At 35.8% G+C, this 144,179-nt stretch overlaps 1 protein-coding gene across 2 annotated transcripts; it reads right to left on the bottom strand.

The window, feature by feature from the left end:
• Positions 1-30,146: 30,146 nt before the first annotated feature.
• Positions 30,147-138,767, bottom strand: LOC123529144 (tyrosine-protein phosphatase non-receptor type 12-like). Of its 2 annotated transcripts, none has more exons than XM_045309363.2 (16): positions 138,535-138,767; positions 127,238-127,346; positions 121,778-121,854; positions 119,556-119,690; positions 99,767-99,838; positions 91,055-91,269; positions 88,556-88,622; positions 86,968-87,045; positions 81,424-81,525; positions 73,924-73,948; positions 62,137-63,425; positions 50,938-51,004; positions 48,711-48,772; positions 44,891-44,909; positions 40,939-40,980; positions 30,147-38,057 (listed from the first exon to the last, which is right to left on the bottom strand). In XM_045309363.2, exons 1-16 carry the CDS (start codon positions 138,661-138,663, stop codon positions 37,987-37,989), a joined length of 2,559 nt encoding a protein of 852 aa, XP_045165298.2. In that variant the 5' UTR covers positions 138,664-138,767; the 3' UTR covers positions 30,147-37,986. The 2 variants fall into 2 exon arrangements, with proteins under 2 accessions (XP_045165298.2, XP_045165297.2); XM_045309362.2 differs by lacking the exon at positions 48,711-48,772 and adding an exon at positions 45,428-45,489 and having other exon boundaries at positions 138,535-138,765.
• Between the last annotated feature and the right edge of the window lie 5,412 nt (positions 138,768-144,179).

Below are 144,179 nucleotides of genomic sequence, written 5' to 3'. Positions count from 1 at the left end.
AAAAGGAAAGAATTATTAAGGAATATAAATTCCTAGCTGCAAGGATTTTGAATATTCCCGCCTGCCAAACTTAGAGGTCATAGCTGGACAAATCATTATTACAAAATACTGCAAGAATAGCTGAAAGATAGAAAAGTTACATAGTTACTAGATGAGAAAACATTAAAAGGTTTCATGTGACACATAATATGTGAAGAACTAGCAACTAATTATTTATAAAGAGGCCTTGGAAATTTGACCCAAGGTAGACAACTCTTGTCGGCCATTTTGAAGCCAGTTTACAAAAAGGTAAGAAAATCAATGATTTCTTCAAATATAACCCCTTAATAAATGTCCTATAAAGTCCTATATGTTCAAGATGTCCTATAACATTGTATTAATATCTTAATTTGTGAGATATTCTCTTAGAATACATAAAATAGTGGAAAAATGTCACAGTCTCGAGAAGTTCAGAAATCCTGGCAGGTAAGTGCCTTAAATACCTCCAAATATAAGCTTCATTATCAATTTATTCTGTTAGTAAAGTATCCTACATTGTCATCCAAAGTTTATATATTATGCTTCATTTAAGATATACTGTCTAGATTGTTTATTTATAAAAATAGCCATATGTAAGCTTGAGGTTAAATTTGGTATTGAAATTCTGAGTCTATTACAATATTATGGGTTTTCCATATCAAAGTAAGGCGAGCATAGGATACTGTTGTGATGACTCATCTTGATTAACTTGAGAAGGTAGTGTAAGGATATTACAGACTATAGACATCGGTGTGAAGTGAGCAGTTAGCAGTTGCAGCAGTTCAGCAGTTAACTGCTAGAACTGCTAGCAGTTGGAACAGTTAACTGCTAGAACTGCTGGCAGTTACAGCAGTTAACTGCTAGAACTGCTGGCAGTTACAGCAGTTAACTGCTAGAACTGCTGGCAGTTACAGCAGTTAACTGCTAGAACTGCTGGCAGTTGCAGCAGTTTACAGCTACTTGTATTATAGTCCATCAAAGGGATATTAATCAGAAAGAATTCCTCGGAATTGCCTTCCCTTATAATTGTAACCGTTCCATCTGCTCAGACTTAAAATAGTGCCAACTTAAGCTGATCTTGTATGATGCTCTTAACTAGCAACCCTCCAGTTCACTCAAGTTTCACGTAGGATGCAACTTTCCAGCCATGCTATAGCTCCAAAGAGCAGATATTTCAGCGGGGTGGTTACTACCCTAGGTTCGTACACTGGGTATATCAAGTTTACTCTAAAGTTAGACCAAGTAAAATCCAAGCTGAAATGCAGTTTTCAAATATATTTACAAAACCCTGAACAATAGCGAACAGCTAAGTTAATACATCATAAAATAAAATGTGACAAGTAAAATCATGAATACTAGGTACAGTTCATAGATGAGGCTTTGCTAAGAACTTGCGGGTTGTGACGGAAGAGGACCGTCCGTAACCCATAATGTACCATATACTATATAAGGGTTATGACAGAATTGGGCTGCCTGTACCCTTTTAGCCTTTAGCCTGCTGGCGGCTGGTGATTCTGCCTTTGCGACCAGTGCAGACTAAGATCCATGCAGGCTGACCATGGTCTGCACTGTTTGCTATTCAGTCAGTAAATTTTCATTAACACCCCTTCTAAAAGTAAATGGTATTGCCCAAACTGAATGATGGAACAGTCCTTTTTAGAAATTCAGCAGGGTTAAGGTTAGATGTAGAAATTTATGTGATCAGCTGGGTTATGACAGAAAATGGCTGCCCGTAACCCACGGATTTGTGACAAAAAATATGCTAGACGTTGGGTCAGAGTTGCTGACCTGGTTGCTTTGATTTCATTAGTATTTATGTAAACTTTCAGTAACAGTTAAAGTGGTATGAAATTAGCATATTAACATATTCATAAGTAATAAATATTTTACTCATAACATAATCAGAATTCTTTTACATTTTAAAGAGAAATAAAATTGCTCTTAGAATAATTATTAATATGTAATTCTAACAAACTGTATTATATGCTATGAAACAAATGTAATTAAATTTTCAGAATAAAAGGGAATTAATTCATGTATAATTCATTATATAATCATCTTTCACTAAAACGAAAGTAGGGAATTCCAAATTTCAAAGTGGAAACTGAAAAGATTTTGATATACTAAATACACTAAATTTATATATAACACGTATATGCATTTTACATGCATTAATATTCAAGTAGTTATTTATCATTATAATTGAACAAAGGAGAGGTAAAAAGAATAAACATAATGTATGACAAGAAACGAAATGAGTGGGGGTGCGTCAAAGTCTGGGCAGAACGTAAAATGGCGAGTTTCGGTGTCGGGGTCCAGTCCCGCAACAGTAGAAGAAACTGGGGTGCCACCGGGTGGTCGTTGTAGAGAGGGTGGACGCCCGACACGCCCGGGTGGTGGCCATCCTGGTTAAGGTCTGGCTTCCGAGCAAGGGTGGACTTTGGTGTTTGGCCGGGAACGCCCTCCCCTTTTTTGACTTGCTTATTTGCTTATTTGTAATGTTTCTCCAGTGGGATAATCGTCGTGTAGTTTTGACTGAAGACACCATGTTTTCACTTCCAAGGACAGGTTTTCTCTCTAAATAGCATTCGCCTAGTAGGTTCTTATAATACCGCCCCCCCCCCCCCCCCCCCCCCCCCCCCCCCCCCCCCCAACCCCCACCACACACACACACTCACACCACACACACAAAATAATAATATAAAATAAAATGAGTCTAGGTAAATAGAATGATGACAGATGCGCTTTTCATCACCAAAGTATAATTTACTCCCGTTTAATCTATTTCTTTCACCCTAATTGTCATAAAGATTCACACTTATTCTGTCCACTTCCTTGAAAAAAAGTAAAATTAAGGTGTTGTCGCGACCCTATAAGAGCTTGAACCTACAACCCCAGGATCGAAAGGCAAACACCTTGAGATTGACCCCGTTTAAAGATTTTTTAATCAATCACTAGCCAAAATTAACTCCATGTGATCTCAAGTCGGGACTATCTTTTAATGCCGGGCAAAAGACAAAACCACATTGGAACTACAACCAGTGAAATCGGAACCTTGACACATTAGTTCCGCGCACGCGATACTAGGGGGAAAAAGACAACATTGTTCCGACAAGATATTATACGTACTATAACAATGTAATATCATAACAGTTACATTAATGTAACTACAATTTAAACATACTGAGGTCTTTTTCTTTATAAAGGTATTAGACACAACAATTCTATTAATTCAGTACCAAAGACATGATGTTGGCGTTGTATGTTGAATTGACAGAAATGGTTGATGTCGCAACAATTTAAAACTGTAATATTTTTTCAACATGAACCAACATGTTTCTGAAAAAAACAATGCTTTTTAATGCTGTATAATTACAAAACACTAAATATGTGCACATTTTGTAATTAAGTATCTGGCATACTGACAATCCGTTGCTGAAGCAATACATGATAGTTTGATTCTAATATGAAAATTACATTTAACAGATACGAATAAAGAGTGCTGCTTTATATACATTTAATCTTCTATTTCACATGAAAGGCTTGTTACACTTAAAAGCTAATTTACGCACATTGAATGGATTACTAGGTAGGCAGGATAGAACTCGCTCTACGCACTCCTACGTTTTTTCAGCGTTGTTAGCACAAATACACGTTGCACGGTGACGTGTCCACCTACAATATTTGGTGCCTTAAGTGAGACGTGAACTAGTGCTTCCCCATTCTTCCATCTACGTTTTTACATTAAAAAAACATATTACAATCGCTCGAAATAATAATCAGCGGAACCATGTTTTAATTATCCAAACAATACTAATCAGTTACACGCTGTGTGGATAATTCACTCGGACAAGACTCGTGGAATTCTTTCGCAGGTGTAGGCCCTATACTCTGCGTATTGTTTATATAATTTTATGTTAAAATATGTTTATGCTAGATCTTATTTCAAAAATAAACGTAGCTACATATGGTTCGCCCTCAAAATTGGGAATACAGTAGTAACATGGATTCTGTTAATTTAATGTTTGTTGTTACAACAGTAATAGAATAAAGAATGTTGTTACCGTAACTGCTATTAAAACCTAAAAGCAGCAAAACTGCAAGTACTACTCCAGTGCAAACTTCCGGTGATCCGTAGGTTTATGCTACTTCAAACTGTATACATTGTATAGATGTTACATTCTTACTATTTTTCAGCTTTGTAATTGACATTTCATACATTCACTAAGTTTAACTGCTGTAGCTGCTGGCAGTTGTAGCAGTTAACTGCTGTAACTGCTGCAACTGCTAACTGCCAACTTCCTGCTGGTACTATTAGACTGGGAAAAATAGATTGTGTTTGCTCAGTTGGGGATAACATAATTAGTGAGACAAACGGCACATAATTCTCACTTGGGAATCTGAAAAACGAAAGATTAATATCTAACAAAAAAGTCAGGTTCCGATAACGCAATCCAATAACACCACAACCCCGTAACAGTGTATGTATTGATTTGTACACATAAACATATCTTAAAATATAAATAAAGTAAAAATTATAGAAACGAGGGCAAAATGAACAATTAAAGGAACACAGTCGGACATCGTCTTGTAAATGTCAGTTGCAAACACACCAAAGGTTAATTTAAACCGGTTTATACTACGTTTGTAACCTTATCATTGGCCACCACCATGGTTTCAAAGTTAACACTAAAAAGCCAAGTTGATTCATTGACTTTAATATAGCATGGACTTGCATATAAATAAGTAAAATCTAATATCAATATACCGTGTTTAGGAGACTATCCTAAGGACAATGAAACTGCTTACAATGTATAAGTTTTAAGGTGTACAAACAAGTGCAAGACTTTCTTCTGGTTAGGAACATTGCAAACAAAATTGAGGTATTATAAAGAACAATTACAAGAAAAGAAGGAACTAAAATGGAAGAAGAAGTAAAGAATGTGAAAAATACCCTACGTTGCCAAATTAAAACTTTATGAATAAACTATCGGCTTTTACTCTTGAACTTTTGGTAACGATTTTGCATATTTTGACAGTCAACGTTAATATGTTTATAAAGAAGCGAAAATATAACGTGTTTATAAAGAAGCGAAAATATAACGATATTTTACTTTTTGAGAAAAAAAACATTGAGGGACATAATATCAGATAAATATAAAGGTAACAAACACAACATCTATACTTCGATATGCAATCCCCAAAATCATGTATGAACATTAATCAGGTTGAAAAGACCTTTTAAAATTATGTTCTAGTAAATTACGGTGAATTTAATGCCAAAGGAATAAATTCCTATTAATATATATACATATACTTAGAACAGTAAGATAGAGAAACGTACGCATGGCGGTATGACTTTTATCATGAGTCGCAAATAGCCTAAATTAGAACATAGAAAAGCCTAAATATTCTACGGAAATCTAAAACTAGATGCCCAAAGAAAACTCCATTACTTGAAAAACAAAGCCCTGAGAGGACTTGTAGGGAAGCGTAGCTGAACCAGTATGCATTTTAATGGAGAAGCCCGGCAAGAAAAGATTCCATCATTTTGCAATATTTCACCAAATGCTTCCAGTTTTTTTTTAACTCGTTGAACCAAAAGGTAACCCCAGACCAAAGTCAGTAAAGGTTTCTTTGACTTGACTCTAGATCTAATAGGGGATCAATGACTGTATGTATGAAGTCTGATCATCAGTAAAAGCAGACGAAAGCTTTAAGGTCACCAAAGTCAGTAGGGGTTGTTTATGTCTTTGGCAAGGTTCTTAGAAAAGCAGACGGACTAGACAGAAAGCAGGTTCGACAGACAATCATGGCAGGATCTTCGAAAGTGAGATGTCAATGTATAAAACCAAGAGAACAAACAGAGAAAATGTTAAAATAGTTATTTTCTAAACTGTGTAACAAATTTTTAAAACATCTTACAAAAAAGTGAGATATACTTGAATATAACTTGGCCAGACTAGTAGCATATCAACAAAGTACCACAAGAGGGTTAGCGCTATACATGTTTATTCCTTCCCATTGCTATACATATTTATTCCTCCACATCGCTATACATGTTTATTCCTCCCCATTGCTACACTGTTCATTCCTCCCTACCGCTATACATGTTTATTCCTCCCAACCGCTATACATGTTTATTCCTCCCCACCGCTACACATGCTTATTCCTCCCCACCGCTATACATGTTTATTCCTCCCCATTGCTACACTGTTCATTCCTCCCTACCGCTATACATGCTTATTCCTCCCCACCGCTATACATGTTTATTCCTCCCCACCGCTATACATGTTTATTCCTCCCCACCGCTACACATGCTTATTCCTCCCCACCGCTATACATGCTTATTCCTCCCCACCGCTATACATGCTTATTCCTCCCCACCGCTATACATATTTATTCTTCCCCACCGCTATACATGTTTCTTCCTCCCCACTGCTATATATGTTTCTTCCTCCCCGCCGATATACATATTTGTTCCTCCCCACCGCTATACATGTTTATTCCTCCCCACCGCTATTTCCTCCCCACCGCTATACATATTTATTCCTCCCCACCGCTACACATCTTTCTTCCTCCCCACCGCTACACATGTTTATTCCTCCCCACCGCTACACATGTTTATTCCTCCCCAACGCTATACATGCTTATTCGTCCCCATCACTACACATGTTTATTCCTCCCCACCGCTATACATATTTATTCCTCCCTACCGCTATACATCTTTCTTCCTCCCCACCGCTATACATATTTGTTCCTCCCCACAGCTATACATGTTTATTCCTCCCCACCGCTATACATGTTTCTTCCTCTCCACTGCTATACATCTTTTTTCCTCCCCACCGCTATACATATTTGTTCCTCCCCATGGCTATACATGTTAATTCCTCCCCACCGCTATTTCCTCCCCACCGCTATACATATTTATTCCTCCCCACCGCTACACATCTTTCTTCCTCCTTATCGCTATACATATTTATTCCTCCCCACCGCTATACATCATTCTTCCTCCCCACCGCTATACATATTTGTTCCTCCCCATGGCTATACATGTTTGTTCCTCCCCACTGCTATACATGTTTATTCTCCCCACCGCTATACATGTTTATTCCTCCCCACCACCGCTACACATGTTTATTCCTCCCCACGGCTATACATATTTCTTCCTCCCCACCGCTATACATATTTATTTCTCCCCACCACCGCTACACATGTTTATTCCTCCCCACCACTATACATATTTCTTCCTCCCCACCGCTATACATATTTATTTCTCCCCACCGCTATACGTCTTTCTTCCTCTCCACGGCTATACATATTTATTCCTCCCCACCGCTATACGTCTTTCTTCCCCCCTACCACTACACATATTTGTTCCTCCCCACGGCTATACATGTTTGTTCCTCCCCACCACTATACATGTTTATTCTCCCCACCGCCTTACATGTTTATTCCTCCCCAACACCGCTACACATGTTTATTCCTCCCCACCGCTACCCATGTTTATTCCTCCCTACCGCTACACATGTTTATTCCACCCCACCACTACACATGTTTATTCGTCCCCATCGCTATACATGTTTATTCCTCCCCATCGCTATACATGTTTATTCCTCCCCATCGCTTATGTCTATTCCTCCCCATCGAGTGTTTGTCCGTGCAAGTTTGGCATCTAGGATACTTTTCTTTGCTAATTATTCGGACTAGTCGCTAAATTGTGAACAAGAGAAGTAAAGAAACCACTAACATTTGTTTCATTATTAATTAAGTCCAAGCAATCTATAAAAATCCGCTCATTGAATATCTATTTGTTGATAGTGTTGTATTTTCAGAAATGTTTGCCTCTTTTTTGCGACAATGTTTATAACATTCGAGTAAACATTAAATTTTCTGTGATAGTTAAGTCAAATAATTTAACAATGTAATTGAATTAAAAGTAAATATGCCAATTCATTATTGGAGTAGCCAATGGCTTTGAATATGTATCTGCCTTGCTTGACCGCCATAAAAAGCACAAAAGAAGGTATCTGTATAGGCGAAACACAAAAACTTGGTTTTTGTCCATTATGTTATATTCCAGTAACAGTGATTGAAAATTTATGATAAAATCATTTTACCAGCTAGCTATTGTATATAAATACAAAGGTAAGACCTCTTTCACTTGTATGATCTCTTACATTTTTTATACTTGCATATACCCTTTATCAATAAAACTAAACAATCAATTTTCTCTTTTAATAACTTGTAAATAGCCAGTGATCAACTTTATCATTTATATTGACACCACAATAAATCGTATGTTCAGTATCATTCAATGATTATCAGTGATCATCATTCTTTTATGTTTTAATACATTTGCTATTGTTTTCCCGTGCGCAGCATTAGAAAATATACATGTATTTTTAAATTCAAATTTATTTAAAAGCTAAAGATCATACCAGTGTAGGCGGTATGATTTCAGGTAAGATAAGAAATTTCTTTATCATTATAGTGACATATGATGTTCATATAAGCACAAATCATAATATATATACATTTATCTATAATAACGAGACGTTTGATGCGGTAAACATGAGAAAATTATAATTATTGAGTTGTAAGTGACCCTCCACGGAACTATATGAGGGGTCAGTATGATAAATGGTGTGTGTTTTGGGTGTGGGGGGGGGGGGGTCGGGTGGAGGGTGAGGCGTTTGCTTAGTCCCCATATTATTCCGATCATACTGACCAGACAACTTCCGGGGAAGGGCATTAACAATTGTTTTATCGACTATTTATTTATATCCTAGAACGACATGAAAATCAAATGACTCCCCCCACCCCCGCGTCACCACGTGATCATGTTGTAACCAATAAAAATGTTAGAATCTTATGTGAATTATTTATTTATTTATATTCATCAATGTACATATTCAGCAAAATATAACATGGCTAAAATACATAAATACATTATGCACAGAAATGGTCACAGGATATATTGTTAGTGCCTAAATGTTAGAGAAAAATCATTGTCTTTATAGTGTGAGCAGAATTTTTATTGTTGTATCTAGTGGTCTAATTATTGACCGATCATGACCCATATGCGAAATTGACCTCTAAGATTTGGTATATGGAATGAAACGCATTGTATACACAAAGTTGCGCTTAAATTCAGACTTACGTAGCTGTTCATCCGAAATGACTGAGTTTCAAACTTAGCTCAAATGTTATCAAGACCATTATTGTGCTAAATGTCTAATCAAGAATGTGGGCTGTATATTATGATACTTTCAAGTTAAATGATGACGAAGGACAGAAATGTACAATGAATGAAACACAACAAACATCATTTTATCCTAGGGACCTCCGTGGCCGAGTGATTAAGGTCGCTGACTTCAAATCACTTGCCCTTCGTCGATGTGGGTTCGAGCTTCATTCAAGGTTTTGAATTCTTTTATGTGATTAACCCATCCAGCTGGCTTACGGAAGGTCGGTGGTTCTACCCAGGTACCCGCTCGTGATAAAATAATGCACGAAGTGGCACCTGAGGTCTTCCTCCACCATCAAAGCTGGAAAGTTGTCATATGGCCTATAACTGTATCGGTGCAACGTTAACCCCAACATAATAAATAAGTAAATCATTTTATCCCGCCTAGTGGTCTGAAACTCACAAGGAACAAGAAAATTATAATCCAAGTGCAGTATGTTGGGTATTGTCGTTTTTGTTGTTGTTTTCTTCACCTCCTCCTTAGGAAAACAGCTTCTGAATACGCAGCAATGAATATTGACTAAACAGTTCACTACTAAAAACACATTTACCACTTTATACAGTCATATACTGAACAACTGTTATTTTGGAAGGACAAACGGTCAATGTTGTTCAATCAGCCACCTCTCAAGAAAGACCATTGTTCTAATATTGCTAAAAATCTACTTTAAAATTCAAGTCACCTTGGTTCAAAGGCGAGTTTTTTTGCCTTACTGTTATAGGTGACATTTGTAAAAAGTTTGACTATAATTATGCATATCAAACATTAAACACATAAATACTTAACTAAAAAAGTGTCAAAGTATAAAACTAAAGTGTAAGACTGTTTATGGATGTTTGTGTTCCAGTCGTACGTACTGTGTAATAAGTTTGGTGTTGATTACCGAAAGAGTAATGTAGTACGCTTAAACAAAATAATATCACTACGGTTAATCACAGGTGCCCGTCCCCTCCCCTCTTCACACCCCTCCAAAAAAGTTTAAAAAAACACTGTTTTAATCCTAAAACGAAAAAAAAAAATGGAAAAAAAATGGAAAAATGCACATATTAACCGCAAAGCGCACAGGTGCTCGTCCAGTCTTGGTGTCCATATGTGTGCGCCTCCTCCAAAAAAAAAAAAAAAATTTTTTTTTTTTTTTTTTTTGAGGGGCCACACACATATGGGCAAATACATACATTTAACATACAGTGACACATTGGAAATCGGCCATTGATATTGACTTCCATAATTTTTATAACTCTGATTCGATATTACATGTATAATGAGTAATAAATGAAAATTTTAAACTACATGTACAGCAGTTACTGGAGAACAGTAGCAATGAAAATTACTGTTCAGTATTATTAAAGGAAACCTGTTGCTGGAAAACAGTAGCAATGAAAACTACTGTTATAAGTATGATTAAAGGAAACATGTTGCTGGAGAACAGTAGCAATGAAATTACTGTTATAAATATGATTAAAGGAAACATGTTGCTGGAGAACAGTAGCAATGAAAATTACTGTTATAAGTATGATTAAAGGAAACCTTTTGCTGGAGAACAGTAGCAATGAAAACTACTGTTATAAGTATGATTAAAGGAAACATGTTGCTGGAGAACAGTAGCAATGAAAATTACTGTTATAAGTATGATTAAAGGAAACCTTTTGCTGGAGAACAATAGCAATGAAAATTACTGTTATAAATATGATTAAAGGATACCTTTTGCTGGAGAACAGTAGCAATGAAAATTACTGTTATAAATATGATTAAAGGAAACCTTTTGCTGGAGAACAGTAGCAATGAAAATTACTGTTATAAGTATGATTAAAGGAAACATTTTGCTGGAGAACAATAGCAATGAAATTACTGTTATAAATATGATTAAAGGAAATCTTTTGCTGGAGAACAGTAGCAATGAAAATTACTGTTATAAATATGATTAAAGGAAACCTTTTGCTGGAGAACAGTAGCAATGAAAATTACTGTTATAAATATGATTGAAGGAAACCTTTTGCTGGAGAACAGTAGCAATGAAAATTACTGTTATAAGTATGATTAAAGGAAACCTTTTGCTGGAGAACAGTAGCAATGAAAACTACTGTTATAAATATGATTAAAGGAAACATGTTGCTGGAGAACAGTAGCAATGAAAATTACTGTTATAAGTATGATTAAAGGAAACCTTTTGCTGGAGAACAATAGCAATGAAATTACTGTTATAAATATGATTAAAGGAAACCTTTAGCTGGAGAACAATAGCAATGAAAATTACTGTTATAAATATGATTAAAGGAAACATGTTGCTGGAGAACAGTAGCAATGAAATTACTGTTATAAATATGATTAAAGGAAACCTTTTGCTGGAGAACAATAGCAATGAAAACTACTGTTATAAGTATGATTAAAGGAAACCTTTTGCTGGAGAACAGTAGCAATGAAAATTACTGTTATAAATATGATTAAAGGAAACCTTTTGCTGGAGAACAGTAGCAATGAAATTACTGTTATAAAAATGATTAAAGGAAACCTTTTGCTGGAGAACAATAGCAATGAAAATTACTGTTATAAGTATGATTAAAGGAAACCTTTTGCTGGAGAACAGTAGCAATGAAATTACTGTTATAAATATGATTAAAGGAAACCTTTTGCTGGAGAACAATAGCAATGAAAACTACTGTTATAAGTATGATTAAAGGAAACATGTTGCTGGAGAACAGTAGCAATGAAAATTACTGTTATAAGTATGATTAAAGGAAACCTTTTGCTGGAGAACAATAGCAATGAAAACTACTGTTATAAGTATGATTAAAGGAAACATGTTGCTGGAGAACAGTAGCAATGAAAACTACTGTTATAAATATGATTAAAGGAAACATGTTGCTGGAGAACAGTAGCAATGAAATTACTGTTATAAATATGATTAAAGGAAACCTTTTGCTGGAGAACAATAGCAATGAAATTACTGTTATAAGTATGATTAAAGGAAACATGTTGCTGGAGAACAGTAGCAATGAAAATTACTGTTATAAGTATGATTAAAGGAAACATGTTGCTGGAGAACAGTAGCAATGAAAACTACTGTTATAAGTATGATTAAAGGAAACCTTTTGCTGGAGAACAGTAGCAATGAAAACTACTGTTATAAGTATGATTAAAGGAAACATGTTGCTGGAGAACAGTAGCAATGAAAATTACTGTTATAAATATGATTAAAGGAAACCTGTTGCTGGAGAACAATAGCAATGAAAACTACTGTTATAAGTATGATTAAAGGAAACCTTTTGCTGGAGAACAGTAGCAATGAAAATTACTGTTATAAATATGATTAAAGGAAACCTTTTGCTGGAGAACAGTAGCAATGAAATTACTGTTATAAGTATGATTAAAGGAAACCTTTTGCTGGAGAACAAAAGCAATGAAATTACTGTTATAAGTATGATTAAAGGAAACCTTTTGCTGGAGAACAGTAGCAATGAAAATTACTGTTATAAATATGATTAAAGGAAACCTTTTGCTGGAGAACAGTAGCAATGAAAATTACTGTTATAAGTATGATTAAAGGAAACATGTTGCTGGAGAACAGTAGCAATGAAATTACTGTTATAAGTATGATTAAAGGAAACATGTTGCTGGAGAACAGTAGCAATGAAAATTACTGTTATAAGTATGATTAAAGGAAACCTTTTGCTGGAGAACAGTAGCAATGAAAACTACTGTTATAAATATGATTAAAGGAAACCTTTTGCTGGAGAACAGTAGCAATGAAATTACTGTTATAAATATGATTAAAGGAAACATGTTGCTGGAGAACAGTAGCAATGAAAATTACTGTTATAAGTATGATTAAAGGAAACCTTTTGCTGGAGAACAGTAGCAATGAAAACTACTGTTATAAGTATGATTAAAGGAAACCTTTTGCTGGAGAACAGTAGCAATGAAAACTACTGTTATAAGTATGATTAAAGGAAACCTTTTGCTGGAGAACAGTAGCAATGAAAACTACTGTTATAAGTATGATTAAAGGAAACATGTTGCTGGAGAACAATAGCAATGAAATTACAGTTATAAGTATGATTAAAGGAAACCTTTTGCTGGAGAACAGTAGCAATGAAAATTACTGTTATAAATATGATTAAAGGAAATCTTTTGCTGGAGAACAGTAGCAATGAAATTACTGTTATAAATATGATTAAAGGAAACCTTTTGCTGGAGAACAATAGCAATGAAAACTACTGTTATAAGTATGATTAAAGGAAACCTTTTGCTGGAGAACAGTAGCAATGAAAATTACTGTTATAAGTATGATTAAAGGAAACCTTTTGCTGGAGAACAATAGCAATGAAAACTACTGTTATAAGTATGATTAAAGGAAACCTTTTGCTGGAGAACAGTAGCAATGAAAATTACTGTTATAAATATGATTAAAGGAAACCTTTTGCTGGAGAACAGTAGCAATGAAATTACTGTTATAAATATGATTAAAGGAAACCTTTTGCTGGAGAACAGTAGCAATGAAATTACTGTTATAAATATGATTAAAGGAAACCTTTTGCTGGAGAACAGTAGCAATGAAAATTACTGTTATAAGTATGATTAAAGGAAACCTTTTCCTGGAGAACAGTAGCAATGAAATTACTGTTATAAATATGATTAAAGGAAACCTTTTGCTGGAGAACAGTAGCAATGAAATTACTGTTATAAATATGATTAAAGGAAACCTTTTGCTGGAGAACAGTAGCAATGAAAACTACTGTTATAAATATGATTAAAGGAAACCTTTTGCTGGAGAACAATAGCAATGAAAACTACTGTTATAAGTATGATTAAAGGAAACCTTTTGCTGGAGAACAATAGCAATGAAAACTACTGTTATAAGTATGATTAAAGGAAACCTTTTGCTGGAGAACAGTAGCAATGAAATTACTGTTATAAATATGATTAAAGGAAACCTTTTGCTGGAGAACAGTAGCAATGAAAAATTACTGTTATAAGTATGATTAAAGGAAACCTTTTGCTGGAGAACAGTAGCAATGAAAACTACTGTTATAAGTATGATTAAAGGAAACCTTTTGCTGGAGAACAGTAGCAATGAAAACTACTGTTATAAGTATGATTAAAGGAAACCTTTTGCTGGAGAACAGTAGCAATGAAATTACTGTTATAAATATGATTAAAGGAAACCTTTTGCTGGAGAACAGTAGCAATGAAATTACTGTTATAAATATGATTAAAGGAAACATGTTGCTGGAGAACAATAGCAATGAAAATTACTGTTATAAGTATGATTAAAGGAAACCTTTTGCTGGAGAACAGTAGCAATGAAAACTACTGTTATAAATATGATTAAAGGAAACCTTTTGCTGGAGAACAATAGCAATGAAATTACTGTTATAAGTATGATTAAAGGAAACATGTTGCTGGAGAACAGTAGCAATGAAAATTACTGTTATAAATATGATTAAAGGAAACCTTTTGCTGGAGAACAATAGCAATGAAAACTACTGTTATAAATATGATTAAAGGAAACCTTTTGCTGGAGAACAGTAGCAATGAAATTACTGTTATAAGTATGATTAAAGGAAACATTTTGCTGGAGAACAATAGCAATGAAAACTACTGTTATAAATATGATTAAAGGAAACCTTTTGCTGGAGAACAGTAGCAATGAAAACTACTGTTATAAGTATGATTAAAGGAAACCTTTTGCTGGAGAACAGTAGCAATGAAAACTACTGTTATAAATATGATTAAAGGAAACCTTTTGCTGGAGAACAATAGCAATGAAAACTACTGTTATAAGTATGATTAAAGGAAACCTTTTGCTGGAGAACAGTAGCAATGAAAACTACTGTTATAAATATGATTAAAGGAAACATGTTGCTGGAGAACAATAGCAATGAAAACTACTGTTATAAATATAATTAAAGGAAACCTTTTGCTGGAGAACAATAGCAATGAAAATTACTGTTATAAGTATGATTAAAGGAAACATGTTGCTGGAGAACAGTAGCAATGAAAATTACTGTTATAAATATGATTAAAGGAAACCTTTTGCTGGAGAACAATAGCAATGAAAACTACTGTTATAAATATGATTAAAGGAAACCTTTTGCTGGAGAACAGTAGCAATGAAATTACTGTTATAAGTATGATTAAAGGAAACATTTTGCTGGAGAACAATAGCAATGAAAACTACTGTTATAAATATGATTAAAGGAAACCTTTTGCTGGAGAACAGTAGCAATGAAATTACTGTTATAAGTATGATTAAAGGAAACATGTTGCTGGAGAACAATAGCAGTGAAAATTACTGTTATAAATATGATTAAAGGAAACCTTTTGCTGGAGAACAGTAGCAATGAAATTACTGTCATAAATATGATTAAAGGAAACATGTTGCTGGAGAACAGTAGCAATGAAAATTACTGTTATAAGTATGATTAAAGGAAACCTTTTGCTGGAGAACAGTAGCAATGAAATTACTGTTATAAGTATGATTAAAGGAAACCTTTTGCTGGAGAACAGTAGCAATGAAAATTACTGATATAAATATGATTGAAGGAAACCTTTTGATGGAGAACAGTAGCAATGAAAATTACTGTTATATATATGATTAAAGGAAACATGTTGCTGGAGAACAATAGCAATGAAATTACTGTTATAAGTATGATTAAAGGAAACCTTTTGCTGGAGAACAGTAGCAATGAAAATTACTGTTATAAATATGATTAAAGGAAACCTTTTGCTGGAGAACAGTAGCAATGAAATTACTGTTTTAAATATGATTAAAGGAAACCTTTTGCTGGAGAACAGTAGCAATGAAAACTACTGTTATAAATATGATTAAAGGAAACCTTTTGCTGGAGAACAGTAGCAATGAAAACTACTGTTATAAATATGATTAAAGGAAACCTTTTGCTGGAGAACAATAGCAATGAAATTACTGTTATAAATATGATTAAAGGAAACCTTTTGCTGGAGAACAATAGCAATGAAATTACTGTTATAAATATGATTAAAGGAAACATGTTGCTGGAGAACAGTAGCAATGAAATTACTGTTATAAATATGATTAAAGGAAACCTTTTGCTGGAGAACAGTAGCAATGAAAACTACTGTTATAAATATGATTAAAGGAAACCTTTTGCTGGAGAACAGTAGCAATGAAAACTACTGTTATAAATATGATTAAAGGAAACCTTTTGCTGGAGAACAATAGCAATGAAATTACTGTTATAAATATGATTAAAGGAAACCTTTTGCTGGAGAACAGTAGCAATGAAATTACTGTTATAAATATGATTAAAGGAAACCTTTTGCTGGAGAACAGTAGCAATGAAAATTACTGTTATAAATATGATTAAAGGAAACCTTTTGCTGGAGAACAGTAGCAATGAAAATTACTGTTATAAATATGATTAAAGGAAACCTTTTGCTGGAGAACAGTAGCAATGAAATTACTGTTATAATATGATTAAAGGAAACTTTTGCTGGAGAACAGTAGCAATGAAAATTACTGTTATAAATATGATTAAAGTAAACATGTTGCTGGAGAACAGTAGCAATGAAAATTACTGTTATAAATATGATTAAAGGAAACCTTTTGCTGGAGAACAGTAGCAGTGAAAATTACTGTTATAAATATGATTAAAGGAAACATGTTGCTGGAGAACAGTAGCAACGAAAACTACTGTTATAAATATGATTAAAGGAAACCTTTTGCTGGAGAACAGTAGCAACGGAAATTACTGTTATAAATATGATTAAAGGAAACCTTTTGCTGGAGAACAGTAGCAATGAAATTACTGTTATAAATATGATTAAAGGAAACCTTTTGCTGGAGAACAGTAGCAATGAAAATTACTGTTATAAATATGATTAAAGGAAACATGTTGCTGGAGAACAGTAGCAACGAAAACTACTGTTATAAATATGATTAAAGGAAACCTTTTGCTGGAGAACAGTAGCAACGGAAATTACTGTTATAAATATGATTAAAGGAAACCTTTTGCTGGAGAACAATAGCAATGAAAACTACTGTTATAAATATGATTAAAGGAAACCTTTTGCTGGAGAACAATAGCAACGGAAATTACTGTTATAAATATGATTAAAGGAAACCTTTTGCTGGAGAACAATAGCAACGGAAATTACTGTTATAAATATGATTAAAGGAAACCTTTTGCTGGAGAACAGTAGCAATGAAAATTACTGTTATAAATATGATTAAAGGAAACCTTTTGCTGGAGAACAGTAGCAACGGAAATTACTGTTATAAATATGATTAAGAACAATAGCAACGGAAATTACTGTTATAAATATGATTAAAGGAAACCTTTTGCTGGAGAACAGTAGCAATGAAAATTACTGTTATAAATATGATTAAAGGAAACCTTTTGCTGGAGAACAGTAGCAACGGAAATTACTGTTATAAATATGATTAAAGGAAACCTTTTGCTGGAGAACAGTAGCAATGAAAATTACTGTTATAAATATGATTAAAGGAAACCTTTTGCTGGAGAACAGTAGCAACGGAAATTACTGTTATAAATATGATTAAAGGAAACCTTTTGCTGGAGAACAATAGCAATGAAATTACTGTTATAAATATGATTAAAGGAAACATGTTGCTGGAGAACAGTAGCAACGAAAACTACTGTTATAAGTATGATTAAAGGAAACCTTTTGCTGGAGAACCGTAGCAACGGAAATTACTGTTATAAATATGATTAAAGGAAACCTTTTGCTGGAGAACAATAGCAATGAAAATTACTGTTATAAGTATGATTAAAGGAAACATGTTGCTGGAGAACAGTAGCAATGAAAATTACTGTTATAAATATGATTAAAGGAAACCTTTTGCTGGAGAACAATAGCAATGAAATTACTGTTATAAGTATGATTAAAGGAAACATGTTGCTGGAGAACAGTAGCAATGAAAATTACTGTTATAAGTATGATTAAAGGAAACCTTTTGCTGGAGAACAATAGCAATGAAATTACTGTTATAAGTATGATTAAAGGAAACCTGTTGCTGGAGAACAATAGCAATGAAATTACTGTTATAAGTATGATTAAAGGAAACCTTTTGCTGGAGAACAGTAGCAATGAAAATTACTGTTATAAATATGATTAAAGGAAACCTTTTGCTGGAGAACAATAGCAATGAAAACTACTGTTATAAGTATGATTAAAGGAAACCTTTTGCTGGAGAACAATAGCAATGAAAACTACTGTTATAAGTATGATTAAAGGAAACCTTTTGCTGGAGAACAATAGCAATGAAATTACTGTTATAAATATGATTAAAGGAAACATGTTGCTGGAGAACAATAGCAATGAAATTACTGTTATAAGTATGATTAAAGGAAACATTTTGCTGGAGAACAGTAGCAATGAAATTACTGTTATAAATATGATTAAAGGAAACATGTTGCTGGAGAACAGTAGCAATGAAATTACTGTTATAAATATGATTAAAGGAAACATGTTGCTGGAGAACAGTAGCAATGAAATTACTGTTATAAGTATGATTAAAGGAAACATTTTGCTGGAGAACAGTAGCAATGAAAATTACTGATATAAGTATGATTAAAGGAAACCTTTTGCTGGAGAACAATAGCAATGAAAATTACTGTTATAAATATGATTAAAGGAAACATCAGATGTGTTTTCATAACAGTTTGTGTTTTCACAAAACTGATTAATAATTAGAAACTATAGAGTTTTATATATGGAATATATTGTGAACTTTTAATGGAGAGAGATATCATTTATTTAACACCTTAATGAAAAGGCAAGTCTGATACCAAAAACGAAAATGAAATTAGACCTGCAAAAGGCGTCAAATTTAAGTTTGCTCTATATACAAAATTTACAGATTTATATGATTATGTACAAAATCAATATACTACACATTACAAAAACATGTATATATGAATATACATGACAAAAGTTTCAGCAAATCATCCAAATGTAAATAGAAAAAGTAAACAGACAATCAAAATACATACAGAAAATGAAAAAAAAACAATAACAACAGCAAACAAACACAGAAAAAAAACAGACAAAGACAACAAGCTAAACTACCAATAAGAGAAAGTGAAACGTATGGGGGCTATCAATTTTTCAAATATATCAAATGATCTATTTGCATTTGAACACTTAAAGAGTTTACTTCCATCAGTCTTCTGTAACTATATATGTACACGTTTAAGTTGTGGTAATTGGGGCATATATAACTTGACGAATTTTAAATGACATGGATACTTAGATTGGTACTTAGTGAAATTATGAACCTAAATAGTGTCATTATGCCGCCGAAGAGAGGCATATTAGTTTTCAACTGTCCGTTCGTTCGTTCGTTAGTCACAACGTTAACTTTTTTGCATGAAGGCACTTTACTCGCGAACCACTGCACCCAGGACCTTCAGACTTCATATGTTGATAGTACTTATTGAGTATACGACCCCTACTGACTTTGGGGTCACCAGGTCAAAGGTCAAGGTCACATGCAGGGGCCAACGTTAACTTTTTGCATGAAGGCACTTTACTCGGGAACCGCTGCACCCAGGACCTTCATACTTCACGTGCTTATAGTACTTATTGAGTATACGACCCCTACTGACTTTGGGATCACTAAGTCAAAGGTTGAGGTCACAGGGGCCAACGTTAACTTTTTGCAAGAAGGCACTTTACTCGCGAACCACTGCACCCAGGACCTTCAAACTTCACATGCTGATAGTACTTATTGAGTACACGACTCCTACTGACTTTGGAGTCACCAGGTCAAAGGTCAAGGTCACAGGGGCCAATGTTAACTTTTTGCATGAAGACACTTTACTCGCGAACCACTGCATCCAGGACCTTCAAACTTCACATGCTAATAGTACTTATTGAGTACACGACCCCTATTGACTTTGTGGTTATCAGGTCAAAGGTCAAGGTCATCAGGTCAAAGGTCAAGGCGCTGCGGGGGCATTTTTCACCATTAGTGACAGCTCTTGTTAGTATAAAATAACTACTGATAAATTGGTGGCATACATTGATTAACTAATTAGCATTTTTTGAAATGCTTTATAATAATGTTGCAAAATAAACTAGCTTTTTTAAGTTTTATGGAGTTATGCGACGTTAGTAGGTCTATGAATTTTATCATGTTAGGTCTGATATAAATATTTCTATCTATTAACTGTTTTCTTTCTGTTTTAAATAATGGATATACAAGGAAGAAATGGTATTCATCACCTAAATCATTGCAAACTGTACATTTTCTATCATTTGATGGTATATTACTCCAACGACCTGTTTCAATTGGTACATTGTGGTTTCGAGTCATAAATGCCATTATTCGTTGACTTAAATATGTGGAAAGCTTGTTAATGTGTAACTTAAATATATAATAGAGTGCAAAAATTAAACAAAATAACTTAATTTAAGAAAATGTAATTTTCAAATAAAAGTAAAGACTTAGAGGCCCTAGATTAGGTGATTCACTATCAGACGACATGTACATGATGATCTGACATATCCTCTATGTTAAAATTTACGTTACATTCGTATTAACATGTAATTAAGAAATGAATGTTCTATAATATCCAGTGCATATAGAAAACTAAGACTCATTCCATTTTCTTTGAATTTTCATATATAATTCACGAGGCCCCAAAGGGAGTTACACGCAAAAGGAATTTTTTTAACTGGACATGCGGCATATCATTTTTGCGATCAATGTAACGTTCAATAAAGTGGATACATTGTATACTCAATAAAACATTAACTGTACTAAAACTTATTGTGTAAAGTAATGTTTTTACTATAGCAGCATCACAGAGGTCTGAGAACACTAAAACCGAAACTTTCGCAAACGCATTGATACAAGTGTGAGAAACAGAATAAGTAACTCCGAGTGCGAACATAGATGCATACCCAGGTGGTGTGGAATGTGTCTCCCAACCACCACTTTATTTCCCTAATTTTCACTTGAAAAAAAGTGGATGGGTGACAGCCGAGCGTCTGGCCGACGTTTTGTTTTGATGTTTATGTTTTAGCCTCAGCCGGAAGTACGGAGCTAGGAATTTTAAAACACCCGCCATGTAGAAGCATTAACCGTTCCTCATATTTCATTTTTGCCAAAAAGTATGCGTAAATATTTGATCATATAAAATTGCACGACTTTTCAAAATTCCAGTGCATTTGAAGAATAGTGAGAGCTATTCTGTTCACTCTGGTGTTGGCGTCGCCTTTGTTGACATCCTCACCTTGGATAAGTTTTGCATGTAAGTTCATATCTTAACACCCAATGTATGTGTTGGATTAAAACTTTACATATGGCTTTTGTGTCATCTAACCTATTGAAATAAAAAAGTTAGATAAATCTTGTCTGAATTTAGTACAAATTATGGTCCTTTTCCAACCTAGAAAATTTGGTGAAAGTTTAGCGTGTACCTAAATAACAAACTGTATTTCAGTAACTATAGGTATTTGATTAAAACTTTAGTGCTTCCGGTCATCAAACCACAGGCAATAACCAAGATGAAAAATGATGTTTATGTTTTGCGTTAAAAGGGATTTTACGGCAGAGAGATTTACTGTTAAAAGACACTAACGACTGATGCCAGTCTAGCTGTGTTTCAGTAACACCTGAAATCACACGAAGTGTCCACTTCTATAGATAAGCCATTTAAAGAACCTCTATATAGCTTTAATTTATTAAAAATATGGCCTTTATTTGAAAATGTGCTTGAAGTTTAATGTCATTATCAGAATTAAAATTTAATTTGTATTATATTGTAATAGTCTGAAACACGATTTTGTAAGTCTTGCCCAGTCATGGTCCTTGTTAAACTTAGAAGTTGCTGAACAGTCGAGCGGACTGTCTTTATATGTACAGCTTTTGTTATTCAAATCGTGATCGGCTTTTCTCTATGGCTAGAACAGGCGTTTTTTCAAAAATTATTTTGTTGAAGCTGTGGTACGCTACAAGACCAACTGACATTCAGAAATTATGAGATGGTGGAGTCACCAGATGTATGCTGCATTATATGAAACCTCGTATGACATAACACGTGCATATTTGTAATCGCGTCAACATCACACACAAAAGAGTTTTGCAACGTAAAAAAATGTTAAAACTGATCAAACTTAACATATTGGTCCATTTATTAATCATTTGACAGTATCGAGACTTTTACGGATATTTGATATTCTTTACTGATGATCAAATTTCTATACATGTATATCGAAATGTAATTAATACGTGTTTCTAAGGTGGCAGTTAAATGAATTACAACACAGGCGCCATGTGCTCATGTAACAAATGTCATGCTAAGACTGTATTAAAGAACTGATGTTGCATTTTTACTTTTTGAGAATATTTTCATAGCATGAGGCTAGACATAAAAACCTGAAGGACGAATATTCATTAAGAAAAGCTACGTTCGAAGAAAGAACCCCCCCCCCCCCCACACCACACACACACACATACCCCGGCCATCAAACAAAAAACCCATATCAGTGATTGTATGGATGTGTACATGATGAACATTACACTTAATATACATAAACAAAGTAAAATATATCGACAACGAGAAAGAAAAGGACACACGAAGGAACAAAGTAGAATAGTCAGTTGCAAAAACACCACTTGGGAATTAAACAAGTAAAAGGTGTAGTTAACCTTCCTCCTAATCCTTCCAACTTTTCAAAGTTACATAACAGTGCGAATAATAGACGTGATGGCAAAGTATGTAAATTTAGATACAAAGTAAGCCTAACAACTATTAAGACATGTACTCAGTTCTTTTAACCAGAGTAAAATAGACTTCTAGTGCAAAGTAAGCATAGAAGTGAAAAAATGACCATTTACTATTTTTAAATGTTGAACTGAAACTACATGGAGAATCCTCAGGTTGAAATTTACCCCTGATCAACACTTGTGGCCAGGGAAATCGTTTCATGTAGTTATTGTTATATAAAAATGGTTATTCTCAGAAATCCTTACAAGTATAGCCATCGTTGATAACGAATAACAAAATGTATATACTTTTTCTATTACCAAATTGTCCAAATCAAAACTGTCTTCTTTCAATAAAACAAACAGATTTTACAGGTCCTCTCAAAATGTATCATTTTTCGTGAAAATATGCATACTTCTTCATATATTAAATAGAGGGGTGGTCCTTGCCTGAGGAGCCATATCTTCATAACCTGATGTCCGATTTTAATAAATGATACCTTGTTGCAAAGGGCAAGCCAGTACCTAAAACACTTCTTATCTAAAGGGCTACCTCTTAAAATAAAGCATGTGTATTTTCATAGAATTATTCGAGTTTGTTTTAGAAAAATCGGCCGAAAACCTAACGCAACGCAGTTTCGAGTGGGTCGCTACGCAACGCAATCAAGTGGATACCGTTTATGTTCTTTTTTACTTGCAAAGTCTTATCCGTCATAAAAAGTCATTACAACCTCACACAGAATAACTTTAGAACGTTCTATATCATTATACTGATCCCGCCATTTCTAATATATTGCACTTTTGCATTTTTATGTTCACTTAACATTAGACATATATGTTTGCGGACAATGTAAATAAACAAACAACTTAAAGCAAAAATGAATATCAAAAAATATCATCACCTAAATATTAGTAAGTCAAATCAAGAACCAGTCAACAGATTTAACTCCACCACGTATGGTACCAAAACAATCACAAGCGGGTTAACTATTTAAATCAGTATAGCTATATTTCGTTCGTTTTTACTCCCTTAAAACAATGCATTGCTATTTGCATTTAAGCTGTTCGTACAATATAAATCAAATCTGATCCATGGTAAAGAGTATTGATCAATCTGTATATGTTTTCATTCGTATGCCTGATGTAGCGTTCATCTATTTTCAAGAGAAACAAGAACGTTGAAAATGACGAGAAAAAAAGATCAAGATTTTATCTGTCAATCATGAAACAAAAACGACGAAATAAGCTTACAATGTATGTTCGTCATTCAAAAAAGAAAACAAACGGACTAGCACGTATTGAGCGTACAATACAGACTGTATAAAGGTTAGGGTTAGTTTTAACATAGGTTTAATTGTGGACATTCAATTCGTGCGTACACTGAATGCGGGAGATTTAATGCCGACCGTTATTTAGTCGCTAAAGACCTGCTCAATTCTATTAATCAAACGTACCATTTTATTACTGTCTTCAGTAAAGCATTTACCGTACATACAATCCAATAATCAATGCATTTGTCCTAAAATGATATGCCATTGTTTAATTAGTATTTCCCTCAGGTAGACAACAATGCAAATACATGTATGTAGTTGTGGTAGTTCGGGTATTATGCTGAACACAGCCATGTCAGAGATTCATCTATTTATTTGTAGGACAGTACCAGTATAGTACACGAAGAAAACCCTAAAACATAAAACAGTAAAACCAAGAACATAAAAACAATACGAATTACAATTTGCGCATTGGTAACAGTATACCAAAATCGTTCCACAGAATCATCTTGTCTTAGTTTTTATGTTTTACTAGTATGTAAAAACTCACTTTTTATCTGCTGTAAAAATATTGACTGAGTATGTTTTAACTGAATGGCTTGTGTTTTCGTCGATGCTGGAAAAACTCGTCTTACACCCGAGATGACTCATGAATGAAAATATGCCCTTTAGTAAAGTAGAACCTTAAAGAAACAACATTCGTTTTAATTTTTACTCCTATAGGTTATCTGAAGATTATGGCATATAAAAAGGAACTAATCACTGGTTGTAGGTATTGATTGCAATATTCGTCACTCAAGTAGAAACTGTTGTTTTGCGTTAACTCTACGGAGCATCGTTACAATCTAAACAGTTACGCGCAAGCCGGATATTTCCATCGGCACTTACTATCAGTGAAATAGTCTTATAATCTAACATCAAGGAGAAGAATCATACCAAGGAAAATGAAAAGTTGTTCTGTCATTTATAGCACAGGTTTTTCTTTACTATCTCAAATTAACAAACTTGTGGGCACATGAAAATGTTCCAAATAATGCTATATACTCAATACTAGTTGAACTGAAAACTTGATTTTAGGAGAGAAAAAAACAACTATAAGTACATTCATGTGAAAATAAGTGTGCATTAATGGTAAATATGATGTTAACGTAGATCATGAATGACATTTTACATGAGAGATAAGGCCCGGCAAGTAAGACACAAAGCGTTGCGTAGCGACTCACTCGAAACTGCGTTGCGTTAGGTTTTCGGCCGATTTTTCTGAAACAAACTCGAATAATTCTATGAAAATACACTTGCTATGTTTTATGAGGTAGCCCTTTAGATAAAAAGTGTTTGAGAATTACTTGTTCCCGATAAGCACTATATATGATGCAATATTGTCAAAAACTGTCAAAAAATTCCTTCCCCCTCCGGACTGTACAGATGTGTTTGAACAAACGGCACAAATCTCATCAAAATGGACACATGTGCTAAGAAACGGAGACATTTGCGCTCCAGGTGCACCCATCGTTTTTATTCAATTCATTATCTAACGGGTAGAAATTCCTCTAGATCATACTTGCAAGACCGGAAATTTATACAATCGGCCATATTTCACCATCTGTTCTGATACCGCGAAATATTTCCTCACCATTTCTGAAATCTGTCCTCTAATTTCAACGGGTACTTTATATATAAGCAATTACAGGCGTCGGAGACTAACCAGTGAAATGCCATCACGGTCCCTCGTTGGGCGCCATATGTCACCCCTTCGCCTCAACTCTTTTCTTATAGTTGACTTGGCTACATGGTATGTCAATTTCTTTGAGGGTGGGTCGGACAAAAACAATTTAGACAGTTCAATAATGGGTTTAATAATAATACTAACAAAATGTTATATTTACTATCAGGATGTAACCTGAATATAGATAAAATATCCATAGATATTTGGATTATATCGCAGAGTATAAAACTGTAAACGTTTCAAAAGATTGACCTTTGCAGTGACCAGATCGTCATTGGTTAAAATAAGTCACATGCCAAAATTTTAGGAAAAGGAAGTGTCTAGGGGTACGGATCCTGTACTCTAGTCAAGCCTGTTAGGGGTTTTCTAGGGGTACGGACCTCCGTTTTTATAGAGATTAAGGGTTATTAACATTTCAAAAATTAGTAAAGGTGGCGATAATTAATTTCCCTTGGACCATATATAAGTATTGGAGTGTTTTAGCAAAAGTATGGAACACCAGACTGGACAAATGAAATAAAACAACAAAAACTGTGAAGAGATTTACCTGTACCGTTATTTTACCCTACGGCAATGATGTATACCAAATTTTATTTTATTGGATGGAAACTCTTCCACACCGGGGACGTCACCGCGACTGGAATAGTGCAGTAATTTGGATTAATAAATATAGTTTAACAGAAGCTTCCATATGTATGTATGACGTTAATCTTTGAGCTTGCAGTCCAAATCATACGACGGTCATTCTAAAAATAATGACACTCTTGAAGGAATTTTATAGTAGACTGTGTACAGATTTCAAATTTAGTTTATCCCTTCTAAGTATTCGCCACTTAAGGAAAGTGAACGCTGCAGAGTAGTCTCCTCTTGGTATGGTCTTGAGTAACTGAAAAATACCAACCCATGTGCTTGTTCCATAATTATGCCCAGCCGGCATCTTTCTCAGCCTTGGTATGCCGTAGCGTTATCATTGATCAACTATAGACAGCGAAGGCCACATTTTTTGTATGTTTTGAACGTTCAACAGCTTTCACTATCTTGTCTCTATAAAAATGTTCTATTGGCTGACTTTCCTTACGGTGTAGAAATCTATAACGGCACCCTCGAGTCAAAGAAGATGGAATACAAAGACCCGACGTCATAAGTTGGAGCTAAAAAGCGTAACGCCAGAAAAACACCGGTTTTCTTACATTTGACGTTTGGAAATAACTCGAGCATATACTTTTCTAAAATCATATTACGTTTCTATTATTCTGTTTTCCATGAATGTTTTATATAAACGACAAGAAAACAAATCTTCCTTATTTCATTTCTGATTTTTCATATTTTAACACTAAAATATTTTCCGAGCTTTTAAGTTTATAAATTGTTCCCAAGTATCATAATGCACATCATGTATGTATGTCAACGAGTACAAATATTTTTAAGCAACATAAGTTTTTTTTATATGTGCAGTGATTTTGTAGATCAAATGACAGGATCATTATAATTCTGAACATGTCTTTCAACAATTCAAGTTTCTCAAGTATTTTCAAAATTTTATAACGGTCATCTTCGGTAATATCTAACAGTACGTGCGTTCTTAGAGAAGTTTCACTTATAAAGACTACGGACGACGAAGGCATGAGCGCAAAATGTTCTTTGTAGCGATCTCATAAAATTTGCCCTTGGTAACACTTGTTCCGGACTTTCAACTAGCTCCCCAAGCATTTGTTTCGTCATTTTCTAACACGTAGGATCCGGTCTTCTTGGAATTCTGACAGTTCACGAACTTAATATATTTATTAACATGTACCTGGAATATATTGTATAAGTTGTATTTATGTGATTTCTTATTAAAGTAATGGGATTTCGACAACGTCAGCGTAAACAAACGTACGCTATGGGACATTTTACTTGGACATGGAAAAAATGTAATAACATTATGATACATTGCATGATTTTCTTTAAAACATACAGCTTTCAATAGCTGAAGAAAATAATATTTTAATTCTGTTTACAAAACTGACGTAACTTTGTGACCTGTGAATTAAACCAAAATTGAACTTTAAGTTTCGTTTCAGTTATACTCTTTACAAGTAGCGTGGAACATTTTTACTAGACATGAAAAATTTATATGTATATTTCCGACATTGAAATAAAATGTCAAATATATACATATTCCGAAAAAGTATAAAAATAATATTTTCTATGTGAAATATTATAGATTTTTTTTTGTTAAAAAACGAGTTAAGTAAGATGATGTCAGTAGCTTACGGCAGACGATCATTTCGCGATAATTTAATGAGCGTCAGACATGTTTTTGTTTTTCATCTGTCTGTTTTATCGTAAATGCATGAAATTTCCCGTTACATCTCTACAGCAGAATTCCTGTGTGTTAGGTCTTTTTAGGCCCATAAAAATCGCTAATAGCTTATTTATATTAAACTAAAACTATAAAATGAAATAGAAATTGGTTTCTAGTTTCAGAAGATATATCGCACAATACATGAGATTGTACTGTATCATAAAATAGCGATAGTGATACTTCAACAGAAAATATAGCCTAAAATGACTTAGCGTCAACTTATGACGTCGCGTCACAACCTTTTTGACACTTTTAGTTCTTACTTGCAGTTACTGGTCTATGGTAACCTTTTCGCAGCCACTGTCTGTTGTAAACGTGACGCTGAGGCTTATTAAGTATATCCAGGTCTCATCTTTTAGGAGCTGTCGCATTGTGCGATCATCTAAATTTGGAACCTTTGAGCGTTTCTTTATCACATTCGAATTGACTCTATCGGCATTTTGCTCCTCGGTTAACATGCGAGACACTCATCGGGCACAAACCTTTCTAAACCAAAGTGTTTGGTCAGGATCTCATTTAAGACTGCCATGCCGGGCCCTGGGCGTTCAGAGCAGTAACAGGAGTATTACTGCTACATTTGTATAACGTTATAGTAGTAACAACAATAGTTGGAAGTTGTCCGAGATACATTATGAAATCAGTTTTAGCAATTAATGCATGATGAGCCGTCGAAAAATGTTCAAAACTGTTTAAAATAGTATTTTTGTTTTTCTTATGTGTCAGGATATGGGCTCGAACCCCTTTTACTGCTTAATTCAAAAGGTTCGGGAGGGCTCGAGAATGCATTGCTCGATGTTGATATTTTGTTGGTATTATTATAAAAATATTAGATGGTAAACGTTGTAACACAGACAGATTTTCAGGACGCCAGTGCCGTACGTTCAAAGAAAGTCTGTGTAAATCGAACATGTTTGGTGCTCAGATACTGCTGTAATCTCCACCGAAACGGTGAATTCAAGCGGCTTGAAAATGAACTAAAACATGTCGATATATTGCTGGTATGTTTGTTCAATGAATAGTATATATAATTTGCCAACAGATTTTCAGGATGCAGACGAAGGCCTCTTTAGTGGACGCATTTGTCGAGAGGGCTAAGACGCTTTCATACGGAGGCGAAGGCCTCGGGTCCTCGGGTTCGATTCCTGGCTACTCCTATTGTAGTGTGTCCTTGGGCAAGGCACTTTATCACGATTGCCTCAGTCGACCCAGCTGTAAATGGGTACTAGCAAATTGCTGGGTGGTCAAGGTATAATTGGCTTTAATTAACTGTTCTTAAAATAGGGTCGTTCAAAAGCTCTACAGAGCTTATGTTCATTGTTTCACAAAGCGACGGTAAATAAGATTTACCTTTACCTTTACGAAATACGTTTTGGTACTTCAATACTGCTTTATTCCGTGCCGAGACGATCAACTCGAGCAGTTATTTTCCGAGATAAAAAATGAAATAAGTTTTAACTATTTATGCATCATTTGCAGACGAAGAACTGAAACGGTGTTGAAAATCGTAATTTTGTGCATTTTTCATGTGTCCAAAAATGGGTTGAACCGTTTGAATCTTTGTTACTGCTGTAATTTATAAAATAAGGTATGCAAGAAAAAGAATCTACCACTGGTTGTAGAAGCAGATCAGAATATCCGGCTCTCAGTGAACAGTTTTTGGCAGAAACAAGCTCTTCAGTTACCCTCAAATCAGATATTCTAATCTGCAATTACAACCTGAGACAGATTAGTATGTGTTGCTATGCAGCTATTCTGTAAGGGAGCTTTACTATTTGGAAAATTTCTAGCAGTTTAGCTAAAAATAACAAAGTCATAAAACTTTCTCAAATATTTTTTATCACAATGAGTATAAAGTAATGTATGCTACATCACTGAACCATGTGTATACAATATAAATGTAGTATAAAAATATATTCTTATAACAAACTTACATTGTATTTTGTAAGCATATTCACACACTGATAGCTAGATAAATGGAAAACATAACGAGATATTTAAACTATTTAACAAGGAAAATGTCAACTTTATAAAGTATGAACTGACACAAGAAACACAAATAATTTCAGCCAAACTTTCTGATCAGAAAAGGTGATCCAACATCAAATACATGTATAATATTATCTACCTCAATACAATATTTAACACTGTAGAATCTACATAGACTTCATAAAATTCAACTATAAGTATTAATTTCATTTTATGCTATTTTATGAAATACTGTAATTGATCAGTGAGGTTTAATCAATATTACTCAAAGTGTATTACTCACTCTGGATCACTCACTGTGAGAGATAAAGCTTTGCCAATTATGTATCGATTTCTAATTTTTCATGTAAAATGAGATGAAAAGTGTAATACTGTTATTTTTTTCTTTACATTGTATTTCTCGATTCAAAGAACTTTACTGAATGAGAGTTTCATAACTCTTAAATCGAAACAAGAGCTGTCACAGGTGACAGCGTACTCGACTATTTCGATGCTGGACAGTGAACATGAAACTGGGCATATCTGAGGAAACTGAAGCTGTCACTGGTGTGTAAGTACTCCCATGTGAATGAAAATATTGGACAATAGCTTTGTATTAAGTATTAACAAAGATAGGGAACTGTATTAAAACATTAAATACGTATCAAAGGGACATAATTCATGCAAAAAATTCTGCAAAAAAAAATGACGAACCATTTGTCATATCATGCGGCTAATAATGAGGAACAACTATTTGAAGTCTGAATCAAAAAAGTGCGATAGAGCAGTGCAACACAACTTGAACCTGAAATTCTAATAAAAAGGGGGCATAACTCATAGCATTTTGGTGCCTGGATCACAAACACTGTGTCATATGATGTGGGTGACCATGCTGAACAACTGTTAAGTTTGAATAAAATCCATTTAGTAACAACAGAAATAAACTGAATTTTTAAGTAAAAAGGGGACATAAGTCACTAAATATTTGTGTAAGAGTTATGGACCTTGTGTCATATGATGAGGATGACGATGTGGAAGAACTATTTCAAGTCTGAATCAAATTCATTAAGTAATAACAAAGATAAAGAGAAAGTTCACAACATTTACTTGAAATTCTAAGTAAAAAGTGGGCATAATTCTTAAAATACTGGTGCCAGAGTTATGGCCCTTTTGTCATATGATGTGGGTAATGATTGTGGTATAACTATTTTCAATTTGAATCAAACCCCTTGTTTAATATGGTGAAAATGCATCAAATTTAAGCTACAATTCTAAGTTAAAAGGGGGCATTATTCATGAAAACTTGATGCCAGTTATGGACCTTTTGTCATATGATGTGTAACAACTGTTATAAGTTTGGATAAAATTCATTTAGTAATAACTGAGACAGAGTGGAAGTGCACCAAAATTTTAACCTGAAATTAGTAAATTAAAAGGGGGGATAATTAATAAAATATTGGTGGGAGAGTTATTGCCCTTGTACCAGATGATGTGGGTGATGACGAGGAAAAACTGTTTTATGTTTGAAGCAAATCCATCATGTTATTACAGAGATAAAGAGAAAGAAGAGGAAGTGCCTCAAAACTTTAACCAAGGTGTGAAGTCAAAGGACTTAGACGCTGGGTCGAGTATGATAGCTCCCCATATACTTCATATAGTCAAGCTAAAAAAATTCTCTCTTCTCGGCAAGATATATTCCAGACTTACTCAAAACGAACAAATATACAAAAAATATATATATAATAAGAGCTGTCCATAAGATAGCCAATGCAAGACTATTCGAATTGTCCCAGAAGCAGGAATAATACCCTAAATGTTAAATTATCTATAGAGTTTCAATTCAGTATCTGCATTAGTTTTGGAGTTAATAACTTGCATGCTAAACTTTAACCAGAAGTTTTTAAGTTCAAAAGGGGACACAATTTTGCAAAATACATGTCCGAGTTATGGGATTTGATGCTATGACCTTATGATTTATAAACCTGAAGAAATGTGTGAAGTTTTAATTCAATATTTGCATCAGTTTTTGAGATAGTAACTTGCATGCAAAACTTTAACTAGGATTTTCTAAGTTTGAAAGGGGGAATTAATAATTTGGCCAAAATACATGTCAGAGTTACGGGACTTGACCCAGTGAGGTTGGTAATTGACCTAGCTATCACCTGGCCTACTTTGTGATGCATGGTTCTTTGGCTGTGTTTGGGGTGCTCTGTGCTTCCGGGAAATCTATCTTTATCACCCTGAAGACACATACTAAGTTTCAAATCAACATCTGCATTAATTTTGGAAACAGTAACTTACATGCAAAGCTTAAACCAGGACTTTTTAAGTCCAAAAGGGGGCACAATTTGGGCAAAATACATGTCAGAATTATGGGACCTGACCCACTGAGGTTGGCAATTGATCTAGAAAAAAAAGTTTCAAAGCTATATATCTTTAAATGATAGCTATATGTGCTTGCATGTAAAACCTTAACCATGCCAGGGTGAGTACAATAGCTAAAAGTCAAGCTAATAAGCATAAGCCTGCCTTGTCAATTAAATTGGGATTTTTCCTCTTGGTCAATGTCAAACTATCACAGACAGGAAGTCCCCTTGCTTGGTAGCTTGTATGAAATGTTTGAACATTGTGAGCTGTACTGTCGAAGTATCTCCAGACCACAGTATCCCAGACGCGGCATATGTTAGCCTTGATATTTTGACAGAAGATAATGCATCATTCCTCCTCTTTGGAGTAAAGAGGGGAAGTTGTCATTTACTGAAATAAAACACTTCATTACAGGTGTAAAATCCAGAACAAGAGGACCATGATGGTCCTGAATCACTCACCTCTTCCCACATGACCCAGTTTTGAGTATGACATCGTTTTTTCTATTATTTGACATAGTGACCTAGTTTTTGAGCTCATGTGACCCAGTTTTGAACTTGACCTAGATATTATCAAGATGAAAATTCTGACCAATTTTCATGAAGATCCATTGAAAAATTTGGTCTCTAGAGAGGTCACAAGGTTTTTCTATTATTTGACCTATTGACCTAGTTTTCAAAGGTATGTGATCCTGTTTTGAACTTTACCTAGATATCATCAAGGTGAACATTCTCACTAATTTTCATGAAGATCTCATGAAAAATATGGCCTCTAGAGAGGTCACAAGGTTTTTCTATTTTTATATCTACTGGCCTAGTTTTTGACCGCACGTGACCCAGTTTCGAAACTGACCTAGATATCATCAAGGTGAATATTCAGATCAATTTTCATGAAGATCTGTTGAAAAATATGGCCTCTAGAGAGGTCAAAAGATTTTAATAATTTTAGACCTACTGACCTAGTTTTTGATCGCAGTTGACCCAGTTTCAAACTTGACCTAGATATCATCAAGATGAACATTCAGACCAAATTTCATACAGATCCCATGAAAAGTATGGCCTCTAGAGAGGTCACAAGGTTTTTTTTATTATTTGACCTACTGACCTAGCTTTTTATGGCACATGACCCAGTTTCAAAGATGACCTAGATATCATCAAGGTGAACATTCTGACCAATTTTTATGGAGATCCATTCACAAGTATGGCCTCTAGAGAGGTCGCAAGGTTTTTCTATTATTTGACCTACTGACCTAGTTTTTGACGGCACGTCACCCAGTTTCAAACTTGACCTAGATATCATCAAGGTGAACATTCTGACCAATTTTCATGAAGATCTCATGAAATATATGACCTCTAGAGAGGTCACAAGGTTTTTCTATTTTTAGACCTACTGATCTAGTTTTTGAATGCACGTGACCCAGTTTCGAAGCTGACCTAGATATCATCAAGATGAACATTCAGACCAACTTTCATAAAGATCCCATGAAAAATATGGCCTTTAGAGAGGTAACAAGGGTTTTCTATTATTTGACCTACTGACCTAGTTTTTGAAGGCACGTTACCCACTTTCGAACTTGGCCTAGATATCATCAAGGTGAACGTTCTGACCAATTTTCATGAAGATCTTGTGAAATATATGGCCTCTAGAGAGGTGACAAGGTTTTTCTATTTTTAGACCTACTGACCTAGTTTTTGATGGCACGTGACCCAGTTTCGAACTTGATCTAGATATCATCAAATTGAATATTCTGACCAATTTTCATGAAGATCTTGTGAAATATATGGCCTCTAGAGAGGTCACAAGGTTTTTTTATTTTTAGACCTACTGACCTAGTTTTTGAAGGCACGTGACCCAGTTTCGAACCTGACCTAGAATTTACCAAGATGAACATTCTGACCCATTTTCATAAAGATCCCATGAAAACTGTGACCTCTAGAGATGTCACAAGGAAAAGTTTACGCACGGACGGACGGACGCCGGACTCTGCGTGATCACAAAAGCTCACCTTGTCACTTCGTGACAGGTGAGCTAAAAACTGGCTATGTTAACAAACACATATAAACAAACAACTTCTACACAAAACAGGACTTGATACAAAAATTTTTGTAAATGTTAACAGTTTTAATAATAATTTTACAGTACAACTAAATTTAAAACTATATCAAAGTCTATCAAAAAATAAATTATACAAAGAAAACAGGGGTTTGAACAAGAGAGCCAAGATGGCCCTAGGTTGCTCACCTGAGTAACACATCAAAACACGTAAACATATTTTACCTAGTGATTTCATGGAGACAAATATTCTGACAAATTTTCATTTAGATTGGACCAAAAAATGTGGCCTCCTGAGTGTAAACAAGCATTTACTTTTACTTGACTTGGTGACCTAGTTTTTACCCCACATGACCCAGATTCAAACTTGTCCAAATGCACGAAAACATCTATTCTGACAAATTTTCGGGAAGATTGGAGCAAAAAAGTGGCCTCTAGAGTGTATACAAGCTTTTCCTTTGATTTGACCTAGTGACCTAGTTTTTGACCCCACATGACCCAGATTTGAAATCATTCAAGACGTCATGAAAACAAACATTCTGACCAAGTTTTATGAAGATAGATTCAAAAATGTGCCCCTAGGTTGTAAACAAGCTTATTCTTTGATCTGACCTGGTGACCTAGTTTTTGATCCCACATGACCTAGATAAAAATTCATACATATTTCATGCAGACAAACATTCTGGCAAAGTTTCATGCACATCAAATGATCAAAAGTGTAAACAAACTTTTCCTTTGATTTGACCAGGTGGCCTAGTTTCTGACCCCGTATAACCCAGGAATGGCCTAGGAATCATCAAGATAAACATTCTTACCAAGTTTCATGAAGATAGGGTCATAAATGTGGCCTCATGAGTGTTAACAAGCTTTTTTTTTTAATTTGACCATGTGACCTAGTTTTTGACCCCATGACCCGGTCCAACTTGGCCTAGAAATCATCAAGATAAACATTCTGACCAATGAAGATAGGGTCATAAATGCCGCCTCTAGCTTGTTAACAAGCTTTTCCTTTGATTTGACCTGATAACCTAGTTTTTGACCCAACATGACCCAGTTTCCATCCAGGCCTAGAAATCATCAAGATAATTACTCTGTGCAAGTTTGTATCAAATCAAAGCATAAATGAAACGTCTATATGGCTGAAAGAGCCAAAATATAAAATTTTGGCTCTTTCTGGGGCAGTTACTCTAGAACACATCATGGAATCTAGCCGGTTTTCGAAAGGAACCGAGATCTTATTGTGACTTAAGTTGTGTGTAAGTGTAGTTAAATCAAATATAAAATGTCACTTCTATTGTGTTCACAAGGTACAAATTAACAAATTTTGGCACTTACAGGGGTCAATCAGGGGCCGTAACTCCAGAATCTATGATTGGATCTGACAGATTCAACATGGAATCCAAGATTTATTTTTGTTGAAGATATTTTGCAAGTGTGTATAATGAAGTCTTTATATGGCTGCAGCCAAAATAGCAAATTTTGGCCCTTTAAGAGGCCATCAGATATTATGCCAATACAAGTTGTGTGCAAGTTTGATTAAAGATGATTGCAAAATGTGATCTCTATCATGTTCACAAGCCAAAAATAGCACATTTTGGCCCTTTAAGGGGCCAGAACTCTGGAACTCATGATGGGATCTGGCCAGTTTTCGAAAGGAACTGAGATATTACGCCAATACAAGTTGTGTGCAAGTTTGATTAAAGTTGATTGCAAAATGTGGCCTCTTTTGTGTTCACAAGCCAAAAATAGCAAATTTTGACCCTTTAAGGGGCCATAACTCTGGAACCCATGATGGGATCTGGCCAGTTTTCGAAGGAACCGTAATATTATGTCAATGCAAGTTGTGTGCAAGTTTAATTAAAGTTGACTGTAAAATGTGGTCTCTAATTTAATGTGTTCACAAGCCAAAAATAGCAAATTCTGGCCTTTTAAGGCACCATAACTCTGGAACCAGAAAGGGATCTGGCCAGTTTTGAAAAGGAACCAAGATACTATGCCAATACAAGTTGTGTGCAAGTTTGATTAAAATTGATTGCAAAATGTTGTCTCTATTGCATTCACAAAAAATTGTGGACGGACGGACGAAGGGCGATCACAAAAGCTCACCCTGTCACTATGTGACAGGTGAGCTAAAAATGTTTGGAATGTCTTGGATTTTATGCAATAGCAATATAAAGAAAATACTAAATAACCATAATGTAGATTGTATTTTTATCTCAACAAGTTTTTTCGGATTTTATAGTCAGCAGCCATATATACACTGCAAGGACTTTGGTCTCTACTCAGATTAATATTTGTTCTAATGTACTTGCTTCTGATAAAGCAAGCTTGCACTAAAATGACATTGCGTTAAAAGGCCATGATGTAAATGTTTTTGTTGTGATCAAGAAAGAGCGTTTCTATATTTTATCTACTGTATTAGATTAAAGGCGTATTAGAATGGAAATAATGTAGCGCAAAATCGTGCTTTATTCAAATTATTTCACTCAAAAGAGATTATACATCACCATAATTATTCACTTGAGAAATTATTCCATGGATGTATAACCACTTTTTTACATGAATAACATTAAAACATGATTTTTCTATACCTTATTTCTTAAAAAAAAAAACATTTCAAAATTAATTTTAATGATCTCAAATAATGGCAAACTAACTGGAAAATCAGGCACTCCACAGTATATGAGCATTAACAGTCCCACGTCAGATTTCTACATTTTAAGACCCCTAATTAATGTTATTTACATATTCAAACCAGACTAGCAAATACAATGGCAATGTTGTCAAACAAATATTTTGCTTATTTTTCTTATCAGAGAAATTATGGAAGGATAGATATTGGACATAAACTAGGTCCCACTAAATTTGAAATGGAAATGAAAATGTACTATGGCCAGAGATCTAGTCCAACTAAAACTGAAATGAAAATGTAAGTATATTACTGGAAATATACTACAGCCTGGGAACTAGTTCTTGCTAGTCCCAATTGTGCGGAAATTCCAGCTGCTATCAACAGCACTTCAAAATACATTTGTTGGTGTGTTTTTTTCTCACATTCACTCAGTTACTTGGTAAAGGTCCAAATTTACTGGGTATAAGTTCAAATTGTAAATAATGACCTAAATCAGCTAAAGATATGTTACTACTACACTCAGAGCCTAGTTTTATGCGAGTTCACACTCTCTTTTTGAGTCTAAGTACTAGAAGAAACTCGGAAATGAAACTTCAAATTTTCAAACATGACTGTGAATGTCATAACTATAACTAGTCACTCATTTCTTTTTCCAAAATGATGGCTGTTCTTTAGGTCCACTGGGTTTCTTTCCTAACCTGATCTTGTATCCTGCAAATACAAGGAATATAACATACATAATACATTGTTATAGAACATTAAAGATTTCACAGTAACAGATTTTCTAAGTCTTTATTTTCCTCCTTTATTACCTCGGTGATAAACAGTACAGGTATAAAGGAATACACAAATTTATTTTGAAGTCTTCAACTTCCTATATCTTTTTCTAATTAACTTTATCTTGCTAAAATCCTGAAATGGACTTGTCTTTCATTCAATTTGGGCAGTACCATTTAACATTTGAAGGGGTGGTCAATGAAAATTTACTGCCCGAATAGCGACCACGTAGACCATGACGTCGTGGAGGCTGATCATTGTCTGCACTGGTCGCAAAGGCAGAATCACTTGTCGCCAGCAGGCAAAAGGTTAAAGTCCTGTTTCTAAATCATTTTATATATATAAAGTCAATTTGAACTAGAAATTGCTTTTGTAAAAAAGCGCATGTCTCCCCCAATGCAAAGTCCTAAAGGCAAGAAGTCAATAGGGGTCAGGAGCAAAAGTCAAAGAGACACTGGTGGTTTGCTGCAATAGGGATCATCTACTTGGCATGTCCAGTCATCCCGCTAAATTTGAACACTCTTGGCCTAGTGGTTCTCAAGTCACTGTTCAGGCTCCTGTGACCTTGACCTTTGATCAAGTGACCTCAAAATAAATAAGGGTCATCTACTCTGCCTGTCCAATCATTCTATTAAGTTTCAACATTCTAAGTCAAGTGGTTCTCAAGTTTTTTTCCAAAAATGATTTTACATGACCAGGCCCCTGTGACCTTGACCTTTAATAGACTGACCCCAAAATCAATAGGGGTCATCTACTCTGCATGTTCAATCATCCTATGAAGTTTCAACATTCTGGGTCAAGTGGTTCTCAAGTTATTTTCCAAAAATGATTTTATATGACCAGGCCCCTGTGACCTTGACCTTTCATAGACTGACCCCAAAATCAATAGGGGTCATCTACTCTGCATGTTCAATCATCCTATGAAGTTTCAACAGTCTGGGTCAAGTGGTTCTCAAGTTATTGATCGGAAATTGTCTTCCATGTTCAGGCTCCTGTGACCTTGACCTTTAACAGAGTGACCCCAAAATCGATAGGGGTCATCTACTCTGCATGTTCAATCATCCTATGAAGTTTCAACATTCTGGGTCGAATGGTTCTCAAGTTACTGACTGGAAATGGTTTTCAATGTTCAGGCCCCTGTGACCTTGACCTTTAATGGAGTGACCCCAAAGCAATAGGGGTCATTTACTCTGCATGAACAATCATCCTATGAAGTTTCAACATTCTGGGTCGAGAGGTTCTCAAGTTATTGATTGGAAACGGTTTCCATGTTCAGGCCCCTGTGACCTTGACCTTTAACAGAGTGACCCCAAAATCAATAGGGGTCATCTACTCTACACGTACAATCATCCTACGAAGTTTCAACATTCTTGGTCAAAGTGGTACTCAAGTTATTGATCGGAAATGGTTTTCAATGTTCAGGCCCCTGTGACCTTGACCTTTGAAGGAGTGACCCCAAAATCAATAGGGGTCATCTACTCTTCATGATCAATCATCCTATGAAGTTTCAACATTCTGGGTCAAGTGGTTCTCTAGTTATTGATCGGAAATGGTTTTCAATGTTCAGGCCCCTGTGACCTTGACCTTTGACAGAGTGACCCCAAAAACAATAAGGGTCGTCTACTCCAGCAGCCCTACAACCCTATGAAGTTTGAAGGTTCTAGGTCAAATGGTTCTCCAGTTATTGCTCGGAAATGAAGTGTGACCTACGGAAGGACGGACAGGGCAAAAACAATATGCCTCCCCAAGAGGCATTTCTGCTAAATCTGCGGGTCCAGGCTGTCACGCAGAAATAAATTCCGCACATTTAAACTATCAGCAGAATTTTTTGACACAGAAATAAACTTTGATATTTCGCTTAATATAATGACCCGTTATCTTTATCTCATGAGTTTTTCGTCTGCTGTCAAGTTACTCACACCGTATCAAGTGTGGTTGATTGCTTTTGTTATTGTATCAATCTATTGTCCATGAATGAATGGTTACCGTTTCGGGCGTGTAATCTTTACAAGTGTATATCACAAATGAAAAGTTAAACAAACTAATAAATCTGTGTTGTTACTGTTGTAACTGAATGGACTGTGAACGAACTATGTACCAGACTTTGCATTTGTATATATTTGTAAATAAATTGTATATTTTTCTACCAGCAGTGTTACATTTTATGAAAATGTCTTTCAAAATGAATTACCGGTAACTAGACCTACAGTTTGATTTTTAACTCTGATTTTTGATCATGCACGGTAATGAAAAGAAATCAGATTTAAACATAAATCAACTGCGCCAATTTCACTGTCCTAGATTCCAACCTAGATAATGCCAACAAGACATAACTAACGAGAACGATATGAATTTGAGTCATTGGTTATGACGTTGTAAATGCGGTAGCATTTCCCATACACAGAATTTACTTCCAGTTAATGCAAACTGCAAAAACTAATTCCTGCTTTTCTCGAAGGTCGCAGAAATAAAAAAAACACAGAAATAAACTAGGCCCATTTTAGGACAAAACTGCAAAAAATTTTGCCCACAGAATTAACCCGCTATACGGTACTTTAAAGTCCTTGGAAACGTGTTAGAATCGAAATAATATATCTCATTAATTTTAGTGATTTGCTCTTAAATAAATAAAATCATTGTTGTTCAGATGCGTCCTCGTGATAAAATTCCTTCACATCTGAACTCCAAACAATGATTTATTCAGCAACAAATCACTAAATGAGATATATTATTTCTTTAACAACTGGCAGATCTGAAAACTTTGCTTTCAATCACTGGTATCCTTTCATCCCATTTTACTAACAGAAAAAATTACCTGGAATGTCACTTGGAACAATATGGTCTGATGCTGATGAATCTAAAAATGGTAAAAACAATATATAGTTATAATAACATATTTTTTCTGTAAAAGCAGAAATTTTCGCGAGGCTTTAATTTTCGCTATATTCTCAGGACCTACATCTCGCGAAAATTAATCCTTGCATAAATATTTACCATAATTGGTATAATTCAAATTAAAGTAGGATACCATTTTAACAATTTCTGGAATATTAAACCTTGTGAACATACTCAATTTCGCGAAATCTGACCCTGCGAAAATATGTGCTTTTACAGTAGTTTATATAACAATGTATGAGGAAAGCTAAAAACATACATTTCTTGCTGCTTTAAGAGTCACACCAACACAGTTAAGGTCACATGGCAACTTTTCTAGCTTTTGATGGCGGAGGAAGACCCTAAGTGCCCCTCTGGACACTAATTTGTTCCAGGCAGGGGTAGGCAACTGAGCAAAACCACTGACTTTCCATTAAACAGCTTTTTCACATTCTACACCCAAAGTGAGGTTTGGAACCTAGTGGGGTGGGGCAAGAGATTCGAAGTTAGAGATCTTAACCATTTGGAAAAGGAGGCACCAAAAGCTTATATTGATCACTTTTAAAAGAACTGGTACTGGTTAGATAATTGAAAGCAAGATTGTGACCTTACCCCTAGCTGGTTTTGGAAAGTAGCTCAACTTTATAACATTGATGGCTATTATGAAAAGCGTGTTTGTTTTCTGAGGTAAATTTCTAAACTTCCAATCTGACATCATCATTCATACCAGCTATTACTGGAAATTGCCAATATGCTGAGGTGACACAGATTCTGTTCATAGGAAAACATTGAGCACTTCTTGTGGTAATTACTTATGTGCATACTCGCCATATAAATGGTAGAAATACATGAAAGATTTATCTCAGACAAAGAAAACCTCTGATAAACGAGCCGTGTCATGAGAAAACCAACATAGTGGCTTTGCGACCAGCATGGATCCAGACCTGCCTGCTCATCCACACATTCTGGTCAGGATCCATGCTGTTCGCTTTCAAAGCCTATTGCAATTAGAGAAACCATTAGCGAACAGCATGGATCCTGACCAGACTGTGCGGATGCACAGGCTGGTCTGGATCCATGCTGGTCGCAAATGCACTATGTTGGTTTTCTCATGGTGCGGCTCAAAATGTGTATGAGCATCAATATGCTAAGGTGACACAGATTCTGTTCAAAGGAAAACATTGTCAATGAGCTTGAATATTGGTGGCTTAATGGAAAATTGTTGTAAATAGTTGCTAATAACTTCAATTTGACAGTTTTTCATTCGATCTTCTATTTACATAAGCTGGTCAGAATGTACATGTTCTATAAAGTTAGTGAGACAGTCCGTTTGGAAAAGAACAATAAACAAGAGCACCGCCTTGCGGGTGCTGACGCTCATCTGATTTTTTTTGTATAATAGAAATATTGTCCTACCCATGATTTTCTAAGTCTAAAAAGGGCCATCATTCTTGCAAAAAGCAGGATAGAGTTATGTTTCTTGATGTACAGTGTCCACTTATGATGGTGAAAAACTGTTGCAAGTTTTAAAGCAATAGCTTTGATAGTTTATGAGAAAAGTTGACTTAAACATAATACTCAACCAAGAAAATGATTTTCTAAGTCCAAAAGGGGCAATAATTATTGCAAAAAGCAGGATGGAGTTATGTTGCTTGCTGTACAGGGTCAGCTTATGATGGTGATCAAGTGTTGCAAGTTTCAAAGCAATAGCTTTGATAGTTTAAGAGAAAAAGTTGACCTAAACATAAAACTTAACCAAGAAATCTGATATTTTCTAAGTCCAAAAGGGGCCATAAATCTTGCAAAAAGCAGGATGGAGTTACGTTTCTTGCTGTACAGGGTCAGCTTCTGATGGTGAACAAGTGTTGCAAGTTTTAAAGCAATAGCTTTGATATTTTAGGATAAAAGCTGACCTAAACATAAAACTTAACCAAGAAAACTGATTTTCTAAGTCCAAAAGGGGCAATAATTCTTGCAAAAAGCAAGATGGAGTTATGTTTCTTGCTATACAGGGTCTGCTTATGATGGTGAACAAGTATTCCAAGTTTCAAAGCAATAGCTTTGATAGTTTAGGAGAAAAGTTGACCTAAACATAAAACTTAACCAAGAAATCTGATATTTTCTAAGTTCAAAAGGGGCCATAAATCTTGCAAAAAGCAAGATCGGGTTATGTTTCTTGCTATACAGGGTCAGTTTATGATGGTGAACAAGTATTCCAAGTTTCAAAGCAATAGCTTTGATAGTTTAGGAGAAAAGCTGACCTAAACATAAAACTTAACCAGGCAACGCCGACACAGACGCCAACGCTGACGCCGACAACCGCTCAAGTGATGACAATAACTCATCATTTTTTTTCAAACAAGAGGACCATGATGGTCCTGAATCGCTCACCTGTCCCAACATGACCCAGTTTTGAACTGAGTATGACGTCGTTTTTTTCTATTATTTGACATAGTGACCTAGTTTTTGAACTCATGTGACCCAGTTTTGAACCTGACCTAGATATCATAAAGATGAACATTCAGACCAACTTTCATACAGATCCCATGAAAAATATGGCCTCTAGAGAGGTCACAAGGTTTTTTCATTATTTGACCTACTGACCTAGTTATTGATGGCACGTGACCCAGTTTCGAACTTGACCCAGATATCATCAAGGTGAACGTTCTGACCAATTTTCATGAAGATCCATTCAAAAGTATGGCCTCTAGAGAGGTCACAAGGTTTTTCTATTTTTAGACCTAATGAGCTAGTTTTTGACCGTAGCTGACCCAGTTTCAAACTTGACCTAGATATCATCAAGATGAATATTCAGACCAACTTTCATACAGATCCCATGAAAAATATGGCCTCTAGAGAGGTCACAAGGTTTTTCTATTATTTGACCTACTGACCTAGTTTTTGAAGGTACATGACCAGTTTCAAACTTGACCTAGATATCATCAAGGTGAACATTCTGACCAATTTTCATGAAGATCTTGTGAAAAATATGGCCTCTAGAGAGGTCACAAGGTTTTTCTATTTTTAGACCTACTGACCTAGTTTTTAACCACAGTTGACCCAGTTTCGAACTTGGCCTAGATATCATCAAGATGAACATTCAGACCAATCTTCATACAGATCCCATGAAAAATATGGCCTCTAGAGAGGTCACAAGGTTTTTTTTATTATTTGACCTACTGACCTAGTTACTGACGGCACATGACCCAGTTTCGAAACTGACCTAGATATCATTAAAGTGAACATTCTGACCAATTTTCCTGAAGATCCATTCAAAAGTATGACCTCTAGAGAGGTCACAAGGTTTTTCTATTTTTAGACCTAATGACCTAGTTTTTGACCGCAGCTGACCCAGTTTCGAACTTGACCTAGATATCATCAAGATAAACATTCAGACCAACTTTCATACAGATCCATGAAAAATATGGCCTCTAGAGAGGTCACAAGGTTTTTCTATTATTTGACCTACTGACCTAGTTTTTGAAGGCACGTGACCCAGTTTCGAACTTGACCTAGATATCATCAAGGTAAACATTTTGACCAATTTTCATGAAGATCTTTTGAAAAATATGGCCTCTAGAGAGGTCACAAGGTTTTTCTATTTTTCGACCTACTGACCTAGTTTTTGACCGCACGTGACCCAGTTTCGAACTTGACCTAGATATCATCAAGATAAACATTCTGACCAACTTTCATAAAGATCCCATGAAAAATGTGACCTCTAGAGAGGTCACAAGCAAAAGTTTACGCACGGACGCACGGACGGACGCACGGACGACGGACGACGGACGCTGCGTGATCACAAAAGCTCACACTGTCACTTTGTGACATGTGAGCTAAAAATCAGATGAGCTTAAAATAAATTAGAATTTCAAAGTAGACTGTTAACTTACTTATTCCTTTTCCTGTGAACTGCAAGAGAATAAAAAAAGCACAAGTTGATAATCATACAACTTTACACAATAATAACAGGAATATTCAAAATTTCTATATATATATATACTACAAATCTGACCAAACTGTATGGAGTAACATTAGATTTTGAAGTTTTACTTATTATAATAAAACATTCTCAAAAGTTGTATGTAAAAGCATTTTACTGTATTATTTAATTAAAACAAAATTAATGTCACCACTTTAACTTGTTGAAACATCTGTAAATGCAAGTGATGTCACCAGTAAATCTTAAAACACAAGCCTATGACACACAAAACACAGCAAAAAGTGAGTGCATAATTACCAAAATCATTGCAAAATGGTTAAAACAGAAAATCAGCCTTTTAAATGGAAAAGTACACTTCACTACTTTAAAGTGCAACATTAAAAACCCTTTTTTAAATGCCTCAGCAACTTAGAATGTTTTAACAACTGTCTTGTTCTGTGAGTAAAAGAAATAAAATTACCACAACCAACTCTGCTAAATATCTTACCAGATTTTTAATTGCACTAGTCAGTTGTGCCTTTTTCCCCAGAGTGTTTGTGTCTCCTGCACCTTAAGAATAGCAAATACCATATAAGGTCAAAATACAAAATATAGACAAGCACCAAAACACACAGAGTTACACAATTCAGTTCTTGAAGCAGTCTGGCCTTGACATTAAAACACTATTAGGTTATTTAACAGAGAGAATGACATATTTGGCAGGGTACCAATCTTTAAACTCTAAATGGACATGCCAATATGTGAGGTTATATCAGAGGAGGATGCAAGCAAAATTTAAAGAAGAAGTAAAATTCAAGATGTTTTTAGTTTTTTTTATATGAAAGGGGGTGGGGGGGGGAGGGGAAGCATGGTGTTGATTGTGTGTGTGCAATGGTGGTGACAGGATATTAAAGGGCAAGGAACTAATGTTTTTTCTTTTCTTTTTTTTTTTGTGGGGGTGGAGGGTGTTGTAATGCAGACTGTTGCAGTCTGCACATCATTTCATCACCACTTACCTATTCAAAGTTACAAGTAAATACATTATTAAGCTCTGGATACAAAATATGATGGGCAGATAAGACCTTGCTGTGTCCTTGACCTTTGGCCTACCACCCTGGTTTTGCACTCTTTATATCTTCTCACAACCACCTACAACCACCTACATACACCCCAGGTTTGAAGTCAGTATCTTGTATGGCTACCAAGTTATGCTCCAAACACTAAATATGACGGACAAATTTGAGCTCAATTTCTGACCTTGACCCTAAACCTACAGACCAGGTTCATATTTTTTGCATATTGTCTCATCACTACCTACTTATATGCCAAGTTTGAAGTCAATACCTTGCATTGTTATTTAGTGATGCTCCAGACACAAAATATGTTGGACAGTTTTGACCTTTTAGTTCAATTTGTAACCTTGACCTTTGACCTACATAACCTGTTCAAGCTCTCTGCACACTGTCTCATGGCCATCTACCTACATAAATGGACAGACAGACAGACAGACAGACAGACTGACAGTTCTACATTAGGATAACCAGGGTAATAAGACAACTTTTTTAGGAAAAGATTTACAATGTCAAGGCCAGCATTGACTGAACTGAGTAAAGGGTGTAAAGAGAGTTAGTTCTGCTTACGCAGACAGCTTTATTACTTTACTGAAATGTAACATATAGTAAAGATCTATTCACTGAAAGATCTATGATCATGTTTTTGATTTTTTACTGGGTAAGTTCAGATGAACAAATAAAATTTAGTGAAAGTTTATCTTATTTTTTATACAATGTTGCAGAAAATGAACTTTTTCACTAAATTTCATTGAGGCATACCACTTGCAGACAACACAAATATAAATGAGCCGCACCATCAGAAAACCAACATAGTGCCCTTGCAACCAGCATGGATCCAGACCAGCCTGCGCATCCACGCAGTCTGGTCAGGATCCATACTGTTCGCTTTCAAAACCTATTGCAATTGGAGAAACCTTTAGCGGAAAGCATGGATCCTGACCAGACTGTGGATGACTGGGCAGGCTGGTCTGGATCCATGCTGGCCGCAAATGCACTGTTGGTTTTCTCATACAAACAATGATTAAAGATCTGACATAAAATATTGGTGTTAGAATCAACCAAAGAAGTAATCCGTTTCAATTTTCTGAATTTAGTGTGTAAGAAAATCTTAAATTAAGCCAATTTCTTTAATAGCAGTATGTTGACATATCAGCATTTAATATGACTGAAAGACCTTTTTTTAAAATGGAATGAACACTCTTTACACCCCTTGGAATACATGGGTTTAATGGCATACACCCCATGTAACACTGCTTTTATAGAAGCTTACTTACTGAATAGTGCTATTTGTTTGCTTGTTATGACAAATATATGCAAAATATTGTTCTTGTCAATAATAACCAACTACAGTCACAAAGCTGTGTTACACTAGCTGCTAGCCAAATAATATTATAAAACTTCCACTGGTTGTCATGGGTACTAAACTGCATAAATATTTAGAATCTCTTGTCACTCATAATAGATTTTTGCAGAAAGTAAGCATTCTAACTTCCATTTTTTTATTACAGTGCAACAACTTCGCAATCAAGGCTCCCAGTATTTTAGTTTTGCAGAATAAAATAGAACAAATGGTTGTCAGTTCCCAAGACATGAAGTTCACTAAAGTAGGGTTATCTTAATGGTCTGTCAAATTTATATTTATGTTTAAAAGCACAACTTTGCATTTTTAGTAAGCCTAAATTCAGTGAATATATATCTTAATTATCCAAACATGAATTCAGTATTTTCTCAATGAAGCATTAGATATTAATACAGTATACCTAATCACGAAAAAAGGTTAAGTTTGCAACAATGTATTTAATACTTTGACAATTAAGTGCAAGCACATCAGAATAATAATTATGAACACCCACAAAACCTTTATTCACTTAAGCATTCTTCAGTCTTTTTTTCAAACATGATTTCTTTTTAAAACAATGGAATGACTTGTCTGTAAGTCAAAAATATAAGTTTTTGACAATTTTGTGACACAGGGACATATATATACACACTCAGGTTTATGCTGGACACAAGAAAACTATTGAAGTGTGACAGTCACTGTTACCTTGATCATGGCTTTACTGACCCACCAAAAAATAAAATGCAAACACTCAATATGAATTTGATTACAAGATAAAAGATCACTTTGTAAAGGGCTGTAACTCTCAGATGATCAATCAATACTGGATGATTATAAAAAAACTAACCAAGATATGCTACTCATACCTAATGAGAATATGGATGATAATGAACCAGTTAAAACCTCTTAAGTTAATGAGAAGATTGATTATCATTGCAAACTGGTCAAGGGCAATAACTCTCAAAACACTGGTTTAAACCAACTGCTGGTTAACACACTTGACTTACACATTATTACACATTTTCAACACATCTGGTCTAGATCTTTCAAATATACTCTTAACCCTTACCCAGCTAAATTTCTATAATGAACTTGTCCATCTTTCAATTTGGACAGTACCATTAACTGTTAAAAGGGGTGCTTACCAAAAAATACTGACTGAATGGCAGCAGCGCAGATCATGATCTACACTGGTTGCAAAGGCAGAATCAGTTGAGTTTAGCATGATAAGGGTTAGACTAGTTAAAATGTGCAGAGACCTGCTTTCCACCCACTGCCCATCTCAGACACTGAATGCAAGTGAATTTAGGTCTTGGGTGTTAAGAGAAATCTTCTAGCACTAGGCTGTTAGTTTCTCACTTAACACACAGCTTTTTTACCTTGATGGGCTTTTGAAACTTTAAAAAGATGTCTCGGCCTCCAGACCGAAAAACCTTTGGAACTGCAAATCATTTACAATACACTTACATTACCGGTACATCCAGGATATACATTGGTTACAATAAAAGATCATTTCAGTCCAGCACAGGAACTATGTGTTACCTGATTCCCATATTATCTTACAATCTATCTGTTTTGTTTTTTCATTGAAAACTTTAAACATGGTCAAATATGTGAATTAGAGACTCTTTGAACAATCAAATTTCCCATTCAAACATTTTTCATTTAAAACGATACAACTTATAGTAAAGCAAATGAGCCGCACCATGAAAAAAAAACAACATAGTGCCCTTGCGACCAGCATGGATCCAGAACAGCCTGCGCAGTCATCCACAGTCTGGTCAGGATCCATGCTGTTTGCTTTCAAAGCCTATTGCAATTAGAGAAAGTGTTAGCGAACAGCATGGATCCTGACCAGACTGTGCGGATGCGCAGGCTGGTCTGGATCCATGCTGGTCGCAAACACACTATGTTGGTTTTCTCATGGAGTGGCTCAAATAGTAGTAGATAAGAAAATCAAACAAATTCAATGCAGCTATGTCAATGAAGTTAAGGCAACCTTTTAAAAGATAAATAATATTAATTTAGCAATAATCACAAAATTATGTATTTTTTAAAACTGCTGGTCTGAATAAAAAGACCAATCTCATTTTCCTCACCAACCAAATATCTAACAGTCACTTTATCCAACAGAGCTGTCTGAGGACAGCAATACTCAACTATGCAAAAACCTTGTCACTAAAAGATGATAAAATGAATGAAGTCAAACAAGAGGGCTATGTTGGCCCTAAGCCATTCACCTGAACAATCTTGGAAAAGGGTCACTCAAGAAATATTTGTGTTCAATTATTTTAAAATCAGGCCACCATTTTCTGACAAGAAGATGTTTAAAGTTCCAACAATATAAGTATACTGGAAAGACTCCATACCCACTTGCAGTCATGTTGTTTAACAAATCAAGAATAAATTGTATAATATTAATAGATGGTTACCCAAAAATTGTATTAGTAATTTAGGAGAGGCAGTTGCTTGAAGAATGTTCTATATACAGCCCCTGCAGCCATGTTTTTGATGAATCAAAATAATATTATTTAAACATTCCAAGTAGAGGGGCAGCCACAGAACATTTGTCTGACACAAGAAGGATTTTGAAACTGCAACTATCTGGGAAACATATATACAATCCTTTCACATCAGTTGGTACTGAGATCCTGGAGCTTACATATAAAAAAACTTCATAAAAAATTGCTAAGTTGAGAAATGGGCAAAACAGAGTTATAGAACCTGTGCACTGCAGGTCACATCATCACACAGAACAAGTGTATGAACTTTCAGATACTAGCTTACATACAAATACTTAACCGAATTTAGACATAACAAGAGCTGTCTCCATAGGATGACACATGCCCCCGATGGCACTTTGAATGAATAGTTATGGCCGATGTTAGAGTTTAGGACCTTTGACCTACGGAGCTGGGTCTTGCGCGCGACTTGTCGTCTTACTGTGTCACACATTCATGCGTAGTTATTTTAAAATCCATGCATGAATGACAAAGATAAGGGCCGGACACGCCCATCAATGCACTATCATGAAAAATGACCTTTAACGTCTAAGTGTGACCTTGACCTTTGAGCTACGGACCTGGGTCTTGCGTGCGACACGTCGTCTTACTGTGGTACACATTCATGCCAAGTTATTTGAAAATCCATCCATGGATGACAAAGATATGGACCAGACACGCCCATCAATGCACTATCCTTTAACGTCTAAGTGTGACCTTGACCTTTGAGCTACGGACGTGGGTCTTGCGCGCAACACGTCGTCTTACTGTGGTACACATTCATGCCATGTTATTTGAAAATCCATCCATCGATGAAAAAGATATGGACCGGACACGAAAATTGCGGACAGACTGACAGACCAACAGACGGTTTAAAAACTATATGCCTCCCTTCTGGGGCATAAAAATAAATGCAGAAGTCAACAAATGTGCGAGTGCAATAGCTCTACCTATTCTTCAGACAGTCTAGCTGTAAACACACTGAAAATTCATTTATAAAATGTCTGTGCCTCTCTGCAATTGCTAATTCTTCAAAAAGAAGAAAATAGAATGTGACTGTATGGTTTTCAGTTCTCAGCATTTAGAAATTATTTTAATTAGTTACCTGATTTATCAACATTCTGGTTTTCATCATCATCAATATAACCTCTAGCTGGTAAAACAGGTGCCGTCTGAAACAAAATCAAAGAAAACCCTGGAATATGTTCTAATGTTAATATTTGTTATCTTTAATGACACTTTTATCTTCAATGACCCCTTTAAATAAAAATGAAACTTTGTTAAATGGTGTTTGGTACAAAATGAATGATGTTCATCATTTCTTTTCGAAGTAATGTAAAATCATTTAATTTCGTGAGCATAAAATTTCGTGGTTTTGGTCAAAACAGAAATTTTGTGGGGATATGAATTTGTGAATTTCAGCTTTTGAACATAAAATAAATGGGAATTTTATTTGTTCATTGGGATCAAATTTCATGGATTGACTCAACCACGAAAATTAGTCCCCCACGGATATTAATGATTTCACATTCTAACATGGCTCAATTTGATTGCCAGTTAAACTAAGAAGGAAATCAAGCTCTGTATATTCTGTGATAAACAACGGTTGACGCACAGACCGGTAAGAGAGCATTATGACATCAATTATGACGTCAAATTGCCGCATGACATCCGATACATTACTCCTCGGGTAAATGAAGTCCAGCATGATATCCATTAAAACATGTCAATGAGCATGTCGGAATGAAAACAATCAAGGCCTTCGTGTGGTTTATCATCTAATTTACCATGGTTCATCAGAGTTCAGATGCACAGGAATTGAACCACAAGGGTATTAGCCCAAGTGGTTAAATATTGAAGCATCTGAAAGATGAACCATGGTAAATTAGACGATAAACCACATCAAGACCTTGATTATTTGTTAAGTATACTTGTACTGTAGTCAATAACATTATTTTCACTTATGAAACAAGAGGACCATGATGGTCCTGAATCGCTCACCTATCCCAACATGACCCAGTGTTGAATTGAGTATGACGTCGTTATTTCTATTATTTGACATAGTGACCTAGTGTTTGAGCACATGTGACCTAGATTTCATCAAGATAAAAAATTCTGACCAATTTTCATGAAGATCCATTGAAAAATATGACCTCTAGAGAGGTCACAAAGTTTTTCTATTATTTGACCTAATGACCTAGTTTTTGAAGGCACGTGACCCACTTTTGAAGTAGACATAGACATCATCAAGGTGAACCTTCTCACCAATTTTCATGAAGATCTCATGAAAAATATGGCCTCTAGAGAGGTCACAAGGTTTTTCTATTTTTAGACCTACTGACCTAGTTTTTGACCGCACATGACCCAGTTTCGAACTTGATCTAGATATCATCAAGCTGAACACTCTCACCAATTTTCATGAAGATCCATTGAGAAATATGGCCTCTAGAGAGGTTACAAGGTTTTTCTATTTTTAGACCTACTGACCTAGTTATTGACCGCACGTGACCCAGTTTCGAACTTAACCTAGATAAAAAATACTAATAAATGAATACATCCTACCTCAACGTCATTAAATTTCCATGAAATGCGCGGGAATGTCTGAGTTGTTTTTTACGTTGGCGTCATTTTGTTTTGAATTATCCGTTTTGGGGCCGAATGACGTTTACGCTTTGCCACGGAACTCGCATATAAAAAGTTGTTATAACAGCACGTGAGCGCGAGAATCTCTCTGTTAACACACGTTTTCTCTCCTGTTAAAACACCCCCGAAATGTGACAATAACAGCAGTTTTATGCTAGAATGGGTATTTACATAAAAATTTACATTAAAAAGGTGGCATATAACACTCAATTGTACCTTTTTTTTTAATACATTTAGAAAGTAAGTAATATTACAAGTATTTTAGGGAAAGTCTTTTAAATCTCCATATAAATCAAAGTATCATGTTTTGTATGTAAAATGCATGAAACTATAGACCATCTATTTGCAAGTGCTTTTACAAAACTAGAGCTGCTTTTGAGAAAAGCGCATGTCTCCCACAACTGCCTAATCATCTGAATAGTAAACAAGCAAATTCGATGAATTGGTATCCCCTGCCGAAAAAAGGTTAAGGATGTTACTAAGAGGCAAATAATTTCATTAGTCAAAATCAATTTAACAGAAAATGAATGCTATTTTTTAATGGGGTAGGGGGGCAGCGGGGGTGACTGGGTGAGGGTACAAAACATCATATGTTGATTATAAACATTGATGGAAAATTAAAGGGCAATAACTCTAAGGAAAATTGACCAATTAAAAAAAAAAATGACAGGCATCATCGAAGTATGTTGGTTCATATCTATTTCAAGTTTTATGAAATTCTACCAGCTTGTTACTGAGAAAGTGCTGCAGACGTGCATTTTTCATTAAATCAAGGGCAATAACTCTAAGGGAAATTGACCAAAAAAGAAACTTGACGGGCATCATCACAGTATGTTGGTGCATGTTTATTTCAAGTTTTATGAAATTCTACATGATAGTTACTGAGAAATGGCTGCGGACGGACATTTTTGGGCATTTTTAGCTCACCTGTCACATAGTGACAAGGTGAGCTTTTGTGATCGTGCAGCGTCCGTCACATTTTTCGTGGGATCTTTATGAAAGTTGGTGAGAATGCTCATCTTGATGATATCTAGGTCAAGTTTGAAACTGGGTCATATGCGGTCCAAAACTAGGTCAGTAGGTCTAAAAATTGAAAAACCTTGTGACCTCTCTAGAGGCCATATTTCTCAATGGATCTTCATGAAAATTGGTCAGAATGTTCATCTTGATGATATCTAGGTCAAGTTCAAAACTGGGTCATGTGCGGTCAAAAACTAGGTCAGTAGGTCTAAAAGTAGAAAAACCTTGTGACCTCTCTAGAGGCCATATTTTTCATGGGATCTTTATGAAAAGTGGTCAGAATGTTCAACTTGATGATATCTAGGCCAAATTCGAAACTGGGTCATGTGCGGTCAAAAACTAGGTCATTCAGACCAACTTTCATACAGATCCCATGAAAAGTATGGCCTCTAGAGAGGTCACAAGGTTTTTCTATTATTTGACCTACTGACCTAGTTTTTGATGGCACGTGACCCACTTTCGAACTTGACCTAGATATCATCAAAGTGAACATTCTGACAAATTTTCATGAAGATCTCATGAAATATATGGCCTCTAGAGAGGTCACAAGGTTTTTCTATCTTTAGACCTACTGACCTAGTTTTTGACCACACGTGACCCAGTTTCAAATTAGACCTAGATAACATCAAGATGAACATTCTGACCAACTTTTATAAAGATCCAATGAAAAATGTGACCTCTAGAGTGGTCACAAGCAAAAGTTTACAGACAGACGCACGCACGCACGGACGATGGCGCGATCACAAAAGCTCACCTTGTCACTTTGTGACAGGTGAGCTAAACAAGAGCACCGCCTTGCGGGTGCTGACGCTCATCTGATTTTTTTTGTACAATAGAAATATTGTCCTACCCATGATTTTCAAGTCTAAAAAGTGCCATCATTCTTGCAAAAGGCAGGATAGAGTTATGTTTCTTGATGTACAATGTCCACTTATGACGGTGAAAAACTGTTGCAAGTTTTAAAGCAATAGCTTTGATAGTTTATGAGAAAAGTTGCCTTAAACATAATACTCAACCAAGAAAATGATTTTCTAAGTCCAAAAAGGGCAATAATTATTGCAACAAGAGGGCCAAGATGGCCCTAGGTCGCTCACCTAAGAAACACACCATAACAGTGTAAAACATGTTTGACCTAGTGATTTCATGGTAACAAATATTCTGACCAATTTTCATTAAGATTGGACCAAAAAATTGGTCTCTTGCGATAAAACAAGCATTTTCTTAGATATGACCTAGTTTTTGACCCGAGATGACCCATGTTCAAAATCGACCTAGATTTTATCAAGGCAATCATTCTGACCAAAATTCATGAAGATCAATTGAAAAATACAGCCTCTATCACATACACAAGTTTTTTCTTTGATTTGACCAAGTGACCTAGTTTTTGACCTCAGATGACCCATATTCAAATTCGACCTAGATTTCATTAAGGCAATCATCCTGACCAAATTTCATAAAATCAATTGAAAACAACAGTCTCTACTGCATACACAAGATTTTTCTTTAATTTGACCTAGTGACCTAGTTTTTGATCTCAGATAACCCATATTCAAACTTGACCTAGATTTCATCAAGGCAATCACTCTGACCAAATTTCATGAAGATCAACTTAAAACTACATCCTCTATTGCATACACAATGTTTTTCTTCCATTTGACCTAGTGACTTAGTTTTTGACCCCAGATGACCCATTTTCGAACTCAGCCTAGATTTTATCAAGGTAATCATTCTGGCTAAATTTCATGAAGATCAGTTGAAAAATACAGCCTCTATCGCATACACAAGGTTTTTCCTTGATTTGACCTATTGACCTAGTTTTTGAACCCAGATGACCCATTTTCCAACTTGGCCTAGATTTCATCAATGGTTATCATTCTGTCAAAAATTTATGACGATCGATTTAAAAATACCGCCTCTATCGCATACACAAGGTTTTTCTTTGATTTGACCTAGTGACCTAGTTTTTGACCCGAGATGACCCATTTTCGAACTCGGCCTAGATTTCATCAATGCAATCATTCTGACCAATATTCATGAAGATCAATTGAAAAGTACAGCCTCTATCGCATACACAAGGTTTTTCTTTGATTTGTCCTAGTGACCTAGTTTTTGACCCGAGATGACCCATTTTCAATCTAGGCCTAGATTTCATCAAGGTTATCATTCTGACCAATATTCATGAAGAATAATTGAAAAATACAGCCTCTATCGCATACACAAGGTTTTTCTTTGATTTGACCTAGTGACCTAGTTTTTGACCCGAGATGACCCATTTTCGAACTCGGCCTAGATTTCATCAAGGCAATCATTCTGACCAATATTCATGAAGTTCAATTGAAAAATACAGCCTCTATCGCATACACAAGGTTTTTCTTTGATTTGACCTAGTGACCTAGTTTTTGACCCGAGATGACCCATTTTCAAACTCGGCCTAGATTTCATCAAGGTTATCATTCTGACCAATACTCATGAAGATTAATTGAAAAATACAGCCTCTATTGCATACACAAGGTTTTTCTTTGATTTGACCTAGTGACCTAGTTTTTGACCCGAGATGACCCATTTTCGAACTCGGCCTAGATTTCATAAAGGTAATCATTCTGACCAAGTTTCATGAAGATCAGTTGAAAAATACAGCCTCTATCGCAAACACAAGCTAAATGTTGACGGACGACAGACGACAGACAGACAGACGACGGACATCGAGTGATCAGAAAAACTCACCTGAGCATTGCTCAGGTGAGCTAAAAAGCAGGATGGAGTTATGTTGCTTGCTGTACAGGGTCAGCTTATGATGGTGAATAAGTGTTGCAAGTTTCAAAGCAATAGCTTTGATAGTTTAAGAGAAAAAGTTGACCTAAACATAAAACTTAACCAAGAAATCTGATATTTTTTAAGTCCAAAAGGGACCATAAATCTTGCAAAAAGCAGGATGGAGTTGTGTTTCTTGCTGTACAGGGTCAGCTTATGATGGTGAACAAGTGTTGCAAGTTTTAAAGCAATAGCTTTGATAGTTTAGGATAAAAGCTGACCAAAACATAAAACTTAACCAAGAAAACTGATTTTCTAAGTCCAAAAGGGGCAATAATTCTTGCAAAAAGCTAGATGGAGTTATGTTTCTTGATGTACAGGGTCTGCTTATGATGGTGAACAAGTATTCCAAGTTTCAAAGCAATAGCTTTGATAGTTTAGGAGAAAAGTTAACCTAAACATAAAACTTAACCAAGAAATCTGATATTTTCTAAGTACAAAAGGGGCCATAAATCTTGCAAAAAGCAAGATGGAGTTATGTTTCTTGCTATACAGGGTCAGCTTATGATGATGAACAAGTATTCCAAGTTTCAAAGCAATAGCTTTGATAGTTTAGGAGAAAAGCTGACCTAAACATAAAACTTAACCAGGCAACGTCGACGCCGGCAACCGCTCAAGTGATGACAATAACTCATCTTTTTTTTTCAAAAAATCAGATGAGCTAAAAACGTTGTGACATCCCTAGAGGCCATATTTTTTAATGGATCTTCATGAAAATTGGTGAGAATGTTCAACTTGATGATATCTAGGTCAACTTCGAAACTGGGTCACGTGGGGTCAAAAACTAGGTCAGTAGGTCTAAAAATAGAAAAACCTTGTGACCTCTCTAGAGGCCATAGTTTTCATGAGATGTTCATGAAAATTGGTGAGAATGTTCACCTTGATGATATCTAGGTCAAATTCAAAAGTGGGTCACGTGCCTTCAAAAACTAGGACATTAGGTCAAATAATAGTAAAACCTTGTGACCTCTCTAGAGGTCGTATTTTCCAACGGATCTTCATGAAAATTGGTCAGAATTTTTATCTCGATGATATCTAGCTAAAGTTGAAAACTGGGTCACATGTGCTCAAAAACTAGGTCACTATGTCAAAAAAAAACAACGTCATACTCAGTTCAAAACTGATCAAAATTTTGATGATCTTTAGGTCAATAGGTCAGGTGAGCGATTCAGGACCATCATGGTCCTCTTGTTCATTAAATCAAGGGCAATAACTCTTAAGAAAATTGACCAATCAAAAAAAACAAGAGGGCCATGAAGGCCCTGTATCGCTCACCTGACCTACTGACCTAAATATCATCAAGATTAACATTCTGACCATGTTTCAGTAAGATATGGTCATAAATGTGGCGTCTAAAGTGTTAACTAGCTATTCCTTTGATTTGACCCTGTGACCTCGTTTTTTATCCGACATGACCGAGATTCAAACTTGACCTAAAGATCATCAAGTTTAACATTCTGACTAAGTTTCATGAAGATACAGTCATAAATGTGGCCTCTAGAGTGTTAACAAGGTTTTCCTTTGATATGACCTAGTGACCTAGTTTTTTAACCCATCTGATCCAGATTTAAACCTGACCTAAAGATCATCATGATTAACATTCTGACCAAGTTTCATTAAGATATGGTCATAAATGTGGCCTCTACAGTGTTAACTAGCTTTTCCTTTGATTTGACCTGGTGACCTAGTTTCTGACCTGACATAACCCAGATTCAAACTTGTCCTAAAGATCATCAAGTTTAACATTCTGACTAAGTTTCATAAAGATACAGTCATAAATATGGCCTCTAGAGTGTTAACAAGCGTTTCCTTTGATTTGACCTGGTGAACTGTAATATTACAGATAAAATGTTTCAGCTATTTAGCGATGTTCTGAGACAAATCTTCGTTAACCATTAAAAATAGACCTTGAAAAGCGTGACCGTGTCCTTTCTGATATCAACACCCTATTATTAGGAATAGTACTATTTCCTGCCATTTCTAAACATTCCACAGGAAAGAAATTTTATTGATCACAGTCATGCAATGCCATTTTTATGCTTTGTAAGCAAGTACTTTTCCTAAGATGTTTTTTGAAGTTTCAATTGACTGCAGGTCGAATAATGGCGAACATTGATTGGCTGAAACCACACCTGGTAGTAATTATGAGGGTGCAAGCTCACCAAATAAATGAACAAGAGGGCTATGATGGCCCTATATCGCTCATCTGTTATCATTGCACTTGAGGATAAAAAGGTCCTCAGAAAAATTATCTAAGTCCAAAGGACAGTAACAACAAAGGGAAGAAATTTAACCAAAAAGAAAAAAAAAATTCTTACAAGGTACAGATATGTCAAAATACACCTACAAATTGGAGGTACCATCCATGTTGTACCACAGAAAAGTGGTCTCGGTTTTTCCCTACGGCCAATAATAAAAAAGTTACTAAAAATAAGCTATTTATAGTAACGTAAAAGGGAAGTAATTTTAAAAAAAAAATTATTGTAAGTGAAGAAAAGAAGGATCTGCCAAATAAATCTGTTGACATAAATGAAATTTCAGATCAGTATCTTCATTAGTTACGGAGATATACCCATTTTAATTTGAAATAAAGGGAGGTAATTTGACATAAAATCAGTTCATAGTTATCTACCCTGATTGTCTCAGTCCAACTAATAACAATAATAAAATTTCAAATAAGTCCTATAAGTACTTACTGATATAAATCCATTTTGATTACAATCAGGGGAGGTAATAAGATATTAAATAACTCTGAATCTACGCTTGGATCTGATTTGTCATGGAATCCAAGAATTATTGTTGTTGAAGTTATTTTGGAAGTTTGTATCAAATAAAACCATAAATGAAGTCTCTATATGGCTGCAAAAGCCAAAATAGCCAATTTTGGACCTTTAAGGGGCCATAACTCTGGAACCCATAATGGAATCTGGCCAGTTCAAGAAAGGAACCAAGATCTTGTGGTGATACAAGTTGTGTGCAAGTTTGGTTAAAATCGAATCATAAATGAAGCTGCTATTGTACAGACAAGGTCAAAATAGCTAATTTTGGCCCTTTCAGGGGCCATAACTCTGGAACCCATAATGGAATCTTACCAGTTCAAGAAAGGAACCAAGATCTTATGGTGATACAAGTTGTATGCCAGTTTGGTTAAAATCAAATCATAAATGAAGCTGCTACTGTGCAGACAAGGTCAAAATAGCTAATTTTGGCCCTTTCAGGGGCCATAACTCTGGAACCCATAATGGAATCTTGCCAGTTCAAGAAAGGAACCAAGATCTTATGGTGATACAAGTTGTGTGCAAGTTTGGTAAAAATCAAATCATAAATAAAGCTGCTATTGTGCAGACAAGGTCAAAATAGCTAATTTTGGCCATTTCAGGGGCCATAACTCTAGAACCCATATTGGAATCAGGCCAGTTCAAGAAAGGAACCGAGATCTTATGGTGATACAAGTTGTGTGCAAGTTTGGTAAAAATCAAATCATAAATAAAGTTGCTATTGTGCAGACAAGGTCAAAATAGCTAATTTTGGCCCTTTCAGGGGCCATAACTCTGGAACCCATAATGGGATCTGGCCAGTTCAAGAAAGGAACCGAGATCTTATGGTGATACAAGTTGTGTGCACATTTGGTTAAAATAAAATCATAAATGAAACCTATCGTGCAGACAAGAAATTGTGGACGGACGACGGACGAAGGGCGATCACAAAAGCTCACCCTGTCACTATGTGACAGGTGAGCTAAAAAAGCTAGAAATGTGTCCATGGGACACAGATGCCCCCACTACATGACAAAAGACACAGATCAACTAACACATTTCTCTTCATAATGACTGTAGGTAAAATATTTTCAGCGCTAAGCGCGACAAAACATTAAAATGACAATCTTTTCCTAGGTCATGGGCCATAACTCCTACAATACTGAATGAATCTGGACGCGAAACCCCAGGTGCACAACTGCACATGCTGACCAACATTCCTGTAAACTTTGGTGACTCTAGGTCAAATACTTTTGGAGCTTCGAGCGACACAACATTAAAATGACCAATTTTTAACTAAGTCAGGGGCCATAACTCCTATATGACTGAATGAATCCGGACGCGAAACCCCAGGTGCACAACTGCACATGCTGACCAACATTCCTGTAAAGTTTGGTGACTCTAGGTCAAATATTTTTGGAGCTACGTGCGACACAACATTAAAATGACCAATTTTTTACTAAGTCAGGTGCCATAACTCCTACATGATTGAATGAATCCGGACGTGAAACCCCAGGTGCATAACTACACATGCTGACCAACACTCCTGTAAAGTTTTGTGACCCTACGTCAAATGCTTTTGGAACTAGGCGCGACACAACATTCTCGGAAGGACGGACAGACAGACAGACAAGGGCAAATCTATATGCTCCCCCACCCCCCAAAAGTGGGGGCATAATAAATCAAGAGGTTCATCATGGGATTTTGACGAACCTATGATAGATGAGAATGGGGTATTAGACAACGACTTTTATATAAAAGCAACCTCTGTTTAGTGTTTCATTCTCTTCAAGGTTATGTTCTACCTGTCTGAGTGTATAGTGACTAGTAACTTAGTAACTAACCGATAACTGATGTAAACAAAGCATGCCCTGACGTGCTAACTCTCATCTGTAATATGATTAAGGCAATATGAAAGAAATAGTTATGGCCCATGCTTGGTCTTCTTAATCACCTTTCGATGATGAAAAAATGTATAATTAATAACAAGCTTTTCCTTGGATTTGAGCGGGTGACCTAGTTTTTGACCCCACATGAACCAGTTTTGAACTTGGTCTAGGAATCATCAAGATAAACATTCTGACCAAGTTTCATGAAGATAGGGTCATAAATGTGGCCTCAAGGGTGTTAACAAGCTTTTCCTTTGATCTGACCTGGTGACCTAGTTTTTGATCCCACATAACCCAGTTTCAAACTTGGCCAAGAGATCATCAAGATAAACATTCTTTTAGTTTGTATCAAATCAAAGCATAAATGAAACCTCTATATGGCTGAAAGGGCCAAAATAGAAAATTTTGGGCAGTAACTCTAGAACCCATGATGGAATCTAGCCAGTTTTCAAAAGGAACCGAGATATTCTTGTGACTTAAGTTGGGTGTAAGTGTGGTTAAAGTCAAATGTAAAATGTCACTTCTATCGTGTTCACAGGGTAAATATTAACAAATTTTGGCTCTTTCAGGGGTCAATCAGGGGCCGTAACTCTGGAACCTCAGGGGCCGTAACTCTGGAACCTATGACAGGATCTGATGGATTCATCATGGAATCCAAGATCAATTGTTGTTCAAGATTGTGAGATTGTATCATATTAAACCATAAATTAATAAAGTCTCTATATGGCTGCAAAGGCCAAAAAAGTAGATTTTGGCCCTTTAAGGAGCCATAACTCTAGAACCCATGATGGGATCTGGCCAGTTTTCGAAAAGAACGGAGATAATAAGCCAATAAAAATTGTGTGCAAGTTTGATAAAAATCGATTGCAAAATGTGGTCGAAAGGAACCAAGATATTATGCCAATACAAGTTGTGTACAAGTTTTATTAAATCTATTGCAGAATGTGGTCTCTATCGTGTTCACAAGAAATTGTGGACAGACGATGGACAACGGACGAAAGGCGATCACAAAAGCTCACCTTGTCACTACGTGACAGGTGAGCTAAAACCAGTGCATATACAGTCTTGTTTGAGAAAGATCATATGAAGACAGTTAACAGTTAGCAGGTGCAGAGTGAAGAGATAATATAGTTGGGGCGAAAGAGAGAAGGCAGACAATAGCAAAGATACTAAACAATCAAGTACCTTGTCTGTAGGGGAACCAACTGTAACAGGTTCATAGACAGCATCGTTTACTGCACCATTCATTTTCTTTGTAGATCTCATTGGTTTATCAACAGCTGCATACACAGCACCAGCTGTATTAAGTGGTTCATCTGCGTAAGAATACACCTGAGTACCTTGGTTACTTGGAGTGGTCTCCCCTTGGGGTTTGGATAGAGTAACATCCCCTGGATTTTCATCAACACTGCTGTAAGGGTCATAAGAAGCGGATGTTGCAGAAGTATAGTTTGACAAAGCTGAATATTGATTATTTGGGGCATTTTTTGACACTGTGACATTTGTAGCTGATTCAGGACTGGAACTTTGCAGAGTCGGAGCAGAACTATAATCTGCAAGGGCAGAATAAAACTGTGAGTTTCCTGCTACTGAATACATGCTTTTCTCTCTTTGTGTTGGAGGTGTTTCTGGAGGAATACTTGACTGTGGTTTCTCTTCAAACTGGTTTGTTTTTTTAACTGATAGAGTTTTTGATCTTTGTGGTACACTTTGGCGAGTAGCATTCAACTGCGTAGCAGGTGAAGAAACAGTTTTATTCAAAGGTGGCCTTTTGTCTGTCCCACCAACAGATAAAACTGTTACAAATTTATTACCAGTTTGCTGACTTTCAACTCTTTGTAACTGTTGTCTTTCATTATTAACTTCAGGTTTACCCATATTTACAGGCTGATTATTGTTCTTTTCTTTTAAAGGTGTAGGAATCACAGAACTAGGTTTCTCAAATGACATTTTTGCTTCTAAGTGTGGCTTTTCAGTTATTTTTGGTTTCTCAAACATTGGTTCCAAGTGTGGCTTCTCAGTTATTTTTGGTTTTTCAAACATTGCTTTCTTTGATTCAATCTCTTTTTGTCTGGCTTCATTCGAAACAAAAGACATCTTCTTTTCTGTCTTTTCAATTTTAGTAGCATTTTCTAAATATCTTGCTTCCACTTTCTTTACTTGTTTCGGCATGTCAATTTTCTCAACTTTAAATGTTTTATTTTCATTGGAGAATGTTTTTTTGAGTTCGTTAATTTTTGGGCTCACAACTGGTTCTGGTGAAATATACACCGCCGGCACAGGAGTGAGAGGTTCAGGCAGACCATCAGGAACTGGTCCTGTGGGGTTTGTTGGAGTTAAAAGCTCATCTTGTGTTTGAGTATGAGTGACCTTTTTTATAGTGTTTACTATATCCTGTGCCATAACAGATCGCTTCCTTGTTCCCTCATACAGACTGCTGGACTCACTACCTGCTTCAGATGCACTGCCATCTCCTGTAATATATGTTAAACTTGTGAAAAGGTTCACTTTTGCCTAAAAAGTGAAAGTCTAAAAACAGAGTAAAGAACAAGTTTTCTTTCATCAAGAAGAATTGTTTTATCAAACTGAATGAAATATTTTACAATTTATTCATTATCAAAAAAATATCTGATGTAACTGAAAATACTTTTAACATTACAGGTATGGGTAACCTTCCGGTTTTGACTAAAATTTTGAAGAAATCTGAAATTTTCAATACGAGAACAGCTGTCGACCACATTGAAAAAATGACCATAAATTCTGTGAAAGAAGCTGGACCTATGGTCAAATTATTTTTGTGGTCCTTGAGTGTGCTCAAAACTAAAAGCATTCCGATGTGACCTAAATATGGCAAAAGATGCTAATTTTCTCAAAAAATGAATGATTTCAGAAATATTCAAAGACATGGTTTGTTAAAAATAATAAATTTGTTTCTTAAAGACTGAATTCACTATACAAGATAAATATTCTGGTAGAAAACAATGTATTTTTTCTAGTTATAACAAATTTTAAAAAATTTCAATCTGCGTAGACCATATAAAGCTAAAGTGAACTATGTTCTTTGTACAAATCTTCAAATAAACAACAGGGCAATGATAGCCCTTAGATCGATCACAGCTGAACTGAACAATTTTAAAATATCTGTAAAATCAGTTTTAAATGTGGCCAGTGATAGAAAACAACATTCTCTGAAATGAGAACTGTCAGCCATGCAGCAGACTGAATGATATCCCCCATAAAACTGTCTTCCTGCATGAAATAAGACCTGTTTTACATCTGTAAAATGTTTGTATAGAATTTATATTTTAGACCTACATACCTACATGACTGTGTAAAATGTTTCTGGTGGTATAAAGAATTTAATCCATTCATCCTTTTAACAAGAGCTGTCACTATTAGTCACAAATGCCCCCAAAGCGTGCCCAAGAATGCTACAGCTGTCTGTGCAAAATATGCCAGAACAGTTTCGGTATTAATCATTCTGTGACCAGACAAAAAAACAACAACAAAAAAACAAAACAAATGTTCATAAAAGGTAACCTTGACCTTGGAGCTAAGGGTCTGGGTCTTGCACATGACACACCAACTCATTATAGGGATCATTTGTAATTTTAAAATCCCTTGATGAATGACAGAGAGAATGACAGACCCTGTTAACCTTTGACTTCTAAGTGTGACCTTCATCTTAGAGCTAGGGGTCTGGGTCTTACGCATCACAAGTCATCTTAATATAGGGAACATTTATGCCAAGTTATTCTAAATCCCTTTATCCATGGCAGAGTTATGGACCGGATAAGAAACAGACCATGTAAAGCTTTGACCTCTAAGTGTGACCGTGACTTTAGAGCTAGGGGTCTCGATCTTGCGTATGACATGTCGTCTCATTATGGGGAACATTAATTTTATGCCAAGAAATTTCAAAGTCCCTTGATGAATGGAAGAGTTATGAACCAGACACGACACAGACCCTGTTAACAGTTGACTTCTAGTTGTGACCTTGACCTTGGAGCTAGAGGTCTGGGTCTTACGCACGACACATCGTCTCATTATGGTAAACATTTCTTTCAAGTTATTTCAAAATCCTTTCATGGATGGCAGAGTTATGGAGCGGGCATGAAACAGACCCTGCTAACCTTTGACCTCTGTGACCTTAACCTTTGAGCTAGGGGTCTGGGTCTTGCGCATGACATGTTGTCTCATTATGGTGAATATTTATCCCAAGTTATTTCAAAATCCATTCATAGATGGCAGAGTTACAGCCCGTACAAGAATTTACTTTGTCAAAAATTGGTGGATTGTAACAAAAATTGAACTGTGTACATAAAATGAACTCATTCCAGTCATCCATTTAAAAGTTGTTGAACAGACAACCAAATTTTGAAACAAAAGGGGTCACAACCCTGCTAATAAGAGCTGTCCGTAAGACAGCGCGCTCGACTTTTCTCAGTGCTTGACTCTGAATTAGAGCTTTGCCATTAAAAAAAAATCAAAGTTTAAAAGGGACATAACTCTGTCAAAATTCAAATCAGAGTTATGGGAATTGTGTCTCCTGGTGTAGACTTTGATAGTAAATAACTATTTTGAGTTTCAAGTCAAAAGCTTTAATAGTAACAGAGATATCTGACTTTATCAAAAATTTTAGCAAAGAATTCTAAGTTAAAAAGGGGCATAATTCTGTCAAAATTCAAATCAGAGTTATGGGGATTGTTTATCCTGGTGTAGACTTTGATGGTAATTAACTATTTTAAGTTTCAAGTCAATAGTTTTGATAGTAACAGAGATATTTGACTTTATCAAAAACTTTAACCAAAAATTCTAAGCTAAAAAGGTGCATAATTCTGTCAAAATTCAAACCAGAGTTATGGGGATTGTTTCTCCTGATGTAGACTTTGATAGTAAATAACTATTTTAAGTTTGAAGTCAATAGCTTTGATAGTAACAGAGATATTTGACTTTATCAAAAACTTTAACCAACGGCAACGCCAACGCCGGGGCGAGTACAATAGCTCTACTTTTTCTTTGAAAAGTCAAGCTAACAAGAGCTGTCTGATGACAGCGCGCTCAACTATTCGAAGAATTGATTGAAGAATGGGGTCAAAATATTTCCACAGATATTCAGACAAAAGAAATAAATAGATTAGACAAACAACGTTCCTGTATTTCTTTGATTTCGTTAAGTCTTGCACTAAATGGCAATGTATGAACCAATTTCAAAGTCCAAAAAGGGCCATAATTCAGTCAAAAGAGTTATGTACCCTGGCCTACAGATGGAAATCATAATGATAAACAAGTGTTCAAAGTTTAAAAGCAAAATGTCAAATAGTTTTGACAAAACGTGGACTTGTATGATAATCGAACCAATTTCGAAGTCCAAAAAGGGCCATAATTCAGCCAAAATAGATGACAGAGTTATGTATTCTTTCCTACAGATAGAGACTATTATACTAAACAAGTAATAAAAGTTTCAAAGCCATATGTCAAACACTTTACAAAAAATATGAACTGGTACGGAAAACTTAACCAAAATTTCTAAGTCAAAAGGGGCCATAATTCAGCCAAAATCCTTGATGGAGTTATGTACTCTTGCCTATAAATGGATATGGTGATGGTAAACAGGTGCTGAAAGTTTCAAAGCTTTATCTCAAAAGACTTTGTAAAAATATGAACTGGTACGAAATATTAACCCAGATTTCTAAGTCGAAAGGGGCCATAATTCAGTCAAAATCCTTGATGGAGTTATGTACTCTTGCCTATAACTGGCCATGGTGATAGTAAGAAAGTGTTGAAAGTTTCAAAGCTTTATCTTAAAAAGACTTTGTCAAAATATGAACTGGTACGAAAAACTTAACCATGATTTCTAAGTCAAAAGGGGCCATAATTCAGCCAAAATCCTTGATGGAGTTATGTGCTCTTGCCTATAACTGGCCATGGTGATGGTAAACCAGTGTTGAAAGTTTCAAAGCTTTATCTCAAAAGACTTTGTCAAAATGTGGACTGGTACGAAAAACTTAACCAAGGTGTGACGCCGACGCTGACACCGACGCCGACACCGATGCCGATGCCGTGGTAGTAGGATAGCTCTACTTATTCTTCGAATAGTGGAGCTAAAAATTGGTGGAGTTTAATCAAAATCAACCCTGTATCTCGAATCAAATCAAACCAAAACTAGAGATGCTTTTGAGAAAAGCGCATGTCTCCCACAACTGCCCCTATGAAAAATGTTAGTTTCTCTAGATGTTTTAGACGAGTGGATCCAATTAGATGGTCTGGATGAGTGGATCCAATCAGTAATTCAAGGGCCATAAATCAAAAGTGCCTGGGCGGATTTGGCTAGTTATCGAACTTGGGTAAGGTCTTATGACCAAACACATTTTGTTCAAGTTTGGTGAAGATCGGATGAGGAATGTTCAACTTAGAGAAATAAACAGACGGATTTTTTCGGTAATTCAAGGGCCGTAACTCTAAAATGCCTGGACCGATTTGGCTAGTTATCAAACTTGGCCGAGGTCTCATGGTCAAACACATTTTATTCAAGTTTGGTGAAGATCGGATGAGAAATGTTCAACTTAGATGGGAAAAGTAAAAAGGCGATTTTTTGATAATCAAGGGCCGTAACTCAAAATGCCTGGACGATTTGGCTAGTTATCGAACTTGGCCGAGGTCTTATGGTCAAACACATTTTGTTAAAGTTTGGTGAAGATCGGATGAGAAATGTTCAACTTAGAGTGCGGACAAGAGTAAAAAGGCCGATTTTTTGATAATGCAAGGGCCGTAACTCCAAAATGCCTGGACTGATTTGGCTAGTTATCGAACTTGGCCGAGGTCTTATGGTCAAACACATTTTGTTAAAGTTTGGTGAAAATCGGATGAGAAATGTTCGACTTAGAGTGCGGACAAGCAATGTGACAGACACACAGACACACACACTCACAGACACACACACACACAGACTGGAGTAAATCAATATGTCTCCCACACCACTGTGTGGTGGGAGACATAATTTATATATTGTGGGAAAGGTATTAACAAAGTAACATTAGCTATGTATAACTTTTTACCAACAAATCTTACACTGTATCTTTTAATCATAAACCTCTGTACCAAACATGAATTCAATACTTTCATCCTTTTGAAAGTATCAGACGGCCATTGATATTTTGCAACTTTTAAGTTAGAAGCAGGCTATAATTCTACAAACAAGAGGACCATGATGGTCCTGAATCGCTCACCTCTTCCCACATGACCCAGTTTTGAGTAGGACGTCGTTTTTTCTATTATTTAACATAGTGACCTAGTTTTTGAGCTCATGTGACCCAGTTTTAACTTGACCTAGATATTACCAAGATAAAAATTCTGACCAATTTACATGAAGATCCATTGAAAAATATGGTCTCTAGAGAGGTCACAAGGTTTTTCTATTATTTGACCTATTGACCTAGTTTTCGAAGGTACGTGACCCTGTTTTGAACTTTATCTAGATATCATCAAGATGAAAATTCAGATCAATTTTCATGAAGATCCATTGAAAAATATGGCCTCTAGAAAGGTCAAAAGATTTTAATAATTTTAGACCTACTGACCTAGTTTTTGACCGCAGTTGACCCAGTTTCAAATTTGACCTAGATATCATCAAGATGAACATTCAGACCAACTTTCATACAGATCCCATGAAAAGTATGGCCTCTAGAGAGGTCACAAGGTTTTTTTATTATTTGACCAACTGACCTAGTTTTGTAAGGCACGTGACCCAGTTTCAAACCTGACCTAGATATCATCAAGGTGAACATTCTGACCAATTTTTATGGAGATCCATTCATAAGTATGGCCTCTAGAGAGGTGACAAGGTTTTTCTATTTTTAGACCTACTGAACTAGATTTTGACCGCACATGACCCTGTTTCGAACTTGACCTAGATATCATCAAGATAAACATTCAGACCAATTTTCATACAGATCCCATGAAAAATTTGGCCTTTAGAGAGGTCACAAGGTTTTTCTATTATCTGACCTACCGACCTAGTTTTTGGTGGCATGTGACCCACTTTCGAACTTGACCTAAAGATCATCAAGATGAACATTCAGACCAACTTTCATACAGATCCCATGAAAATTATGGCCTCTAGAGAGGTCACAAGGTTTTTCTATTATTTGACCTACTGACCTAGTTTTTGAAAGCACATGACCCACTTACGAACCTGACCTAGATATCATCAAAGTGAACATTCTGACTAATTTTCATGAAGATCTCATGAAATTATGGCCTCTAGAGAGGTCACCAGGTTTTTCTATTTTTAGAATTACTGACCTAGTTTTTGACCGCACGTGACCCAGTTTTGAAGTTGACCTAGATATCATCAAGATGAACATTCAGACCAGCTTTCATATAGATCCCATGAAAAATATGGCCTTTAGAGAGGTCACAAGGTTTTTCTATTATTTGACCTACTGACCTAGTTTTAGACGGCACATGACCCAGTTTCAAACTTGACCTAGATATCATCAAGGTGAACGTTCTGACCAATTTTCATGAAGATCTTGTGAAATATATGGCCTCTAGAGAAGTCACAAGGTTTTTCTATTTTTAGACCTACTGACAAAGTTTTTGATGGCACGTGACCCAGTTTCGAACTTGACCTAGATATCATCAAATTGAACATTCTGACCAATCTTCATGAAGATCTTGTGAAATATATGGCCTCTAGAGAGGTCACAAGGTTTTTCTATTTTTAGACCTACTGACCTAGTTTTTAAAGGCACGTGACCCAGTTTCGAACTTGACCTAGATATCATCAAGATGAACATTCTGACCAACTTTCATAGAGATCCCATGAAAAATGTGACCTCTAGAGCAGCAAAAGCGGACGGACGACGGACACCGCGCGATCACAAAAGCTCACCTTGTCACTTTGTGACAGGTAAGCTAAATATTGGTGGATTGTAACTTGAAGTTAACTTGTCTTCTACAAACTTTTAACTCTTTGTAACTGTGGGCATTGACTGCAGGTATCTACAGGCTGACTGTTGAAAGGCATACAAATCACAGAACTAGATTTCTCAAATGAGCTTTGAGGTTCAAAATGTGGCTTCTCATTCATTTTTGGTTTCTCAAATATGCTTCCAAAGTCAGTTTCTCATATTCACTTTTACACAAAATGTCTTTACCTGTGCACAAGATCTTGTTAAAAAAGAATAATGGCCCAATGGGTCAGACTGAACTAATCAGTTAAGAGTTATGTGCCTTTGATTGATCTAAAATGCCAACATTTCCCTATGTTTACACTTGAACACCATCATTTCTTAATTAACTAATCCTAATCAAATTTAAACAGACTGTGCATACCAATGAGATCTCTCTCAACTCTAATTACATGTATGAGCCAGAACAATCAGGTAAAGCCCTTGAAATTCTGAATTAATCATTATCATACTGCAAAATCATTTCATTTCATGGACATTAAATGAGCCGTGCCATGAGAAAACCAACATAGTGGGTATGCGACCAGCATGGATCCAGACCAGCCTGCGCATCTGCGCAGTCTGGTCAGGCTCCATGCTGTTGGCTTTTAAAGCCTATTGGAATTGGAGAAACTATTAGCGAACAGCATGGATCCTGACCAGACTGCGCGGATGCGCAGGCTGGTCTGGATCTATGCTGGTCGCAAACCCACTATGTTGGTTTTCTCATGACACGGCTCAAATATTGACTCTGTTATATCATGATGATAAAGATGTTTGAATAATCTGAAAACATATTTTGGTTAAGTAGTTCCTGGTAAACCTGGTACATGCAAAGCTTTAACCATAATTTCCAAGTTAAAAATAATTGACAATATAAAAGCTTGAATTATGTAATATCTTATTGGAGTTATCTTATGAAGTCTAAGTCATGTGTGAAGTTAAAAAGCATCTGACTTGTGTGAGTAAGTAATTCTTTAGAAGCCCGCTGTCATGCAGTACTTCGATGTCTATGATAACAAGAGCTGTCCGTAAGACAGCGCGCTCGGCTTTTCTCAGTGCTTGACTCTGAGTTAGAGCTTTGCCAGTAAAAATTTTATAAAACTTTAACCAAAAATTTCTAAGTTAAAAAAGGACATAACTCTGTCAAAATTCAAATCAGAGTTATGGTTATTGTTTTTCCTGGTGAAGACTTTCATAGTAAATAATTATTTCAAGTCAAAAGCTTTGAAAGTAACAGAGATATTTGACTTTATCAAAAACTTTAACCAAAAATTCAAATAGTTTCATAGTTAATAACTGTTTTAAATTTCAAGTTAAAAGCTTGATATAACTTGGCACAAATGTAGTCTTACTGTGGTACACATTCATGCCTAATAATTTTAAAATCCATGCATGAATGACAAAGATATGGACCGGACACGCCCATCAATGCACTACCATGAAATATGACCTTTAACGTCTAAGTGTGACCTTGACCTTTGAGCTACAGACCTGAGTCTTGCGCGCGACACGTCGTCTTACTGTGCCACACATTTATGCGTAGTAACTTGAAAATCCATCCATGGATGACAAAGATATGGACCGGACACGCCCATCAATGCACTATCATGAAAAATGTCCTTTAACGTCTAAGTGTGACCTTGACCTTTGAGCTACAGACATGGGTCTGGCGCGCGACATGTCGTCTTACTGTGGTACACATTCATGCCAAGTTATTTGAAAATCCATCCATGGATGACAAAGATATGGACCGGACACGAAAATTGTGGACAGAACGACAGACGGTTCAAAAACTATATGCCTCCCTTCAGGGGCATAATTTTGTCAAAGTTCAACAGAGTTATGGGGATGGGTTCTTCTGGTGTAGACTTTGATGGTAAATAAGTATTTAAAGTTTCAAGTCAATAGCTTTGATAATAACTGAGATATTTGACTTTATCAAAAACTTTAAACAAAAATTCTAAGTTAAAAAGGGGCATAATTCTGTCAAAATTCAATCAGAGTTATGGGGATTGTTTCTCCTGGTGTAGACTTTGATAGTAAATAACGATTTTAAGTTTCAAGTCAATAGCTTTGATAGTAACAGAGGTATTTACCTTTATCAAAAACTTTTAACCAACGGCGATGCCGACGCCGGGGCGAGTGCAATAGCTCTACCTTTTCTTCGAAAAGTTCAGCTAAAAAGGGGCATAATTCTGTCAAAATTCAAACTAGAGTTATGGAGATTGTTTCTCCTGGTGAAGACTTTGATAGTAAATAACTATTTTAAGTTTCGAGTCAATAACTTTGATAGTAACAGAGATATCTGACTTTATCAAAAACTTTAACCAAAAATTCTAAGTTAAAAAGGGGCATAATTCTGTCAAAATTCAAACCAGAGTTATGGGGATTGTTTCTCCTGGTGTAGACTTCGATAGTAAATAACTATTTTAAGTTTCAAGTCAATAGCTTTGATAGTAACAGAGATATTTAACTTTATCAAAAACTTTTAACCAACGGCGACGCTGACGCCAGGGCGAGTGCAATAGCTCTACTTTTTCTTCGAAAAGTTGAGCTAAAAAGGGGCATAATTCTGTCAAAATTCAAACTAGAGTTATGGGGATTGTTTCTCCTGGTGAAGACTTTGATAGTAAATAACTATTTTAAGTTTCAAGTCAATAACTTTGATAGTAACAGAGATATTTGACTTTATCAAAAACTTTAACCAACGGCGATGCCGACCCCGACGCCTGGGCGAGTGCAATAGCTCTACATTTTCTTCGAAAAGTCGAGCTAAAAAATGGTGACAACAAAAGCTCTACTACAAGTTTTTGAAAAATTTCAAACAGCTGAGCTAAAATATCTTTTCTCTATTTACTTGCTAGTAATCAAACAAGAGCTGTCTCCACAGGATGACACATGACCCCGATTGCACTTTGAATGAATAGTTATGGCCGATGTTAGAGTTTAGGACCTTTGACCTACGGACCTGGGTCTTGCGCGCAACACGTCGTCTTACTGTGCCACACATTCATGCGTAGTTATTTTGAAATCCATGCATAAATGACAAAGATATGGACCAGACGCGCCCATCATTGCACTATCATGAAATATGACCTTTAACGTCTAAGTGTGACCTTGACCTTTGAGCTACAGACCTGGGTCTTGCGCGCGACACGTCGTCTTACTGTGCCACACATTTATGCGTAGTTACTTGAAAATCCATCCATGGATGACAAAGATATGGACCGGACACACCCATCAATGCACTATCATGAAAAATTACCTTTAACATCTAACTGTGACCTTGACCTTTGAGCTACGGACCTGGGTCTTGCGCGCGACAGGTCGTCTTACTGTGGTTCATATTCATGCCAAGTTATTTGAAAATCCATCGTTGGATGACAAAGATATGGACCGGACATGCCCATCAATGCACTATCATGAAATATGACCTTTAACGTCTAAGTGTGACCTTGACTTTTGAGCTACGGACCTGGGTCTTGCGCCCGACATGTCGTCTTACTGTGGTACACATTCATGTCCAATAATTTTAAAATCCATGCATGAATGACAAAGATATGGACCGGACACGCCCATCAATGCACTTTCATGAAATATGACCTTTAACGTCTAAGTGTGACCTTGACCTTTGAGCTACAGACCTGGGTCTTGCGTGCGACATGTCGTCTTACTGTGCCACACATTTATGCGTAGTTACTTGAAAATCCATCCATGGATGACAAAGATATGGACCGGACACGCCCATCAATGCACTATCATGAAAAATTACCTTTAACATCTGTGACCTTGACCTTTGAGCTACGGACCTGGGTCTTGCGCGCGACATGTTGTCTTACTGTGGTACATATTCATGCCAAGTTATTTGAAAATCCATCCATGGATGACAAAGATATGGACCGGACACGAAAATTGCGGACAGACCGACAGACGGTTCAAAAACTATATGCCTCCCTTCGGGGGCATAAAAACTTAGTAACTGAACTTCTATGATTGAAGGATAAAGTAAACATACCATGTCTTTCACTGTCATCTTCATTCTGTATGAAAACAATACAAAGATAACATTAATTGTGACATACTATACAGCACAAAACAGAAATGCGAAATTAAACAAATGTTCAACATGTTAATTGAAAATAGACTTTTCTCAAATATGTGGTCAATGACAAGAATGTCAAATTAATTAAGTTACAAAAAAATAAAAAGAGAGCCTTGATGACCCTATTTTGCTCACAAGAGTTTCACAGCTCAAACAGGTATATGTATAAACAAGAGCTGTCTGATGACAGCGCGCTCGACTATTCGAAGAACTGATTGAAGAATTGGGTCAAAATATTTCCACAGATATTCAGACAAAAGAAATAAATAGATTAGACAAACAATGTTCCTGTATTTCTTTGATTTCGATAAGTCTTGCACTAAATGGCAATGTATGAACCAATTTTAAAGTCCAAAAAGGGCCATAATTCAGTCAAAATAGTTATGTATTCTTGCCTACAGATGGAAATCATAATGATAAACAAGTGTTCAAAGCTTAAAAGCCATATGTCAAATAATTTTGACAAAACGTGGACTTGTATGAAAACAGAACCAATTTCAAAGTCAAACAAGAGCCATGTTAGACATGTCCAATCCCCCCGTCGGGCATATTATAATTGAAGGCTAAAATTCCTGGCAAGTTAGTGTTTGAAAGTATTAATTTTGGGGAAAGCTTTGAAGAACCATTTAGTTGTGGTCTGCATCAGGGGTTTTAAAGATGTGGAAGAAAGAATAAGTCAGTGGTGAGGTGGTTTACTGCTAAATTTTATTAAATTTCATGAACAGTAAAGTTATGATGTTTTTCTATACGGCTACTGTAAAAAGAAGGAATGGAAAGCTAACAGGGAACACGAATGCCAGAATGTCACAATATATGCCCGTCACAGCAAATTTGTTTACTCTAGCAGCTGTATTTGCAAATGGAATTTTAATTTTGTGGTTGTTTAGTAATCATTGTAAGTCTTTTGTTTTTCTAAGTCCACAAAAAAACTCCTTACCAAGTAGAGATATCTTAAAATACACCTAAAATTGGAAAGTAACATCCATGTTGTACCACAGAAAAGTGGTCTTGTTTTTTGCCTACGGTCAATTATAAAAAAGTTACAATATAAGTTACTTATAGTAACAACTAAGGGAAGTTAATCTTAAAAAAAAAAAAAAAAAAAAAAAAAAAAAATTGTAAGTCCACACAAAAATCTTTACCAGGTAGAGATTGGTCAAAATACACCTCAAAATTGGATGTAGCATGCATGTTGTACTACAGAAAAGTGGTCTCGATTTTTCCCTACGACTAGTAATGAAAAAGTTACAATAAAAGCTATTTAAAGTAACAACAAAGGGAACCAATTCTAAAGAAGGGAACTGCGCATGACACTTCGTCTCACGATGGTGTATAATTGTGCCAAGTTACATCAAAATCCCTCCATGCATGAAGAAAAAATGCTTCGGACAAAGTCATTCTTGTATCTGACCTCTGGCCTCTAAGTGTGACCTTGACCTTAGACCTAGGGACCTGGATCTTGCGCATGACACTCTGTCTCGTGGTGGTGGTGAACATTTGTGCCAAGTTATATCAAAATCCCTCTATGCATGAAGAAGAAATGCTCCGGACAAGGTTTTCATTCTTGTATCCTGTGACCTCTAAGTGTGACCTTGACCTTAGACCTAGGGACCTGGTTCTTGCGCATGACACTCTGCCTTGTGGTGGTGAACATTTAGGCCAACATATATCAAAATCCCTCCATGCATGAAAAAGATATGCTCCGGACAAATTTTTTTAAGAAAATATGATAAAGGGGAATAACTCAAAAAATAGGCAAAGTAGAGTTATTGTTCTTGCACACTGCAATTCCTCCCAATGTGTTCTATCAGTGTATGAAGTTTGAAGAAAATCCCTCCAGTACTTTTGGAGTTATGCTCCGGACAAAATGTTTTAAGAAAATAAGATAAAGGGGAATAACTCAAAAAATAGGCTAGGTAGAGTTATTGTTCCTGCACAATGCACTTCCTCCCAATGTGTTCTATCAGCGTATAAAGTTTGAAGAAAATCCCTCCAGTACTTTTGGATTTATGCTCCGGACAAATTTTTTTAAGAAAATAAGATAAAGGGGAATAACTCAAACAAGAGCTGTCGGATGACAGCGCGCTCGACTATTCAAAGAATTGATTGAAGAATGGGGTCAAAATATTTCCATAGATTTTCAGACAAAAGAAAAAAATGGATTAAACAAAAAGTTTTCCTGTATTTGTGGATTTCGATTAGTCTTGCACTAAGTGGCAATGTTTGACCATGATGGCAAATATGTTATTAAGTTATATGTTAGGCAAACACAGACTTGTATGAAAAGTTTAACTAATTTCCAAGTCCAAAAAGGGTCATAATTCAGTCAAAATAGTTGACAGTGTTATGTACACTTGCCTACAGATGGAAATCATGTTGATATACTAGTGTTAACAGTTTCAAAGCCACAGTTCAAATATTTTGACAAAAATGTCAAAGTCCAAAAAGGGCCATAATTCAGCCAAAATAGTTGTCAAGAGTTATGTACTCTTGCCTGCAGATGGAAATCATAATGATAAACAAGTGTTTAAAGTTTAAAAGCCATATGTCAAATAATCTTGACAAAACATGGACATATACGAAAACAGAACCAATTTCCAAGTTCAAAAAGGGCCATAATTCAGCCAAAAAAGATGACAGAGTTATGTACTTTTGCCTATTGATAGAGACTATAATACTGAACAAGATATAAAAGTTTCAAAGCCATATCTCAAACACTTTACACAAAATATAAACTGGTACGAAAAACTTAACCAAGACTTCTAAGTCAGAAGGGGCCATAATTCAGCCAAAATGCTTGATGGAGTTATGTACTCTTGCCTACAACTGGATATGGTGATGGTAAACAAGTGTTGAAAGTTTCAAAGCTTTATCTCAAAAGACTTTGTCAAAATGTAGACTGGTACGAAAAACTTAACCAAGATTTCTAAGTAAAAAAGGGGCAATAATTCAACCAAAATGCTTGATGGAGTTATGTACTCTTGCCTACAACTGGACATGGTGATGGTAAACAAGTGTTGAAAGTTTCAAAGCTTTATCTCAAAAGACTTTGCCAAAATATGAACTGGTACGAAAAACTTAACCAAGATTTCTAAGTCAAAAGGGGCCATAATTCAGTCAAAATGCTTGACAGAGTTATATACTCTTGCCTATAACTGGACATGGTGATGGTAAACAAGTGTTGAAAGTTTCAAAGCTTTATCTCAAAAGACTTTGTCAAAATGTGGACTGGTACGAAAAACTTAACCAGGGTGTGACGCCGACGTCGACGCCAATGCCGACGCCGACGCCGTGGTGAGTAGGATAGCTCTACTTATTCTTCGAATAGTCGAGCTAAAAAAAGGCAAGGTAGAGTTATTGTTCTTGCACATTGCACTTCCTCCCAATGTGTTCTATCAGTGTATGAAGTTTGAAGAAAATCCCTCCAGTACTTTTGGAGTTACGCTCCGGACAAAGATCGTTGCGGACGGACAGACGGACGCACGCATGGACAGAGAGCATTTCTAATATCCCCTTCGCCTTTGGCGGGGGGGATAAAAAAGAGCCATAATTCAGCCAAAATAGATGACAGAGTTATGTACTCTTTCCTACAGATAGAGACTATTATACTAAACAAGTGATAAAAGTTTCAAAGCCATATGTCAAACACTTTACAAACAAGAGCTGTCCGTAAGACAGCCAAGCTCGACTATTCAAAATATTGTCACAGAAGCAGGAAATTATTACCCAAAATGTTAAATATCAAAAGAGTTTTAAGTTCCGAAACGGAAACATAATTTGACCAAAATGCATATTAGAGTTATGGGACTTAATGCTATCAACTAGTTTTATAACCCCGAAGAAACATGTTAAGTTTCAATTCCATATCTGCATTAGTTTTGGAGATAGTAACTTGCATGTAAAACTTTAACCAGAATTTTCTAAGTCCAAAAGGGGGCATAATTTGCTCAAAATACATGTTAAGAGTTATGGAACTTGACCCAGTGAGGTTGGTAACTGACCTAGAAAAAGAATAAATAAGTTTCAAATCTATATGCCTTTAAGTAATAGCTGTTTGTACTTTCACGCAAAACTTTAACCAGAATTTTCTAAGTCCAAAAGGGGGCATAATTTGGCTAAAATACACGTCAGAGTTATGGGACTTGATTCTATCAACTAGTTTTATAACCCCGAAGACACATGTGAAGTTTCAATTTAATATCTGCATTAGTTTTGGAGATAGTAACTTGCATGTAAAACTTTAACCAGGATTTTCTAAGTCCAAAAGGGGGCATAATTTGACCAGTGAGGTAGGTAAATACATGTCAGAGCTACAGGACTTGACCTAGTGAGGTAGGTAATTGATCTAGAAAAAGAAAAAATAAGTTTCAAATATATATGCCTTTTAGTAATAGTTGTATGTACTTGCACGCAAAACTTTAACCAAAATTTTCTAAGTCCAAAAGGGGGCATAATTTGGCTTAAATGAAGGTCAGAGTTATGGGACTTGATTCTATCAACTAGTTTTATAACCCCGAGGACACATGTGAAGTTTCAATTTAATATCTGCATTAGTTTTGGAGATAGTAACTTGCATGTAAAACTTTAACCAGGATTTTCTAAGTCCAAAAGGGGGCATAATTTGGCTAAAACACATGTCAGAGTTATAGGACTTGACCAGTGAGGTAGGTAATTGATCTAGAAAAAGAAAAAATAAGTTTCAAATCTATATGCCTTTTAGTAATAGCTGTATGTACTTGCACGCAAAGCTTTAACCAAAATTTTCTAAGTCCAAAAGGGGGCATAATTTGGCTAAAATGAAGGTCAGAGTTATGGGACTTGGTGCTATCAACTAGTTTTATAATCCCGAAGACACATGTGAAGTTTCAATTCAATATCTGCATTAGTTTTGGAGATAGTAACTTGCATGTAAAACTTTAACCAGAATTTTCTAAGTCCAAAAGTGGGCATAATTTGCTCAAAATACATGTTAGAGTTATGAATCTTGACCCAGTGAGGTTGGTTATTGACCTAGAAAAGGAATAAATAAGTTTCAAAGCTAAATGCCTTTAAATGATAGCTGTATGTACTTGCATGCAAAAACTTAACCAAGGTGTGACGCCGACGCCGACGCCAGGGTGAGTAGAATACCGTAGATACCCATGTATAATGCGCACCCGTGTATAATGCGCACCCCCGATCTTAGTCCAAAATCCTGGAAAAAAAAAAAAAAAAAAAAAATTTTGGTCAATTTTGAGGTGGGTGGAAAACGAAAGTAGAGTTCACATCGACACCGGTACTAAATTTATCTCCACGGCGGAGAGCAGCATCGGTCTCACGGTACTATCGATTTTTGTTTTCTCGAAAATAAAACCAGTAAATTATTGTTATATTTGTTGTTTTACCTTTTTTTAATTCACTATTTTGAATAAATAAATAGCAGCTGATTCAATATTTCGGAATGGTATCTTTCAAAATGACATGAGCTTCTCAATTTAAACTGATAACAAAAGGTGTGATAGTCTTTTTGTCACGATCATAAAGCCAGTAATTACCGGCAATCAACGTGTCACCTCGTGTCAATTATGTTGTTCACAGTTTGATCTCGGTTAAAGATAATTCTCGATCTTTAATTAGTAACATAATTTTTGTGATTTATAAACATTTCTTTCGTCAAAATACTTTTAAATTTATATGAAATTAATTTTGTTTGAAAGAAAAATAAACAATTCGATCTTTTACGGAACGTAACGGCAATCTTAGATTTTAGCGGAGACAGTAAGCGCGGCGAGTAGTTTCCCTTTACTAAAATGGCGAACATCGGTAACAAACTTGTTTTGAAGTTGGAAAATTGTCTATACCTGTGTATTATGCGCACCTACGATTCGGGGGTGGTCCCGGGGGTCAAAAAACTGCGCATTATACATGGGTATCTACGGTAGCTAGACTATTCTTCGAATAGTCGAGCTAAAAATATGAACTGGTACGGAAAACTTAACCAAGATTTATAAGTCAAAAGGGGCCATAATTCAGCCAAAATCCTTGATGGAGTTATGTACTCATGCCTATAACTGGCCATGGTGATGGTAAACAGGTGTTGAAAGTTTCAAAGCTTTATCTCAAAAGACTTTGTCAAAATATGAACTGGTACAAAATATTAACCCGGATTTCTAAGTCAAAAAGGGCCATAATTCAGCCAAAATCCTTGATGGAGTTATGTGCTCTTGCCTATAACTGGACATAGTGATGATAAACAAGTGTTGAAAGTTTCAAAGCTTTATCTCAAAAGACTTTGTCAAAATACGAACTGGTACGAAAAACTTAACCAAGATTTCTAAGGCGAAAGGGGCCATAATTCAGCCAAAACCCTTGATGGAGTTATGTGCTCTTGCCTATAACTGGCCAGGGTGATGGTAAACAAGTGTTGAAAGTTTCAAAGCTTTATCTTAGAAGACTTTGTCAAAATATGAACTGGTACGAAAAACTTAATCATGATTTCTAAGTCAAAGGGGCCATAATTCAGCCAAAATCCTTGATGGAGTTAAGTGCTCTTGCCTATAACTGGCCATGGTGATGGTCAACAAGTGTTGAAAGTTTCAAAGCTTTATCTCAAAAGACTTTGTCAAAATGTGGACTGGTACGAAAAACTTAACCAAGGTGTGACGCCGACGCCGACGCTGTGGTGAGTAGGATAGCTCTTCTTATTCTTCAAATAGTCGAGCTGAAAAGACGTTTCTGCCAAATAACTTTGAAAACTTGCCTGGCCTGTGGATTCCAAGGAGAAAACTTTAAAAGTGATCTGAGTATAGGGTCACAAAAAGTTCACTTGTGTGAAATTACTTCAAAATTGTACCAGCAGTATCTGACAAGCAGTATTTTAAGTTTCCGCTACATTTATACAAAGAAAATTTACATTATTCCCTGGCAGTCAAACTTTTTGACAAATAATAACTTCAATAAAATTTTCGAAGGACCATCCAAAGAAAATGTGTACATAAAGGCATTTAAAAATTGAAGCGGTAGTTTAGATGTTGTTCGAAATTTTTATAATTTTTAGCTCTGGTGGCCTCAATGTGCAACCAAGAGAAAACCCTTTGAACACTTTCGAATAGGACCATCAAAGGAACATTCAGGTCAAGTTTCACCTGGTTTCAAAGATATGTCATTTGATCTGATGAGCTAAAACCTTAACTTCTTATTAAACAAATAATACAATATATTTGTTTTACTTCAACAATGTATTAACTACAAGACTTCATAGTGTAAGTAAAGAACACATTTATTCATCACTCAGCTTAACTTCACTAGAAAAAAAAAAGCAAGTTTTTACAAAATTTCCAGTACTAAAATTTCATCATGAACTGGAAAATTTTCTTTACATTTACATGATACAATTTATCATCTCAAAAAAAAAAAAAGCAACAATTTGCTTACAGCATCACCAAAGCCAATGTTGCCATAGGTATGATCCTCCATCAGATCTAGATGCTTCTGGAATAATGTCTGTACTGTCACATGGGCCATCATGTATTGTTCCTGCAATGAAACACATTAAACACTGGTAATAAATAATATCTACTGTAAAATCATTTAATTTCGTGGGCATGAAGTTTTGTGGTTTTGGTCAAAACGGCAATTTCGAGGGGATATAAATTCGTGGATTTCTACTTTTGATCATAAAATGAATGGGAACTTTACTTGTTTGTTGGGATTAAATTTCGTGGATTCACTCAACCACAAAATCCTCGAAAATTAGTCCCCAATGAATATTAATGATTTCACAGTATTATACCACAGTCACACATGCGGTGCAAATAGGTACGTCTAGCTACGGATAGAAATGTAGTAACCCGTATCGATCCGTTCCGGAGCCGTACAGATTGGTACGAATTGATACGAATTACTACTTTAAGGTACGTCTAAGGTACGTTTCAATACGGATAGATACGGATTACTACGTTTTTTATCCGTGGCTAGACGCAGCTTTCCGCGCCATATGTGTAACTGGGGTATAATACATTTGCATGCAAAACCAGGATTTATAAGTCCAAAAGGGGGCATAATAATGGCAAAAATCCATGTCAGAGTTATGGAACTTGATGCTATCACTTAGTTTAATAACCCCAAAGACACAATTGTGAAGTTTCAATTCAATATCAGCATTAATTTTGGATATAGTAACTTGCATGCAAACTTTGGCCAAAATATATGTCAGAGTTATGAGACTTGACCCAGTGTGGTTGGTAATTGACCTAGAAAAAAGAAACAAGAGGGTCGTGATGACCCTGGATCGCTCACCTGAGTAATATGAGCTACATGTTCCAAAGATGAAACTGATGATAAAATATTAAGAAAGTCAGTAGGTCACATTCATGGTCAATGAAATTCAGTTTTACGATTGGTGTGCAAAACTGTGTATGTCATCAAAATTTCAAGGCTGTATCTTAAAAAACAAGAAAGTAAGTCAGTAGGTCAAGGTCACAGTCAAGTGACATCATATTACTTGGGGTCATCAGGTAATTATTATTAAACAGTCCTGGAAATAGGATCAAATGATTTTTTAAGTATTTCTTCCTATATAATTCACATAGTAACTAAGTGACCCCAGGGCGGGGCCTCTTTTAACCCCAGGGGCATAATTTGAACAATTTTGGTAGAGGACTACTAGACAATGCATCATACTAAATATCAAAAGCATAGGTCGTATGGTTTCAGACAAGAAGATTTTTAAAGTTTTTTCCTATAAACAAAACATTGGACCCCCAGGGCAGGGCCTCTTTTCACCCCAGTGGTACAATTTGATTAATTTTGGTTGAGGATCATAAGAAAATGCTACAAACCAAATATCAAAGGTCTAAGTGTTGTGGTTTCAGACAAGAAGATTTTTAAACTTTTTTTCATATACAAGTCTATGTAAAATTTGGGACCCCCGGGGCGGGGCCATATTTGAACCCTAGTGGGCTAATTTGAACAATCTTGGTATTTGACCCTAGGGGGATAATTTGAACAATTTTGATAGAGGACCACTAGATGATGCTACATACCAAATATCAAAGCCCTAGGCCATGTGGTTTTGTACAAGAAGATTTTCAAAGTTTTCCCTATATAAGTCTATATAAACCATATGACCCCCAGGGCGGGGCCATATTTGATCCTAGGGGGATAATTTGAACAATTTTGGTAGAGGACCACTAGATGATGCTACACACCAGATATCAAAGCCCTAGGCCAGGTGGTTTGGGACAAGAAGATTTTTAAAGTTTTTCTTTTCAGTTGCCATGGCAACCAGAGTTCTGCATGGAATTCAATTCTTTGAATAATTTTGAAAGGGGGCCACCCAAGGATCATTCCTTTGAAGTTTGGTGTAATTCTGCCCAGTGGTTTTCAAGAAGACTTTTTTAGACAAGAGGGCCATATATCGCTCACCTGTTATCATTGCACTTCAGGACAGGAAGGTCAAAAAATCATAATCAAGATCAATCAAAAGAATCATGAGTAAATATAGTTGAAATTTTCTTAAAGGTACAGATATGTCAAAATACACCTAAAAATTGGAGGTACCATCCATGTTGTACCACAGAAATGTGGTCTCGGTTTTTCCCTACGGCCAATAATAAAGAAGTTACTAAATAAGCTATTTATAGTAACATAAAATAAAGTATCCTCTGGGGCTGGGTCAATTTCACCCTGTGGGGGTCAAGATTTAAAAATTTTTTGTAGAGGTCCACTAGGCAATGCTACATGTCAAATATCTAAGCTCTTCTGGTTTATCTTTAGAAAATTTTGAAGATTTTTCTATGTACAATCAAGTAACCCCATGGGGCGGGGTCAATTTGACCCCGGGGATCATGATTTGAACAAATTTTGTAGAAGTCTACTAGGCAATGCTACATGTCAAATATCTAAGATCTAGGCCTTCTGGTTTATTTTAAGATCTTTTTTAAAGATTTTTTTTATGTAAAATCAAGTGACCCCTGGGGCAGGGTCAATTTTAACCCCGGGGGGACATGATTTGAATAAATTTTGTAGAGGTCCACTAGGCAATGCTACAAGTGAAATATCTAAGCTCTAGGCCTTCTGGTTTATTTTTAGAAAATTTTTGAAGATTTTCCTATGTAAAACCAAGTGACCCCTGGGGCAAGATCAATTTTGACCAAGGGGGTCATGATTTGAACAAATGTTGTAGAGGTCTACTAGGCAATGCTACATGTGAAATATCTAAGCTCTAGGCCTTCTGGTTTATTTTTAGAAAATTTTTGAAGACTTTCCTATGTAAAATCAAGTGACCCCTAGGGCGGGGTCAATTTTGACCCCCGGGTCATGATTTGAACAATTTTAGTAGAGGCCCACTAGGCAATGCTACAGGTCAAATGTCTAAGCTCTAGGGCTTCTGGTTTTCGAGAAGATGATTTTTTAATATTTTCCTATGTCAAATCAAGTGACCCAAGGGGCGGGGTCAATTGTAACCCCAGGGGTCATGATTTGAAAAAAAATTTGTAGAGGTCCACTAGGCAATACTACATGTGAAATATCTAAGCTCTAGGCCTTCTGGTTTATTTTTAGAAATTTTTTGAAGATTTTCCTATGTAAAATCAAGTGACCCCGGGGTCATGATTTGAACAATTTTAGTAGAGGTTCACTAGGCAATGCTACTTGTCACATATCTAAGCTCTAGGGCTTCTGGTTTTTGAGAAGAAGATTTTTTAAGATTTTCTTATGTAAAATCAAGTAACCCCTGGGGCGGGGTCAAATTTGACCCAGGGGTCATGATTTGAACAAATTTGGTAGAGGTCCACTAGGCAATGCTTCACACCAAATATCTAAGCTCTAGGTCTTCTGCTTTTTGAGAAGAAGATTTTTAAAGTTTTTCCTTTCAGTTGCCATGGCAACCAGAGTTCATTCCTGTGAAGTTTGGTGTAATTCTGCCCAGTGGTTTTCAAGAAGAAGATTTTTTTACAAATTGTTGACTGACGACGCACAACGCACCACGGACATCAAGCGGTCACAATAGCTCACCTTGTCACTTCATGACAGGTGAGCTAGAAATGTTGACGGACACACGACGGATGACGCACACCGCACGACAGACATTGAGCAGTCACAATAGCTCACCATGAGCCTTTGGCTCAGGTGAGCTAAAAATAGTTTCAAAGCTACAATTATGCCTTTAAATGACAGCCATACTTACTTGCATGCAAAACATTAGCCCAGGTGTGATGCTCACCACCAGGGTGAGTAGAAGAGCTCAGACTTTTCTTCAAACAGTCAAGTAACAAGAGGACCATGATGGTCCTGAATCGCTCACCTGCCCCCACATGAACTGAGTATGTCATCCTTTTTTCTATTATTTGACATAGTGATCCAGTTTTTGAGCTCATGTGACCTACTTCTGAACTTAACCTAGATATCATCAAGATAAAAATTCTGACCGATTTTCATGAAGATCCATTGAAAAATATGGCCTCTAGAGAGGTCACAAGGTTTTTCTATTATTTGATATAATAACCTAGTTTTTGAAGGCATGTGACCCAGTTTTTTACTTGACCTAGATATCATCAAGGTGAACATTCACACCAATTTTCATGAAGATCTCATGAAAAATACGGCCTCCAGAGAGGTCACAAGGTTTTTCTATTATTTGACCTACTGACCTAGTTTTTGACCGCACGTGACCCAGTTTGGAACTTGACCTACATATCATCAAGAGGAACATTCTAACCAATTTTCATACAGATCCCATGAAAAATATGACCTCCAGAGAGGTCACAAGGTTTTTCTATTATTTGACCTAATGACCTAGTTTTGGAATGCACATGACCCAGTTTCAAACTTGACTTAGATATTATCAAGGTAAACATTCTGACTAATTTTCATAAAGATCCCATTAAAAATGTTACTGACCTAGTTTTGACCACATGTGACCCAGTTTCGAAACTTGACCTTGATATCATAAAGGTGAACATTCTCACCAATTTTCATGAAGATCCATTGAAAAATATGGCCTCTAGAGAGGTCAAAAGGTCTTTCTATGTTGAGACCTAGTGACCTAGTTTTTGACCGCAGTTGACCCGGTTTTCAAACTTGACCTAGATATCATCAAAATGAACATTCAGACCAACTTTCAAACAGATCCCATGAAAACTATGGCCTCTAGAGTGGTCACAAGGTTTTTCTATTATTTGACCTACTGACCTAGTTTTTGAGGGCATGTGACCCAGTTTCAAACCTGACCTAGATATTATCAAGATAAACATTCTGACCAATTTTAATGCAGATCCCATAAAAAATATGGCCTCTACAGAGGTCACAAGGTTTTTCTATTATTTGACTTACTGACCTAGTTTTTGACCGCACGTGACCCAGTTTCGAACTTGACCTACATATCATCAAGAGGAACATTCTGACCAATTTTCATACAGATCCCATGAAAAATATGACCTCCAGAGAGGTCACAAGGATTTTCTATTATTTGACCTACTGACCTAGTTTTTGATGGCACGTGACCCAGTTTCGAACTTGACCTAGATATCATCAAGGTGAACATTCAGACTAACTTTCATGAAAATCTTGTGAAAAATATGGCCTCTAGAGAGGTCACAAGGTTTTTCTATTTTTAGACCTACTGACCTAGTTTTTGATGGCACGTGACCCAGTTTCGAACTTGACCTAGATATCATCAAGAATAACGTTCTGACCAACTTTCATAAAGATCCCATTAAAAATGTGACCTCTAGAGTGGTCACAAGCAAAAGTTTACGGACGGACGGACACACACACGCACGGACGATGGACGCAGCTCGATCACAAAAGCTCACCTTGTCACTTTGTGACAGGTGAGCTAAAAAAATCAAGCTGTATAAACTAACAGTGGCCCTTTTTGGAAGCAACACAAATCACTGTTCATGTTCATTTAATATCACTTGTACTGGAATTTTGTAAATGCCCCGTCATATATAAGATAAAGCACTAATTACTTACAGGTGCTTGTATCATGGACTGTCTCTGTGTACGCATATATTTGACTATATCACATAAGCTGAAATTATCATCCATATTCTGCAATAAAAACATTGTTCCTTGTATAATCCTCTTTTAATACTCAAATATCCTAAGTGATCAAATGTAAAATTTAACCCTTAGCCTACTAAATTGACAGGTCCATTATTCAATTTGGGTTGAACCACTTATTATTCAAGGGGTGTTACCTGAAAATTTACTGACTGAATAGCGAACAGTGCAGACCAAGATCAGACTGCACAGAATCACTTGCCGCCAGCAGGCTGACCTTGGTCTGCACTGGTTGCAAGGACAGAATCACTTGCCGCCAGCAGGCTGACCTTGGTCTGCACTGGTTGCAAGGGCAGAATCACTTGCCGCCAGCAGGCTGATCTTGGTCTGCACTGGTTGCAAGGGCAGAATCACTTGCCACCAGCAGGCTAAAGGTTAAAACAATTTCTTTCCAATAATACAGCTGACACACAAAGATTTGAGAATTCAGACAGACAAATGCAAATATGTATCTGCACAACCCCATTTGGAAAGAGCGCAATAGTAATTCCTACAAGCAGCAGCTCGTCAATGACTGTTTACTATCTCAAACACTGACAATAAAAAGAATGTAACTTTATTGAATCTGCTCATATAGGATATATCAAGAGTAAGAAAACTGATATAATCTTGGGTTAATTCTGTATTTAAAGTATTGTAAAGGCATACAGACACAAAACTGGAAAATGGCGCGAAAAAAGGTAGGCATAATGGCGGATTCAAATTGTCCTCAGTTATTTTGCTCTGTATAGCTATTTTCCTTATTTTCTTTGCATTTTTTTTTTTTGCTGAAATCACATGACAGATCTATGCTTAACATGTAGGTAGCATTTTCATAATGAAATAATAACATGATGGATTTTGTCATGGATACTTGGATCATACACCACCACTACAATTTCGGGTCTCATTTTTAGCTGATTTGCTAATTTTGCAGTTTGCTGCTATATTGAATTTGTTTTGAGTTTTTAGGTTACAACACACTAAATAGCTGTTCTTCTTTATTCTGTATAAAATTGACATATTTCCAATGGCTGCAGCACACATCAGGACCCATTTTAAATGTCTGTAACTTACATTTTCTTTAAAAATATTGTCAGTGCCAAATAAAAATCAAAAGAAAAGTGGGGGTCATGTTTGGTGCAAGAAAAATATTTTTTCTGCCAAATACCAATCCTGATACTGGTAGAGTTGAACCAGTCAGAAGTTGTATCGGTTTCAGCAGAGTTTCATTAATTAATAAAATTAAAGGAATCTGAAAGTGGCAGACAAAATCCAGTACTATCCAAGATTGAGCAAACATTTGCTAACTATATTTTCGTACATCTTAGGCAGTTTGTGCAGTATTACTGGAGATGTCATTTAGTTAATTAATACTCTAAAATACACCTTCAGAAATAATGATTTTATGATAGACTAATGCATGTTCTCTTTAACTAGACAAATCAGAATTTATTCAAATAAACAGAGGCTCAGCCTCAGCTTAAGCTCTGCAGTTTTATAACAAGCAAGTATATACCCCAGATTTAAGTAGATCCCAAGAAAAGTCAATGGCACATATTGTTCCTGTTCTTCCACAACCAGCACTGAAATAATGAAAAAAAAAACAATAATTAGGCTTTAGACATTTGGGTGTCATTCCTAATTAAAAGGTCATCACTATATAACCTAAACCTTGCTAATTTTTTAAAATGGACTGGTCTTTCATTCAATTAGGTCAGTACCATTTCTTATTCGAAGGGGTTCTCACTGAAAATTTACTGACTGAATAGCGATCAGTGCTGGCCAAGATGAGTCTGCATGGATGTGCAGCCTGATATAAGTCTGCACTGGTCGCCATGGCACTTGCTGGCAGCAGGCTAAAGGTTTAATTTCATGGTTCCTGCTAAAACGGTTATATTGTGGGGACATAAATTAGTGGGGACCTAAGTTTGTGGGGACATCAATTTGTGGGGGGACATGTTTGTGGGGACCTAAGTTTGTGGGGACATCAGTTTGTGGGGACATAAGTTTGTGAGGACATAAGTTTGTGGGGCCATAAATTTGTGGGGATATAAGTTTGCGGGGACAAGTTTATGGGGACAAAAGTTTGAGGTTTCAGCCAAAACTGCTGATTCATTTGGACATAAATTCATGGCTTTCATAATGTAACACTGAAATAAATAGGAATATCATTTCTTTGTTTGCTTTGTATGGATTCTATTTCTTGGAATGATGTAATCACAAAAATCTATGAAAACTAGTCTGCAATAAATATAACTGCAGCTTTAAAGGCACTGACCTTCAGGTTTTGGTTTAAAAAAAGATCTTTCTTTAAAACTAAAGTTTGGTCATATCATGAACATTAGTGTATGAGTTTTTGTTTCTAAACTATCTTAAAAATGCCAAATCAAGAAAAAGATACCCCCATTGGGAATCAATCCTGGGCCACCTTGGCAATTAAAATTTTTCTACTGTCTTTACCATTGTACTGTCACAGAGTGTTAAACATGTTAAATATGGATATTTATTATTAAGGCAGTTTACCTTTCTATTTTCCTTGTAAAAAATAGTAAAAACAACTAATAACTTCTCAAGTGTTTCCATAACATAATAGTCTGTCAGTAATCAAGGATCAAAGCTTTCTCAAAGGGCAATGTAAGCCTGATAGTAAGTTAATTTTATATGAAAGCCATCCTCAAGCCTTTCATAACGCTGAAAGAATTTTTAAAATCGGACGAGTATTGAAAAATTAATGGCAGTTTGAAATTTAAGAAAATGGCAGATAATGGCTGCCATTTTAGTATGTATATGTCATCATTTACACACTCTTGAATTCTTTACTTCACAAATAACCTTTTAAATAGATTAATTTCATGTTTCTTGAGTGTAAGATGTTAAACATGGTGATTTCTTTCGTTATAGCTGGAAAAAGTAGGGAAATTATTTCACAGAAATAACTAAATACAGTTCAAATATGTATCTAGAAACTAAATAAATCCACCAATTTGTTTTTGTTGCCACGGAAACAAAATAGCCACCATTTCATCAAATATTCAAATGCTCATAACTTTCTCATTTTTAAGCTGATTTTGAAAATTCTTTCACTTCTTTAAATGATTTAAGAAACCCCAGCACAAATAATTAACATAAGAACAACACTGCCTTTTACTTTAAGAAATGTAGCATTATTTTCCTGATACCTATTTTTTTTCTGTTTTGTTGTCATACGATCTGGCCTTTAAATATAATATACTGGGAAGTCCAAGTTATTTTTCATGACATTCGTTAAAAAAATCAAGAATAATCATTAACTTGTGCTATCTGTAATATGTAACAAGCTATTATATATATTATTGTGCAATTCTTTGATTTTGAGAGCAAAAGACTGAAGTATGCAGTAAAATGTAACTGATGAAGTAAGATAAGCTAAGCTTGCAGGGATTCTAGTGTTACTTTGTTTACCTGCAGTGTATATTAGATAAGCTCAGCTTGCAGGGATTCTAGTCTTACTTTGTTTACCTGCAGTGTATGTTAGATAAACTAAGCTTGCAGGGACTCTAGTGTTACTTTGTTTACCTGCAGTGTATGTTAGGTAAGCTGAGCTTGCAGGGATTCTAGTGTTACTTTGTTTACTTGCAATGTGTATGTCAGATAAGCTCAGCTTGCAGGGATTCTAGTGTTTCATTGTTTACCTGCAGTGTGTATGTCAGATAAGCTCAGCTTGCAGGGATTCTACTGTTACTTTGTTTACCTGCAGTGTGTATGTTAGATAAGCTCAGCTTGCAGGGATTCTAGTCTTACTTTGTTTACCTACAGTGTGTATGTTAGATAAGCTCAGCTTGCAGGGATTCTACTGTTACTTTACTTGCAGTGTATGTTAGATAAGCTAAGCTTGCAGGGATTCTAGTGTTACTTTGTTTACTTGCAATGTATATTAGATAAGCTCAGCTTAGAGGGATTCTAGTGTTACTTTGTTTACCTGCAGTGTATGTTAGATAAGCTAAGCTTGCAGGGATTCTTGTGTTACTTTGTTTACCTGCAGTGTATAACCATTGGAGCTTTTTCTGAATCTTTTGATTTAATTTCTCGCATTTCAGCCATCATTTCAAGTATAACATCAAAATCATTTGGAATATCATGGTCAGGCCAGCCAGTATAGTGGAACTGTGTGACAGTCAATGCACTGTAGCCAGGTCTGGAGGCCTTCAAAACTCGCTTTGTTAAATGGTCTGCTAGATCTTCTTGCGATACTGTAACAAAATATACAATTCTAGATAACAGCAACACAGAACAGTGACATCTTGTGATAACAGCAACACTGAACATCTGTAACACAATAACTGAGTAATCTTGTGATACGCCAGACAGTCTTGTGCAACAACAACAACATGAACAATTCTAGTGATAACAACAACAACATGAACAATGCTTGTGATAGCAGCAACAACATGAACAATTCTTATGATTACAGCAACAACATGCGTAATTCTTGTGATAACAGCAACATGAGCAATTCTTGTGATTATAGCAACAACATGAACTTGTGATAACAACGACATGAACAATTCTTGTGATAACAGCAACTACACTAACAATTCTTGTGATAACAACATGAACCATTCTTGTGATAACAACATGAATGATTCAAGTGATATATAACTACAACAACATGTACAATTCTTGTGATCACAACAACAAAATGAACAACCCTTGTGAAAACAGCAACAGCATGTACAATTCTTGTGATAACAGCAACAACATGAGCAATTCTTGTGATAACAACAACAACATGAGCAATTCTTGTGATAACAACATGAACCATTCTTGTGATAACAACATGAATGACTCAAGTGATATATAACTACAACAACATGTACAATTCTTGTGATCTCAACAACAAAATGAACAACCCTTGTGAAATCAGCAACAGCATGTACAATTCTTGTGATAACAGCAACAACATGAGCAATTATTGTGATAACAACATGAACCATTCTTGTGATAACAACATGAATCATTCTTGTGATAACAACATGAACAATTCAAGTGATATATACCTACAACAACATGTACAATTCTTGTGATAACAACATGAATCATTCTTGTGATAACAACATGAACAATTCAAGTGATATATACCTACAACAACATGTACAATTCTTGTGATAACAACATGAATGATTCAAGTGATATATAACTACAACAACATGTACAATTCTTGTGATCACAACAACAAAATGAACAACCCTTGTGAAATCAGCAACAGCATGTACAATTCTTGTGATAACAGCAACAACACGAACAATTCTTGTGATAACAACATGAACCATTCTTGTGATAACAACATGAATGATTCAAGTGATATATACCTACAACATGTACAATTCTTGTGATCACAACAACAAAATGAACAACCCTTGTGAAAACAGCAACAGCATGAACAACTCTTGTGATAACAGCAACAACATGAGCAATTCTTGTGATAATAGCAACAACATGAGCAATTCTCGTGATAACAACATGAACAGTTCTTGTGATAACAACATGAATGATTCAAGTGATATATACCTACAACAATATGTACAATTCTTGTGATCACAACAACAAAATGAACCACCCTTGTGAAAACAGCAACAGCATGTACAATTCTTGTGATAACAACATGTACAATTTTTGTGATAACAACAACAGCATGAACAATTATTGTGATAACAACATGAACCATTCTTGTGATAACAACATGAATCATTCTTGTGATAACAACATGAACAATTCAAGTGATATATACCTACAACAACATGTACAATTCTTGTGATAACAACATGAATCATTCTTGTGATAACAACATGAACAATTCAAGTGATATATACCTACAACAACATGTACAATTCTTGTGATAACAACATGAATGATTCAAGTGATATATAACTACAACAACATGTACAATTCTTGTGATCACAACAACAAAATGAACAACCCTTGTGAAATCAGCAACAGCATGTACAATTCTTGTGATAACAGCAACAACACGAACAATTCTTGTGATAACAACATGAACCATTCTTGTGATAACAACATGAATGATTCAAGTGATATATACCTACAACATGTACAATTCTTGTGATCACAACAACAAAATGAACAACCCTTGTGAAAACAGCAACAGCATGAACAACTCTTGTGATAACAGCAACAACATGAGCAATTCTTGTGATAATAGCAACAACATGAGCAATTCTCGTGATAACAACATGAACAGTTCTTGTGATAACAACATGAATGATTCAAGTGATATATACCTACAACAATATGTACAATTCTTGTGATCACAACAACAAAATGAACCACCCTTGTGAAAACAGCAACAGCATGTACAATTCTTGTGATAACAACATGTACAATTTTTGTGATAACAACAACAGCATGAACAACTCTTGTGATAACAGCAACAACATGTACAATTCTTGTGATAACAACATGAACAATTCTTGTGATAACAACATGTACAATTCTTGTGATAACAACAACAGCATGAACAATTCTTGTGATAACAACAACAACATGAACAATTCTTGTGATAACAACAACAAAACAAACAATTCTTGTGATAACAACAAGAACAATTCTTGTGACAAAAACAGCATGAATGATTCTTGTGATACCTACAACAGCAAAATCCTAACCCTAACCTTTAGTCAGTATATTATACATATTATACACTAGATGCGTGTGGACATGCAAAATCAAAGCCTTGAAATGTCTGATGGTTGCGGGTTTTTGATAGATTTATTTTCTGTTTAAATGCCAGTCTATGAATATACATGAATGAGAAACAAATACAAATTTAATGTGCCTAATATCTAAGATGAACTCTACCTGACCTAGCTTGTGATGTAGCCATAGGCTGGAATACCTTATCATTGATAGATCTTATATAATCTAAATGGTCAATGTGAGTGGATACAGCCTGAAGTTCATCCGCATTGTTCATGAATGGGACTATTTTGTGTAGCACATGAACATCCTTTGGATGTGATTCGGAATAAAATAAAGATGCTATATGATTGTCAGAAATACACTTGTAACTTCGGTAGCGGGATAAACCCGCAACCAAAAATGCATATTTCTGCCGTGTGCTCCAATTGATAATCAATCAGGGCATGCGAAGGACAGCTGCACCAGATCTGTAATGAAATCCATCGCAATATACAAAAACTCTTCCTGTTACATGAACGAAATAATAAGTTTCCAAATATAACTTTTCTTATTTTGACTGGGGCAGTCTTTTTAAGAAAAGTCAAACTACACGCAGGAGTTGATTCCCTTCAACTTCAGAAATCTCTAGGAAGATCGCTGCGTGGACTGAAGAAAATAACTATTTATTAGGGATGGGAACGAATACTGAAATCAATATTCCAATATTCGGTTTGCCATATTCGAATATATTCGAATATTCGGCATGTTTTAATGGAATTTTTAAAATCTTTATTAATTGACTGGCATAATATTATACACAATATATTCCGCTGTTTAAAACGTGAATCATCGTAGATAATAAGGCCTAAAAATGTTTGTTTCGGGTAACCCGATCATACCTAGTTAGACCCACCGATCCTAGTGTTTTATTTCACGACTCTGTGAGTATAATCATGAACATATTTAACTAATTAAGATTTTTAGAAGAAACATTCAAATCGATCAAAATTTAGACCGCCGCAACGTTATCTAAAAATAGCAGGTCGTCCAATTCAAGCATGTGTCACGCTGTTGTATTACCGCCGCCATTTCGAAAATTTTCAATCGGCGAGTAAAAAGCTGACAAACTTAACGAAGGCAGACTAAACCTCCTTCAACATGATCATACATCATTTCTTGATTTTATCATAAACTACTTCAAAATTTATTTCAAATACGGCCGATTGCCCGGGAGCTGTGGATGAAAACCGTTTTAGTGGATGGTATGAAATATTAAACAAAATTTTGCAAAAAGATCGCCAATATCTACAAGTTTGGTATTGTTTTTGAAAAAAAAATCTAAAATTTGTTACATACAAGGCAGTCTGAAAGACAGCTAAATCCCCTGCCACTGCTATGGATAGTGAAAGGGTAAAAGCTTTGATTTTAGCTGTGACCTTGACCTTGAACTGACATGGCTGACTCATGAATTCTGCACAACGTCTTGATGAGGTGATCATTAGACCAAAGTTTCATGAAAATCCTTCAAGGGGTTTAGGAGATACAGAGCTGAAACCTTTGACCTTCAGTTGTGACCTTGACCTTGAGTTGACATGGCTGACTCATGAGTTCTTGATGAGGCGATCATATGACCCAAGTTTGATGAAAATCCTTCAAGGGGTTTAGGAGATACAGAGCTGAAACCTTTGACCTTCAGTTGTGACCTTGACCATGAACTGACATGGCTGACTCATGAATTCTGCACAACGTCTTGATGAGGTGATCATTTGACCAAAGTTTCATGAAAATCCTTCAAGGGGTTTAGGAGATACAGAGCTGAAACCTTTGACCTTCAGTTGTGACCTTGACCTTGAGTTGACATGGCTGACTCATGAGTTCTTGATGAGGTGATCATTTGACCCAAGTTTGATGAAAATCCTTCAAGGGGTTAAGGAGATACAGAGTGGACACCAAATGGAAGGCTCAAACCTTCGACCCTTAGTTGTGACCTTGACCTTGAGCTGGCATGGTTGATTCATAATTTCTGCACATCGTTCTGATGAGGTAATCATTTGACCCAAGTTTTATAAAATTCCTTCAAGGGGTTTAGGAGATATAGAGCGGACACGAAATGGAAGGCTCAAACCTTTGACCTTAAGTTGTGACCTTGACCTTGAGCCAACAAGGCTGACTTATAAGTTCTGCACATCGCCTTGATGAGGTGATCGTTTGACCCAAGTTTGATGAAAATCCTTCAAGGGGTTTAGGAGATATAGAGCGGACACAAAATGGAAGGTTCAAACCTTTGACCCTAAGTTGTGACCTTGACCTTGAGCCGGCATGACTGACTCATGTGTTCTGCACATCATCTTGATGAGGTGATCATTTGACCTAAGTTTTATAAAATTCCTTCAAGGGATTTAAGAGATATAGAGCGGACACAAAATGGAAGGCTCAAACCTTTGACCTTGAGTTGTGACCTTGACCTTGAGCCGGCATGGCTGACTCATGGGTTCTGCACATCGTCTTGATGAGGTGATCATTTGACCCAAGTTTTATAAAATTCCTTCAAGGGGTTTAGGAGATAGAGAGCGGACACAAAATGGCAGGCTCAAACCTTTGACCTTGAGTTGTGACCTTGACCTTGAACCGACAAGGCTGACTCATGGGTTCTGCACATCGTCTTGATGAGGTGATCATTTGACCCAAGTTTCATGAAAATCCTTCAAGGGGTTTAGGAGATATGGACCGGACACCATTTTGTTATGGACGGAAGGACGGAAAGACGGACGGAAAGACGGACGGAAGGACAGACGGACGCAGACCATTCCTATAATCCCTCCGCCACGGCGGGGGATTAAAAACAGGCGCCAATATAAAAGGAACAAAAGATAGAAAGATATCACATTTACGCCTGATGCAAACTGTTAATCCATAAAGATGACCCCTCGCTGTCAATTATCCATTGCAATTTTCTTGTTAATTGGACCATTTTTGACATGTATCACATTTACACCTGTTGCAAACTGTTAATCAGTAATGGTAGCACCTGCCAATTATGTATAGCCTTTTTCTTGTTAATTGGACATCTTTTGATATACGATAAACAAACACAACAGAACAAACGGTTTTATTCTGAAATATTCCAAATAAACTATACTTAATATACACTAATTTACGAATATTCGAATTTGATTTTCATATTCGAATATTCGGCTGATTTTCGAATATTCGAATATCCGAATATTCGTTACCATCCCTACTATTTATTCTTTAGTTCTAAAGCATCAACTTCAAATACATACACGGCATTATCGTTAACTTGACACATTTAAATGTACAGCAACTGAAAATTGCTTTTATAAAACATTCACCAAAAACACTATGTGCAGTAAAATGCGCATTATAAATGCCACTTTAAAGATGATCAAACCTATTTAAGCAACATTTTATGACATCTTTCATTTTCATCATATTCTGGTAGAGAAATATTTAATGAACAAAAAGACCCATTACATAGAGTAAGATCCCTATCTGACATGTATGTTTTATCATTTTCATAAAATTTTGTATAATTACTCCCCTTTCAAAAAGTTTACAATTTCTTTTCAGTTTAATGCAATTACTAGTCTTACATACTATATTTCAACAATAAGAGCCAAAAGGCAAGTTTTAAAACAGTGTTTTTTTTTTTCTTCAAAATTCATTTATTTCAAATCTACCACTATAGATAAGGGGGGGGGGGGGTAATTATAATTTTACAAATTTGCATTTCTAAAAAAATTCGACAATATGTATACTTGTCAAATGTAATTCTTTGATAAAAACAATACAACAGTTCTATATTCATATTATTTCTTGGGCAAAGTATGTTTATGAAATGTATACATATGCCAAAACACTACCTTGGTTGAGCAACTAGGACAGGAAAACTGAATTTTAAAAATACCTCCAGTGAAAATCTAACATGTGTAAAGAACTCAGTGAACACACAAAAAAGTGTAAATGATCATTTGTATAATTTTTTAAACAAATCAATTACTTTAACCACCTTTAAGTTCAATAAATTCTTAATACAGTTTTCCATTCTGTCCTTGGTATTGTATCTGAATATATGAAGGAAATAAATAAGAATTTAGTATGACAAATGTGACCTTAGGTGAAGATCACAATCTAGCTATGTCAACATAAAGGGTGAAGAACCTTCGGGTCTGTTTGTTTAAACAGGTTTAATGCTATTTATTTCAGTCAAGTAATGGCAGTCACACAAAATCGACACTCATGTAAGCAATATAAAACGGGAGACGATCAAAATCCCCTTGATCAAAATCCCCTACACTGAAAAATGACAGGGTGTTACAAAATCCCCTACATACTTTTGCAGGGGGTATCATAATCCCCTCTGTGATGTTTACTTATTTCATCAAGTTCAAATACAACCTATACACAATTTAAAAGTCTATTGCATAAAGCACGTAAATACAATGCCTTTAGCAAACATAATTTAATTTGGAGCACTGGTATCTATATATCTATAATGAAAATCACAGAGGGGATTATGATACCCTCTGCAAAAGTATGAAGGGGATTTTGTAACACCCAGTCATTTTTCAGTGGAGGGGATTTTGATCAAGGGGATTTTGATATACACTCATATAAAACACCTTCACCATCCTCAGGTATGGGACTAGGATTTTTCTTTCTCTATTCAGAAATCCAGGTTAACAGAGAGCACAATATGCTTTTGCTAAGATATAGCCTATCATTTCAGTGAATTATTGAAATATTAGAGTGAGATATATCTGATATTTTCACAGTGAAAAGATATCGAATATATTTTTCACTGGTAAGAAACTATAAAATGGGTAAATCTAATCAAAACATGAAATAAAAGGAAAATGTGTAAGATCAAAATATCTTTCACTTATGAACACCATTATCTTACATTGTCACTTGTGGCTATGCAACCCATGAAAATATTGCATGTGGTGTTCACTAGGGGTGCGCATCGGTCAAAATGATTGATACGATATTTGTATCGATACAAAATGATCGATATTCGATATATCATATGATATTTTCTAACGGAATAATAACAGAGTACAAGACCATTACAGTAGTGATGCAATATGAACTTTATTACTACTATTGATTTATCACTTTTAAGGTCGGTCTATTCTGAGACAAAATCACAGGACTTGGATACATTTTTCTTTAGGAAAGTCATGCAGTCTTATGCATTTGCACCCAACATCGACCTTGTTTGTAAAAAAAAATTGTGTGATGAATCATCTGCAACAGATGATGTGGCGTACATTCAATCTTGTGTACTGCGAGATTTGTACCCGTACGAACAACGTTTTTGAACAACTTGCAGTCTGCACCTCCAATAGTTTTATTAAAGTACAACAAGTATGTACTTTTTGGTGGCGGCATGCTTATGATGGAGATGGCGGCATGCTTATGATGGAGACTTATTCTTAATTTGTTCAGTACGCTTTAAATTTGCAGACGAAAAAAATCACCGCCGCAAAAATTACCTTAAATTATGGGAAGAGTTCTGTTCCGGGTACCGTATACTGACATTTTTCCGATGCTGTTGAACGCTGATTAGCTATCAGGTGTGATGCTGTATAAAAGCATTTCCTGAGTAAACAAATTACGCTTACTGGAGGAGAACTATTAATGAGGCTATTTACCATGTAGTTAGTTTTTGATCGATATTTTGATCGATACAGGAACGTTCGATCCGATATATTGAACAAACCCTGAATACTGGTATTCGTTAGATATCGAGAACCGATAAGCACCCCTAGTGTTCACTCGTGAAAGTTATTTCAATCTTGCATGTCTTATAGTTTGCCATTAAATTTAATACATACAACTGATGTGACAACTGTATCTGAAATAGAATGGCCAGATTTGAACGAAATGGAGCAATTCAATTGCCAGAGCAACTTGGGCGCAACTCAGAAGCAAACAAATATCCCCTCTATCTTTCAACTTAATACAAAATTATCAACAGAAAAGATGTATGTACAGTCTAGCCTGGTAAAAAGAGGCCAAAACTTACCAATGTGACAACAACATCTTTGTATTCTGCGGTTTCATTCACCTCATCTGGCCAGTACTGTTCACATTTTCTCTGAAATTAGAAATTATTTCTCTATGACATATACTGTATACAAATCATGGTTCACTGCAAGTTTTTTTATCTGATTATTATTTTGCAGTATTACTTTTCAACAAATGCCCAACTTAACAGTGCAGTGACTAATTCCAACCACTTTTTAAAAATTGGAAAATCCTATGTTTGTAAATACTGTGATGTATCTGGACTACATGTGTAAATACTGTGATGTATCTGGACTATGTGTGTAAATACTGTGATGTATCTGGACTATGTGTGTAAATACTGTGATGTATCTGGACTACATGTATAAATACTGTGATGTATCTGGACTATGTGTGTAAATACTGTGATGTATCTGGACTATGTGTGTAAATACTGTGATGTATCTGGACTACATGTGTAAATACTGTGATGTATCTGGACTACATGTGTAAATACTGTGATGTATCTGGACTATGTGTGTTAATACTGTGATGTATCTGGACTAAGTACTTTAGAGCTTTGTTTTGTGATTTTTTATGTTTTATGCATGGATCAGAATGTTATGGCCTTAACAAGAATGTGAAATATCCATGACCACTTTGACCCCTTCTCTTACAAGAATGTATAAACCATTAAAGTCAAGCTCAGATGGTATCAGACACACAGTGCCACAACTAATTCATAGCCCATATATACACAAAAAGATGGATAGAGCAATTATTACAGAACTACCACCATAAAGGGAGGTCTTAATAACGACTATTCCCCTTAGGTCTGTACTATATGCTTCACTCGGCGGTGGACTAAGAATTCAACTACACCTTTTCAATAACATCCTTTGCAATTTTATATCAGTAGCTTTCGGACAGAAAGGGCTTAAGCAAACAGGGTTAAAATAATAAAACTTTTTTAAAGAGTTTCTATGTTTGACCAAACAAAAAACAATACAGTACAACTAAATACATTAAATTTTTCTTCATATCAAATCATAAGGAAGTCTGCCATATTCTAAAGTCTAAACATTGTACCTGATCTAAACTATAGATAAACTTACATAAATTTAAACATGAATAGTTTTCTATTCAAGCGGAAGAGTTGATCATTTTCCAAAGTCCTCTAACCAGGAAGATTATCTAAATGTATACCATTATTTATAATCATTATCAATGGTTTGAAATGCCCCCCTCAATATCTTAAAACTTTTCCACAGTTAGTGTTTACAATCACAGGAAGTTTATCATCATTAAACAATTAAAATGCAACATGAAGTGTTAAGAATATTTACATACTAAATATGGTAAAAATCAGCTGATACCATGCGATTATAAAACTTTCATTTTAACATGACTAAAGGTTGTATAAAAAGTTCATAACCACTATATTATTTTACAGAGATTTAAAGTAGAATTATGCGCAATTTTTAAAGGCTAAGGAAAGCCTGAAAATAAGTTAATGTTATATGAAAGCCACCATCAAGCCTTTCATAAAGCTGAAAGAATTTTTAAAATCAGACAATTATTGAAAAAGATAAGATAGTTTGAAATTGAACCCTTAACCTGCTAAATTTCTATAATGAACTTGTCCATCTTTCAATTTGGACAGTACAATTAACTGTGAAAAGGGGTGCTTACCAAAAAAGATACTGACTGAATAGTGAACAATGCAGATCTTGATCAGACTGTACAGATGTGCAGTCTGATCATGATCTACACTGGTTGCAAAGACAGGACCAATCGTGTCCAGCATGATAAGGGTTAAGAAAATGGCTGATAATGGAGGCAGCCATTTTAGTTTGTTTCTGACGTCATTTACACGCTGCTGAATAATTTTTTGTTTTTCTGTTTGTTGTTTTGAGTTTAACGCCGTTTTTCAACAGTATTTGGCAAACAACCTTTTAAAAGACTAATTTTCATGTTTCTTGAGTGTAAGGTGTAAAACATAATAATTTCTTTCATTATAGCTGGAAAAAGTAGAGAAATTATTTTACAGTAATAAGTGAATGCAGTTCAAATGTGTATCTAAAAATCTATTAAATCAGCCATTTTTTTTTGTTGCCATGGAAACAAAATGGCCACCAATTTGACCAAATATTGAAATGCTCATAACTTTCTTATTTTTAATCCAATTTTGAAAATTCTTCCACTTCTTTAAATGATTTAAGAAATCCCAGCTGACAAAATTAACATTAGAACAACGTTGCCTTTCCCCTTAAGTAAAAATACAGCTGAAATAGATGTGTGTGTAAAAATGGAGGAGGAAATTATACCAAACTCTTCCTCAGTTGCCAGTAGAAAATAATAACTTTCCAAATATGACTTTTCTTATTTTGTCTGGGGCAGTCTTTTTAAGAAAAGTCAAACTGCAGGCAGGAGTTGCTTCCCTTCAACTTCAGAAAACTCTGCCTATAGGTAAGGGAGATCACTGCATAGAAGACTGCAGAAAAGAACTATTATTTTATTAGTCTGATTTTTCTATTTCTGAAGCATAAACTTCAAGTATTTATGTAGCAATATCCTTAATTTAACACTTTTAAATGCACAGCAGCCAAAAATTGCTTTTATAAAACATTCACCAAAAATATACTATGTGCAGTAAGATGCACATAATGCCACTTTAAAGTCCAAACTATTAACTGAAAGACTATCTATGTCCATGTTTTAGGTTTGATTACTTGCAAGTTCAGATGCCTGACATTCATTGCAAGTTTGCCTTTTTCACACAATAGCATTTTCAATGAATTTCATGAAGGTTAGGTTTAATAACACACCTAAGATAATGTTACAGTATATTGTAACAAGAGCACTGCCTTGTGGGTGCTGACGCTCATCTGATTTTTTTTTGTATAATAGAAAAATTGTCCTACCCATGATTTTCTAAGTCCAAAAAGGGCCATTATTCTTGCAAAAAGCAGGATGGAGTTATGTTTCTTGATGTACAGAGTCAGCTTATGATGGTGAACAACTGTTGCAAGTTTCAAAGCAATAGCTTGAATAGTTTAGGAGAAAAGCTGACCTAAACATAGAACTTAAACAAGAAATCTGATATTTTCTAAGTCCAAAAGGGGCCATAATTCTTGCAAAAAGCAGGATGGAGTTATGTTTCTTGCTGTACAGGGTCAGCTATTGATGGTGAACAAGTGTTGCAAGTTTCAAAGCAATATCTTTGATAGTTTAGGAGAAAAGCTGACCTAAACATAAAACTTAACCAGGCAACGCAGACGCTGACACCAACGCCAACACCGATCAAGTGATGACAATAACTCATCATTTTTTTTTTCAAAAAAATCAGATGACCTAAAAAAAAAAAAATGATGAGATAAATTACTACAGAAACAAGAGCTGTCGGAGGACAGTAACGCTCGACTATTCAACAGCCTTGTCAATTGAATGAATATAAAAGTTGAAAAAGGGGCATAATTTTGTAAAATGCAGAGTAGAGGTATTGAACCTCTGTACTGCATGTCATACATGACAGTGAACAAGTGTGTGAAGTTTCAATCCTTTCCAATTTGTGGATACTGAGATACCAGCTTACATACAAAAACTTAACCAAAAACTGCTAAGTCAAAGGGGCATAATTTTGTAAAAATGCCAAGTAGAGTTATGGGACCTTCACAGTGCATGTTAGATCATGGCAGTGAACAAGTGTGTGAAGTTTCAATCCATTCCAATTATTGGATACTGAGATATCAGATTACATACAAAAATTTAACCAAAAACTGCTAAGTCGAAAAAGGGGCATAACTTTGAAAAAAAAAGAGAGTAGAGTTATGGGACTTGCTTAGTGCATGTCAGATCATGATAGTGAACAAGTATGTGAAGTTTCAATCCATTCCCATTAGTAAGTACTGAGATACCAGCTTACATACAAAACCTTAACCAAAAATTTCTAAGTCGAAAAAGGGGCATAATTTTGTAAAAAAGCAAAATAGAGTTATGGAACCTGTGCAATGTAGGTCAGTTCATCACAGTGAATAAGTGTGTGAAGTTTCAATCCATTCCCACAAGTGGTTACTGAGTTACCAGCTTACATACAAAACCTTAACCAAAAATTTCTAAGTCAAAAAAGGGGCATAATTTTGTAAAAAAGCAAAACAGAGCTATGGAACCTGTGCAATGTAAGTCAGTTTGTCACAGTGAATAAGTGTGTGAAGTTTCAATCCATTCCCACAAGTGGTTACTGAGATACCAGCTTACATACAAAACCTTAACCAAAATCGGGACACGGACGCGGACGCGGACGCCGACACATGGGCAAGTCCAATAGCTCTACTATTCTATGAATAGTCGAGCTAAATACGTATATGTGTTGCTGTTATAATACCTACCGCTATATATATTTAGAATTCATTTGTTAGGTTTTACATAGCAGTTTAGTTTGTATTGTACAAACAATAATTAAAGATCTGAAAATTTTGGTGTTAAAATCAATTAAAGAAGTGATACTTATTTCAAAATTTAATTTTTTTTATTTTATTGTAGAGAATATTTTTTTTATTTTCACTTTCTGAAATATAGCAGAAATACTGTTATGTCAACATATCAGCACTTAATGATCATAAACTATGCATGTTTTACTTTCTTTGTTTTTTCTTCTATGCTGGTTAACTTGTAAAGTTTTAACAACCTTTCAGTTGATACGAGTTTTAAACATGGTCTAAAATGATAACAATCTCTATTTAATGTTAGGCAAAAGGCTTTTTTTGTAAATTTCAGTTTAATTCATAATAACATTTTATCATTCAAAAGAAATCAGGTACTAGGTAAAATGAAACTTTTCATTTTTTTTATTAACATCTTTACATCAGGTTTGAAAGAAAAGATCAAGTCCAAGATTCTGAACACATTTTACTGCAAGATAACTTACAGCCATTTTTAGCAACAACGTTAGAAATATGTTTTTTTTTTTAATCAATTTAGAATTCTTACAAAAAAGGAAAACTTATAGTATGTATATTGTACAATTTTAAATAGACAGATATAAACTTTAAAATCATTAATATTCATGGGAGACTAATTTTCATGACCTTGGTTAAATTGATTCACTTAATTTTTATCCCAATAAACGATTGACATTTCCGCTCAATTTATCTTCAAAAGTTGAAATCTATAAATTTATATCCCAACAGGAAATTTCATGCCAAGGAAATAAAATGGTTTCACAGTAGTCTCCCCTGGTTGCAAACATCCATATATTATTTATACTAGGTTTTGGAAGAAAGTCCCTCAGTTCTAGAAGATTCCCCTGTCTTTTTTATGTGCAAGTTGTAAAGCATAAATATAATCCCAGTGAAAATGTCACCAAAATCTCAGTGAAATTTCATTGAAACGGGTGAAATTTAACAAAATGATAAAAATTTAGTGGAATTTCACTAAAATTTCACTGAAATTTCAATGAAATTTGGTGCAATTCATTTCTCACCAAAATTAATTTTTCAGTGAAATTTTGATTGTCAAATTTTTGTGAGCAAAATTTTGGTGAGAAAATCTTATGAATTTATACATCATTATTTAGAAGTAAAGCCTTACTATGTACACTCATGTGCCAAATTAATGTCCTAAAATGGCCACCAAGTTATTAATTTAAAAGGGGACAGCAAATTCAAAGCATATTTTCTTCCAGTTGAAATGCAATTAAGGGTAGGATAATTTTTCTGGGTTACAATCTATAATAGCACCAAGGGAAATAACTGGTGATTACATATTTCGTCTGCAAAGTCACATTGATAGCAAACTCGAAGAGCAGGCCCAAAGGGCCTGCTCGAGAATCGAGCTTTATGGTAACGCAAGTATACTTCCACACTTGGTGATGGATTTGAAAAGTTTCGTCGGAAGTTCTTAAAAAGCGCACCCTAACGGATAGGTGCTCACAGGAAGTACTTCTTTCCGGAGTGAATACAGAACTTCATTCAATTGCTAAAAAATATTCATCACTCAACAGTAATGAAAGAATGCTTTCCAGTTGTTTGAAAAAATATTATTTTCATTTAAAAGATCAAGCATCGGCCAGAAAATGGGAAAAATGTCATCAATAAGCAGAAAGAAACGGGAACGCGGTAATGACGTCACTGTGACACCGGCTTCCCATAATTTTTGCAACGTATGATATTCACTGTTACAGGGATGGTGACACTAAATGTAGACTTTTTCGAGTGAATAGGTTCTCCTGAATTCTTGTGAGTAGGGAATAGTTTCTTTGTGACAAATAAATGATGCATAATATTTTTAGCTAAATCCGATTTCTTTGAGCTCGCTTTGAGGCTTTGCCTTATTTCATATTAGAAGATTTGATTCCATCTGTGAAAAATACCATATTTTCATTACATGAACATGGTTATAGTGGAAGAAAAATTTCAGAATAATTGAAAATTGATAGTTCTACAGTAAATAAGTGTTCAAAGCTTTTAAAACAATGCTGAAAATTTAGAAAACATTGATGTAAACAAGTGGGTGGGGAAATGTAGAAAAAAAAGAAGATAAGTGTGAGACTAACATAAACATCACAGGAATGATCCTTAGGTAGCCCCCTTCAAAATTATTCAAAGAATTGAAATTCAAGGAGAACTCTGGTTGTCATGGCAACCAAAAGGAAAAACTTTAAAAATCTTCTTGTCCAAAACCTCAGTTCATAGGGCTTTTATATTTGGCATGTAGCATATCATCTAGTGGTCCTCTACCACGATAGTTCAAATTATTCCCCTAGGGTCCAATATGGCCCCGCCCTGGGGTCACTTGGTTTATATAGACTTATATAGGGAAAAACTTTGGAAATCTTCTTGTCAAAAACCACAGGACCTAAGGGCTTTGATATTTGGTACCATATGCAATTAACATTATCTTGAGGTCTACTACCAAGACTTTTCAAATTATGTCGCTGGAATGAGAAGAGGCCCATCCCGGACCCCGGGGTCCCAAGTTTTACATAGACTTATAAAGAAAAAGAATAAGGGTGTTTTTTTCGGCTGTTTTTACAGCCGATATTGGGCTATATTCCCAAAGCCAAAAAGTATCGTTTTTTTTCCCCAAAATGAGTGCAAAAATTCCCAATCTACATTCTGAAAAAATCATCAAAATAGCACAAACATCGACTAAATTATGGACAATTTTGTAATGGCAGTATGTTCAAGAGGTTGTACAATGTGAAACAAGTGTATGAGAAAGTGCCTAAACACATCCTTACTATATCCTAAACCGCAAGACTTAGGCCTTTGATATTTGGTATGTAATATTGCCGTATGGTCCTCTACCTTGGTTGTTCAAATAATTACCCAGGGGTGAAAAGAGGACCCACCACGGGGGTCCCAAGTTTTAGACAGACTTACATCTAGGCATTTGTTTTTAAAAATGTTCATGTCTGTAAGTTCAAGGCCTAAGCCTTTGATTCTTGGTATGTAGCATTGCCTAGTGGTTCCCTAACAAATTTGGTCAAATTATGCCTCTGGAATGAAAAGAGGTCCCAGCCTGAGGGTCACTTGTTATATGACTTAGGCCATACCAAATTGATTAATAGTTCTTCGGAAAATTTTCCAAAAAAAATGGAGCGAGCGAGTGAAATTTTTATTTTATTTTTTTTTTCTCAATTTTGATTTTTTCAGAGGCGGGTAGATTTTACATGGAGCGAGCGGGCTTTTTTTATTTTTTTTCCCAGCTTGGACCCTTGAGGAGGCGGTTATGATTATACATGAAGTTAACATTTCTTTAGAAATAACACAGAAATCAAACATTTACAGTGTGGGTAACACAGTATATAGCTTTTCTATTATGTTTTAAAGACTACATGAATGATTTTGCAAATAAATTTTACCAAACCTCACTGAATCACTTTGGTTTTTTTTAGTTATAATTTCTAAGGGATGAGTGTCTTATTTTTAATTTTGATTTTTCTACATTAATCTGAAGGCCTGCCATTTTAACGGCACAGCATGAGGAATATTTAAGACAAAACAGGCACATGTGTGGAATAACATTTCTTCTGAAACACAGTTAGATGGCTTCGGCACATGAACAACTTTGTGCCCCTAGTGGAACTCTAACCCATAGAGGTGAAGGGAAGTAATAAACCACTTGACCAGTGAGACCAAACAGAGTTGGTTATACAGATGCTTCGACATTGCTCGAATCCCTTTGGAATAATTTCTTATCAGATCAGGCTAGCTTATATTTTTGTGGTGGAGATTCATTTCAGGCAAAAATGATAACAAGATTGACAAAGAATGATCCCAATGAATGAACGTGCCTACTTCATTACCTACCGACACATCGAAGGCCATGTGTGGCACTAGCACAGACACTCCAGATTTAAAACAAATGATGAACAACACCATAATTCCTGACTTTTTGAGTTTGGGTCATTAGTAACATGTATTACGGACGCATGAAATCCGATCAATATCACTTTGACGCATTAAAACAGCGATAAAACCTGCTTTGCCGTTATTATTCCGGACCGCGTAATCGGGGAAAAAAAAAAAAAATTTTCGGAGATTTTTATGTACGTGCGGGCGGGTGATTTTTATTTTTTTTTCTCAGGAATGAAATTATTGATGCGGTAGTTCCGACGAACGACATATCAATTTGGTATGGCCTTACATAGAAAAAAAATACTTCAAAAATTTTCTGATCTTTTTTCCTAGATTATTCTAGTACAATTAGCTGATGACCCCAAGTAATCTGGGGTTACCTGACTTTGTCCTTGACCTTAGTAACTTTTTTGCTTTGAAATTTTGCCAAATTCTTTACATGAAATTTCATTGATATTTCTGTCAAATTTTGGCAAAATTTTGACAAAATGTCTTTGAAATTTCTCTGAAAGAATTTGGCAAAATATTGATGAAATTTGGTGAAATTTCAGAGAAATATCAATAAAATTTTACCAAAATTCACCGAAATAATTTGGCAAAATAATGATGAAATTTGGTGAAATTTCACAGAAATATCACTGAAATTTCACCGAAAGAATTGGCAAAATATTTATGAAATTTGGCGAAATTTCACAGAAATATCAATGAAATTTCATCAAAATTCACCAAAAGAATTTGGCAAAATATTTCTGAAATTTGGTGAAATTTCACAGAAATGTTACTGTTATTTTGGCAAAATTTTAATGAAATTTCAACAAAGTTTTACTGATAATTTACCAAAATCTTTCACTGTTATTTAACTGATATTTTATTGAAATTTCATTGAAATATCAGTGAAATTTCACTGATCATTTTCACTGGGGAAGAATTTGTTCATCCTTAAAACTGTAAGGCAGCTCTACGTGCAGCTGAGGGAAAGAAATTGTTAGCCACTTATATCCAAGTTTTACTGTAATTAACGGATTAACCTATACCTTGTGACAAGCAATTCACATTAATTTTGCATTTTCATATCATATAATAATGTTTTAACCTAAAAGATAGGTTGTAACTTCAATTTTTTTATCCAGGTTCAGTGACTAACTAAATATCCCATAAATGTATCTAAGGCTAGAGTTTTTTTATCTTTCGTTTTACGGGAGATTTTTGAAAAATGAGCAGGGGGAGGAGGGAATAAAAATAAAAATAAAAAGCTTGAAAGTGAGCATCTCGGAAAAAAATAAAAATAAAATAGAATTTTATAAGATTTTTTTTATTTTGATGAACTTTCGTTTCAAGTTTTGTTTACTTGTGTTTGTGTCCAGTATTTAATATTGTGATGTATTGTTATGTTGTAAGACTATACAAGCAAATTCAATGAATTGGAATCCCCCGCCGAAAGGGTCAGAGTTGAGGAACGGCAAAAAAATATATCCAGCAAAAAGTTAAGAATGTTACCAAGAAGCAAATAATTTCATTAGTCAAAATCAAATTAAAAGAAAATGAATGGTTTGTTTGGGTGGGGCTGGGGGGGAGGATACAACAGTTTACATGTTGATTATAAATATTGATAGAAAATGAAAAATGAAAAAAAAAAAATAAAAAAATGGTGGGGGGGGGGGGGGGGGGGGGTAAGGTAGTGACCAGGTGTAGGTACACAACATCACATGTTTATAATAAATGTTCATGGAAAAGAATGAAAGAAGTTTAATGAAATTCTTCCAATTGGTTGGTTTGTTATGTACAGATCTGTGGATTTTTAAACAATTAAAGGGCAATAACTATATGGAAAATTGACCAATCGAAAAAAAACTTGAAGGGCATCGTCGCAGTATCTTGGTTCATGTCTGTTTCAAGTTTGATGAAATTCTACCTGCTAGTTACTGAGAAATGGCTGCAGACGGACATTTTTCATTAAATCAAGGGCAATAACTCTGACGGATATTGACCTATCAAAAAAAAAAAACTTGACCGGCATCAGCACAGTATCTTGGTTCATGTCTATTTCAAATTTGATGAAATTCTACCTGTTAGTTACTGAGAAATGGCTGCAGACGGACATTTTTTATTAAATCAAGGGCAATAACTCTGAGGGAAATTGACCAATCAAAAAAAAAACTTGACGGGCATCATCGCAGTATGTTGGTTCATGTTTATTTCAAGTTTCATGAAATTCTACCAAGTAGTTACTGAGAAATGGCTGCGGACGGACGGACGGACGGACGGACTGACGGACGGACAACGCCATTTCAATAACCCCCTCCCGATTTCATCGGCGGGATAAAGCCATTTATACAGGATGAACATTGAATAAAATTTTCATGCATGCTTGTGAATAAACTGCTTCAGGCACTGTAACTCACACTGGCAAGTCTTTAAAATTCAGAAAGCTTGTTTTACTTAATTTAAGTGGAAGACAAAAATTATTTTATCTGTTACAACAGCCACAGTAAATTTCAGTGACAGCAAGTAGAGACTAAACACGTCTGGTATAAAGTGGCTTAATTAGTAGTGTAGTAGTTTTGGTGGTTTGGTTTGCTTGCATCTTCTGCTGTGTAACCTCTGCTTTTTATACATAATATTTACTTATTGTATCTTTCACCAATATCATCTTTAATGAGCTAACTTTACAGTTTATGCCAGCTCATAATATACTGGATTTTATCAGCAAAATAAAGTATTTAATAACTTTGAATAACAGTCACAGTGCAGAGGGCAAGATTTTTTTTTCAGTGATGAAAAACGAAAGATAATCTAGCAAAAAGTAATCTGAAAATTTACCTCATTTAACTCTGTGATTTGCACCTTTTTATAATACACTTAGTGCAAGTACTGAAGTTGCTTCTGTAATTTGCACCTTTTTATACTACACTAAGTTCAAGTACTGAAGTTGCATCACTTTTTGTCAAAATATTGTCTCCAATAAAAAGTATTCTTTATTATTCTTTATACACTTATGAATTCTATTGAAGTTACAAAAGAAATGGACCATCTGTCTGAGATTTTGCCAACACTACCAGTTGCTTTATGCCAGACAGTCCCAAGCCTGTGTAAAGTGTGAGGGGTCACCATTGAAATAAAAATGTAAAAACAATCTGCTGTTACAAACATTTATTTGTTCTGCAAACAACTAATGTTTTGAATAAAATTTAATGTCAAAGCACCTTTGATATTGTATTACCTTTCTATGGCAAACTTGTAAGTTGAATCTATTGAAAACAAAATGTAAGACAATCTTTAGACAATTGAATACTTTTAATACTGTCACTTTTATGAAAGGAGTATTATGTACAATAGTATTATTTCCCGAAAAATATATATTTTGAAAAGTGTCTAAAACAATTTGGACACAATCATCGTCCATCCACCCGTGTAGAAAGAGAGAAAAAAAACGTTAAAGATTATCGGTAATTATTCAGTGATAAACTAAGTAATGTTGACCTTGTTTTCATGATCAATTTACACCCCCTCTAAGAGCTAAAAGAAGTGTGTCAGTATCTCGACATCTGAAGCGGAGATCAAAGCGGTATTTTTGCTCGAGATTGTCATGGCATTACGTCATGTTTTCGCGCCATGTGACACATCACTGTCTGATCGTACCGCATTGGTTCTTAAAATTGCTGAGAAATAGAAATCAATAAAAAATTTCTTCTTTAATTTGTTATCAAAAGCGAATGTGCTATATCCCGTATAAAAGGTAAATGTCTCAAACGATAGTTACTATAGTGGATATCCTACCTCTGTGACCTATTTGCCCTCAAGGAATTTACATTATTGTTTGACAAGAAAAACTTTTAAATTGTTGGTCAAAAATACATGTACAAAGATTCATTTAAAACTTATTAAAAACCGCAGTGACATCACATTGCTTTATTTTAAAATCGCATTTCTATTTACGTTCACGAGGTCACGTAACCTATTCTGCCGCACTAACAGAAATCTGTTTGCCAAAAATCGTCTTACTCCATGTATTGTAATCGCAGCCACTTTTTCATTATTCAAGATTTTTTTATTCTGTTTTTTGTACTTTCTGGTCAAAAGTCTGAATTTTAAGCCCATAGTATTCATCATTTATTTACTTTTAGAAAGAAATAAGTAACTAAGATCGCGCTGTTTGAATTTTTACAAATGATTATATGAAAATTCGACCGTTTTTATAGAATTTTGCCTACATTTCTGTCGATATCTTATTAAAATCATTATAGAATTCAAAAAGTATTATTTCTCAAGGGGTGTTGAAAACTTGAAGCGAAAATATTAAAAAATGAATGAACTACACACGGTTTTTGTGTACGTGTCGATGTAAATTAGATGTTACGATAGGTCACACGTGCTTGTGGAATGGAAAATTACCGGCATGACGTTTTGATATCTTTATCTGTTTCCAGTCAATCCAGATAGTGACTGGACCATCTCAAAGTTTGTTGACGTTTTGTAGATGTAATTTCTAAATTTGGTAAAGTAAGGACGTAAAAAAAAACACTCGCCCGATCGGTCGAGTACACAGCGAGGTCCACTCGTCCTACTCAGACTTAACTCGCCAATGCGAGCAGGCGAGTGGAATTTTACACCCTGTTAATGCCGATAAATGTACGGCAAAACACGATATTTTGCACGCTTAAACTCCCTTCCTGTGAAATTACGTCCAGGTGAAAATACACTAATTTTATTTTCTTTGGGGCTGTAAACAACTGACCGGCGGAAAAAATAAAATAAAATTCGGGAAAATGAATTTTAATTTTATTCCACTTTTGCAATATTTAGGACCGGCGCTCCCGTAAAATGAAAAATAAAAAAACTCTGGCCTAATGTCTCACAATTTGTCAAAGTCTTAAAAATGTATTTGTTGGATTAATTGTCACACAAAAACAATTTTAGTCATATAAAACTTTTCCAGCTTTAATGGTACAGGATGACCCAAGCTCACTTTCCCTCTAGTCATTATTTCATCACAGGTAGACACTTAGGTAGAACCTCATCCTTTCAAACCCTTATCAGTGAGGGGTTGACAAATGTTAAACTATGTTTATGATAGTGTAAATATGTAAATTGTGATAATTTACCAATATTTCTGAACTTTCTAAAAAATTATTAAAAGTGAGAAAATTCTAGACATACAAATACTGTAATACTATGCACTTACTTCAGAACGGCCTCATCTTTATTGATAAACAAATACAGTAACGAATGCATAAAGATCAATTCTCTCAATCAGTCAAATTGTAATTAGCCTCGAAATTAATTTGCCTTTTATTTTACAAGTGATTAATCAATCAATTAGTATTCAGTCAATCAGTCAAATGCATGCATATAATTAGTTAAGCCTATAACCTGTCACATTATGTACCATCACCTCATCTGCTGGCAGGTAAAATCTAGAGATGTACAGGGTTACATACAGTGCTTACACATTCTGACATTTTGAGAAATTACTATTACTGTACTATCAATCATAATAATGAAACTTTTTATCACATAATAAGAACAAACTGCTGCAGACACCATGGTAAAATATATTCAACAACTTTCACAAGCTAGATGGTGTCATAATGTCATGGCAGAGCCTAAACTTCAACAAGAAATCACAGAGTGATCTTGGCGCCCACCAATGTGCCATTTTTGAGTGTTCCAAATTTCAAGACTTATTGACTAGCTCAAGGTCAAATTTCATTTCCGTACACAACACTGTAGATCAATTTCAAGGACAAAGTTCTTCGTACACAAAACTCTGCATGTGCATCAAGTTTGAAGGCTGTAGTTTGAGAAATTTGAAAGTAGGTCACTAGGTCAACCTTAAGGTCAAATTTTATTTCGGTACACAAAACTATGCAAGTGGTCCAAATTTGAAGGCTGTAACTTCAGAAATGTGAAAGTAGGTCACTAGGTCAAAATCAATGTCAAATTACACTTCAGAACACAAATCTATGCATGTGGTCCAAGTTTAAAACCTGTACCTTCAAAAATGTGAAAGTAGGTCACTAGGTCAATGTCAAGGTCAAAGTTTGTTTCGGTACACAATCCTATGCATGTGGGCTAAATTTGAAGCCTGTAGCTACAGAAATGTGAAAGTAGGTCACTAGGTCAATCTTAAGGTCAAAGTTCATTTCGATTCACAAAACTATGCAAGTGGTCCAAATTTGAAGGCTGTAGCTTGAGAAATGTGAAAGTAGGTCACTAGGTCAAAATCAAGGTCAAATTTTATTTCGGAACACAGAACTATGCATGTGGTCCAAATCTGAAGCCTGTACCTTCAACAAGAGATCACAGAGTGATCTTGGCACCCACCATTGCGCCATTTTTGATTGTTCCAAATTTCAAGACTAGCTCAAGGTCAAAATCAAGGTCAAATTTCATTTCAGTACACACCACTGTGCATGTGGTCAATGCATGTGGTCCAAATTTGAAAGTAGGTCACAAGATAAATTTCAAGGTCAAAGTTCATTTCGGTAAACAAAACAATGCTTCAAATATGGAGGCTGCAGCTTGAGAAATGTGAAAGTAGGTACTAGATAAAAATCAATGTCAAATTTCAATTCAGAACACAAAAATATGCAAGTGGTCCAAATTTGAAGCCTGTAGCTTGAGAAATGTGAAAGTAGGTCACTAGGTCAATCTCAAGATCAAAGTTCATTTCAGTACACAAAACTATGCATGTGGTCCAAATTTGAAGGCTGTAGATTGAGAAATGTGAAAGTAGGTCACTAGGTCAATGTTGAGGTCAAATTTCATTTCGGTACACAAAACTATGCATGTAGTCCAAATTTGATGGCTGTAGCTTGAGAAATGTACAAGTAGGTCACTAGGTCAATGTCAAAGTTTTTTTCAGTACACAAAACTATGCATGTGGTCCAAATTTTAAGGTTGTAGCTTGAAAAATGTGAAAGTAGGTCACTAGGTCAATGTCAAGGTCAAATTTCATTTCGGTACACAAAACTATGCATGTGGTCCAAATTTGAAAGCTGTAGCTTGAGAAATGCGAATGTAGGTCACTAGGTCAATGTCAAGGTCAAAGTTTTTTCCGGTGCACAAAATTATGCATGTAGTCCAAATTTGAAGGCTGTAGGTACAGAAATGTGAAAGTAGGTTGCTAGGTTAAGATCAAGGTCAAATCATGTCAATGTTCATCTCCCCACTCAAAACTATACATGTGGTCCAAATTTGAATGCTGTAGGTTATTGACAAGGTTTTAAAAGTTTTTCCCTATATAAGTCTATATGAACCATGTGACCTCCGGGGGCGGGCCATATTTGACCCTAGGGGGAGAATTTGAACAAACTTGGTAGAGAACCAGGAGATGATGCTACATAACAAATATCAAAGCCATATGCTTTGCGGTTTGGACAAGAAGATTTTCAAAGTTTTTCCCTATATAAGTCTATGTAAATCATATGACCCCCAGGGCGGGGCCATATTTGGCCCTAGGGGGATAATTTGTACAATCTTAGTAGAAGACCACTAGATGATGTCACATGCAAAATATCAAAGCTCTAGGCCCTATGGTTTTGAACAAGAAGTTTTTCAAAGTTTTTCCCTATTTAAGTATATATATACCATGTGACCCCGGGGCGTGGCCAAATTTGACCCCAGGGATAAAATTTGAATCATCTTGGTAGAGGACCACTAGATGATGCTTCATACCAAATATCAAAGCCCTAGGCTCTGTGGTTTTGAACAAGAGGATTTTCAAAATTTTTCCCTATATAAATCTATGTAAATTATAAAAATAAACAAAGGGCCATAACTCACTCAAAAACTGTTGAACCAGTCTGATTTTCAGAAAGACACAACTAGGGTACCAATACATCATTCTGACAAAGTTTGGTCAAAATCCCCCCAGTAGTTTCTGAGGAGATGTGATAACGAGAAATTGTTAACGGACGGACGGAATGACGGACGGATGGACCACGGACGCAGAGTGATTTTAATAGCCCACCATCTGATGATGGTGGGCTAAAAATGTGAAAGAAGGTCACTAGGTCAATGTAAAGGTCAAAGTTTGTTTCAGTACACAAAACTATGCATGTGGTCCAAATCTGAAGGCTGTAGCTTGAGAAATGTAAAAGTATGTCACTAGGTCAAATTTCATTTCGGAACATGAAACTATGCATGTGGTCCAAATTTGAAGCCTGTACCTTCAAAAATGTGAAAGTAGGTCACTAGGTCAATGTCAAGGTCAAGGTCAAAGTTTTTTCAGTGCACAAAACTATGCATGTGGTCCAAATTTGAAGGCTGTAGCTACAAAAATGTGAAAGTAGGTCACTAGGTCAAAATCAAGGTCAACTCATGTCAAGGTTCATCTTGCCACTAAAAACCATACATGTGGCCCAAATTTGAATGTTGTAGGTTATTGACAAGAAGATTTTAAAAGCTTTTCCCTATATAAGTCTATATGAACCATGTGACCCCCAGGGCGGCGCCATATTTGACCCTAGGAGGATAATTTGAACAAACTTGGTAGAGAACCACTAGATGATGCTACATTACAAATGCCAAAGCCCTAGGCTTTGTGGTTTGGACAAGAAGATTTTCAAAGTTTTTCCCTATATAAGTCTATGTAAACCATGTGACCCCCGGGGCGGGGCCATATTTGACCCTAGGGGGATAATTTGAAAAAATCTTAGTAGAAGACCACTAGATGATGTCACATACAAAATGTCAAAGCCCTAGGCCCTGTGGTTTTGAACAAGAGGTTTTTCAAAGTTTTTCCCTATATAAGTCTATATAAACCATGTGACCCCCGGGACGGGGCCATATTAAACCCCAGGGAAATAATTTGAACAATCTTGGTAGAGGACCACTAGATGATGCTTCATACCAAATATCAAAGCCCTAGGCTCTGTGGTTTTGAACAAGAGGATTTTCAAAGTTTTTCCCTATATAAATCTATGTAAATTATAGAAATAAACAAAGGGCCATAACTCACTAAAAAAATTGTTGAACCAGTCTGATTTTCAGGGGGACACAACTAGGGTACCAATACATCATTCTGACAAAGTTTGGTCAAAATCCCCCTGGTAGTTTCTGAGGAGATGCGATAACGAGAAATTGTTAACGGACGGAAGGACAACGGACCACGGACGCAGAGTGATTTGAATAGCCCACCATCTGATGATGGTGGGCTAACAAATAACACTTTAAAACTATACCTTCACATTAACATTTATAATCTCCGTTCATGTCTCATATATCAGATTGTGCCGGTATATAAGCTATCAAAGAAGTATTCATACATTGTTAGCGTAATATGCCTATCCGAGCGTATTCCTAGGTGCCCTGCCTTAATTGGACACTAACCATACAGTGCCCTGCATGTAGACTTACTATACCTTCACATATTAAATGATTTCAGTATCTCCAGGCCTGACTATACCTTCACACATTGAATGATTTCAGTATCTTCAGCCCTTACTATACCTTCACAAATTGAATGATTTCAGTATTTCCAGCCTTTACTATACCTTCACACGCTGAATGATTTCAGTATCTCCAGCTCTTACTAGAATGATTTCAGTATCTGCAGCCCTTACTATACTTTCACACACTGAATGATTTCAGTATCTGCAGCCCTTACCATACCTTCACACACTGAATGATTTCGGTATCTCCATCCCTGACTATACCTTCACACATTGAATGATTTCAGTATCTCCAGCCCTTACTATACCTTCAAACATCGAATGATTTCAGTATCTCCAGCCCTTACCATACCTTCACACATCGAATGATTTCAGTATCTCCAGCCCTTACTATACCTTCACACACTGAATGATTTCGGTATCTCCATCCCTGACTATACCTTCACACATTGAATGATTTCGGTATCTCCATCCCTTACTATACCTTCACACATCGAATGATTTCGGTATCTCCATCCCTTACTATACCTTCACACATTGAATGATTTCAGTATCTCCAGCCCTTACTATACCTTCAAACATCGAATGATTTCAGTATCTCCAGCCCTTACCATACCTTCACACATCGAATGATTTCAGTATCTGCAGCCCTTACCATACCTTCACACACTGAATGATTTCGGTATCTCCATCCCTGACTATACCTTCACACATTGAATGATTTCAGTATCTCCAGCCCTTACTATACCTTCAAACATCGAATGATTTCAGTATCTCCAGCCCTTACTATACCTTCAAACATCGAATGATTTCAGTATCTCCAGCCCTTACCATACCTTCAAACATCGAATGATTTCAGTATCTCCAGCCCTTACCATACCTTCACACATCGAATGATTTCAGTATCTCCAGCCTTTACGATACCTTCACACATCGAATGATTTCAGTATCTCCAGCCCTTACTATACCTTCACACACTGAATGATTTCAGTGTCTCCAGCCCTTACTATACCTTCACACACTGAATGATTTCAGTGTCTCCAGCCCTTACTATACCTTCACACACTGAATGATTTCAGTGTCTCCAGCCCTTACTAAGTTACTATACCTTCACACACTGAATGATTTCAGTATCTCCAGCCCTTACTATACCTTCACACACTGAATGATTTCAGTGTCTCCAGCCCTTACTATACCTTCACACACTGAATGATTTCAGTGTCTCCAGCCCTTACTATACCTTCACACACTGAATGATTTCAGTGTCTCCAGCCCTTACTAAGTTACTATACCTTCACACATTGAATGATTTCAGTATCTCCAGCCCTTACCATACCTTCACACATCGAATGATTTCAGTATCTCCAGCCCTTACTATACCTTCACACATCGAATGATTTCAGTATCTCCAGCCCTTACTATACCTTCACACACTGAATGATTTCAGTGTCTCCAGCCCTTACTATACCTTCACACACTGAATGATTTCAGTGTCTCCAGCCCTTACTAAGTTACTATACCTTCACACACTGAATGATTTCAGTATCTCCAGCCCTTACTATATCTTCACACACTGAATGATTTCAGTATCTCCAGCCCTTACTATATCTTCACACATCGAATGATTTCAGTATCTCCAGCCCTTACTATACCTTCACACATTGAATGATTTCAGTATCTCCAGCCCTTACTATACCTTCACACATTGAATGATTTCAGTATCTCCAGCTAAGAAGCTTCCAAGTAAGCTTGTGCAAATTCCAAATATCAGCTTACTAACAGGCTTACAATTTCTTCTTGTGGCAACTTGCAATTTTGGTTTTGGAGAGTGACTTCAAACAAAGCATTTACCTTTAGCCTGCTGGTGGCAAGTGGCTTTGCCTTTGCGACCTGTGCAGACCAAGATTAGACTGCACTGTTCGCTATTCAAGCCATAAATTTTCAGTGAACACCCCTTGGAATAATAAATGGTACTGCCCAAATTGAATAATGGATCAGTCTATTGTAGGAATTTAGCTTGGTATAAAGGATAGTAAGACAATCCATACTCTACCTTGCCCATCTCTACCAGCCTGCAAGCCATGGCAATGACCTTGACCTTGTACTGTATGGCCATCCTCCAGAAATCATACACAGTATTTGGTACAGGTCCTTGACTCGCAATATAACACCTAGCACCATACTGATCCTTTAAAATTAAAAAAAAATACTTGATCATTTCACAACTGACTTTTTCATGATTTTCTTTCAAAACTAGAAATTATCAAGAGCTCGTAGAACACGAAATGCCCCCCTTGATGCATTCAGTAATTGCACAAGGAACAGAAATTATTTGGTCACTGTACACAAAAGTTTTACTATTCTGGGTCAATGTGACCTTGACCTTTGGCCTAATGACCTCAAAATCAATAGGGGTCATCTGCTGGCGCTGACCAACCTCCCCATCAACTTTCATGATCCTAAGCCAAAGCATTCTTGAGTTACCGTCCGGAAACCATTTAACTGTTCCGGTCCACTGTGACTTTGACCTTTGACCTACTCACTTCAAAATCAATAAGGGCCGTATGCTGATCATGATCAACCTCCCTATCATGTTTCGTGATCCTAGGACAAAGCATTATCAAGTTATTGTCTGGAAACAGTTTAACTGTTCCAGGTCACTGTGACCTTGACTTTTGACCTACTGACCTCAAAATCAATAGGTGTCATCTGCTGTCATGACTAACCTCCCTATCAACTTTCATGATTCCAGGATTAAGCTTTCTTGAGTTATAATCCGGAAACTAACTGTTTCGGGTCATTGTGACCTTGACCTTTTACCTACTGACCTCAAATCATTAAGGGTCATCTGCTGGTCATGACCAACCTCCCTATCATCTTTTATGATCCTAGGCCCAAGCGTTCTTGAGTTATCATCCGGAAACCGTTTAACTGTTCTGGGTCACTGTGACCTTGACCTTTGAGCAACTGACCTCAAAATCAATAGGAGTCATCTGCTGGTCATGACCAACCTCCCTATCAACGTTCATGATCCTAGGCCCAAGCGTTTTTGAGTTATCATCCGGAAACCAATTGGTCTACGGACCGACTGTCATACCGACCGACTGACCGACATCTGCAAAACAATATACCCCACCTTCTTTGAAGGGGGGCATAAAAACTACGAATGTGATCATGGTTGCCACCTAAAATCTAATCATGCTTTATGGCATTATAATAATAATAACATAACTATATATAAAGAATAATGGCTGTTTCAAAAAATCTTTATTCTATAGCTATCTCTATTAATTAATGTCAATTTCCTGTAATAAAGTTTGGATGTACAAATGAAAAAAGTCACTAAACATGAACTTCTGCTTCACTGGCAAAGAAAGACTTTTGCCAAAATGTCTTCTTGAATCAACCTTAATCTTAATGTGAAAACTACTTGGTGCAAGTCATACAATATTAAACATTATTGCATGACCTATATAATATGCCTGTATGCTGTTTGTGCTATATGACCAGGCAATATTAAACACTTGATTTTATTTGACTGAAGTCAAAATCTGATGAAAAAAAATCATGAAAATTTCTTTCTAATGTCTTATAAACACTTATTGGATGGATTTCCCTACAAGAAAACATGTTCTGATTTTTGTGAGAACACATTTTGGTTCCGTAGTTCTTCCTTGAAATCTAAAACTCGTGTGTACAAGTAATCACAAGACTTTAGTGTTCACCTAATTCTAAGCAAAGCAAATTTGGAAAAATGTTGAAAATGGCTAAGGCGTAAAAAAAAAAATTCTTTTGTTTCCGGTATCCCGACCTACCCTAAATTTTTGGCCCGACCCTAAATGTTTTTATGGCCTTGGAGAATAATTTTTTCAACTTTTTGACAAAAAGTTGCCAAACTTCACTTTTTATGCTTTAAACGTGGTCAGTGATGTTAGAAATCAACTTCCTGATGCTCTAAAGACATAACCCCATTATTTGTATTCATTTTTTGACACAAAAATAATTTCCGAAAAGTCTCCCTTAATAAAAAAAATTCAAAAAAAAAAATTTCCGACCTACCTACCCTAATTTTTTTGAGCATGTTACTGGAAACAAAGAATTTTTTTTTTAGGCTTTACAATAAAAGTTTTGTAATTTCATGACAGTATAAGTACTACAGTAATATCCTTTATAAGATCAAGGTTAAATTGAAGACCATTAAATGCAATCAATTTCACGCCTACATAAAAATTACTTATATAGAGTATGTTAAAATATTGTTAGACTTTTTTTTACCTCAATAAAATTGGCATTTATGTAGTCAGACCCATCTTCTCCAGGTATTTCATCCAACACAACGCGTGTCTTGTCAACTGTGGTAAATATAACATCAAGCATAAGAGAAAAAAACATTCAGCAGTGTGCTTTTTTAAATTACAGGACAGTATTATACAAACTGTACCAGATTTATATAGTGTCTTTTTCATGACCAACACATTTAAAGGTGCTTCACATACAAAGACAAAAAGCTCAAAATGCCAAATTCATCCTTTATCAGCACATTCTGGCCAGTGGCTCAGAGCAAAAGAAAAGCCTCCAGAACAGAGACAGAGAAATCTTTTTAGCTACAGGCATGTCCATCTAACATTGCCTACATGTAGCTATTTGTGGATACTGTAGACAAGTCTGGTTTAGTGTGTAGGATCAACTGATAAAAGTGAAGCTGTTTAACTTAGACTATCATTGAAAAAAACATCTGTTTGTGGTAATGCGACCTACCCGTGAAAATCGCTGCGACCAAACTTTTTTTTTTCTGGCCAGTCAGATGAATAAAAATTATTTTACCTATATGATATATGCAAAACAAGAGGGCCATGATGGCCCTATATCGCTCACCTGAGTTAAATTGCTTGCCTGAACAAATTTCTTTGTTAAAGCTTCAAACACAAGAAAGCAGGTCAGTAGGTCATATTCATGGTCACTGAAAGTCAGTTTTAAAATTAGTGTACAAAACTGTACACGTCATCCAAATTTCAAGGCTGTATCTTAAAAAACAAGAAAGTAGGTCACATTCATGGTCACTGAAAGTATGTTTTAAGATCAGTGTGCTAAACTGTACAATCATGTCATCCAAATTTCAAGGCTGTATCTTAAAAAGCAAGAAAGTAGGTCAGTAGGTCACGGTCACAGTTGGGTGACCGTTATCACTTGGTGTCATCAGGTAAATATTATTAAACAGTCTAGGAAATATGATCTGATAATTTTTGAAGTATTTTTGCTAAATAACTCATATATCAAGTGACCTCTGGGGTGGGGCCTCTTTTCACCTCAGGGGCATAATTCTAATAATCTTGTTAGGGAACAACTAGGCAATGATATATACAGAATATCAAAGGCATAGGCTTTGAACTTTCAGGCAAAAAGATTTCTAAAGCTTTTTCCTATATAAGTCTATATAAAACTTGGGACCCCCAGGGCAGGGCCTCTTTCACCCCAGGGGCATGATTTGAATAATTTTGGTATTAGACCACTAGGCAATGCAACATACCAAATATCAAAAGCATAGGCCTTGTAGTTTCAGGCAAGAAGATTTTTAAAGCTTTTTCCTATATATCTCTATGTAAAACTAGGGAACCCTGTGGCCTCTTTTCACCCCAGGGGAATAATTTGAACAATCTTGGTAGAGGACCACAAGGCAATGCTACATACCAGATATCAATAGCCTAGGTCTTGTGGTTTCAGACAAGAAGATTTTTAAAGTTTTTTCCTATACAAGTCTATATAAACCATGTGACCCCCCTGGGCAGGGGCCATATTTCATCCTAGGGAGATCATTTGAATAATCTTGGTAGAGGCCCACTATATGATGCTACATACCAAATATCAAAGCCCTAGGCCCTTTTGTTTTTGACAGGATGATTTTCAAAGTTTTTCCCTATATAAGTCTATAGAAACAATGTGACCCCCAGGGCGGGGCCATATTATATCCTAGGGGGATAACTTAAATAATCTTTGTAGAGGCCCACTAGATGATGCTACATACTAAATATCAAAGCCCTAGGCCTTATGGTTTTGGACAAAAAGATTTTCGAAGTATTTCCCTATATAAGTCTATATAAACCATGTGATTCCCGGGGTGGGGCCATACTTGACCATAGGGGGATAATTTGAACAATCTTGGTAGAGACCCATTAGATGATGCTACCTACCAAATATCAAAGCCCTAGGCCTTGTGGTTTTGGACAAGAAGATTTTTTAAGTTTTTCCTTTCAGTTGCCATGGCAACCAGAGTTCTGTACAGAATTCAATTCATTGAATAATTTTTAAAGAAGACAATCCAAGGATCATCCCTGTGAAGTTTCATCAAAATTGGCTTGGTGGTTTAGGAGGAGATGTTGTTTATAAGAAAGTGTGGACGGATGCCGGCCGGACGCCGGATGGATGGACACCGGACGGTGAGCGATCACAAGAGCTCACTCTGAGCATTTGGCTCAGGTGAGTTAAAAAATCCCTACCAATACCTACCCACACAAAAATTTTGGGTTGTGTTACCGCAAACAAACAATTTTTTAATTACAGCCAGTACTACCGTCTTAGTAAGGTGGAAAACATAAAAGAGTATCTAAATAGATATTTCAAGCGCCTGGACCAGGATTTAAACGTCGCTGTTGTGATAGTTAATAAAATCTGCAAAAAGATCCTTTGAAATCATAGAACACAACCAAGCAACATAAAAGCAGACTCTGTTTATTAAATTAAGTCTATTTGTGAGAGGCAATGAAATGTGCAACACCATCATGACCCCTAGCACCGGCTTAAGCGGAATTCTATACAGTAACAAGAGCACCGCCTTGCGGGTGCTGACGCTCATCTGATTTTTTTTGTATAATAGAAATATTGTCCTACCCATGATTTTCTAAGTCTAAAAAGGGCCATCATTCTTGCAAAAAGCAGGATAGAGTTATGTTTCTTGATGTACAGTGTCCACTTATGATGGTGAAAAACTGTTATATTCAACCAAGAAAATGATTTTTCTAAGTCCAAAAGGGGCAATAATTATTGCAAAAAGCAGGATGGAGTTATGTTGCTTGCTTTACAGGGTCAGCTTATGATGGTGAACAACAGTTGCAAGTTTTAAAGCAATAGTTTTGATGGTTTAAGAGAAAAAGTTGACCTAAACATAAAACTTAACCAAGAAATCTGATATTTTCTAAGTCCAAAAGGGGCCATCATTCTTGCAAAAAGCAGGATGGAGTTATGTTTCTTGCTGTACAGGGTCCACTTATGATGGTGAAAAACTGTTGCAAGTTTTAAACCAATAGCTTTGATAGTTTAGGATAAAAGTTGACCTAAACATAAAATTTAACCAAGAAAACTGATTTTCTAAGTCCAAAAGGGGCAATAATTCTTGCAAAAAGCAAGATGGAGTTATGTTTCTTGATGTACAGGGTCTGCTTATGATGGTGAACAAGTATTCCAAGTTTCAAAGCAATAGCTTTGATAGTTTAGGAGAAAAGTTGACCTAAACATAAAACTTAACCAAGAAATCTGATATTTTCTAAGTACAAAAGGGGCCATAAATCTTGCAAAATGCAAGATGGAGTTATGTTTCTTGCTATAGAGGGTCAGCTTATGATGGTGAACAAGTATTCCAAGTTTCAAAGCAATAGCTTTGATAGTTTAGGAGAAAAGCTGACCTAAACATAAAACTTAACCAAGCAACGCCGACGCAGACGCCGACGACGCCGACAACCGCTCAAGTGATGACAATACCTCATCATTTTTTTTTCAAAAAATCAGATGAGCTAAAAATTAGTGCTCTCCATGATCCCAAAGGACAAGAAAATATAGCAACACTGAGTCTAAGTATGGGAAGTGCAGACAGTAGGGGCTTCCCAGAAACCAAGCACTAAAATGCAAACACTAATACCTGCCAATTTACCTCACTGGGGCTCTAATTAATATGTCAGTCAAATTACTGATACACTAATTTAATTTATTTTTCAATTGTTACACATGTATTTTAATCAAAGACTTTGATTGTTTCATAGTCAACAAAAGTTTAAACTGGAAAAAAACTGTTTCTACTCCAACAAATGCACTGAAATGATAATGGAGTTTTAATGAATATTCACATATACTCACTAAAAATATTTGCAAAACTTCACAAGAAATATTTGCCAATATGCATCAGAGGCATTTTTAAAGATCTCGAGTAGGCCACTGGTATAAAAATATACCTTGGTATGAACTTGGGAAAGTCAACAGGGAAGAAATTTTTACCACATTCAATTATTTTACAGCTGAATAGGAAATTATCAACTGGGTAGTTTGATAAAATATCACATGAGTATTTGTTAATGTTATCATTTCTTTTGTATTAAATAATTTATTAGAAGTTAAGGTATTATATTTCTGTTTCTTCGTAGTATTACAGGGTCCAAAGCTGGACGAATGAGCTGCAACTGAATTCATAATACTTCAAACACCATTTAAGAAGATATGCTTTAAGTTTGGCAGGTGACAGTCCCTCCAGTTGTTGTTTTCCAATCAATATTCATAAAGTCTCAATCTCACATAACAAGATCAGTAGTGGGTCTGGTATTTACAACATTTAAAGGTGACTTGTTAATCATTGTCAAGTGTGAAATATCTATCCAACATCACATATATTTCTGTTATATGAAAACTGCATTTTTAATGGTGATATGTACATTGTACATAAACAGCCCACTTGAGTTTTGAAAGGTATCTTTCATTGATCAGTTGCAAGTGGTGTCACACAGCAAAAATAAACTAGCAACCTGAGTGCATGTAAAACAACATTTCAGTATTTCCATCTATGTTGTAACAAGAGGCCCAAACGGGCCTAAATTGCTCATCTGACAGTGAGGAGGATCATCACCTTTAGATCTTTCTTCTGATGAAGTTTAATGAACATCTATTAATCTGTTTTTTCAAAGTTATTTCTGTTTTGTACTGTGGCAGCCCCTAAAAGCCACCATGCACAACCATTTGTACAAATGTGAGAGAGGTCTTTGTAAGGATGCTACAGACCAAGCTGGTGATGATCAAAGTGCCTTTGAAAGTATTTATCACGAAAAGGGTAATATGTAAAGGGTTTTTCTAATTTCTACTCTGGCAGCCCCTGAAATCAGTCAAGCGGAACCATTCCAACAAGACAGCATAACCACTTGGTCACAGAGATCGCCTGAGACTTAAAAAAAACTTAATACACATGATCATTAAACTGTGGGAACATTACAAACCGCAAGCTGTGTCAACGAAATTATAACAAATTTATACTCCATTATATACTGTAAACTGGGGGCCTTTAACGCAGGTTTATTTAGTGATTTCATTGTAAGCAGCCTCATGTTATACTCAAGGTAAACTGCGAGTATTCTAGTTTAACCTTTAAACTTTAGCCTGCTGCCGGCAAGTGATTCTACTCCTGCGCCAGTGCAGGCCATGATCAGTATGCACATTCCTGCAGGCTGCACTGTTTGCTATTCAGTCAGTAAATTTTCAGTGAACACCCCTTCGACTAATAAATGGTACTGCCCAAATTGAATGATGGACTAGTCCATTTTAGAATTTAGCAGGCTAAAGGTTAAGACATACTGCAGATTAATATTCATGAGTAGGATGAATTCACAAGTGGTATTATTTTGAGAATATAAGCAAAAATAAAACCATGGCAATATTACCCAATCTACAGCAGATGAAGACCAAAAACACCATACAAATACTTACAGGGTAAAATATCCTTATATCTGTTTTTCTTAATGTTATATGACCTTCTTCCTTCCTCCGCTGGATACGTGTTCTCTTCTCTCATCTTCATACCTTCGTCTCGTATCACCTGAAATAAACATATTACTAGCATTATACCTAAATTATATGCATGTATCTTTTACAACTTCTAACTATGATGTCTATGACATTAAGGTCATAAAAGATTTTTTTGAGTAGTACAAAGTTTGAACATACAGTTTGTTGATTCCACTTATTTAAATACTGGTTATTGGAATATTTTGCTTATTTGGATAAAAAATTAATTATAATTCCAATTTAAGTTTTCCTGTTTTTTGCATAGAGTCTGTGATGAATCTATGACCTGTTCCATTTATTTGAATAATCAGTTTGAAGACTAATACTTTGATTCCCAACTGAGTGTAATAAACATGATCTGAGATGCCTTTTACAATGATCCATTAACTAATTATCTTGCTCAGTTGACAGCTTTTCACACCTTTGTTGTCTGCACCACTGTCAGTTTATTAAATGACTTACACAAACATCCTTAAAGAAATTCGGCTGATTTATCACCATAGAAAAGCGAATGTCTCCCCCAGTGCATAGTCGTATAGGCAAGAAGTCAATACGGGACATAAGTGAAAGTCACAGAGACACTGATGGTTGGCTGCAAAAGGGATCATCTACTTGGCATGTCCAATCATACCACTAAGTTTCAACATTTTGGGCCTGGTGGTTTTCAAGTTATGAACTGGAAACGGTTTTCCATGTTCAGGCCCCTGTGACCTTGACCTTTAACAGAGTGACCCCAAAAACAATAGAGCTCATCTACTCTGCATGACCAAACATCCTATGAAGTTTGAAGGTTCTAGTCAAATGGTTCTCCAGTTATTGATCAGAAATGAAGTCTGACATACGGACAGGGCAAAAACAATATGTCCCCCCCCCACTCCCACCCAGTGAGGGGGAGACATAATAATGGAATAATGTATAACCAAGGTATCAACAGGTATTGGATTTTATTCAGATTTGATAATTACTTCGTCATACCATATCGTTAGAATTGGTAACTGTCTATGGCATGCCAATTGTCCAATTATTATGTGAACCCTAGTTCACGGTCGAAAAACTAGGATTAACGATCGATAAACCAGATTTTTCGAATGTAAAACCAGGTTTTTCGAATACTTACCTGTATTTTCGAGCGAAAACAGGATAACACCGTGAACCATAGTTCACGCTTGTAAATGTAGGTTCACGATTGTAAACGTAAGTTCACGAACATAAACGTAAGTTCACATTAGTAAACTATGGTTTACGAGCGTGAACCGAGCTTTACGATCGTAAACATAGGGTAACGACCAAAACTCGTAGTTCAATCGAGAAACCTAGTTTATCAAACATAAACCATGGTTTACGGTCAATATATTAGGATTATAAAATCAGCAATGAATTTCAGGCGTAAACGGCCATGAGCTTATGTTTACAGACGTGAACCTATGTTAATGACCGTGAACCATAGTTTATGGACTTGAACTTACATTTTCAAAAGTGAACCTATGCTTACAACGCGAACTTGGGTATACGAGCGTGAACTTAGGTTTACGTTCAATAAACCAGGTTTTTCTAACATAAAACCAGGTTTTTCGAATACTAACCTATTTTTTCGAGTGAAAACATAGGATAAACGTCGTAAACCATAGTTAACGCTCGTAAACGTAGGTTCACATTCATAAACCCAAGTTTACGGTCGCAAACATAGGATAACGACCGAAATTCATAGTTCAATTGAGAAACCTAGTTTATCGAAAGTAAACCATGGTTTACAATAGATATACTAGGATTATCAAATCAACTATCAATTTCGGCCGTAAACCTATGTTTACGGTCCTGAACCTATGTTTACGAGCGTGAACCTTGGTTTATGACCATGAACTACAATTTACCTTCGTAAAACTGTGTTTATCGATTTGTAACTATGCCTAATATGACCAGTATCTGTGATTTACAAGCATAGCCAATTACAACACCGCAATGAACGCTGTGGGGATCTGAAAACGGTTTCAACAAGGTCAGAGTGATGATTGGTTTAGCTCGTAAATCATAGATACAATTTGTTAAAGCATAGATACGGGCGTGAACCTAGGTTTATGGCCGTAAACCATAGTTTACGGACATGAACCTTTATTTACCTGCGTGAACGTAGGTTTACAGGCGTGAACCTAAGTTTATGAGCGTGAAACTAGATTTCTCAAACAAAACTACGATTTTCTGTCGTAAACCTAGGTTCACGTTTGTAAACTATGATTCACGCTTGTGAACCCAGGTTCACACTGTGAAATTTATTGTTCAATCAAGAAACCTAGTTTATCGAACGTAAATATGGGTTCAAGAACATAAACTAAGTTTACGACCATTATTCTGTGTTTTCGCTCGTAAATATAGGTTAATGTTTGATAATCTTAGTTTTTCGACCATATTTACGGTCGTAAACCCATGTTCACGGTCATAACCCCAAGTTTACGGTCATTAACATAGGTTCACCTTCGTAAATCATGGTTCACGCACGTGAACACAGGTTTATGCTCGTAAATATAGGTTCATGCTTGTAAACTTAGGATAACGACCGAAATTCATAGTCCAATCGAGAAACCTAGTTTATCCAACGTAAACCTGGGTTCACAAGCCCGGTATCTTATAATTTCGCTCGAAAAATATTGGTAAGTATTTGAAAAACCTAGGATTAACGATCGATAAACTAGGTTTTCTGAACGTAAAACTATTTATTTATTTGGGTTTTACGGCGCACCAACACACAATAACCTATACTGTATTGGTGCGCCGTAAAACCCAAATAAACAAGTGAATGAAGTATTGCCATGCAATACAAAGTCCCCTACTGGAAGTCTCCTAATTTTCTCTACTGCAGTATAAGGCCAGAGAAAATAAATATATAGATTCTCATCCGAATTTTGAGAAAAAATGGGGAGGGTGGGCACTTTTTATTTTTTATTTTTTAATTTGGAAATATGGGAGTCTGGAGGTCAATTTGACAAATTATATTTGAAATATCACTATATTGATATTTTAGTGTATGTTGCTGTGTCTTTGAAATCTTTTATATGTTAAACTCATTTTGAAATACATATGTTTATGGGGAAAAAATAATTTCATGTGATAAACTTTTATCTTATTTATAATGTGATAGTAAATCATTTTGTCTGAAGGTTGATTGTATCCTGTAGATCTACAAATAATTAAATCTACAACAATGGCAAATCAATATTTGTCTGTTCAGTGTTTGCAAATTCAAAATATTTAGTTTTGTCAAAGTACAACAACGACCTGTAAAGAACAATCAATCTGTCATTCCTGCTGAGCATGTGCTAAAAGCTATATATACCCCTGTAACCGATAATGATGCTATTGACTTTTGAGCTTAAAGTATACAAGAGCTGTCCGTAAGACAGCCAAGCTCGACTATTCGAAATATTGTCACAGAAGCAGGAAATTATTACCCAAAATGTTAAATATCAAAAGAGTTTAAGTTCGAAAGGGGACATAATTTGACCAAAATACATATCAAAGTTATGGGACTTGATGCTATCAACTAGTTTTATAACCCCGAAGAAACATGTTAGGTTTAAATTCAATATCTGCATTAGTTTTGGAGATAGTAACTTGCATGTAAACTTTAACCAGAATTTTCTAAGTCCAAAAGGGGGCATAATTTGTTCAAAATACATGTTAAGAGTTATGGAACTTGACCTAGTGAGGCTGGTAATTGACCTAGAAAAGGAATAAATAAGATTCAAAGCTATATGCCTTTTGGTAATAGCTGTATGTACTTGCACGCAAAACTTTAACCAGAATTTTCTAAGTCCAAAAGGGGGCATAATTTGCCCAAAATACATGTCAGAGTTATGGGACTTGATTCTATCAACTAGTTTTATAACCCCGAAGACACATGTGAAGTTTCAATTTAATATCTATATTAGTTTTGGAGATAGTAACTTGCATGTAAAAGTTTAACCAGGATTTTATAAGTCCAAAAGGGGGCATAATTTGCCCAAAATACATGTCAGAGTTATGGGACTTGTCCCAGTGAGGTAGGTAATTGATCTAGAAAAAGAAAAAATAAGTTTCAAATCTATATGCCTTTTAGTAATAGCTGTATGTACTTGCACGCAAAACTTTAACCAGAATTTTCTAAGTCCAAAAGGGGGCATAATTTGGCCAAAATGAAGGTCAGAGTTATGGACTTGGTGCTATCAACTAGTTTTATAACCCCGAAGACACATGTAAAGTTTCAATTCAATATCTGCATTAGTTTTGGAGATAGTAACTTGCATGTAAAACTTTAACCAGGATTTTCTAAGTCCAAAAGGGGCATAATTTGCTCAAAATACATGTCAGAGTTATGGGACTTGACCCAGTGAGGTAGGTAATTGATCTAGAAAAAGAAAAAATAAGTTTCAAATCTATATGCCTTTTAGTAATAGCTGTATGTACTTGCACGCAAAACTTTAACCAGAATTTTCTAAGTCCAAAAGGGGGCATAATTTGGCCAAAATGAAGGTCAGAGTTATGGGACTTGGTGCTATCAAATAGTTTTATAACCCCAAAGACACATGTGAAGTTTCAATTCAATATCTGCATTAGTTTTGGAGATAGTAACTTGCATGTAAAACTTTAACCAAAATTTTCTAAGTCCAAAAGGGGGCACAATTTGCTCAAAATACATGTTAGAGTTATGGAACTTGACCCAGTGAGGTTGGTAATTGTCCTAGAAAAAGAATAAATAAGTTTCAAAGCTATATGCCTTTAAATGATAGCTGTATGTACTTGCATGCAAAAACTTAACCAAGGTGTGACGCCGACGCCGACGCCAGGGTGAGTAGAATAGCTAGACTATTCTTTGAATAGTCGAGCTAAAAATACAAGGAATCTAGTAGTTTTACACCAGATTTTTTTTTAGATGTTTCTTAATTAGATGCACTTGCATACATAACATATTTTTATCCTATTTCCAGATCTATGAAACAAATAGCCAGTTAGTTCAGTATTCTTTGCACGTGAAAATGGCATGTCAGGCTTCCCCACGAAGGTAAATGTTCCTGTAAAACACAACTGACATATTGAAATCCAGACAACAGATACTTATTTATAATCAATAAAAATCAATAACAATCAAATCAGGATAAGAAAATACATTGGCTTTATCTTTTTCTAAAAGTTTTTGAAATCGAAAGTAGGTTGCCGGAACGTCTGCTAGTCGTGTGAATTGCCGATATTTTATTATCATTTCTCTTAATTTATTATAATAAGAGGTAATGTCATGGTAAATTTTAATATCAGATACTGTCAAATGCTGTTAAATTGTCTTTGCATCACCACAATATGTCAAACATTTTCTTTAAACTTGAGAATTATGCAATGTTTATGCAAGTGTACTGGTATCCGGATATAAAATTTTGGATATCCGAATTTTGACTTATAAAAAATTTCGAGGCGGGGGGTTTCATATAGGGGCGGGCGGGGATGAGAATCTAAAAACTAATTTTCTATTGCCTAACAAAATGAACTGATATCTGTCAATGATGTATAAACAATATTGTACTATATATACAATATAATATAACAAAGCACTTGGATTCAAATTTGCATATATAAAAACGTACAGTTGTTTTCATTTGGATTTTTTTGGCCGATTATACAAAAAGTTATCATAAAAGTTATTTATAGTAACAACAAAGTGAAATTAATCCTAAAAAAAAAAATGAAAGTCCACAAGAAAATCTTTACCAGGTAGAGACAGATCAAAAAACAACTAAATATTGGATGTAACATGCATGTTGTACCACAGAAAGGTGGTCTCGATTTTTCCCTACGGCCAGTAATAAAAAAGTTACAATGTAATCTATTTATAGTAACAACAAAGGGACGTAATTCTAAAAAAGTGTGCCACATGGTGGTGAACATTTCTGCCAAGTTACATCAAAATCTCTCCATGCATGAAGAAGAAATGCTCCGGACAAAGTCATTCTTGAATTTGACCTTTGACCTCTAAGTCTAAGTATGACCTTGACCTTAGACCTAGCGACCTGGTTCTGGCGCAAGACAATTTGTCTCATGGTGGTGAACATTTGTGCCAAGTTACATTAAAATCCCTCCATGCATAAAGAAGAAATGCTCCAGACAAAGTCATTCTTGAATTAGACCTTTGACCTCTAAGTATGACCTTGACCTTTGAGCAAGGGCTCCGGGATTTGCGCATGACATGTTGTCTCATCATGGAGAACATCTGTGCCAAGTAATATTGAAATCCCTTAATGAATGACAGAGTTATGGATCGGACATGAAACAGACCCTGTACATGCCATGTTAACACCTGACTACTAAGTGTGACCTTGACCTTTGAGCTAGGGGTCTAAAAGTTGTGCACGACACATCGTCTTATTATGACGTACAATTTTGCCAATTGATATTAAAATCCCTTCATGGATGAGAGAGTTATGGACCGGACAGGAAAAAAGCCCTGTTGACCTTTGACCTCCAGTTGTGACCTTGACCTTTGAGTCAGGGGTGCGGGTTTTGCGCATGACACGTCGTCACATCATGGGGAACATTTGTATCAAGTAATATTAAAATCCCTTCGTGGATGAAAGAGTTATGGACCGGACACGAAACAGACCCTGTTCATGCCATGTTAACATTTGACTACTAAGTGTGACCTTGACCTTTGAGCTAGGGGTCTGAAGTTGTGCATGACAAATCGTCTTATTATGAGGTACAATTGTGCCAAGTGATATTAAAATCCTTCATGGATGGGAGAGTTATGGACCGGACAGGAAAAAAGCCCTGTTGACCTTTGACCTTCAATTGTGACCTTGACCTTTAAGCCAGGGGTCCAGGTTTTGCACATGACACATGGCCTCATCATGGGGAACATTTGTGCCAAGTAATAATAAAATCCCTTCATGGATAAAAGAGTTATGAACCGGACACGAAATTGCGGACGGACGGAATGACGAAATGACAGAATGACGGAAAAGCGCATTCCTATAGTCCCCGAAACTGGTTTTCAACCAGTAGGGGACTAATAAACAGTTTTACTTTCGAAAAACCTAGTTTATCGATCGTTAATCCTAGTTTTTCGACCGTGAACCAGGCACATGTGATTTGTACTAAAAAAAAAATGTTGAAAAATTAGTATTCTGATATTTGAATATTTCTGTTATTTGAATATTTTGTCAGGACAAATTTGTTATTCAAATATCCGAAATCTTCTGTACTTAAAAGGTGATCAATCCAATTTAAGCAAAATCAAATTATGTTATTTTCACTTATCATATTCTTATGACTTTTACCCATAACAAATCAAAAAGCATAGCATTTTAAGATGAAAAATCCCACCTGCCTGTGGAGGGATTTGAAACTGGGTCCCTCAGGTGCTTGTCCAATGCTCTAACTACTGTACTGAGCCCAGGGAGTTGACTCCCCGACTCAGTTGTCAGAGATTGGCTATTTAAACGTGCAGGCTATGCATATAATAAGCGACCATAACACTTCCCCTCTTCAAATAAGCCATCATTTATGATGACTTGTAAACTATTTTGGCATAGACATAGAAAGGGCCATTTTCTGCACGAGATAAAGTTTGTTTCCTGAATGAGATACGACTTTTAGCCATAGCAAAAATTAAAGAGCCAGTATATATCAAAATCCCTTGATCAAAAGCCCTTTCACTGAAAAATGACAGGATGTTACAAAATCCCCTTCACACTTTTGAAGGGGATATCAAAATCTCCTCTGTGAAAGTAGCAGGGGTGTCATAATCCCCTTCATGAAATGTTAGGGCTATCATAATCCCCTTAAAAGTTAAAGGGCTATCAAAATCCCCTTTAATGAAATACCCCCTACTGAAGAAAATACTAACAACGATAACTTCTAAGTTAATATTAGAAGAATTGTGTGGTTCCTATTTTCATAAAGTGATGATAAGCATTGGACTAACTTTAAGTATTATATTAAAGATAAGCAGTATATTTAATATCCAGAATTCAACAAAATAGAATTTTGAGTTAAACAAGAGCTGTCTCCATAGGATGACATATGCCCCCGATGGCACTTTGAATGAGTAGTTATGGCCGATGTTAGAGTTTAGGACCTTTGACCTACGGAGCTGGGTCTTGCGCGCGACACGTCGTCTTACTGTGCCACACATTCATGCGTAGTTATTTTAAAATCCATGCATGAATGACAAAGATATGGACCGGACACGCCCATCAATGCACTATCATGAAAAATGACCTTTAACGTCTAAGTGTGACCTTGACCTTTGAGCTACAGACCTGGGTCTTGCGCGCGACACGTCGTCTTACTGTGGTACACATTCATGCCAAGTTATTTGAAAATCCATCCATGGTTGACAAAGATATGGACCGGACACGCCCATCAATGCACTATCCTTTAATGTCTAAGTGTGACCTTGACCTTTGAGCTACGGACCTGGGTCTTGCGCGCGACACGTCGTCTTACTGTGGTACACATTCATGCCAAGTTATTTGAAAATCCATCTATCGATGACAAAGATATGGACCGGACACGCCCATCAATGCACTATCCTTTAAAGTCTAAGTGTGACCTTGACCTTTGAGCTACGGACCTGGGTCTTGCGCGCGACACGTCGTCTTACTGTGGTACACATTCATGCCAAGTTATTTGAAAATCCATCCATCGATGACAAAGATATGGACCGGACACGCCCATCAATGCACTATCCTTTAATGTCTAAGTGTGACCTTGACCTTTGAGCTACGGACCTGGGTCTTGCGCGCGACACGTCGTCTTACTGTGGTACACATTCATGCCAAGTTATTTGAAAATCCATCCATCGATGACAAAGATATGGACCAGACACGAAAATTGCGGACAGACTGACAGACCGACAGACTGACAGACCGACAGACGGTTCAAAAACAATATGCCTCCCTTCGGGGGTATAAAAACTGATAAACTGAACAGTGGAAGTGAAAAATAAACAAACTGAATAATACATTTCTTTTATCTTTTTATTAAAGTTATTTTCAATTTTCAAAATTAAATAAACAACAATATTAATTGACAAACAAGTACCAATTAAACACTCGCTATTACTAAGTGGCAAATTGTGTAAATAATGATTATCAAAATATGAAACTGTTAATATAAAGGTAAAAAATCCTATCATGTAGATCTATTTAATCTATGCTGATAATAATATAGATGACATTAAATTACAATTAAAGTATGTTAACCAATTAGCACCAATTAACACCAAATTGTTTGACTGAATAAAGAACCACACTTTCAAAAAATAGTTAACATCCTAAAACAACTTCAAAGTCAAGGGGTGTGTATACTTTTACTCATTCTTCTCACAAAAGGGAGATAAATAATCATGTCTACTGGTTGGGAACCATTTTCCGGACACATTTTCATATATTGGCTCCATTATTCCCTAAACAAAATATTTGACATTAATGAAGCCCACACTGCACAAACTTCAGCTCCTTCCGCATCCAATGTTGTAATCAGCATCGCGTTGTGACGTGAAACATGGGTTTTATGGGGCCTCAAATGGGGTCACTAAAAGAAGGTATTTTCCCCGTAAGGTAAACCAGTATCCGGACAAATATTTTGACGGTATTTTGCTGTTAATTTGATATCGAAATAAGTAATTAAACTATTTTTACACATTTCTTTATCATTCATCTCTTCAAAAATGCACATGAAACATAACCTGACGTTCAATAGCAGCTACGAAAGCAAACAGAAGTTGACAATAAAAATCTCGAATTTCGTCTAACGCGAATTCTAGATAATTCCAATAGATATAGAATAAAATTAGTGCAAAAATCGACAGCCCTGCATTTTATGTAACTATTACCGTGAAATTATACGGCAAGTGTGAACTACTGCGCATGCGCAATGCTATCTTCATGCCCCATTATGACAGAAAGTTGTTTTGTAAACACAGGTGAGTTATCATCATAAAAACTAACATAAAACAGTTTTGTGATATAGTGGTTTCTTGTAGACATGAAGAACAAACACCTAAATGATCTAGATGAAACAATAACAGGAATAACAACGAAATAAAGCGGATATTACATGTGTCCGGAAACTGGTCCTGTCCGGAAAATGTTTCCCAACCAGTACAGACATGACATTAATAGTGTTTTGTCAAAATGTTATAGATATTCGTTAACATCAAAACAAAAGCATCACAGCCCATTTCAATTACCTCTGTCTAGAAACTGAGACATTATCCCCAGATAAATTTGAAAGAGCTAGGGGATTCCGGTAGGACTTCCTGTAACTTTCATGAAGGGGAATATGACACCCCTGCTACTTTCACAGAGGGGATTTTGATACTGAAAGGGATTTTGTAACACCCTCTCATTTTTCAGAGGAGGGGATTTTGATTGTCCCCCATTAAAGAGCATAGCATTTTATGACTAAAATCCCAACTGCCTGTGGCAGAATTTAAACCCTGGACAGTCACCTTGGGAAACAGCCTGATTCGGACCATGGCTGATTTGGCCCAGGCTGATTCGGACCAAATATTTTGGCTGATTCGGACCAAATACTTTGAATAAAAGTAGAAAATGATCATATCTTTTGGCTGATTTGGACCACAAACTTTGATTTACGAGTCAATAAGGACCATATATTTTGGATGATTCAGCAATGTTCTATAAATAATGTTGATTATGCTAAATTTTAGGGATTTAACTTGAAGTAAGGGCTGGTTTGTTTAAATATATACACCGTTACAAGCAGGTAATAGTTTCGACAAGTATAATCGACGTTATCATTAAATAGCTTTTAATTATTTTGCATCAGATTAACTATACTAATCTAATATCTTAATGTTTTTTACTCATGATATTAGTGTCAGGAACAATTTGGGCCGAATAAGCCAAGTAAATTTGGGCCGAATCAGCCATGGTCCGAGTCAGCGTGTATTCGTCACCTTGGTGCTTGTCCAGTGCTCTTAACCACTCAGCAATAGGTCGACTTCCAGAAGCAGTTGTCAGAGACTGCATGGCTTTAATCATACAGGTCAAATGTTTTGGTCAAGAAAGCTCTGAATGTTATCTCCAGTAAATATGAATGGACAACAATTTACTTAGGCAGACACAGGGTGATTGTATTAACTTAACCTGTAAGCATGCAACCCCAGTGAGCCAAAAATGAAAATAACTCTAGCCAACCTGATGTAAAATTATTCTGAGACAACCCCTTACCCTGAACTCTCTTGTAAACCCATCTCCCGACGGGTCGTCCTCCTCTCTCAGTTCGTCGACATGGTAAATAAATGTCTGTAAACATTTTTGAAGGCGAAGAGTGCTTTCTACGACGTCGTCTGGTTCCATTTTCACTTTAAAGCTCCGCTATAACTTATTTTGTTCGCATGTTTAATTCAGGAAGTTTTGTGTATTTATACAAAGTCACGTGATGCATTTGACAAGTTTCGTTTTGGACGACTGCTTCTGTGTGCTTAATATAGAAATTGTGTCGCTTGAGTTACACGGCATACGATTCTATACAAATCAAAGCGCTGAAAGCACTGAAGGACGGTTGTCATGAAAGGTAAAGGTAGACACGCGTAAAGGAAAAGGTAAATTTTATTTACCGCCGCTTTGTGAAACAATTAGCATCAACTCTGTAGAGCTTTTGAAGAACCCTCTTTTAGGAACAGTTAAAATCAATTATACCTTAACCCTAGCAATTTGCTGGTACCCACTTACAACTGGGTCGACTGAGGCAATCGTGATAAAGTGCCTTGCCCACGGACACACCGCAATGGGAGCAGCCAGGGCCTTCACCTCCGTAGGAAAGCGTCTTAGCCCTCTCGACCACTGTAACAGAGCAAAAATGAACATTGGCGTTAATCAAGTAAATGCTTACCAAAAGTCACACTAGGGCTCATTTTAACAATTAGATAAAGTACAGTAAGCCTTCGTTTGCATTGTTTCTGGTGGTACACAAGTGGCAGATAAAGGGTTTTTTTTTTGGCTTCATCACTAGACATCATAGACACAAAGAAGGTTAAGGGAAAGACTGGTGTGTTCTGGAATAAAGGTTTCGCTATGAGGCTTCTTTACATTATTTTTATATGTTGAATTAACCACTTCTGTACCAAACCAATTTCAAACATGGTTATAAGAGAAAAGAAAGAACATTATGTATTCTGTAAACTTTAATGTATAACAAAACAAGCAAATTCGATGAATTGGTATCCCCCGCCGAAAGGGTTTGTGGTGAGGAATGGCAAAAAAATATATCCGGAAAAAAGTTAAGGATGTTAATAAGAAACAAATAATTTCATTAGTCAAAATCAATTTTAACAGAAAACATATGTTTAATTAAAGAGTACATAATAAATGTATGATACTTTGATCCTGACTAAAGAATTTATTTTGAAAATTAAAAATGAAAAAGAAAGAAGGGTAAAAGGGTGAAGGTGGGGGGGGGGGGGGGCAGATCTACTAAAACCCGTGACGACCGTGACGATGTCATCACGGAAAATATATTTTTTGTCACGGGTCTGTCACGGGTTTTGCTGTTTGTATTGTTTTAGCTTAAACTTAAACTCATGGGCAATTTATATCACGACATATGCCAGTTCTAATGATGCCATTACGTGACGACGTCAAATTTAATGGCAATAACGTCACGTGATTGTCTTAGTAACGTCGTCAGCCAAAATGGATGGAAAATAGATGTCCTTATCTACGGAACAAATTCTCCATTTAATACGGTCCGAACAGCCGATATCGGCGCTACCGTTCAGGCCAAAAGGTGGGGAAACATGGAGAAGGCTTAAAAAAACAGGATTGGAGAGCCGATGGACATCGTTGGGTGAACCAAGGAACTGTGGGCCTACCTCGACGAAATCCAAGATTGAAGAAAAAATATTTCTACATCCATACAGAGAACGGAGCTTCAAAAGAATTTGTGAAATTTGTTTATCACGAGCCGGATTGTACCAACGGTCCATTTGTAATTCAGTATATCGGAAATGAACAAGTTTCACAGCCAATGTCACACGGAAATTCAAAAAATCAGGATCGTCCTTTCTTGAGAGCTAAACCAAGCAGTTTAGAAAAATGGCTGAAACAGACAAAGTCGGAAGACCCGAATCTTGTGTATAAGAGAGAAATCCATGTCAATTCATTCAGGTAATAAATACTTACCCAAATTTAGTTGTTATCTGTGGACACAAGTTAATGTTTGAAGAACTTGAAAGGGTACTATATCTCGACAATGAAAATCAGTGTCTCAGCTATGACACAACATTTCAGCTCGGAGACTTTTACGTATCTACGTTGATATTTAGACATATTCTTTTTAAAGAAATGCCTTGCATGCCAGCCCTCTTTATGCTGCACGAACGTAAGTTTCAAAAACATCACGAATTATTGTTCGCCTTTTTCAAAGAAAATGTACGACTTCCCAAAACACTTTTTGCTTGTGTGACTGACGGTGAACAAGGCATTATGAATGCTATGTCGTGCGTTCCGACTCTAGTCGATGTGAGGTGCTGGAACCATATTTTGAATGATATCGGAAGGTGGCTGACGGAGCAAAGGTTCTCGAATGCGGAAGTAAATGCTTACAAAGACCATATTCGTTTCATATTTGGGAGAGATTCAAGAGAGGAAAGTATGGCGGCATTTATGGAATTGAATAAAGCCTGGGACGCGCATTTCCAAGAATATTTTGAAGAAACAGTACATATCAGCAAAAATAGATTTTTCTGAAATAATTCAATTTGCAGTTTCACAGCCTGAAGATATTGTAAATGGCATCCGCGAAAATCAGTTTTTATCAAAGGCAGAAGAGCAAATACTACCAGACGCCCTTACGCAAAGGGTTGACATTAACATTTCTCGAGCTGATGAACTCATAAAGAATGATAGAATAGTTTTTGCCCCAAGACTAGGAACATTTACAATACTCGGTCAAGATGACAAGGCTCGAATAGTCACAATTTTCCCAGAGTCATGTTCATGCGGATGCACTAACTGCTAACTGCTGGGGGGGGGGGGGGGGGGGGCAGAGGATGCATGATCAGTGGTGGGCATAACTGGGTGGAGGAGTGAGGTGGGGAAATGGTACAACTTGCATGTTAATAAATAATCTAATCATGGAAGGTTGAAAAAAATCTAAAATAAGAAAAAAATAAATATTTTTTTGTTTGGTGGGAGGGGGAGGGTGTGTGACCAAGGCAAGTGGGTGACCAGGTGTGGGTGCGCAACTGCACATGTTTATAATAAATGTTCACGGAAAAGAATGAAAGAAATTTAATGAAATTCTGCCAAATGGAAAGTTTGTTATGTACAAATATGTGGATTTTTAGACAATTAAAGGGCAATAACTCTGAAGTTACAAAAGAAATCCATACGAAATTGTGTGTGCACAACCACATTATAGAGCTCTATATAAATTCTGTTAAAGTTTCATAGTTCAAGGTCAAATATATCAAAAGTTATGATGCAGAAATTGCCATAGTATCCTATATAGTTAACAGTAGAAACTTCTAAGGGTCAAAACTCTGGTGTTACTTGGGCAATCTGTCTGAAACCTGATGGGCCCCATAACCTCATAGTGGTGAACATGAATATGAAGTTTGTTTGAAAAAAATCTAAAATATGGAATTTTTAATTTTTTTTTTTTTTTTGTGGGGGGGGGGGGGGGGGGGGGGGGGGGGTGTCGGGAGGGGAAGGGGTGTGATCAAGGTAAGGGGGTGACCAGGTGTGGGTACACGACTTCACATGCTTACAATAAATGTTCATGGAAAAGAATGAAAGACATTTAATGAAATTCTACCAAATGGTAAGTTTGTTATGTACAAATATGTGGATTTTTATAAAATTAAAGGGCAATAACTCTTAATTTACAAATAAATCCGAACGAAATTGTGTATACACAACCACATTATGATGATCTGAATTCTGTTTAAGTTTCATAGTTCTAGGTCAAATATATCAAAAGTTATGATGCAGAAATTGCCATATTTATAGTACCCTATATAGTTAACACTAGAAACTTCTAAGGGCCATAACTCTGGTGTTACCTGGGCAATCTGACTGAAACTTGACGGGCCGCAAGAACTCATAGTGGTGAACATGTATATGATGTTTTAAATAAATATTCCCAACCATTTCCTAGATATGGCTCCAGACGGACGGACGTTCTATCGAAACGGTATTTATGTGACACCCCCATTGTTCTCTCTATTGTTCTAACAGTCACATAAAAAGAAACAAGAAATATCTTTAAAAATGATGGTCGGCGAATTGTAATAAGGAAAGAAGTTTATGAATTTTTCATCTAACATTCATCTTTCATCTAACATTTTTCAAATTGCAAAACTAAACACCGCACTTTAACAATTTAAATGGTTCTCTTTTAATTTTTCGCAAAGGTTTCGTAGGGTTGCAATTTTGTTTCGTTTATCCTTAGACGAATAATTACAGCAGTAGTTTGATGAAGATTCATGAAGCGGTTCATGAGAAGAGGTCATTAAACATGTTTATATTTTTAGCTAAATTGGTCCCAATCCCCATTTGTAACAAAATAGCAGAAGACCTTACGATATTGTTACACATCGAGTTGATAAAAATCCATTACATTTTAGTGTTTAATGCGAAGAAAGGCATATCTACTTTTAGCTATAGTGGTCCTAATAGGGCCCAAGTTCCTATATAAATAAATTTGGAAGAGGACCTTATAATGATGCTCCAGACCAAGTATGACAAAGATCCACCAAGCTGTTCATGAGACGCTGTATAAAGGCATTTCTAGTTTTAGCTCTAGCAGCCCCTAAAAGGGGTCAAATGTCCCAGCTGAACAAAGTTGGCTGCGGGCCTAATAAAGATGCTACAAATCAAGTTTGATTAGAATACATGAGAAAAAATCAATTAAAGGATTTTTTTTATTTATTATTTTTATTTATTTCTAAAATAGGCCAACTGATCCTGCTTTAACAAATGCATATTCGCTATTCATGAATCTTTGGACAAGCAATTGTAATTATTTCAATATTTCTGTTTCATAAGCAAAGTTTGATCGTAGTCATATCACATAAATAAACTGTATGCAGTGTACCTTCATTACAGTGTAATGAGATTTAGTCATTATATAGCATATATATAATAAAACAGATTTCAACTGAGTTCAATACTTGCATACCATACTAAAGAAAAATATTCATATATAATAAATCAGTTAAATAATTTATAACAAATATATCAAAGCAAACAAGTACTCATTTCAATATGCAATCTGAATAAGTCACAAAAGCAAGAAACCTTTTCGTATACAGACGACAATTATAACAAGAGCACCGCCTTGCGGGTGCTGACGCTCATCTGATTTTTTTTGTGTAATAGAAATATTGTCCTACCCATGATTTTCTAAGTCTAAAAAGGGCCATCATTCTTGCAAAAAGCAGGATAGAGTTATGTTTCTTGATGTTCAGTGTCCACTTATGATGGTGAAAAACTGTTGCAAGTTTTAAAGCAATAGCTTTGATAGTTTATGAGAAAATTTGACTTAAACATAATACTCAACCAAGAAAATGATTTTCTAAGTCCAAAAGGGGCAATATTTATTGCAAAAAGCAGGATGGAGTTATGTTGCTTGCTGTACAGGGTCAGCTTATGATGGTCAACAAGTGTTGCAAGTTTCAAAGCAATAGCTTTGATAGTTTAAGAGAAAAAGTTGACCTAAACATAAAACTTAACCAAGAAATCTGATATTTTCTAAGTCCAAAAGGGGCCATAAATCTTGCAAAAAGCAGGATGGAGTTATGTTTCTTGCTGTACAGGGTCAACTTATGATGGTGAACAAGTGTTGCAAGTTTTAAAGCAATAGCTTTGAT

The sequence above is a fragment of the Mercenaria mercenaria genome, chromosome 13, assembly GCF_021730395.1.
Source record: "Mercenaria mercenaria strain notata chromosome 13, MADL_Memer_1, whole genome shotgun sequence".
Classification (NCBI taxonomy): domain Eukaryota; kingdom Metazoa; phylum Mollusca; class Bivalvia; order Venerida; family Veneridae; genus Mercenaria; species Mercenaria mercenaria.
This window is presented reverse-complemented; position numbering and strand designations above follow the sequence as displayed.

Excerpts from the sequence above, each read along its gene's own strand:
- LOC123529144 (XM_045309363.2), bottom strand. The coding sequence starts at position 138,663 with ATGGAACCAGACGACGTCGTAGAAAGCACTCTTCGCCTTCAAAAATGT. Across the intron at positions 81,526-86,967 it reads AGTCCATGATACAAGCACCT|GAACAATACATGATGGCCCA; the intron begins GTAAGTAATTAG and ends GTTTCATTGCAG. Across the intron at positions 38,058-40,938 it reads TGTTCCAAGTGACATTCCAG|GATACAAGATCAGGTTAGGA; the intron begins GTAATTTTTTCT and ends TTGTATTTGCAG.